This window comes from Pipra filicauda, unplaced genomic scaffold, assembly GCF_003945595.2.
Source record: "Pipra filicauda isolate LSUMZ 115617 unplaced genomic scaffold, ASM394559v2 scaffold16_size7369187_pilon, whole genome shotgun sequence".
NCBI classification, from domain to species: domain Eukaryota; kingdom Metazoa; phylum Chordata; class Aves; order Passeriformes; family Pipridae; genus Pipra; species Pipra filicauda.
Genome location: NW_024104207.1, coordinates 2256473 through 2400651, shown reverse-complemented (window position 1 = coordinate 2400651; position 144179 = coordinate 2256473). Strand labels below are relative to the sequence as shown.

The window sequence follows — 144179 nt, the reverse complement described above, 5'->3', positions numbered from 1 at the left end:
TAATACATATAGAACTCAAAATAACTCTATCACTTATTTTTTTATCCTTAGCTTTAGAATCTGTCACTCAGTATTATTCTGAAAGAGTACAAACCACATGAACTATTGCTAGATTCCTTCTAAAGTAATTGCAGTCTTAGAATAGTTTGTTCACATATAAATTTGCAATTCAGTATAAGAAACAACTGTGGATTTAAGTTATCCGGAGACATTCCTCATACTTATCTACTGTTGCAGCTTGGCTGGACATAAAAGACACATGGATGCCTTTGAATATTCAATGTGTGGATTAGAGGGTTTCCCTGATGTGTAAGTTTTGCCTTTTTTTCTGTTTCTTTTTTTAATGTGAGAAATGTGGCAGGTGGCATACAAAGAAGTGAGTCTGAGCATTGTACAGCATATTATGTTGATTGTCCTGGCATAAGTTTGGTTCAGGCTTAGACTAATTCCGGATGTCAATATTTCTTCTTCATGGGCAACATTTTGGGCTCGGATGAAGCTTCAAGATTGTAGCTATCTGGCACTCTGAAAGAGCTTTGGAGAAAACAATCCATTTTCTTTGACAAATAAATCAGTCTATCATATTGTATTTCTTATTGAAGAGATGTTACTAAAAAAGGAAAGCAAAAATGAGAAATGTTTTGCTTGCACTGATTTAGAAAGTGAGGTGAAATACTGGAATTAATCTCAAAAGACTTTGGAGGATTTGGGAGATTCTGGTTTATAATTAGGCTTAACACATGTTCTGGAATGCTCTGTAGCACAAGACAAAGTTTAAAATGTAAATGTAGCATTTAATATTTATGATCCAAACACTGGCAATGGGCTTAAAAAGTTAAAAAACCTGCACAGGAAAACAAGTGAGATCAGGCACAAAACCATTCTCATGCAGGTCACCTCTGGAGGAGGTGACTCCGTGAGAAAAAATGATAAGAACACTGAAGAACAATTGACATTTTCACCTGCATTATGAAAATAACTTTTTTCTGTTCTAGACACAGTGTCCATCACACAGCTGGAAGAATGCATCATGTGGTAGGGGAACCATTGGCCTATGGGTCGAGCAGAGAGGATAATAGTGAATGGGGTGATATCAGACTGGTGACCTGTCACTAGTGGGGTTCCACAGGGCTCCGTCTTAGGCCTGTGCTCTTCAGCATCTCCATAAATGACTTGGATGCAGGCCTGGAAGGAATACTAAGCAAGTCTGCCAATGGCACAAAACTGGGAGGAGCTGTTGACTCCCTCAAAGTCCAGGAGGCCCCGCAGGGAGACTTCAACAAATTAGAGGACTGGGCAATCACCACTCGTATGAAGTTCAACAAGGGAAAATGACAGATTCTGCACCTGGGATGGGGCAACTCTGGATGTCCGTACAGACTGGGGAATGAGATGCTGGAAAGCAGTGCCATGGAAAGGGACCCAGGGATCCTGGTGGATAGTAAGTTGAATATGAGTCAGCAGTGCCCTGGCAGCCAGGAGGGCCAACGGTGTCCTGGGGGGCATCAGGCAAAGCATCATCAGCCAGTTGAGGGAGGGGATTGTCCCATTCTGCTCTGCACTGGTGCAGCCTGACCTTGAATATTGTGGCAGTTTTGGACACCACAATGTAAGAGAGATATTAAGTTGTTAGGGAGCATCAAAAAGAGGGCAATAGAGATGGTGAAGGGCCTGGACGGGAAGCCGTATGAAGAGCGGCTGAGGTCACTTAATCTATTAAGCCTGGAGAAGAGGAGACTGAGGGGAGACCTCATTGCAGACTACAACTTCCACGTAAGGAGAAGAGGAGGGGCAGGCACTGATCTCTTCTCTGTGGTGACCAGTGACAGGACCCAAGGGAACGGCCTGAAGTTGTGTCAAGGGAGGTTTAGGTTGAATATTAGAGAAAGGTTCTTCACCCAGAGAGTGGTTGGGCACTGGAACAGGCTTCCATGGAAGTGGTCACAGCACCAAGCCTGACAGAGTTCAAGAAGTGTTTGGATGATACTCTCAGGCACATGTTGTGACTCTTGGGGATGATCCTGTGCGGGGCCAGGAGTTGGACTCCATGATCCTTGTGAGTCCCTTCCAACTCAGCATATCCTATGATTCTGTGATTCTGGACAGGATTAGTAGACATCTATCAGAACATTTTGTTCAAATTACTTCTCTTGAGACAGTAATAGTGTTTAACAGCAGAACAGGAGATTAATGGGTTTGGAATGATCAGACTATAAAACTAAAATTATGTAACATTTTATTTTGATGAATATTGTCATAAAATATCTCCTTGCCATCTATTGTTTTAGTATAAAAAGATTTCCAGGACAATATATTTTCCAACTTCCATTAAACATATACCTTCATATTTTCAGAAAATAGGAATAAAATCGTTTACCTGGAATGCTTCTTATAAAAGCTATACCTTTCTTGCTGTCTCCCAAACATCAGATTTTATTGTTATTCAGGTTGTTTCTTGGTTCCTTGTATTCAGATTTATCTAAACCTTGCAGTTTCTTTTTGCTTATCTTTTCTAAGATAGGGGTCTTTTATGAGATTTCTTTCCCTCAAATTAAGAATTGATTTCCCACCTAAATTAATACAATATCTTTTTTTTTTCCTTCTAGACAAATGGAATTTTTTCCTATTAATGCTGCTTCAGGATAACTATTGCAAATTCCCGTTTCCTTACACCACTCTGTTATCTCTCTTTTTGAATCCCTTTACTGGCTTCTGTTTCTGTATTCTAGCAGATGTAGCTTATGTATCTTCCCTTTTCAGGCCCTTCATGGCCAATCTTCATTCCTCTTGTCATTTTTGATTCATTACTGGAAAGTTCTATTCCTGCTTCTAATGAGCCCTGGACTCATTACCTGTTAGGTTTATTTCCAACAGTATGTTAATTCTTCCTGTTTTCTTATGTTAGTGCTTTTCCTTGGAAGGACCTCCTTAAAAGTCAAATCATTGCTTTCCTTTAAGTGCCTCCTTGGGATTCTCCTTTGTGTTAACATCTGCAGAAAACTTGACACCTCCTTAGCCAACAGGGTGATTAATGTCATCTTGTTCTCTTAAGCTCTCCTATATCTAACTTATCTGTCATTGCAATGTTAAATATTATGCATCTTTCTTTGGCATCTTGTTCTTTTTCTGGTTAACTGGCTATGATCAAGATCATAATTCCAAAAATAGACAGAAATAAGCAAGAAAATTTTAAACCAAAATGAATAAAATACAGAAACACACATTCTCTTTTTCATGTAGGAATTTATCAGCATTTCTACTAGTCTTGGAAGTTTGGTTTTGAATGTGGCCTGAAAAATTTCAATGCTGAGAAATATCAGCTTTGCAGACTTGAAAAGGAAGGTTTGTGAGACTATGATTTAAATGATTTGCATTCGCAAGTTTAGATAGTGCCAGATCTTATAGGATGGAAGCGGAAGAAATACAAAGAACAAATAATCAAAACAGAAGAACAGGTCTATACAGGTATGAGTAAACTCTCATTTTAATCTTTTTTTATTTTCCTTATCACTAAAGGAGCCAGATAAATCACCATTATTTTTATTTACTGCTGGCACTTCAGTCATGCCTCATAACTATTCTCCAAAGAGCAGTTGTATGTGTGGGCAGGTCAAATACTAAGCCAATGAACCTGAGTGCCCTAACATTCAACTTCATAAGCATAATATAGTACAAGTTCCACCAGGATGTAATTGACAGCATCATTAGGGAGCCAAAGAAAATAAATGATATATCAGCTGATACTCTTAGGCCAAAATATATTCAGGAAAAAATCTTCAAAGCCAGATCAGTACTGCAAAATGCATTAATTACCTGTAATATGTCAAGTAAGTATTTGCTCTGCGTCACTGCACACATTAAATATAGATCCATGTGCTATCAGCTTCCTCTTGTTTTTCACTGGCAATCATGAGATATTACTTTATGATTACATAAATTGTACTTGTTATTTGTGCTCTTCCTCTTTGGAAATGATTGCCTGGACTAAAGGCAGTGAAAAAAAAAAATCTTAGAAATGCCAGTAACAATTCACCTTTACAACGATCAAGCTAAAGGTAGTCTTTTGTCAGTCCTCTCTACTCTCTCTTTCAAAACACATAATTCCACCCTGGTCTCTTGATCCCAGGTGGGTACTCTGGCCATGCTAGGCTTTGGGGTAGGGTTCTCTTCTGATTGCTCTCCTTGTCACGTAACTCTTGTGGTCACAGGTTTTGACAGAAGCTCTGGGAACAGTAAAATCTCAAACATCAAAAGGGCTGTGTGCCCAGCTAGTCAGAGCTCTTCCCTTAGCAACAAGAGATACTAATCTGTTTCACTCGGGATGAAACATAGTCCTCCTCATACCCTGGGAATTATCATAACCATAAGAATATTCCTTCCAGGAGTGTTTTATAGTCAAAATGTCCATGGCTACACCACTTCCCTCCCAGTCTCCTCTGTGTTTCTCTAGAATTCTTTGGGTCATTGTGTACTGGATGAGGTAGAACACTTTGCCAGTGTGCCATAGTCCCTACAGCGGGAGAGCTGCCTTTGTGCTCAGCCCAGGCAAAAAGGGCATCCCTTCTGCACAGAGAAGGCAGCATCAAGTGAGGTACTTAAGGAAGATCTGTGAAAAAAACGTAGGCATCTGTGGCCTCTAAGAAACTTAGAAAGCTAGAAAAGGTATTTGTTTCTTTATCTTGGAGTTAAGAACATCAATGGTAATTTGTATGCTTACATACTTTTTTTTGAATCTTATCCTTGAACACATTACAAAGGCCCAAGATTTGTTTAATTATCTTTTAGTCTCTAGTTTCATAATATTTCCAAACAATTTTCTGTTACTCTTTTCCGTGAAGCTCATCCCAAAAATATTTATTTTGGCTGACAGCAAAATTGAGCAGTGTTGCTGACATCTGTCACAGATTAGTGGCTTGAAAAATTACAAGAAACAAATTTGGTTACCTATGACTAGTACCATTTAAAATGTTTTTTCACTTCTTAGTGTCACTACCTCACTTGTGCCTCTGGCTTTCCAGCTATTTAGCTACTATCAAGAGCCTTCATATGTCTGTAATGTTTTCCAAAATGACCACAAGTCAAATATGCAAATCAAATCTATCAACAAGTTATTGTGGAACAAAATTTTCTTCTCTTCTAAACAAAAAATATTTGTGAATGATACATTCATTATCTCATCACATGGCGATCCCTGAAGAGGTCAGAGCAACTTGTGCTGAGCGTTAATAACACAAAACAAAAACATCCACTCCACAGTATGTATTTAAGGCCGGAACATGGGTAGTTTTATTGACCTCAAGGAGGGTTCGTATGTTCTTAAAGACATGCAAACTTGCACTGAGTTCTGAATAATGTAGGTACACACAATGTATGTACAACATTGAAGAACCCTGGTTTGCTCCTTTTCCTGCGCTATTCCTAAGAGAAAATATGCATTTCAAATTGCTACTTTACAGCTTTTTATTCCTGTTTGGCTTCTCTTAATTTCTATTTCATCATTTCTAGGGAAAGAAAATCTTAACTTCTTTCACACTACCTTTTATAGAAACTCCATGAATTGCTGCTGGAAAAGTGGTTGACTGCTCTTATAGACCTATAAAACCTTTCAGTAATCTTTCTCAGAGTGGTAAAACATGTATTTTTCCAGTAAAGTAAGCAAATATAATATAGGACACACATAGGGATCAGAGCTGTTGAGTAAGAAGCTACTAAACTGACTTAAATTATGATTTAAGATCCTTGAAGAAAGGAAAAACTGGGGGGAAGTGCAAACATTCGGCTATGATTTGGGAAAGAACAACATAGAATGGAACATATGAAATGAAGGTACTCAGAGTAGAAGAAGTTAAGACAAAAAAATTTCCAAGGGGAAAAAACCTCCAAACATTATTAAAAACTTGAGGTGACATTTGACTGAAATTGTTTTTAAATCAACAAAGACCTCTCCTGACTTGTGTTCTTTGACTTTGTCATGGTAGCAACTGCAAGAAAAGATGTATTATTGGAAATGCTGAAATTACTTTGAGAAGTATTTCACTTTAGTTTTGATAAAGAAAAAAATGTGTATGCTAGATATGTTGAAATATTATATAGATACTGTTTTTACGGATATACAAGCGTGACTCTGATTTGATGCCAAATACAATTGATAGACATTTTGGATGGGATTAGTTGAATATAACTTAACCCATTTGAAAATAAATGTCTGGCCCAAACTACTTGTATAGGATCTCCATACTGCCAGTGCAGCAGATAAATATCTCCAGAATATGATTCTGGAACCTGTTCTGAATTTGATGTCTAAAAAAAGTGAGATTAGTTATCCTTTGGAGGTGTCACTCTTTGTCTCCTGTAGTGTAAGCATTCACCTTTAGACAGTTAAGTCAGTCAGATAAATTTCACTCTCTTAGTCTACATTAACAGACCTTATAACACTCATCTTTCCCTAAGGATTTGTTACAGTCACAGAGAAAATACAATGTATTTCAACTATAATTTTGTGGATAGTTCAGTAACAGCAGAAAAATCTATGCAAGAATCTTCTTCTGAGGAAAACATTACCCTTTCTTTCTTGAACTCTAAAATACAATTCTGTTAGGTGATGCATGGTATATTACACCTGTCATGTTGGCACGCTCTGTGAGAAAGGACACAAGGTTCTCTTGTTTATTTCTCTCTGCTTTCTGCTATTTCACTTTATTTTCGAACATTTATTATTTTTATTATTGTTTGTTTTTCACACTAGAAAGTAACAGTACCAAACATTGCGTATGAAGTTGATATCTAAACTGTGATAAGAGCATGGATGTCAGCCTTATTGTTCCATTTATTGTTTATAATTACTCCAATAATGCTAGTTGTTCACTCTGTGAAATTTAAGTTTGAGCAATAAAAATAGATGAAACAGACTCACTTTTATCTCAGAATTTCATTACTCAATATCATCCCAAGAACAAGTCAGTGTGGTATCCTTTCAGCTCCTACTGTGCCAATTCTACTGCACTGGAAGATGGGTTGATGTTCTGGGCATTTGTTACATTTATAGAAATTTTGATATTCCTTTGCCTGTATCTTTATGGCAGCTCTTACTTAAAAGGCAGATCTCTTACCTCAAAGTTAAGTGACAAAACAACACACTGTCCCATAGTGTGGTAGGTCCACAGCCTCCTTTTATATCCTGAAGTGCCTTGTTCCCTGGTTCTGAGAGACATTTTTTTGTTCATGCCATCCGAGAATTGTCTTCTCATATGTCTAATAAACAGTTTCTGCAATAAGAACCAGACTACAAGTCCTATTTCATTGGTGAGTTCCTCATTTGCTGGGGTGCAGAACTATGTCCCTTTCGTGTGCTTTGGTTTTGGCATGAAGATGCATATTGTTGGGAAAACAGGTTCTGAAGGAAAAAGGGGGAAGTTGATAGGTAGTAGAGGATTCTTTTCCCCTCCACAGCCACCACATTCCACCTCTTGCACACCTACTGTCCTGTGTCAGTGGTTAGGATCCTTGCTGTAAGATTTCTCTCTTTATTTGTACTGGAAGAGAGTAAACCCACACCTTCTACATACTGTGCTTTGGCTTTCTGAGTGTTTTGTTTTGTTTTAATTGTTTGTTTTTCTGTGGCTTATTTGCCTTTTTTAAAATACTCATCGCATTATATAAAAAAGACTTTTTTAAAAAAAAGTAGCAGCCACTTTATTTTAAGGAACATCTAGGTATTTGTGATGTGTGCACTAGAAAACTAATAGAGTTGAGTCTTAAGGTTCTTAAGCTTTTTAGACAAACGAACATCTATAACTTTAATTCTGATCACTGTGAGCCAGGCACTGAGGTACCTTGACACCCTTCCACACTTTCTCAAGAAAATGTGAGATACCTAGGGAGTTTTAGAGTCAACTTCTGTAGTTTGACTGCCCACAAGTTTGGGTAACAGCTGGAGCAAAGATTTTCAGGATTACAGTTTTGGATTTATATTCCATGTTAGGCCTGCAAAGTCCTTGAACAACAGTGGAACTCAGCATACTGATGGTGTTTAATGAGACCTGGGACATCAATGCTGTTTTCTTAAGTCCTTCTTCCCTACTGCTACAGGATTTCAAGATAGTTGACCTGAATCTGTAGCTGCCTTTTTATCTACCAATAAATTATAAACACAAGCATTGCCTGGAATGTTTTGGAAGAATCATGGGAGGACCACAAGTTGCTCAAAAGCCTGCAAATCAAGTAATCTGAGGATGTTGAAAAAAGTTTCCAGATATGTGTGGTTAATATTAATCATTATGCACATTTTTTCCAAGATGACTAAAAAGATTTTAGGTCAGTCTTGCATTCCTGCTCACCTAATTCAAACGGTGACACAGTGCAATTGGTCACAGTGAATGAAGTGTGCTTTGTAAGCAGTAAACACTTTTCATTTTCTGAGGCTAGTCGAGATCTGCTTGTCATTTATCTCCTGAGAAACATAGTACTCCCCTTCCTGATTTCTTCTGTCTGTCTCTGCTTTGCAAATCACATCTTGAAAGAACTCTCTGACAAGCACAATATTATATGTGGTACTGCCAATGCGATCTGTGATGGTTTTTGGTTTTGTGTTTCTTCCCTGAAAGATATCTCTATATAAAGATGAATACATAATGCTGTTCTTTTATTAGGACAATAGGGTAGGTATGTGCTATTTGATCCTGTGTGGCAGAATGATAATGGGTGTCAGTGAAAAATGGTCTGAAATTGCCAGTAAGATACTAGGCAACACCTGCAGCCAAAGCAGAAATGCAGCTGAGTGACAGAGGACAGTCAGGGCCAGGGGCTTTCGGGGGGCAGTGGGGGCTCCTCATGGCAGCCCACTGCAGCAGGACTCAGTAGCCAGAGCCCATCCTAGCCCCCAGGCAAGAGCAGGGCAGCCGGGGGCACTGGGGTTACCCCACCCTTGAGGCATCGGTGCTTCTCTGGGGATGGTGATGGGCTGAGGACCAGCCTGGACATGTGACTGAAGTGGGGGTTGAGATTTGGGTCCAGTGAAGGGAAGCAGGGTCAGACATGGTTGCAGAAAGACCCAGCAAGGATGAGGATGGGACCTCATCTGAGGCAGCCCCAAGGAAAGGGGGTCCAGCCCTAGCCAGGGTGTTTTCCAGCTCTTCCTTTGCAGGAGAACAGCTCCTGCCATGGACAAGTGAGCCCTGTCTGCTGCCAGCTGAACCCCTGGTAAGGATGTGCTCAGGACAAGTCCCAGTACGGTCTCCTTGAACAGCTAATAGAAGTGTCTCTAGAAACAGGAACATGTATAGTATTACTGCTTCTGCAATGGCTTAAGTATGTGAGGCATTTTATTGGCAAAGAATGAGATAAATTTAGGTGCAATGCACAAGGCAGGCAGTTTCCTGTAGCTGAGTGCTCTTGGCAGGGCTCCCTAAAACAGTGGTCTGCGGCCAGCTCCATCTGCAAGGCCCAGCCAAGTAGTGCCATGCCACAGAAGCCACCAAATGGGCATGGATAGGAAAAGGTCACTAGCCACTTAAGGTCAGCTCTCCTGAAGTTCCTGTGCTATTGTCCCATCTGCATCTGATACTGATTTGCTGACTTACTCCATGATCCTACTCTAATGATGTCATCCGGAGCCAGGCTATGTGGGCATTCAGATGGACAGAGGAGGCTGGAGGTAGCATACCTCACGTGTCTTTCAATTTTCTTCCTAAGTGCTGCCTAAAGCTTCTGGCGCCTGTGCAGTGCAGGAGCTGCTTGGTCCTCAGCTTCCTGCTCCAGCCATTGCTAACTGCCTTGCAGCATCAGTGACCCATTTGGACAGGGTTTCGTGCCACGGCCCAAGGGTAAAAGGGATAGGGACGCGGCACCACACAAAAGGGTTTGGACTCGGTTGAAGGTCAGGGGTGCAATGCCACTTTATTAGGGGAAAACAGGGACTTATATAGGGTTTGGGTAAGGGGAGGTTCCATAACTGGGGTGGAGCATGGGATTGACAACCCAGGGTGAAACAGAACTGGGAGACAGGGGAAAGGTGGGTGTAACTTAGGGGTATCCAGGGGAAAGGACCAATGGGAGCTCATTCTGCACTGCGGCATCCATCGGTCAATCAGTGAGAGATGAGTGGGAAAACCAGGGGAGAACAAGGGAGTAAACAACTTTTGGCGGGAAGAATGTGAGGGCAAATCTGAACAAGCCCTGAACAGTACAAACCCTAGGGAATAACATGGGGGTACATTGAACTTGGTATAAAAGTGGTAATAAACTGGGGAATAACAAGTCAGTCCGTGGATTTATAGTCTTTTCAGGCTCCGTATACTTCCCGCCAGGCCTTGTATCTTTCCCAGTCCAATTGGTGATCCTCCTCAGTTTTGAGTATTAAGGAGAAGATGACAACATAGTAGAAACATGAAGTAGAAACAAGAGGGACATCTCACTAATAAAATCATCTGTTTAGAAAGTAAAACCCACTGCCTTACTTGAATATTATGGTTCCACTAGTGGTACTGTTGTGTCCAGTGCATAATATGTAAAGGGAAAAAAGTGAAGGTGTGCTTCCGCGCTCCCTAGGAACTGCACTCAGAATTCGCAGCTCCTGCTCCTGTATAGCATCTGTAAAAATGGAACATCCTGCCACATAAGAAGATAAAATCTGAGCTCCTCCAATGGCACCTACTACTATATTACAGGAGTCTTTGATTTGGTCAGAAGTCAGAAACAGCAATCCAGCTGATAGAGAAAAGACATTTTCCCTATGGGTAGCAGTTTCAGTTATATTCATACCCAAAGGCAGCTCTCATTCAAGAGATCTTGCCTACTGTCAAAACCTACTTTGCAATGGAAAAGAGCAGCAACTGATAGACTGAAAAACATAGTTTTACCTGAAATCAGAGAAACTACTGCAATCCAGGTGTAACTATAATTTTCACATTTATCCAAGTGAAAGCAAAATATCTCTTCCTTCTTCTAATCAACAAAAAACACAATTGGGAAAAATGAGAATGGTCATAATTTTAGCATCCTGTATTCTTGAATTAATTACAGTAGATTGACTCAACTGAATGCCTGGAAATTTAATATATTTTGGTCCACATGGAAATATTTACTGCATAAAATAAAATAATAAATATTTTTTAGTCATGTGGAAATACTGTGCATTAGTAACCAGATAAACATGTATGAAGAGAAATGGCTTCTGAGCAACTATTTTGGAGCTCTGGCTCAGGAAGTTGCACCTTTTTGAGAAGCAGCTGTTTTCAGAACATCCCTTTCCTTCTCTTCTCCTGATAAATATGTATATTTAAGATATTTACGTATCACCATGTAGCTTTTTAGTTTGTTTTATAAGTTCTGCAGAACTTAAACAAAAGTACTTGAGGATCTAGAGTAAACTGCTTCCTTGGTGTAAACACATACCTGTTAACAACAATTCTTTTTGTGATGTTTCACTATGATACTTAAAATTCATGTCACTGTATCCTTGATGCTCTTTGCCCAACATCATAATATACAGTTTAAAAAAGAAATTAAACAGGAACACAAATGGTAGATTAATATTGGGATTTGTGTTGTAATATTCATCCTAAACTACAGTGGAAATGAGTGAGAGCCTCATTTCTTATAAGTTTCCAAAAAGCCTTTCCAAGTTCTACCTCTGAGGTGGTAAGCAACCACTGCTCCAAAGCTCAGATGTTCCACTCCTTGTTCCCTTTAGAATTCACAATCTTTCTGGCCAGTGATAAGCTGCCTCTAGGGTTTCTAATTAATAAGTGCTGAGACCACAGGATGCAAAGTAATAGCCTGGTACGTGTGCATTTTTCTAATTCAAATGAATCAAAAAACTTTCAGACTGTTAACTTGGTCCTTCCAAGTTTAACATTGAATCAATCGTTGCCTGTCTAAACCATTCAAGTTTTATGCCAAAACAAATATCATCTGTCTTCCACAACTGGCACACTGATGGCTTAAAATCATAAAGCTGGCATGCAATCTCCATCCTGTGTCCTGAATACTTGGGCTGAAATTTTGTACCCCAGATTGATTTTTCCTTGAAAATATATGTCTCAGTGATCTGGCAGTACACAGATCTGATGTGAGTGACTTGAAAGGCACAGATACCTCAGATCTCTGCCTAGCTTTAGGTTCTGTCACTTTACATTCAAAAGATAAGCTATAGTTTAATTCATGGAGTTGAATTAACTATATAGGAAGTTTCACATTGACTTCATGGGTTCAGTTTCTCCTACACAAACAAGCCTAGTGATTAGTGATAGCTCTCTGATTTTGCTTGAACTCTTAGAAGCATCTGGCCTTTTACAGTTTCCTGACAGAAGGCAGGCATTTTTGCCTGGTGTGCAGTAATATAAAGTGTTATTGTAATGACTTAATTACCCACAAAGCAAAGTGACGGGCTGACACAATAGCCATAAAACATTTGGAGTCCATTTGGGAAAAAATACGTCTGGGGAACAGATCAAACAGCAGCTTGTTTTCTCTTTCTTTCTTTTCTTGAAAATGCTCGTGGTAAATAAGACTGAGAAGACCTTACGGTATGAGAAATCTTAATCTGCAATTTCAATTACCAGGTATATAAAAAGATTATGGGAGGAGGTTATTATGTCACCAACTGAAACAGAAAAATATAGCAGAACATTTTTTGCAATCTGTATGTAAAAGTACAAGGACATCATTGCTATTAGTTTGCAGAATATGAGAACTAAAGTTCAGGCAGTATAAAATGTAATACACTGTATGGTGAAAATGAACACACTTGACCTGGAGGCTTGATAGAGCATACACATTAATGAAAGCAAATGACAAAAGAGTTCAGTCAGATGCCTTTAATCTTCTTTTGTTTTAGCAATTGCCTTTTTTAACATAACTGATTAAAAGCAGCAAAGAATGCCTGATGTGGCTTATGCCTTTTAACTTGAAACATTAGAATAGCACTATCAACTTTGGAAGTTATTTTGCATTCACATTATAAATATTGCTTGCATTCCTAACTGTACTAAATGCAAGGCAGTTTGGCAGTTCTCTTATTAATTTTAGCTGGGCCACTTTCTTCCCTCTTTATACACATAAGGAAACACCAACACACTGAATAGTGTCACAAAGAAAAAGACACATAGGACAAGGGATTTTCTTGGAACTTTTTCGTTTAAGTAAACAGTAGTGACCTACAGGAGTGTGTACTCCTGTACCTGCTCAGAGGTATCAGTCACCATACATTTTTGCATCTGTTGGAATTGCGGTGCTGTATCTCACTGAGCAGATGTACACCTGACGGGAGAATGTATTCTAATACTACAAAGCAGTGGACGAAGGTGTATGGATCAATGTACTGAGCTGTCAAAGCTCTACCTACTTTATACAGCAGCAATTTGTGAGGTTGGAAGTGAGGAAACACTCACTTAGAAGAATTTTCTCCAAGCAAACTCTGCTTTTTGTTGGTGGGCAGATATGAAATGTGTTTAAAAATTACACAGATATTTGTTCTTTCCCCTAGGAAATGCTAACTGTCAAGTAAAAGAATCACAGTTAAAACTACACACTTCTAAGTAAAATACAGGGTTTTGACAGTAATTATGATTTTGCTGTTAAAGCTGCTTAGCTAAGTGCTTGAGCATATGTTAAATTTCATGCACATGTGTAGTCCTGTTGAAAAGAATAAATCTAGTCAGTTTGTTATTTATTGGCTTATGTGCTTTCCTGAAATAGAACATGAGGTGGGAGAAAAAAAGGGGTAAAAATGGAGATATAGTATAATTAAACTAACAGAAACTCATCACTCAAAGTTACTGTAGTCTATCATGTCACTTAAACACTAATTTTATGGCTAAGAGCATGAAATACTGTTCATATTGGGGCATCTGCCCTCCATGTATTGCTAGCATGCAACTCTGGGGTGGAGCATTGCAGTCATATGAAGAGTGGCTTAGGAAGTGGAGGGAACAAAAAGAAAGGTCCATTACAAAGCCGAGGGAGGGAGGATGGAGACAGCTGTGCTGCTCCAGAGCTCTGCTCTTGCTTTGAGTAATGAAACTGCGTGTACACAAGGGCACACAGCTCAGCTGGTGTTTCTCCTTTCTGTAATTAAATACTAAAAAATAAAAAGTACTGGAGAAATTTATGAGCAGATCTTCATGAACAGGAAGAAAGAAAAGATCAAACTCTATTTCCTGGGCTCTGTGTTTGTTGCCATATCTTCCTCTCTGGAAGACAATTGGATTGGAAATGTGTGAGGTCCTGAGGCTTGTCTGTAGGGTATGGAGGATGAGAAAATTTGTGATGTTCAAGCACAATAGCTATTTTGGAAGAGCTACATCAAAAAAAGCACCTTTAACCTGTATGCAGACAGATTTTATAGACAGCATAGAGCTATAGGAATAACAAGATTCATCAAACTCCCATCTGGTTTTATAGGTAGTACAAATGTGTTACTGAGGATGGTAGCATGTTCCCATTTTGCACTTTGTTTAAAAGCAAACTCACAGTGAGGGGGTGAGGAATTTGCTCAATGCAACTTAGAGTAAAAAAATCGAAACAAACCAAACACAAAAACCAACTGGATTTTAAAGCAATTCCACTACTTAGACCTATGCGATTTAGGGAATTGGTTTGCCCTCTGAAGAGTCTCAGAGATTAGGTTTCGCTTCCAAACCAAGTACTGACTGCAGGGCAGTTTGCACAGAAGACACATTCCTTCTCTAGGAAAATTCAGGAGACATAATATGCAGCCAGAGCTGGACAAAGCAAAAGCAGGTGCTCTGTGCTAGAACAAAGTGGGAGGACATGATGATTTATGTTTAGAAAGGCTAAATGTTTTTCTCCAGACTTAAGAATGGCCTTTGGTATTATTATTATTATTATTATTACTTTTAGTAAAAGGTTTCTGAGAGGAAAAAACCTGTGGTTTCAAGAGGATTTTTCCCCAAGACGTATTACAGTTGTGCAAGAAATCTCCTTTTTTTCTCTCCAAAATGTAGTTCTCAGAACTGGAAATACTTGTTTTTTATTTCTTCACTTTACACACTTTATGACACCATTTGTGTTCCTGCTATTTCATGTTAGACACATGAGGGAAGCCACAGGCACGGTACTGCTGACTTGACCATTTTAACAATGTGTAGTGGCCCTGACCTATATGAGTATTTGGTCTGTATGGCTATTGCTGTGAAAAGCTGCGTTTAATTACTGTTTTCCCTCAAGCATAAGGATTTTTTTTTTACTTTTTTTTTTTTTTTAAAACAATAAGAAATTCCACAAGTAGGCTTCAATTAGTTTGCATTTATTTTACCTTTTATTCTATATACATGCACACATACACAAAAACTTTATCCCACCCACTCTGCCTCACTTTCAGGCTAGGTTAACATTTTTAAGAAAAATATGCTATAAAAGACTAAGCCCTTTATAAAGACATGCACTTACCCCCTGCATAACTGTCACTCAGTATAATCTAGTGTAGTGTGAGGGACTTTATCCCTTTTAAATGTTTTTTATTCCTTTTAAATATTTTTATTTATTCTACTGTGTTGTTTCATTTATTGATCCACATAAAATACAGAAATATTCTCAGAAAGAGCTACTAGCCCCTTCTTCCCATTGAAGTTGCTATTTTCTATCCCCTCACAAGCCACTGAAGAACAGCAGGAAGAAAAGAAACAAATCTCTCTCCCCTCTTCTCCAAAGCCTCAGAAACTGAATCTCTTAATACAACAGAGAAAAAAACCCAAACTAGTAAGTTACTTTGATCTCTGGGGAAATTTAAGTTGGCATATAATTACCATTTCATTTGCTTGAAAACTCTTCTTGTTCTAGAGGCATTTCCCATTATGACAGTGAAGACTGTGTCTGTCATACCTAGAACTGGAGGACCTCTGTAAGTCCACCTTTCTAAATCTAAGTGGAAAGATTGATCTATACTTCTGTCCTTTCCACTGAAATTTATAGAAAGTGGTGCTACCATGTAATTACTAAAATACCAGGCTAAGTTCTTCAACTGGTAGAATGTATCTTTTGTAGCATAGTAATGTCACTAGCACTGTGCTGAAAAACTATGCTGATAACTCCTCAAAATAGGATACAGTTACCTATTTCACTATCTTCCACTGAATCCTTTTCTATATTTTATCACTGTTTAGTATTTGTGGCTTATTTGGATTATACTGTCAGACTGTGGCAAATGGGCCATGAGGAGACTGGCTTCTGTTGAGAGTCAAGTCTGTGAAGTAACATGATTTCAGCTGAATGTTTATCTGGCTGAGAAGGTAAGATACAGGGAGCCTTATTCCATTCAGCAAAAATATGAGTGGAAAGAATGGTTTTTATGATTTCCTTTCCATGTCTACATAAATGAAGTCTTCACTTTCTCACATGGCATTTCTCAAAATATAGGGTTATAGTACATACCAGATTGACTCAAGTAGAACATCACCACCATCCAAAAGTGATATTGCTTTTCCAGTAGCCCAGAGAAATAATTCTTGAGTAAAGGACAGCAAAAGAAATCTCTCTATAACACTTACTTTATTAATGTTTGGGTTTTTTTCTACTTCTAGTGGCTTACTTTTCTCTCCTCTCTGCATTTTTCTATCTCCATCTCCTCAACCTTTCTTTTTCTGCCTAATTTTTTTTTTTTGGTTTCTACTGTAGATCATCACTTCAAGGAAACATCACATGCTCTTCGTGCTGAATTCAATCTGAACAGATGACCTCATGGCTTTTGTGCTGCAAATCTTACAATTATATAAAGAGAGAAGTTTCTGTAACTCACCTTCCCTTTCGGTCACCATCATCACTACTGAGGAATGCCAGTCCTAGGCTTTCCATCTGGCTGGGAAGGAAACTACTAGGTCACAACCAGTTGCATCCCAGGACTGCAGCAACCAGAACAGCTTCTTCAGGAAACCAGCAGGGAAATTTCTGTTCCTAGTAAAGAATGACCTAGACCCTGTACCTTTCTCACATGTACAGTCTTCTCATAACTTGGATCCTTCCTTCTCTCCTGCATATTCCTTTCCCTTTGCAAGCTTCTGAAAACCAATACAATTCTGCACGTTTCTTTGACTCCTGAAACAACAGCCCCAACCCGTAATGTTTTGCTTTGTTATGTTTGGAGAAGATAGGATTTAGGTGTAAATCATGTGCAGGGCAATGTGGTAACTACAGATAGAAGAACTAAGAGCAAATGAAGGAAAGAAAATAGAGAAAAGTATAGCAATGGTCTTTTCACTACTGCATAGTCAGAGAAGGTACTTAAGGAGATGCTACTTTCTTAATGTACTTTCAACAGCTCTGTACAGCCTTTAAAAATATTCTATGTGCAAAACTTGGACAAACAGCTGGAAATACAGAGGTAACAGTATCCAATATTACAGAAAGCACTACAGTTACTCTAGGCCCTGCACCTACAGCATGCTGGTTCCTGTTCATGTCCCAGAGGGGTCTCAATATTCACTATGAAGTGTATGCCAGCATCATAACTCTCGAAATGCACTCAGACAGATGTGTAGAATAAATATTTATATCATCCCAAGTGGAATACAGAGATACAATGGTGTCTTAATTGAAACTGTGTAGTGTTTTTTAAGAAAGAAATCTGTACTTTTTCTGTAATGCACATCAGGTTCATTCCTCAGTTGCAATAAACCAACACAGCCTTGACACAGTCACTAGAGAAAAGTCAAATAAAGTTGTACTGAATATTTTAAATGAGACGATTCATCTCCTAGCTGTTTGCAAATTCAGTAACTAGAACAAAAAATGCCTGCATGCATTCACAGTATTTTTTTTCACCAAAATAGCACTTGAATGTGCATATGTCCCATTTGACATGTAAGTTAGTGTAAACAGCCTTAGCTGAGCTCATCCAGAGAACTAACTGTGCTTTTTCGCAACATCCTTCAGGTCATGTAGTAGATGGCAGTCACATATCTTGTATAGGCTGTATCAAGGAGCGCTTTTCCATTTGATAGATTCAGAGAGCACAGGTGGGGGTTTTTTTCCTAATGAACAATTTTGTTTTCTTCTTGGAAAGGGTATCCAGGGTTTAAACATAATCAACCCTCCTCAACTGATTTCAAATATTGAGATTCAACATAACATGAATTGAACCACTGAACTGTACCTCACCCACTACAGATTTTCTTTGTAGTCCTATATTTTGTCATCCCCTAAGGCTATGGGACACAGAACTGATGCGATCTGCACTCCTGGCATAGTAGTGTGCACTGAAGTGAAATATGTTTTGTGGGTCATGTAAAGCGGAAGTTCCTATTTCCTTTGGAGACAGTGACATCTGGAAATTCTGCCCCTTATGTTACTGTGAGAAGGATCTCATCTGGGAAGAGCTAAAAAGCTGCCAGTGTCATTTCTGGATATAGTCATTTTCCCAGCAGGGAATTCCTCTCAGCATCAAACAATTAACTTTTCAGACTCTGACGTGTTTAATGGGAAGTAAAATAAATGCTGTGTTCCAGCCATTCAGGTCCAAAAGCATTCTTTTACTTCATGGCAGGCAAACCCCTCTCATTTCAAAAATTTAATTACATCCACAATGACAAAGAAGAAAAGAGAATCAGGAAGAGAGAAGAAAAGGAATCAGAAGCAATCAAAAACATAGAACAAGTAAGAGAAAACGGCAAGGAAATAACACGTAGCCTATGAGGACTCTGCGTTGTTCTGGAAACCACTGAACCAACCTCATATGATTTCTTTTGCTAGGTTTGAGAGCTAGAGAGAAGATTTTCTTATGATAAATCAGGTGTAAGGCAACTTGGCAACTGCAAGGAGCAATTCAAGGAGGGAACAAAAGAACAGAGAAAGTCATTACAGTCATCACTCATGCAGAGAGAGAAAGTGAAGGGAGTTTTATTGTCGTCACGTACAGCATCAATCACTGCATGTCAGTAAAGGCTTCTTTGTGCCAAATCCAAAAAGCTAGTCAATGAAAAAATTTGCTTGTACTATGCACTTTCTGCTTTGTTGGCCAAAGAACTCCTTGTATACTGTTATATACTATGGAGAATGCTTCACATCTTTAATTCTTTCCCCGGTCAATTTTTTTCAGATATTCTTTTTTTTTTGTTTCTGTAAAGTTGTCAAGATTTTATCCAAGATACCTCACGCAAGCCAGTGAACATCTGACTAGATGAGCTTACTCTTTGCTCAACTTTTTCTCTACCACTTTCTTGGACTGAGGAAATAGTCCTAATGGAATATGTAAAAAAGTAGTTTCATATTTCTTGTCTAAAATATTCCAGAAGGCTTTTTGCAAACCATGATAGAGAAGGGAAATAGCTGATGGAGATATTTTTCAGAGTTGGCTAACCACAATATATAAACATACAGTTATGATAAATATAAATACCATTTTTTCTCAATTAAAATATGCATTACATAACCAGGGGACTGATGTATTCACACTATTTGCAGACTTTTAACTTTTCATGGTTCATAATTTTTAAATGACATGGACTTGAAAGAGCTATGGGAGTTCTTCAGTGACTGTCTGGCTGGTTAGAACTCAGAAACAAATGATAAGTTTTTTTGAAATGTCTTAGAATATCAAATTTCCTTCAAAACACTTCTAAAAAAGCTTGGAGCAGGTACAGTGTTAAAATTTTATGACTTTAACTATATTTTAATGAAAATTCTCTGAACTTTGTTATTACAGAGCTTAGGGCACTACTACTCAATGTAATAGAAACTTCACGCTCCGAAAACAAGGAAATGCGATTAATGTACCCACTCTCCTTCTCTTCTCTTGCACTGTACATCTAAAAAAAAATCTAAGAATAAAATATCTAAGAAGCATCTGGAAGAGTTACGAAGAGCTTATTCTACAGGATCTGTATGATGGATCCCTTGCCCACACTACCTAGTGACTTGTTGTGCCTTGTTTACTTGTCAGGAAGCATGCCAGTATAATCCTAGCTAGGACATCAGCATTAATTTTCTTGGAAAGCATTCTGAAAATGAATCTGGAATTTGTATATAGATCTTCAAACACTTTGAAAAAGTCTTTGGCATCCAAATCCATTGATTTTATGTGTATTGGGTTATAGCTACACTATGACATCTTTGTATGCTCCAAGCTTTCAGCTCTGCATGCACATACCAACTGTATGAATTTTAACAAGGGAAAATGACAGATTCTGCACCTGGGATGGGGCAACCCTGGATGTATGTAAAGACTGGGGAATGAGATGCTGGAAAGCAGTGCCACAGTGGGGGGTCCTGGTTGATGGCAACTTGAACATGAATCAGCAGTACCCTGGCAGCCAGTAGGGCCAACCATGTCCTGGGGGGCATCAGGCAAAGCATCACCAGGCGGTCGAGGGAGGGGATTGTCCCGCTCTGCTCTGCACTGGTGTGGTCTCATCTTGAATACTGTGTGCAGTTTTGGGCACCACAATGTAAGAAAGATATCAAGCTCTTAGAGAGCATCCAGAGGAGGGCAATAGAGATGGTGAAGGGCCTTGAGGGGAAACCGTATGAGGAGTAGCTGAGGTCACTTGTTCTGTTCAGCCTGGAGAAGAGAAGACAGAGTTGCAGTTTACAACTTCCTCATGAGGGGAAGAGGAGGGGCAGGCACTGATCTCTTCTCTGTGGTGACAGAACACAAGGGAATGACTTGAAGTTATATCAGGAGAGGTTTAGGTTGGATATTAGAGAAAGGTTCTTCACCCAGAGGGTGGTTGGGCACTGGAACAGGTTCCTGAGGGAACTGGTCACAGCACCAAGCCTTACAGAGTTCAAGAAGCATTTGGACAATGCTCTCAGGCACATGGTGTGACTCTTGGGGTTGTCCTGTGCAGGGCCAGGAGGTGGACTTCAATGATCCTTGTGGATCCCTTCCAACTCAAAATATTCTATGATTCTACATAATTCATGGCTCAACACAACATCGGGATAAAATCCACGCAAATTCTAGGCCCTTCCTTGTGACCTCCTGTATTCTCTTTTTCTCATTTTCTTGGAAGAGAAATCCAGCTTGCAGGCAGAACATAAACATAGTACATTTCTGTCGTTGCCCACACTGTACGACCCATGGCTTATGAAATAGAGGTACACGTGTTCTGTACCATCATACATGCCCGTGTGAAACTTGCCAGAAGACACCCATTAGGCAGGTGTCAGGAAACCTGTAGGTCCTCCAGAGGTGCCAAATGTAAAGTTTAGCTTACCATCAGCCTGTCTCTTCGAGCCTCCCAGCCACTGAGATAGTGCATGCGTGGAGCTTATTTGCTCCTCAACAGACACTAAGCCTCAATGTTCCTGTGTTGTTTCTTTCGGCTCATTTTCCCGTCTGGCTTTGGGCTGCTAACTTAAACCGTGAGAAAGTTTTTATACCCCTTTCCACTATGTGTTTGCCTAAAAGGCCATGGCTGTTATGTGCCTGAGACATACCCACAAGGTTTTGGTTCATTTTGAGAAAGGTTGGGCCAAGGTTTGAGCCTTAGTTGTACATAGAAAATGAAGGACTGAGTGGCTTTGTGTACTGCTCTACAGGTACGGGAGAGGAGCACTTTGGAATCAATTGCTTAAATAACCATGAACCTGGGACACTAACTATACCTTGCAGCCTCAAGAGACCAACGATTTTCCAAAAAGTCAGGGTTATATATGAGTTGTAGAGTACTTGGAATAGTCATCTTTGAAACAGCAAACCATTGTTAATCCCAACTATAACGCAGTCTTTATTCTGGCACTATTCCTGTTTCATTCTGTGACATTTTTTGAGTAAAGAATGATTAAAAACTGAGTAGGGACATCAGAATTTGTTCCATATACTATAATTCTGAAGCACTGCACACTGCTATGTCAACTCCAGAAATGCAAGTTTTCCTGGCACGACTTCCCAATTTGATGTATAGTTTAGTGACCTCTTCACACTCCCTGCCAAATGCAGCTGTAATGAGGAGTTACTTATGGCCATCCATTTGAGTTGAGAGGTTGTTTTCATGCCTGTCTCTAGTATGCAATTTAGTAGTTGCCATTTGAGATTTCCAAAGTTTCATGGGTAAAAAAACCAACAAAAAAAAATCTTATATGTTTGTGGTGCAAGAACCGTCAGACCTTTCCCCTGTAGATTTTACTCTTAGCTGAACATTTTTATGCAAACTGAATACACAGAAATGACATGAAAATATGTCAGGCATACAAAATTTTCATGAAAAATATAAAGGATAAGCTACATTTTGTGAGCAGTTTTTTATGACTTTGTGAGAAGCATATGCCACTTTTCTGGGAGATCTAAGTTTTCTTGCAAGACTCCTTTCTACTTCCAGAGGTTAATACAATATGGATCACTTTTTATCTTCATGTTACTTGCTTGAAACACGAACTGTCTATTTACTGAGGATTTTCTTTCATGCCTTTAAGCTTTAGAAAACTGTATTGATGCCAGTTCAGTTTGTGTCTGTCCATAAAGTAAGTTCAAACTAATTTTTTAATAGGATTCAAGGAATTTTATATTTTTTTTCAACCATACTTAACTTCAACCTTTTGGACTAGGCAGAGATTTAGAGATATATTTCATATTAGAATAATCACTCAACAGATCATGATCTGGCTAGAAAAAGTTCCTTGATCCTCCCTTCCTAGGAACATTCCTACATAGTGAGGGTCAACTTCTATTTCCTACTGACATAAATCTCTTCTGTTTGCTTAATATTTGGTAGTGTAGATAATCTGATACTTGTGGATTATCCCAAGGCATCCAGTAACAACTGCTATATATGTGTCAGAAATGTCACAGACAGTGCAGATAACAACATTTCTGTAGTATGGGTATCTGACTCTTTTTTTATTAGCTTATAAGTTTTTCCCATAATAATACTCTCAACTAAAATTTTCTGGGTTTCAGGCTGTCTCAGAGAAAAATTTTTAGGAATTTTCAGAAAAAGATATTTGGTAAGGTTGTTCTAAGGTTTGAATGAACACATCTTACATCTGATATACTCCGCTCATCCAAAAAAAAATAGTCATTTAGAAGCAGCTTTATGACCTCATTTTTGAAATAAAATTTCAAAATTCAATTAAAAGAGAAGTAGCCTGACTTGTAAATGTCAAGAAAGTAGTTTGGGAGTTACTTTGAAAAGCAGACCAAGCAAGTCAGGAGTGGGGGAAAGTAGTGTTGGTCAGGAGACAGCAAAAGGACAATAGATTTGGGAAGTAGACAACAAAGATAAAGGCTGGAAGGGCATCGTGTGATTGGTGTCACATACAGAGAACAGATAATGGCACTCCCTTAAGAGAAACACTACAGTGGAGTATAGTAGCAAGAGAATAAGAAATTGATGTCCAAGAGAAATACTGACTTCACAGAGAATTCTTATAGTTTTATTTCCCTCACTGCAGAATTGAACGTATAAATCCTGAGTTCATAGCTCCCAAGAGGAATGTGTGAAACCTGCAGGAAAGGATAGGACCATCCTTGTCCAAAGCCTGCATTGTTACTCAGGCACTGCATTTCCCACTCTTTAGTATCTACAATTTTTGGCAGAAGTCCATACTGATTATCCAACCTGTGGGCAAATGTGGTTTGACATGAAGGAGTTCCTGGGTATTTTCACTGGGTCTTGTATCACTTTTTGAAACTCTAAATAATGAGTTGACACAAGAGCTGGAATAAGTTGTACTTTTTACCTACCAGCCTGAATGTCTCAAGGGTTTATCTTGCTCTTACAGAGCTTAGAAGATCAGTGGGAAATTAACTCCCTTTCAGAATCTGATCCATCTAAATGTCCAGATCTATACTTGAATTTAGCACATTTACCTTCCTTCTTCTGTGTGATGGGCTCAATGCCCTCATTCACTCACTCTAGGACTTCCAGTACTCATTCTTCTTTGTCTTCAGTGTTAATTTTAAGTATCTGCATTTTTCACATGTGTTTTTTTAGCTACACCTTGAATTGTGAGGGCAGGTAAAAACTTGCCAGTCACAGAACAACTAACTAACAGAGACTAAACAGGAAAGACTCAAGGGATCTTCAAAAGTTTAAATAGATGGCAACACATAAGGGAAAAAAATGTGTTCAGGCTTATCAGAACAATGCGTGAACTCTGACAATTCATTCATTTACTTTCACTGTAACCTTTAAAGTCATGTTTTGTTCATTTTGGTCTTTGGTAAGCTTTTAAACTTTGGATCTTTTTCATTTTAGACTTACTTTTAAGAGGGGAGGGGTCATCCTCTGGAAATGCCTGTGTCTCTCTGTCGGCCACAGAAAGACTAGCTAAGAGTTGTATAACTATATTCTGAGTTAAGAGAAAAAAATATATACTTTTATAGTTAGGGCAGCTCTCAACCCATCACAACTGGAATTTTCCAAAATCTCAATTTTCTACTTGACATTTTTAGTATCTTAGCAAGCATAATCCCATTTGTTTTAAAATTCTCCTTCTGGACCTTCTATTTTTCCTCATGGAAATAAGAGAAAAAAGAAAAACAACTTTATTATTATTATTATTATTATTACTACTACTATTTAGCTAGGTACAGAGGCTCTTTGACATCTTTCTAAGTTGTCATGAAGCTGTAGAATAGATCTCAACAGGGAATATCCATGAGATGACACTGTTCCATGATCCTGCGCCATGACCTGCTTACCGCTTTTACAATGCACAAATGTACACAAAATCTGCTTTCTATCATGAAGACAGATGACTAAATGCAGTTGTGAAATAGGTTGCCTATAAAGCAATCCAGTAAAGATCAAAGAAGATCTCAGTCTGGCCTTGTGTTATGAAAGTTCTAAACCACATTTCCTTTTGGCTGTGTGTTCAACCTAACGCAGACTTCAATGATGCAGAAGTCTGATGACATTGTAATTATATCTGGGACTGAATTTCTAAGAAAATCAGCATTCTAACCAGGCCAACTCTCAGAAAAGAGCTTCCATTGTCTTTTTTCCAACAATAATTTGAGAAAATTTTCTTTTGTGTTCTTCTGCAGATCTGATTTTTGGAGGCCATATGTGTAAGGCAGTTGGAAGCCAGTGATTTTCCTGGCAGAACTAATCACTGCAGATTTATAGGATAAAGTCAGACTGTGTCCTACCAGGAGCAGAAGTCACTACTGTATGTTTAAAAGATGATAGACACCTCCTTAACTGAGATAGGAGCAATGGTCCATGAGCAACTTGTGTACCTGTGGCTACACCACTCACGTGATTAGCCAGATATCTCTCAAGCTTGTTTGAACTACAGCGTGGTAAGTTTAATTGTACAGTTTCTCCGTGACATGTTAAAGCCATCAATCTACTGATCATCTCACAGCAGTCTTTTAAGTGACAACAACAGAGGCACACACATAACTCAAATTTACATCCTATTCATACTGGAGTGATGCACACCTCTGAGGAGAAAGCAGGGTGGAAAGACAAGTTTACACTTCAGCATAAAAAAGCGGCTCTGTAAGAGCCAATCAGGGTATTTAGTGCAAATAACCTCATCCTCTGGTTATGTGTCATCCATTAGCTCCCTTCAGAAGGCGGTTTAAGACACTAGGAGCAGTATTTGGCTGAATATAGCCTACTTCATAGTTCATATATTCCTACAAGGAACCCTAGGCTGGCTAAAGAGATTGCAGCCCTTCCATCTACAGAGTGAAATGCACTATTTTAGAGGTAGTGTCTAGCTTTACTTCTCAACCCAAGAAGCTGAAATAGTAATTCTAAACGAAGGCCAGGGAATTAGGTTTTCATTAATTACTAAAAACTTGATTTCCAACAAAGAACTTCGATCTAATTTTGGCACACAAAATGTAGACATAATTATTTATGCTCCAACTACTGCACTAAGTTACTTACAGTGAAATGAATCTGAGAAAATCATAACAAGAGAGCACTGAATTAATAAAGGACACAAACCAGGAGTTCGCTAACCATCCATGATGGTGTGAAAAATAACCAACTCTTAGATATCTAATAAACTTTCATGGAATTTGAAAACACAAACTTTATTATTTTGAAAACGGCTCCTCATTACATGTAAGAATGTGGTCTCAAGGGGACTCATGCATATAACTTAATGAAAGTTGTAGCTACAGTTCTTAGTCAAAGATGTTGATGCAGGGAATACGCCTTACTGCATACTTTATTTCTTCTCTGAAGAGAAATTAATCACAGTTGTTCAGGAATGTCTTTTGGAGATCTAATCTGAACAGGACTACAGACTATCTATTAACATCCTCTTAACACACAGTAATATTATGCAAGCCATACAGAAAACTGAAATTTCAAACTACATCTAAAAGTCTTTAAGACGTTTAAGTCCTTTCAAACAGCCATGCTATTTTTCACCTAGTATCCTAGTATCAGTGGCAGGAATATCAGTTTCTCTCTCATGTTCTATAAAGAAATTGAAAAACAAGCCCACATAGAAGCCTACTTCTAATGAATTATCGGATTACGTGTCCATAGACTTATACTATAGTAACAAGTCGCTCTGAAGGTGCGCTGAGTTGCTAAAAAAATGGAGGCTCAGTTACTAGCTGCTTTTGAATGTGGGAGCCACTGGTATTTTAGTATGATTTTGGATGACTGAAAGAATAAATAAAGATATATAGCCAGCTTCATGTAAAAAGGACTTCAACACTTCTGGGACACAGAAAGTGGTATTTGGGTACCTTCCTCTGCCATCTGCAAGTATATCAAATTGCCACAGTAATTCTGGGGCCCAAAGAAAGGAGAAAGCACTTGTATAATTTAACAAAATAATTGATCAAAATTACATTATTTACTTGGGAAGAAAAAGATGGTTGACTTTTTCCATCTCAGTACTGAAAGCATTTAATAAGAAATTTAGGAGGAAAGCTAGTGCAAAAATGTTATCTTATCTTCCATATGGGCATTTCTCATTCAAGACCATAGCCTTACCTATACATCAGGTTCCACTTCAGTCAGAGATAAGAATATACATATGTACACAGAGTCATTGATATCTTCTCCTGATAAGTGTAACAGATGTAACAGTACCTAATTAAAATTATTCAGATTTTCAGGACATCTTCCACTTTAAAATACAAAAACACCTCAGACATGACTCATCTATGAAATAAACAGTTCAGTGAGGAAGAACTATTATAGACATGATATAGAGGAGTATATCTTGCCAACTACTAGGAAGATTTTTAGCAAAAAATTTCTTTCAGATTCTAACATAAAATTTCATCAATGTTGTATGTTTTAGAATTTTGTTTTTAACTCAAGGACAGAAATTTAATTTTCCTGGAGAACAGGATCAAGAAAATAATGAAAGGCTTTTCTGAACAAAATTTTATTTCTTTTGCTAACATGTATAGGAGGAGTTTGTAAGTTATTGTCCCCAGAATTAATATATATTAATATATATTTCATAAAGGAGAAGAGAGAACAAATCAGATCTCAGTAAAGCGCAATGAACTTAAATACTGAAACAAAGAGTAAATGAAGATAGGAAGAAAAACTGGATAAAAGCAAGATGTATTTACCAAAGGAAGCCCATGGTACCTTTTGTAGAAGGAAAATGCAAAATGTAGAAGACCTTTTAGAGAAGGAAAATGCAAAATATTTAATTCTGTAATTGTTAGCAAAACATTAAGCCCCAGTGGCAAATGGAGAATTATCCATTAAATTTCAGGAAATGAAGACTGCTACATGAGCTGGACTTTTGAATGAAGAGTCATCCAGGTTGGCAGATAAGCAGCTAAAAAACTGCCTTGGCCAGGACTTTTTCTGAAGGCTGATATTGAGCTGGTTTCTAGATGTTTTTTGGATGGATTTTTATAAATATGCAAGTGGTTAGACCTGTGAGTGGGGGTAGAAAAATGAGGAATAACAATAAGCACAATTCAAATTAAATGACTAATTGGCTTGTTTGCTATTTTATTTTTAAGAAAAATGTATTAAATTCAAATTAAAGGCAAATTACAGGTTTTCTGCTGTATTTGAACAAAGGGTGTCTGATGACAGGATTAACATATAGAATATATTTAACCAAAACAAAGAGAAGTAAAGCTACTTATTTTTACCCAAGCTGAGGCTGAACTTCAGTGGCTTCAATCTAGCATAACACAGGTAGTTTACAGGGATAATGCAACGAAGGACTCACCTTTGAGCAGTCACATACTTATGCTTTCACAAATGCAGTAACAGAACACCATGCAAACCTCACCAACATGTTGGATTCCACCACCAGCGACATGCACACAGGCTCATCCCCACCTCTGCAAAAACATTCATACAATTGCAAAAATGCCACAATCATCAGCTTCTTTTCTCTTCCTTAATGTTATGAACCACGGAAATTGCCATGCAAATTTAAAATGCAGTATGTGATTAGTTGAGAGAAAAATTAGAAGCTTTATGCTAAGCAGAGCTTTTCTTGAACTAAAACCAGCTTTGTTCTTTGTGGTTTCATAGAAGTGAACATTATCACAACATAAAATACTAAAATACTAAATAACTAAATAAATGCAAGACAATAATGAATACTAATGTCTCTCTTCATTTGGCTGAGTATCAGTCCATTCCCTTGCGCCTGTGTCCAACACATCATACAAGCATTCATGGAAAGGAAAGTGATGTAATTTTAAGAAAGTAGTGTTGCAGGAGAAATGCAGTTAATTCCTGTCAGGTAAGTAAACAAGTAAAAATACTAAAATCAGTAAACCATGCATAGGTTGAATTTTATCACTCTTGTTTAGCTTGTCATTTTTTGTTGCCAGAGAAAAAATATAAAAGGAGGAATAAATGTCTTGAAGGGGAGCAAATTGCAGTTTTCTTATAGTCTAGTCACTGATGTGAAGCCAATTACTTCTTGAATAGAGGAAAACATAGAGCTAATTACAAATTAATGAATAAATTAAAGGCAAGAAGTAGGAAGTCACTGTGTGGAGATAAATGGCTTTGTTTCTGGTGCATGCTATAATAAATATTTTTCCAGCATTTCATTATATGACTTTACCAAATTCAGTAGTCTATGGTTATCATCAGGGCAAATTTCTCCCTTTTCACTTTGCAAGAGAACTAGTGGAACAGAGAATATAGCAGCAAAACTGATTTTCCTCACCTTTGAACTATGTCAGAGGAGAGGTTGAAATTACTTAGTTCTATGTGAATGATGTCTTGCAGAGCCATTTCAGAGCAAAATGGATGCTTATAAGCACAAGTACCATAAAAGGCCCCACTTTTAATACATATGGCCAAATATTTGTTTGGAAGTGATGGTGTGCTAACTGTGGAGCTGAAATGGTGCCATCTGAGTCCTCTGAGCATTCATAGATAAGCAAGATGATTTGGATTTTAAATGTTCATCAACAATGCAAGTAATAGTTATATGAGCACACCCAAATAATTAATGTGCTAGGGGAAGCTGTGGTCTGAGTGTGGATGTTCTTATGAGGGGAAAAAGAGACAAAACATATATTAAATTTAAAAAAATAATATAGGAATTATTTGTTCAGCTTTATTCTTCATAATTATTATCAGGCCACAGCTCAGTGACACTCCTTCTCCCAGTGAGAGACACATAGCCAGCTGTAGTAGTTTCATGAATTGCCTTTTTTCATCTCTTCACTTCATCCTGTGGGACTCATGACTCCATCTGTGGGAGTTTTGAACATATGGAGAGATATCAAACCCCCAGACTGTTCTCTGTGGCCTTTCAAGTTTTTGCAATCAATTTCAATTCTTTTGAGTTTGTTTTTTTCTTGGCCTGTTGGAACCTTCATTCATGCAGTTTCTCTGCCCAGTTGTGCCTCCTGATCTCTTCAAACTCCATGAATCCCACATTTCAGAGACACACTACCTGGTGAGTCCATACTTTGCTGTCAGCTGGAGACCCTGCTGTACCTACAGAAAAATGCGGGTCAAGGTGAAGGGTTCAGACGCCCAGGGCCCTTGCTGGGAGGGGGAAGAAAGCATAGCAAAGGCATCACTGTCAGGCATGGGACTGCATGTCAGCCAAGGAAAGGGACTCCTGTCCTGTGTTTGCACCTAAAGTCTCATCAGAATGGGCCCCCTCAGCAGTAAACACATGCAACAGTGGAAATAACCCACGTTTCACATGTCAGTTCTTCAGGTAAGGCAGGGACCCATCATGATACTGGTGAAACAAAAATGAGGGTCTCATTGCAATAAAAAAATTCTTTTTTAGGCTGAAATCATTCAAACATTTGGTATAACTTGTTAAGCTCTCAGTAAGCATTTACTACTTTATTTCACCTGACTAAACAAAACCAAATTAGGCCCAAGCCTTAAAAAGTAGTTTGGCTCTACCCCCTTCTGAAATGAATGGCATCTTGTATCCTGAACAACTTTTAGAATCCAGCTGGATTACTCAAGTTACAATTTTAGTTGTATTCATTTGCACCTCTGCTAAAAACACCATCTATTTCAGTATATTTTCCTTGTAAATAAAGATTGAATCCCATTCATCTAAAAGCTTTGAGATTTGGGTTGCCTTTGAACATATATAAATACAACAGACCAAATCCCATTTGACAGACAAAAAGCACAGTACTGCAAATAAATAAAAATTACAGTATTACAGCCTCAACAATAAGGATAGCCTTTGTTATTTAAAAGTCAGTGCTGTAGTGATGTATTCTTTTACAAGTGAAAATATCAATACTTCTGTAATAGAATGTGAAACGATGTAAAAATGTCATTATAAAAGCAGGTCTTTGGGTAATAAATCTGTTCTGAATCCGGTAAAAGGGTTTTTTTTGGAATCCAGAGCAACAATGTGGGATTTACTTAACATTTTCAGTGCTCATTTGCATTGCACTTGGTAGGGGAATGTTCCTTTTTGGAGGCTGAAACTACTTGGCAGTCCTAATATATTCAGCAGCTCACATGTGGGGAAAAAATACAAAAAATCTATAAAATGGTTAAGGACGAAGTCAACTCTTTGTAGATGGATATTTGCTTTGTCATATGTACTGTAAGAACAAGGAACAAAAGTTTCCAGATTAAAGTTTCCAGCCATGAGTTGGAAGCCTTGAGTTCCAACTAACGGCTCTTTCCATGAGTTACTGTGTGACACCAGTTAAAGCATGTAGGAACCAATTTACCAAAACACTTAAACGTGCCCTTACCTTAAAACTCAATGTTGTGCTGCTGAAACCACTGCACAAGCTTTTGTATACAGCACTTTGTTGAGTAAAGATGAAGTTTGTAAATGGGTGGTAGCAAGACTTCCCTCTTTGACAAGTTTGTTGCAAAAGTACAGCAATTGTGCTTGTGCAGTCTATGGCCATTTGTTCTGATAGAATGTGTTGGCATTTTGGATATATTTTATACCTGGGATCTGGATATATTTTATACACGGAAATTACTTTAGGAAGGTTTAAAAAAACCCAACAAACCAAAGTACTTCTCCCTCTGAATCAAAAAGCAGAAAACTAAGTACCTGATTATGATGCACATTTTTAACTAGCACCAGAACTTAAACGAAAGCATACATAAAGCTTTGTCAAAAATAACTTTCTCCTTTATCATAGATGAATTCACTCTCCCTTGTGTATTCTATACCAGGACTTAAAATCTGCATTTAGCTGGAGTACTTACAACATGATGTCTGAGGAAACACCCAGCTCTCTCCCTGTCTCTACTAGCTCATTCAAAAAACTGAATGACTGGGTCACGTGCTCATCTCAAGTCATCGGTTTCAGTTTTGGATCCTTGCTATAGTGAATTATGAGAATCAAACTTCACCACAGGAAGAAGAAAATGAAAAAGTCTTCAGGACTATGGGACAGCATTTCAGAAAGAATGTTTATCAGCATCAGGTGAACATCCAGGACTGAAGGATAAAACCTGATGGACTCCTCATCATGTTCATGCAATTAGATCCATTTCAATTAGTAGGGATGCTTTTGTGGGAAAAAAGAAAAAAAAATTGATAAGAATTTCACTCAGGTAAAGTCACTGACTTTGTCTTTTGGATCATGCCAAAAGCATGAAGCTTCAATTTTATTGGAAAAGCAGTAAAACAAAATTTTTAGCACGTATAGCATATTCGACTTTATTGGAATTTCTTCTAATGTAGGAGAGTTCAAGCCTTGCCTGAAGTCAAGCTAAGTCACAATGTCAGTGATAACTCCTAGGCAAAACCATGGAATATTTGGTGGAGATCCATCAAATCGCAGTTCTTTCTGAGATAGTGCCATACCAGAGTCATGACATTCCCCATACTGATTTTCAGTAATGCATGTCACCTCGCATGATGCTCACCTGATCCAACATGGAGGGCCCCTAGGGCTGATGCAGAAGGAAAATAGTAGAATGAAAAAGGCAAAGGGAGGTGCATAAAGAAATGAGAACTTAAGGAACTCTGCTCGTGCCTGATGTGCCAGTCTGAAGCAAAATACAATGGAAGGTAAAACACTACAGAAAAACATTACTATGAGATCTACTGTTACCTCAATTGTGTTCCTAGATGTTAGTAAATCTGACTTTATAAAAATCTCTCTAATTATCATTGTTCACTTTCACCTTGTACTGAAAAATCAGGTAGATTGAGAAATGTGAATGTAATTCCAATGTTTGCATGTGCACATTGGCTAGCTGAGGAAAGCAAAGTGCATATTTGTTTCCTTGAGACTTTCCATCAGGAATCTTCGAAAGAAGATTATTACCTCTTCTGAGGTGGCCAGAGGAAAGTGAGCAGTGAGCATTTTCACAATCGTGGAAAGAACGCAACCAAATCTGTCCTCTCAAAGGTCATTGTCCTATAGATAAGCAACTAAGCTTGAAACAATATGCTATCAATCCTTCATTCCTGTAACACCCACAGAGATGGAAACGAGTTTTGCTATGACATAGCTGGTTAAAAGCAGTCACAATAAAATGTCTCTTTATTGTCATTTTACTGACTTAAAAACGTAAAAACGCTTCACATATGCATGTACAAATAATGCACCACATTATCTCAAAGACACTTTCCTGGTCTCTTAAACACTTTGCTGCACTCTCTTCTCCAACTATAATCCCAGAGCAGCTTCCTGATGAGAGTTGTGCCAATGCTGTTCAAAGTCTTGTGGAAAACACACCATACAGCTACATATATAGATATAAAGACTCTTACTGTAGCAGGGAGAATGAGCAAACTTAGTAGAATTTGAGGTTTTGTGAACATCATTAGCTATTTTTTAAAATTCTTGAGGTTTTGCAAAACTGAAAACCAAATGTCATGGGAAGACAAAATGCCCTCTCCCTCCTAGCTTGGCTCATTCCCCTGGACCTTGTGAGAAAGGGGAAGGCTCCTTGGCTCTTGCTCCCCTGCAGGGCCAAGGCCAGCCAAGTTGGAAGGAGATTCCATGGCAAAAGGAAAGGGAGCAGTGCTTGCGTTGGCATTTTCTGCTCTAGTGACAGATTGAAACTTTTGAAGTCTTCTGAGTTTTGAAACTTCAACAACTTTTTCTACTGGAATTTCAAATTGTGATGAGCAAAGTTAGTGACTTCCTATGCTCTTTCTTCTTTCCTTTTTTTTTTTTTTTTTTTTTTGTGTTAACATTAGTGAAATTTGTCCACCTATACATTTGGCAGGGCTCCATTTCTTGGATTCTGAGGGCAAATGAGCCAAATCCATGCCTCTTTAAATTGGCTGAAGGATCCTTCCACGGATATTCTGCAATCCCAGTTCAGGACTCAGCAGATGGGATCCTGGTCTTCTCGTTTGACTTCTGAAATGTTTCCACATGTCAGGGCAGGTTCTGTGGACCCACGACAGGGATCCATTCTCCTGTTCCACGCAAAGCATAGTGCTGGCAGCTGCGCTGGCTACTCCTCAGTATGGTGACCATTTAATTCAAGAGTTGTTACTGAAGTCCTTGCCTTTGGAGATACCTCCCAGTCCTCCCAATGTGAGTGGGATCAGCCTAACAGTGACGTTTCTTGTGTGCCACTTGCATTACCCCAAAGCAAGATTCCCTCCAAGAGGAGCATGCTTCAGTAAGCCCAGAACACCTTCCTTGGAATCAAAGGCTTCTTGTGGAGAATAGCAGGACCAAGGTGCTGGGCTCACTTGAGGAGCTGCTGAGTGACCTCCACTGAGCACTTTACCAATGGAGTGGGGGGGATCACTGGGGCAAGTCTCGCCTTTCATAGAATCATAGAATCAGCCAGGTTGGAAAAGACCTGAGATCTGAGATCATCAAGTCCAACCCTTGATCCACTACCACTGTGGTTGCTAGACCATGGCACTAAGTGCCACATCCAGTCTCATCTTAAAAACCTCCAGGGACAGAGAATCCACCACTTCCCTGGACAGCCCATTCCAATGCCTGATTACCCTTTCTGCAAGGAATTTCTTCTTAATATCTAACCTAGACATCCCTTGGCACAGCTTAAGACCATGCCCTCTTGTCTTACTGATAGCTGCCTGGGAGAAGAGACCAATCCCCACCTGGTGACAGCCTTCTTTCAGGGAGTTGCAGAGAGTGGTGAGGTCTCCCCTGAGCCTCCTCTTCTCCAGGCTGAACAGCCCCAGCTCCCTCAGCCTCTCCTCATAGGACTTGTGTTCAAGTCCCTTCTCCAGCCTTGTTGCTCTTCTCTGGACTTGCTCCAGCACCTCAATATCCTTCCTGAACTGAGGGGCCCAGAACTGGACACAGTACTCGAGCTGTGGCCCCACCAATGCTGAGTACAAGGGGAAGAATCACTTCCCTGGACCTATTAGCCACACTGCTCCTACTACAGGCCAGGATGCCATTGGCCTTCTTGGCCACCTGGGCACGCTGCTGGCTCCTGTTCAGCTTCCTGTCAATCCAAACTCCCAGGTCCTTTTCCGCCTGGCTACTCTCCAGCCACTCTGTGCCCAGCCTGTAGCGCTGCAGGGGGTTGTGTTTATTCCAACAGCCGTGCAATTTACAAATAAAAAGGGAAGGCTGGGTTTTGTTGCGGTGGCGGCAGGAGCACCGAGCTCTCAGCCGTCCGGGTGCCGCTAAGTCCCAGGGGGAGCCAGGACAGGCCAGAGGGGCCGAAGACGCGCTTCCCTCCCGCGGGAACCGGGATCGGACGCTCCGACGGCGGGTCCCGGCCGCGCTCACGCCCCCGCTGCCGGGGCCTGGCGCCGCCTCCCGGGGGCTGCTCCGCGCCGGGGCGGCCGCGCTCGGGCCCCCGCCACACCGACTCGGGCCACTCCCGCCCCTCCGCGCCGCTCCGCTCCGCTCCCCGGGGGGAGGCCACGGCCGCTCTGCCGGCCTCCCGCACCGCCCCTGCACCGCCCGCCGGGGGCGGGCCCGGGCCCGCGATGGCCCCGCAGGTAGCCGAGGTGGGGAGGGGGCGGTGGGGGGTTATGTCACCGCCGCGGAGGGGCGAGCCTGGGGCGCGCCCCGGCGCCGCTGATTGACAGCGGGGCCCAGCCCGCAGCCCATAAAGGCAGCGGCGCGGGGCGCGGGGCCGCGGAGGGACTTGCGAGGGCGGCAGCGGTAGCATCAGCATAGCATCGCGCTCCACTCCCCAGCGGCCTCACCCCGGCAGAGCCCCACCGCACCGTCGGCTCCCCCATGCCAGGTGAGGCGCAAGGCGGGGAGGTGCCGTGCCCCGCCGCGAACGTCCCTGGGGGGCGGCTGCCGCCCGGGGGGGTCAGGGAAGGCGGCGGGGACTGCTCCGCCCGCCGCCCGGTCGGAGCTCGCCGTGGGCAGCCGCCCGCGCTGCCGCCCCCGCGGGTGTTCGGGGAGCGGGATGAAGGGAGCGGCCGCGGGCAAGGGGCCGGGGGGCGGTGTGCGGCACCCTCGCTGCCCGCAGCAGCCCTGCCCGCCTCCGTGCCCCCCGTCCGGGTAGGGACCGACGGGGAACCGCTGAGTGCGAGAGGGGAGGCAGGCGTCCTGGCGCCTGACGGTAGTTGGGTGTAGCGGTGGTACCCTGGGGGTGACAGGTAATAAGGATTCCCCGTAGGACAAAGGGAATGCAGACAGTAAGAGGTGGCGGTATCCCCGAGTCCTTACAAAAATTTGTGGAGTTGGCAGTGCTGAAGTGATTTGGCTGTATCTGGAGGACTGGATGCCTGTGCATTCCGGGGAATGCTTCTGCTCCATTCATTGTGAGTGCAGACACATATGGAAATGCAATTATGTGGCTTATAACTGCATAGTGCCAGACGGCAAAACCAGCATCACATTAAAAGTCACTTTATCCAGCTATGGATGGGTATGGAGAATTGCATGAATGAATAAATTAGATATAGGCATCTATACACACACACACACAAGAAAGAGAAGTTTTTATGCTGGTACTGAAAAGTACCCCTATTACTCAGAACCAACGTCTAGTGAGATCCCATTATCCTACAAGGATTTTTACCTGAATGTTGTGCTCCAAAGTAAAGGTATAGCTAGCAATATGCTGTATCTCCTGTAGTATCATCTGGTCTCTGCCAGCTACTGAAATTTTGTGGAGAAAATAATGTATATTTCTGTACTTCTTTCCTTTTTTTTAATTAAAGGCATTTAGATAAAATGGAGCTTTATCATCTATACTTCCTCTTCACTTGATGTCGTTTTATTTCTAGCATCAAGAATAGTCCCAAAATTAGTATTAAAAGAATCAGACAAGATAAAAATTATGATTTTATATGTATAGTTGCTGTTTATGGCATTTCATGAGGTAAATTAAAATATTTGACGTTGATAAATATTATTTCTCTAATACGTACTACGTTTTGGTTTATTCATAGGAGTAATGCTGCAGAGGAGAGGGCTGTTGTGGCTTGCTGTCTTGATAACCCTGTGGGTTTCCTCAAATGCTCAGGGTAAGTTCTGACACTTCTTAACTAGATATAGAGTAACTTTCAAAGCTAAAAGTTGGTGTAAAATGTTGGCTTACCTGAGCTAGAATGGGCAAAGTAATCATAAAAGATTTTTTTAGAAGTGCCTGGATTAGTTTTGGTAGGCGTATCCTACCAGTGAAGGTTCCGCAATAAATATCCAAAAATTGCTGTCTTTAAAAATTATTGATCAAAATATATATAATCTCAGAAATAATTACTATTATACTTTTCTGTGCAGTGGAAATGTACGGTGAAAGCAACATAAACAGAATCACTGAGTAGGATGGACATTTTAAAAAGACAGAGGTAGAGAAATAGACGTCTACAGACCAAATATAAGTAGAATGCAAATTGGCAGAGTGCCAGACCCTCATTTATGTCTGACTTCTTGGTTGGAATCTTTAAAAAACAAATCCCTTGCTTCCTGTTGTCACATAGCCACATGGATTCCCATAATTTGATTTTTATTAGCTGATAGGCAAAACATAGAAATTGCCTCAGCTTCCTTATCCATTCATATATATTAAAAATATTTAATGAATAAATTACTGCACGCATCCATGCATAGGCATATACATGGTATGCAGCATATATATATATCTATATCTATATATCTACAAGTGTGTACTATATAGTGCTATAAAATATAAAGCCACGTTTGATTATATAATCAAAAGTATTTTTATCTGTACTTATAGAAGGAGAGAATTGTCATGTAGATGAAAATGACAGGTAGAAAATATGATTCACTTGCATGCTAGTAGAAAAAGTTCTGTTTGTGGAAGTAGGAAAGTACTGTGTTTACTCTGCTGGTCCTTTCATCTGTCACATGATTGCAGTTAGTGAGTATAACGTGCAGAGTTGTTTCTTGTAAAACTTTTTGTAGCCACATTGTCACGTGCTGTTAACTTTTTTCAGATGGTGACAAGGAAGAGGAGACTACCTTTGATTTACTTCAAGTCAGTAACATAAACCGAAAGACAATCGGAGCAAAAGTGTTTCGGGGTCCAGACCCCACTGTCCCAGCATATCGTTTCATTCGGTTTGACCATATACCTCCATGTAAACCAGAGAAATTAAAAAAGATTGTCAGACTAATACGACAGAATGAGGGCTTTATCCTTTCAGCCACCCTGAGGCAGGACAGGCAATCCAGAGGCACTATCCTTGCTTTAGAGGGTCCTGGCATCAGTGAGAGGCAATTTGAGATAATTTCCAATGGCCGGGCCAACACCCTGGACCTTATCTATTGGGTGGATGGCTTCCAGAATGTGATTTCCCTGGAAGACGTGGACCTTGCTGACTCACAGTGGAAGAACCTCACCATGCAAATAACAGGGGAGAACTACAACCTCTATGTTGGCTGTGACCTTATTGACAGCTTCATCCTGGAGGAGCCTTTCTATGAACAGCTGAAAGCAGAGAACAGCAGACTGTACGTGGCAAAAGGATCCATTCGGGAGAATCATTTCAGGGTAGGTGACCTGCAGAAGCTTAGGTCTCTAGTGAGGTAAGAAGGTAACTGCAAGTAGTTTGAGAAGATGCAATAGGCGCAGTTTTTTTCTAGCACCTCTTGGATTTGGTGGGGTCGCAGGTGTTCTCAAACAGGCTTTCTTCAGAGTGTGTTTTCATTAGTTCCTGGGTCTGTATTCTGCGAATTTGGGGTTCCTGAAAGAAAAGGACTGGTAAAGCAAAGTCAAAGTCCAGGAAAAGTGTACAAAACCAATTTTTGGGCTTTCCTATGCAGCCTTCCATTTTCTTTTCCAGATGTAAGACTTCTAGACATATTGCATTTTTGTGGTGATTTATAGAATTCTTTGGAAATTTTTTGAAGAATTGTTTTTCCATTGAAATCTATCTATTCCGATCATAAAAACACATCAATATTTTTATGTCTTATTTGAAAGAAGAAGAAAAAAATGAATTTTTGATGGAGCTGAAGTATGTGGTGTTGGTCCATTCCCTAACAGAACATCCTGGTTTGCCATTTTGAACATTTAATTTCAATTTAAATTGAAAAAAAAAGTTAAAAAGAAGACAAAATAAATAGAATAAAATATTTTGATCAGCCCTGTGAATGAGGATTTTTTTCCTTTTGTGGAAAGCATTTAAAATGAAGCAATTATAAACTTTCTGGTTTTCCTGTCAAATGAAAGTTACCTTCTGCCTCATATAGTGATGTGATCTGGTGCAAGTGCTTTAAGGATGACATCTTTTCGCTGACAGCTGAAATCAAACTTGAACTCATGGCTTCAAAATGTCAAAAAGGCTTTCTTTCTCATCATGTTGTGCCCTCTAGTTTTCAGCCAGAGCATGACATGCTGGAGTGGTTCCATGGGGTGACCAGTTCTGGCAAGGACATCAGAAGTTGTTGCCACAGCTTCTGTGACTAAATTTCTCCATCAGTTGTGCTTATAGAGTTGATTCTGAAGCTGTACTGTTAAGTTGGTTGCTGAAACAATCTGGTTTTCAGTTTTGTTTTTTGGGGTTTTTTTATTTTTTTTTAAGTGAAATGGATACAGTCTGGTTTTATAGTGTTGTCTCCAGGTAGTGTCAGCACAATTGAGGAAGCAGTGAACTATGGTGCCTGGGAATAACTGGCTAAGGATGGAAGTGCAGTGCTGAAGGAAAGTTGGCTCTGACCTTATGATTAATGTCTTGTAGAACTACAGTCTAAAATTCACTGTGAAAATGGAGATTTGAGCTCATAGCAGATTACTACTTTTATAAGAACTTATTTCAGAACATACCTAGTTCTGAAATTGTATATAACAGAACCATAAACACTTTTTTCTATGTGTGTGAGGTTTAATGCCTTGTAGACTGTTTTTAATATATTTACTTATAGCTAAATCCAGTCAGTAGCATGGGAGTGAGACAGATCAGTTATCAGTTACTCCCAAATTGATCCTACTGTTTTTAATTGATTTTTAAATTATTATTACAGGGTCTTTTGCAAAATATTCAGTTAATCTTTGATACTTCAATAGAGGATGTTCTGCATAAAAGAGGATGCCAGAGAAGCCAGTCAAGTAAGGCTTTTTTTTATCTTATTATACTGTTCAGTTGACTGAAAATTTGAAATGTCAGTGATGACGTATTATCCTAAAACAGATCCCTTTGAAACGAAAAAGAGAATTAATTGCTTTGTGGCGGTAATAGAAGTATATTTTTAGCTATCTTGAGATACCATTTCTACTCTCTAGACTACTGTTTTAGTTCATGTTGCTTAGGTTTACAACTTTGAGCCTCTTGTTTTTGAGAGAAAAGCTGTCGAGCAAGAAATTAACAGAAATAGAAGGAAAAAAAGCGTATGTGTAAAAATATCTACATTCTTCAATGAGTTTTCAGTGATTCTTTGAGCACGAGACAAGTAATGTTGCTTCTGAATTCTGCTTCTGACTGTCAGTGGGCACATGAACTAGTCTGCCAGTTTTAGAGACACCGAATTCCTTGGCAATAACTTCATTGACTGGAAGAGGCTTTGGGTTTGAATCCCAAAGTATTGTTAATCAAAACAACCTCAGGAAAATAAGAAATAAAAGGAAGAGATATGGAAAGCATGTATATGACAAGCTGACATGTTCTTTTTAGTCCAATTCATGCTGACTTCACCAGGAGGGGAGGAGTGTATTGGAGTGTACACTCCTCTGTGTGTAGGAGTGTTTGGATTCCTCATGAAAGAATTGTGATTAATTGTCAAGTATGCGCTAAGGTTTGTACTGGAGCTCATGGAAGGTTCTGTCTGTTTTACTTCCCATTATCTGTAACTGACAAGAATCAGAGCTAACTCAATCTATCAGAGGAATGTGGTGGGTGCACAAGCCACTCAGGACTTCAGGGTTTTGTTTGAAGCTCTTGCCATCGGAAATACCATGATTTTTGTCACTTTGCTAAAACATGTGACATAGAGCCAATCAGTTAAGCAGACTGAGCTCAATTTTTTTCATTGTTTGTGCAAAACCCAGAAATTAATCTATAGCAGTTCTTGACTCCTTTAAAGGGGGACAGAGTATTGAGATTTTGTAATAAAAACACTCTAGAAGGTATATAAATGTGTGTATATATATATGTATCTACAGGAGTGTGTATGCCTAGAAAAATTAACTGAGCTCTCTAGTCAGTTTTTAAATGTTGATAAAAAATCTTGATTATTTCATATGTTTCAGAGATGTGTCCTGGTGCAGAATCTTAGTCACAAGTGTGATGGTGTGTTAGAAATGAGTCAAGTGGGCTAGAATGGAAGTGGCCTTAAATGGCACAGGCAAGAAGACGTGGCCTGATATTGGTGGCTGTCATCTTTCTCAGCCAAGCTGCTTTCTGTACTCAGAAATTACTTGGAATTACTGATTACTAGTTTTCAACTTTGTTAGTGGAAGTAAATGCTTAAGAAGCAGAACTGCTGTGGGAAAATTTAGGTCCAATTGTAGTCTGGATAAAAGGATGATTTCACGAAGGATACAGTTAGATAAGATATCCTTTGACATTTATCAGAGGAAACAAAAACTCTAGAAGTCAAGGTAGAACTTTGAGGACACATCCAGCAGTCAGAGGCAGAACAGTCTCAGTCAAGTGGATGGGATCCCTAAGTGTAGGTGGATTGCAACAGGAAAGCCAGTGAAAGTCAACGTCTACAAATCTTTTATATTATTATTGGTTGATTACCGCAAAGGGAAATAGTGTGACCAATGTTTTGAAATATCACTAAGCAGAAATGAGATATCACTATACTTCTACTATGAAGAGGAAGCCTATGGGAGCCTAAAAGAATAATTTGAGTTCTGATACATACCTTAGGAGGAATTCTTATACCATTTAGCTGTTGCAGCTATAACCAACAGATAATATTTTCTTAATGTATTTTTTATCACACTTGTCAACTACTGAATTTTCAGGTCCTATAAATTATACAGATTTGGATTTTTTGTTTTATCCTTCCTTGAAAGTATTTAGCAAATAGTTCAATTCACAGTATTTTTATTTTTGCTTTGCAACACGAAGAGAACATTACAAGATGGAAATTTCTTGTGCGGCAACAAAAAGAAAGCACACTGGCTTAAGGCCATCAAAATTACTTGAGAGGACTGCTATGTGCATGTCTGATTTTCTGACATTTCCTATCCAGCTTAATTACGGAATCAAGAATGGGTAAGTTTGGAAGGCACCACAGTGGGTCTTCTGGTCCAATGTCCTTGCTCCATCAGAGTCATTCTAAAGCACATGGAGTATCTTCAGCGAGGGAGACACCACAACCTCTCTGGGCAATCTATTCCAGTTCACAGTCACCCACACAATAAAGAAGTTCTTCCTCATATCCCAGTGGAACTTCCTGTGCATCCGTTTCTGCCTGCTGCCTCTTGTCCTATTGCTTGGCACTACCGAGAAGAGCCTGGCTCCATCCTCTTGACACTCACCTTTTAGATATTGACACTCACCTTTTGGATACTTATAGACATTGATGAGATCCCTCTCAGCCATGTCTTCACAAGATGGACAGGCTCAGATCCCTCAGCCTGTCCTTGTAAGGGAGATGCTTGAGTCCCTTAATTATCTTTGTAGCCCTCTGCTGGAACTGCTCCAGGAGCTCCATGTCTCTCTTGTACTGAGGAGCCCAGAACTGGACACAGCACTCCAGATGTGGCCTCACCATGGCTGGGTAGATAGGCAGAACAGTTCTTGTCTGTCCATCTCTCCAACCTGTTGATGTCGCTCTGAAGGGCTGCACAACTCTCTGGGGTATCAGCCACTTGTCCCAGCTTTGTGTGATCAGCACACTTGGTGAGGAGGCATCTGCCTCTTCATCCAAGTCATTGATGAATGAGTTAAATGATACTGTGCCCAGTTTTGAACCTTGGGGGACACTGCTTGTGACAATTAACATAGGTGAAAAACCATGGGTGCTATGTTACTGACCACAAGGTACATATTTCCCCATTTTGATGGCCCACTCGTTGAGCTGAGGTATGGGCACAAAGATGCCGTATTTATGTGTGAATGTCCTGTAACAGCAAGGCAGATGTTACCAATAAAGTGCTCTCAGCTTTGAGGACACAAAAAAAGGGACAGGACTGTGTTTTTCCAATGTATCTTTCATCCTAGTATGAGAATGTGAGGTGTGGTGAAATGGTAGCTTGGGATTGCTGTTGGGTTGAGGGTAGGAAAGTATGTCTGTAGTGTGGTGGTAGCAAATCCTTTAGGCAGGATTTGTATGTAGCACTGGATAGGAGAGATGACAAAAACATGCCTAAAAACATCAATAAAATCCCTTCTTGAGCTATATCAACAGAATGTCATTTGCATATGTGAAAGGATTCACATTTTGCTCTTCTGGTTTCTCATTTTAAAGATAATCACGTGGTCCTTAGGAAATTAGCAGGAAGCCAGCAGCAGAGAACTGATTTCCCAGTGTTCCTCAGGCATCTTATTTCAGTCACTGCCAAGTACCAGTAGGAAGTGTGGATTTAGTTCTTCTAACATAGTTTTGGTTTATGTTTCCTGCTGAGATTGCAGCTTTATTAATGTCCTCAGAATGTTCCGGTCAAGGCACACTCCACGTTGGCTTGAAAAATATGAAACTAATGACCTGAGAAGTGCTATGGGAGGATCTGAGAAATCTAGTGTTTCCATGTGGTAGGAAAATTACATTCTTTCCAGGGAATCAAAAAGCAGCTGAAGTAAACTCTTATGACACAGAATTCTGGTCTGCTATGTGGTTTTCTCCCATCCTGTAAATGAAGCTGGACAATTATTTCAACTTTGGAAAACTGTGAATAATTTTTTGTAGACCTTGGCTAGTGGTAGATGCTTCATAGCTAGTTTAAAAGCACATCAAGCCAATAATTTTAACTATGGTTGAGAAGTAGTCCTTTAATGTCATATTATGGGTTAGTCCTTTGTTCTTTTATTTCTAGCCTTCTAAATGGATGAAGAGTACTTTGCTCCCATTTTCATTTCCTTGTGTATTTAAATATACACTTTACATTGCATGGTAAAACACCAAATCAAGCCCTTAAAATTTTGAAGCCTTGCCACCTTCTGTGACTTGTCAACACAGAATGGTATTGGGGTGTTTTGAATCATGTGTTTTATGACACACATTCCTATGCTGATTCTTTCTTTTTAAATTGCTATATCCTTTGCTTGCCTTTTCTCGTTGGTAGCCTTGAGCCATTCCAACATCACTAAATCTGGTAAATAAGTCTTTACTGAGAGACAGGGCAGTGTGGATTTCAGTATAGCTGATACCAAATTTGAGTGTACAACAGAGCACAGACTGTTTTATTTGGTTATCTATGTGATTTTTTTATTAATTAAAAATTATGCTTTCTGTTACACTATTTTTCAGAAATTTGTAGTAGACAAGGATGTCTTCTAAAATAGTATTAGAATATGTCCAGTTCTCCCTATATGATGCATGCAAGGTTCTGTTTTAATTACAGTTTGCCTGTTGGAGGACTGTTTGGAGTGACAGATCAAATATTCTGTCTGATTTTAGCTTGACCTCCATTTCACTTCAGAATTAAACTATTATTATAAGAGCACCAAGGCAGTGCAATATAGAGCAGCCCAAAGTCTGGTATAAATTGGATAGTGGCCCAAATGTCATCCGGGTCACTATGGAGTTTATGGACGGAACAAGGACAATACCTTTCTGCAAGAAAACTTTCTCCTGCGTTTTTTGCATCAAGAAAATGTGATAGGTCATGAAAAAGTCCGAAACCTTTCACGTCTCTTGAGTAGATAAAACGGTTTTGCTTTTTTGATACTGTGTACTTTCGTTAGCCTTCTTCTTAAATGAATGTGTTGCAGTGCCAACAGTTTTAAAGTGAAGGCCATGTGAGACACAGCTTGGCTCTTAATTTTGAAAAGAGAAAGCCTGTAATTGGAACCAGCTGACATCTAACCCCTCTCTTTTATTCATGGGTATAATAAGCATGAAGCTGTGCCAAAATAGATGTGTTTAAATCCTACCCATGGGTGCCAATCCGTGATTTCAGCAGGAATCTATAATCTGTGGAAGAACTTTGTATATGCTGCTCTTCCCTTTCCTTCTCTTGCTACCAGCTGAAGTGAACACCATCAATGAGAGCACTGAAATCCTTCACTTGAGCCCTGAGATCACAACGGAGTATGTGGGTGAGAAACCAGGAAAGGCTGAGTTCTGTGACCGCTCTTGTGAGGAGCTGGGATCAATGTTCACGGAGCTCACTGGCCTGCGCATTGTGGTGAACAACTTAGCTGATAATCTCCAAAAAGTGGTAGGTACCTGTAAGTCTGAAAAACTGAAAGAAGCCTGCTGTGAAGTGCTCTTTCCTCTTGCTTTTATGCCAGAGACAGTTAATAGAGATCTCTGTATTATATGTTGGTATACCTACATGATGTAGAGGAGTCCTGTTTTCATTGTGACTAGTTATGCAGTTCTTGAGTATAGCACTTTGATGAAGGCTTGGTTTTCGTGGACTGGATTTAAAAGAGCGCACGCACATGCACTCGTACGCAGGGGAAATCAATCCTCTTAAAGGTTACTGCAGGTTTGGAAATTGAAAGCTAGCAATCCCAGCCTTGCCTTTGTAGTGTTAAGGCATTGTTACCATGCTTATACCATTTATGATTACATCAGTAAGTGGCTACACAGGGTACCTGAACTGTAAGTAAATGCATGGGATTTTCATAGTTGAAGTAGATGGCAACATTTTACAGAAGTCCGCCCCTCTTCTTATTCTGAATCAGTTAATTATTTCTGAAGGAATTTTATTACTATACCATATGTCTCAGGACTAAAATCTTCTCATCTAAAAATGAGATATACTAGAGGAAAGCAAAACTTCTAAGAACAGATTTCCCTTAATATTGTGTGACTGTGTTTGTACCATTACTAGAGGAATTGCTATGCAGTATTACGATACTTGAGGTCATCTTCTTCATGTACAGAAATATGTGAAAATATACATTTTTAATGGAAGAATTAAATCTAGTGTTGTCTCAACTTGTTTAGTTAAAACAATTTACTTATAAAATACTCAATTTGTTTTCACTTACTTCATCTTCTAGTCTGAAGAGAACCAAATTATGTGGGAATTGATTGGGCCTAACAAAACACTGAAGAACCAGTCAGTTTGCTGGCAAGATGGTCGTGTCTTTGCAGATAATGAAAGCTGGATTGTAGATAGCTGCACCAAGTGCACCTGCCAGGTAAGGTTTTGGAAACAGTCATCTTCTCTGTAGAAATGGATAGCAGATTTAATCCAGCTCAGCTGTGCAGGTCAGGTCAGCTGTGCAGGTCAGGTCATATTTACTCAGATCTTGTCCTGGACTTACTGATATTTATAAAAAGATCAAAGAATTTCCACACATGAAACTTTCCCAGATGCCCACTTTCATTTGCCTCTGTATGTAAGCATAAGTCAGTAAGTTGATTTTTTTGCCTGTAGGATTCTAAAATTGTGTGCCATCAAATCACCTGCCCAGCAGTCTCCTGTGCTGATCCATCTTTTGTTGAAGGTGAATGCTGCCCAGTCTGCTCTCACTGTGAGTATTTAGCCAAAGACAAAAATAGTCTTTGACAATATTTAAAATCATTACTAGTGTTTTGGAAAAGTCAAAATGAGTAAGAGGCCAAGGCAGGTAAGATCAAATATAAAACATTTATATAAACAAAGATCAGGTGAAGTAACTTGGCTTCTTGAAGTTACCTTCTGGAAGAGTTGCTCTCTCTTCAGTGATTATATTGGTTGCTTAGAATTAAGCTGATAACCTGCTTAGCTACTTTGGACACAAAACAGTAAAAGCATCCTTCTCCCCATTTCTGTTTTCCAAGGCTGGACATTCTGGTTTTTGTTGGTTTGTAGTAGCACTGTCTCCTGCTGTTTCTTTTCCATACTACCTAACTAAAACAGACTAACATGTTAGGATGTCTTCTTAACTCCTTATGGAGGATGTTTAAGTTTCAGACCACAAGTTTTATGCAGTTTGATGCAATATTTATTGAGTGCAAATTATTTTTTCTCTCTACTGTCATTCTGTTACTCTGTTTTATTTCTTCTCTGTCATATATTCTCTTTTTGGTGTATTGCTTTACGTATAAATCTAGACTGCCTGGACAGTGTGCTCCACATTTGTGACAGCATCACAGGCCATGAATTAGACTTTGGATTGACAGTAGTTTTAAGAACTTCACTAATTAATTGACTTCAGTGTGGGTTTATTATGTTTCACTTTGTGCCAGACAGGTCTGTTACAGAAGAAAATGGTTGCTTAGAAGTTCTAAATAAAAATGCATCGTAATATACTTGGAAGGTTTTTTCCCCATTCAGAGCATAAGGCATATTCTTACAATGAGCTCTTAATCATGTTCACTGTTATCTAGTGTTCAAAGGTGGGACCACATCTGATCATACTGACCTATCTTCTGAAGTCAAAGGCAGCTGCGACTCGAGTTTTTGGCTCAGTCCATTCTAGAGATAAAATATTCTTCCTCTGGAGATCAGTGCCTTGTGCAAACAAACTGCACACAAGTTCATAAAGATTCAGGATTCTTATCTGAACTAACCTCTCATATTAAATCATAGTTCCCTAACTTCAGTGGCAGCTTGGGAAAGCAAAAGTGGAAAAGGAGAGATCTAAATGATCAAGTCCATATTCTACAGAAGAAGAGAAGTGAAAATCTTCTGAATAGGATAATAGAGCAACTTTTGAAACTAAGCACTTTTTCTTACCTTTTGCTCTGCAGCTGATGACAGTGAGGAAGGCTGGTCACCGTGGTCAGATTGGACAAAGTGCTCGGTTACCTGTGGCTCTGGGACTCAGATGCGAGGAAGGTCATGTGATGTCACCAGGAGTGCATGTACAGGTCCGCACATCCAGACAAGGATGTGCAGCTTTAAGAAATGTGACCATCGAAGTAAGTAATAAAATTTCTCCCTTTTTAAAAGCTTTTTTGGACAAGCAAAACCAAGCTTAGACAGGACAGTACGTACTTAAACACTCATATATGCATAAAGTAGCTATGCTTAGATTCTGTGTCATCTTCCCCCTTTCATATAATCATCCTTTTTCCTGACAATTTAATGGGTATGTTCATTTTGGGCTCAACTCTGTTAAACAAAAAGATAGTGAGTGATCCTTTCTTCAGCATTATGAACTGGATCTCTTGTTCAGATTCAGTTTAGAAACAAAAATCATGATATACGGGACCACATTTAGATCTGCCATTCATTCATGGTTATTGGCCCATTCCATTAGCTTAGTTGTGTTTCGGAATGCAATAATCATGGAAGACTTTTACAAAATATCAAACTGCTTTTATATTTAAGGCACTTAGAGGGATCATACTCCAGAAGTGTAGTTAATGCTGTTGCAGGTACCTGCTATATTGAGGCTAATATAGTACCCATGACAGTATCTAACAACTGAAGCTGCTAGATGTCCAAATGTGCATTTTAAACAAGTATTTGTTTCATTGAAATGAGTTATTTTTTAAGTTAAATATCTAACATCAATTTTAGTCGTATGTTGGTCACTGAAATTCCTAAGAAAGCTTTACTTGAATGCCTGAGCTGGCATGCTGGGCTTTGTAAATGACAGTGACGGAAAAGGGGTTGGACATACATCAAATGTAGTGAGAGGCTCATTAGAAGGTTAACTTCACAAGTGAGTTTTTATTATAGCTGCAAGTGGGCTATTTCCTTGAGTTTTGCACTTTTCTCTGACAGTACGTCAAGATGGTGGCTGGAGTCACTGGTCTCCCTGGTCTTCCTGTTCAGTTACCTGTGGAGTAGGAAATATCACCCGCATCCGCCTCTGCAATTCTCCTATTCCCCAGATGGGTGGGAAAAACTGTGTAGGAAATGGGCGTGAAACAGAGAAGTGTGAGAAGGTTCCATGTCCAGGTATGTCTGTGGTCTTGAATCAAAAATGATACAATAATATTCCAGCTGAATTTCTTCTTTATTCAGATCTAAATTACAGTGATTTTCTGTAACAGAAAATTTAATTCTGGCTTATGAGTTAAATAGTACAAAAGGGTGCTTTGAAAATGAAGACAACAGTGCAGTCAGAGATTTTGTAAATGTTCCAAGCTATAATTTGGCTTTAAATAGTAAGAGTTTGAGAAATTTTCATTTTAGCAATTTATCTCTGCATATCCGAAAAACCCCCACTTTCTGTCTAAAAGGAAGCTGTCACTGTGCTTGTTAAGAACAGACACAGAGTCCCCCAATAGTCAGGCTTCTTTGGAAGTATGCATACATATTTTACACATAGTCACCACATTCAGTTGTTATTATAATTCTTTCTTACTCATCTACACTTTTAAACCTTTTTAGAGACCATTCATTCCACTCACTTTCGCTTTCCTTTCATGTCATTTTTCCTCACTTTTTTCTCTTTGTATATCTACCTTCAGTCCTTCCTTTCTTCAACCTTTCCTTTCTACTAACAGGATATGAGCTTGAAACTGATGTCAGGCTTCAAACCCAATAGTACTTGAATAGCTAAAAACACTTCATCTATTTTTTGATCTATCTATGCATGTGAAGTTAGTGAAAGTTTGTTTAGTTAAGGACGCATACCATTGTCTACATGTTTGTTTTTTTTTTTCAGTACCAAGCACAAACAATTTGATTCAAAGATGTTTGTATTTCAAGAAAATTCAGAATTGATGACAACAGGATCAGTAGAATTTTACCAATATAAAACATGCAGAAGCATCACTGAAATTAATTATTTATACTGAATCAAGATATACTGATGAATGTATTACAAAACAAGAATAATAGTTGCAACCTTACTGAACATAAACCCTACTGTTGCCTTAAAAAAAAAAAGCCATAGATCTCATATTTGACTTGGAAGAAGTTTTATCCTGTGGTCACACCTTGCTTTCTGTACAAAGTGAAAACTTAGCAGGGAGCTTTGAAGGCATCATACTGGTTCTGATCAACTTAAATAGAAATACACCATGCCAGTTGGCATGGCATGCTGTCTTTATTTATTGGCCAAAAAATGCCTATAAAGCAGTTGGGTATTTTTCATTTGTTTGTTTGTTTCTGAAATATTGCTATCTCAGTGCAAAGCTCTGCCAACATCTTTCTATGTACATGGTGAGAAACTGTGTCCAGTTTCTCCAGAGATCTGAAGAAAGAGATGTTGTCATTGGCACCAAATGTTGTCCCTGCTGTACTGCCTGTGATGCTCTTCTCTTCTGCATCTCTTAGTGAATGGCCAGTGGGGTCCTTGGTCTCCGTGGTCTGCCTGCACTGTTACCTGTGGAGGAGGAATTCGGGAGAGGTCTCGCCTCTGTAACAGTCCAGAGCCACAGTATGGAGGAAAGCCATGTGTGGGAGATACCAAGCAACATGATATGTGCAATAAGAAGGATTGCCCAATTGGTTGGTATTTAGTCATTCGTTATTCAGTCTGAATAGTTATTGATGCTGTTATTTCTATAACAGGCAATTATGAATTGACACTACAGAAATCCACTAATTATACCTTTGTTTCAGTAAAGGATATTTAACTATTTTGGGTGCTGTTTAGTGGAATTTTATATATATTCTTGATACTGACTTTTCCTGAACAAGTGTTCATTTCTGAAATAGGAATTCAATATGCTCTAATGTATTCAACTGGATGTAGCAATCTGTAGTCTTCTCATATTAAATCAACAGTATATTAAATGCACTTAATAACCCTAATTCTAAGGGTTTTTGTAAGAGTCTGTTGCATCAGGTGTCATTTAAGCTAGTGAACAGAGAATATCTGTTTCTTAAATGAAGTTTTAAATGCCTTCTATGCTCCTTACTTAATTTACACTTTTGTGTGTCTTTGCCAGATGGGTGTTTGTCAAATCCTTGTTTTCCTGGAGCAGAATGCAGCAGTTACCCAGATGGGTCTTGGTCATGTGGGCCATGCCCAGCAGGATACCTTGGCAATGGTACTGTCTGTGAGGATCTTGATGAGGTATGGACTTGTTTCCATTAACATGAGGAAATCACCGTGAAATTTTCATTACCTAGGAATTACGCAGACATCTAATTGTTTTCCTCTTTCTTTCTTTACCTGCAGTGTATAGCTGTGTCAGATGTCTGCTTTAAAGTGAATCAGGTCCATCGCTGTGTTAACACAAATCCAGGTTTCCACTGCTTGCCATGTCCTCCACGCTATAAAGGAAGTCAGCCTTATGGAGTAGGGCTGGAAGTTGCCAAGACGGAGAAGCAAGTAAGTGATGTTGAAGAGAATTTAATGGCTTTGAAACTGAGTAATTCTCAACTGAATATATCTGTTAATGACAGCATATGATAAACTTGAATACCAGACAAAAAGAACCTGAAATAGATAACTGCTGTTCCAGAGTATTTTTGATTTGAGTAACAAAACACTGAATTTGGGGTTGGACTTTTTAAGGATTTTGTTTTCTCTAGACATCTGCACAGTTTCACCAAATGAGTTTAAAATTCCAGGAACAAACATTTCCCTGCTTTGCACTTCTTTCACTGGGGTGTGTATACCTATTCTGGAGATTGGAAACTAAAGAATTAGGATTGTCTTCATAACGGTACCACTGTTAATGTCGATGTCATCAGACATATATGTTTGACATTCTCGCTCCCTCAATTCCATTGGGCCAAAGCCTGTCAGTGGTGAAAGACAGTAAGAAGAGGAAGTGACATTGAAGACTGCAGTTAGATAGACGAAACAAAAACATTAAAATGGATATGATGGGATGCCTTCTCTTTGTTGCTGTTGAATCAGTCTGTGGTTCGCTCAACGTATGAAGTCTACATGTGAAACATCTGTGTAAGATTCACAGATACTGTCAAGAAAATAAGCAAAGTGATAGGAAAGAGGTAACAAAAACTTAGTGGAGGTGAACATGAGAATTCCTTAGGGTCTCTTTGATTTAAGAAAATAAGAGTCCTTGCATACTGTCAGGCAGAACACTGAAGGAATGAGGTGAGAACTGTCTACTTTCTGTCGCAGTTCATTTCTGGGGATTAACGACATCTGGAAGAAAGCAGATAGAGTTCTGAAAGTGTTAATCACTTTAATTGCTTTTTTAATAATGTCCACATTTTCCTGTGGTTTTTTTAAAATTATTTTCATTGTACACATTTGCTGGAGTTGTGAACTGACAGAGCAGTATGATTTACTAATCACAATTAAAACAAAATTGCTGTCTTCAGGCCTCTAAATAACTGGCTCGATTTTGACAAAGGTGAGGCACACACAGCTGGCTGTGAATATCAAACTTCAGTGAATATGCTCTATCTTTTATAGGTCTGTGAACCTGAGAATCCATGCAAGGACAAGACACACAGCTGCCATAAGTCTGCCGAGTGCATCTATCTGGGCCATTTCAGTGATCCAATGTACAAATGTGAATGTAGGACAGGTTATGCTGGCGATGGGCGCATCTGTGGTGAGGATTCGGATTTGGATGGCTGGCCTAATAATAACTTGGTCTGTGCTGCTAATGCAACATACCACTGTGTGAAGGTAAGTGAAAAAGGTTGATAAAATGCCATGTGATAACAATATTTTCTTTTTCCTAAACAATTGTAAGTAATGCTTTTAATTCATGAAGCCGGTGGTTGCTTTCATTGACTTTTGACTGTTACAGCATGCTCATTTTCTAGGAGATGCTGTGAAATGTGTATTCACTTAATCCAGTGAGATCTAGTAAGGGATTCTCAAAATTAAGTCCGGAGTCCTCTGCTTTGGATTTCCTACTCAGAATACACTGAAGACTGGGATACTTGTTAGCACATTGAGCAGGAGCCGCCTAAAGCATGGGCGTGGAGCACACAGCTAGTGAACACCAAACAGGAATCTCTGGGCCCCAGGTTGTTGTGAAATCCCACCTGCAAGGCTTTTACAGACACAGCCACGTAAGGGCTACACTTCGAAATCCTTTCTTGAACTCTTTTAAAAGAGTTAAGCAGACCACACTGTGAAAACTGGATTCAGAGCATGAGATAAGTTTTGACAATAGGACCCTAAGAGAGGAATGAATATGAATAATTGGACAGAAGAGTTCTCCTTATTGCAAAAGCTCAGGGGGAGAGGATGGGAGATTCAGCCTCTTTCACCCTTCAGAGATGTGAAGTCCCAACTCTCACCTTCTCCTAGAGAATGACCTGCCTGCCACCACTGGCTCTACACCTAGATCTTGTTGTGCAGCTGTGCAACTGTAGTGAAAAATGAAATATTACTACACCAAGGAGAAAATAAGCAGCAGGGAGCCTAAAAATGGTGGCGTGTAGGTTTAGCAATGCATGCCCATTGTGGTACGTTCCCTGGTTCCTCTTTCTCTATGTTAAAGTGATCTATCTCTAAACCCTCATGAAGTTCTAGCACAATAACTTTTGCTTTAAAAATGAGGAAAGGAATGCAAAAATGAATGCGTACTAGCCCACTACAGTGGTTAAAACAAATACAGATCAAGAGACTAGGAAATTTTGAAATTGGGCTGTTTGAGAGAATATGTTACTTGTGTAATCCACTTGAAGGTGTGAATCTGGACTTTATCAGCCGACGAGTTTCAGATATGGATGGAAATTTGAGCCCAAAATGTTGATCTTCCGCACTGTAACTGGTGTCTGTTTATTGTGCATTCAGCCAATTTGGCTATTGCAGTTCATATATCCTTTTTTTGGTTCCTGTCATCAGAATCTGCAACATGTTGACCCATGATGTAACACAAAGGATTAGCTTTTATTAAATCCAGCATGCTGAACCCATTCAGAAAAAAACCTGTTTCCAAATATTGATTCATGTTTTCTATATTATGTGTGTTGATCTCATAGACACAAGTACTTCATTTAAGGGGACGCCTCCAACCTCCCCAAAAATACTACATATTTTCAGGTTCTTATATATCCTTAAATATAAGGATATATAAATATCCTAGTTGAGTACTTTGATTTTAAAAAAGCTTTTTTCCTTGAGCTGGTGATGATTGAAAATTAACTTACCATCTTGATTATTTTGTTTCATAATTTCAAATTTTTTTTTTTCACTGGTGAGCAGTGTTGAGCTGGACAGTTAAGACTGTTCACAGATATTTGGTAAAAATTTTTGGGTTTTGGTAATTATCACAGATTTTCCAGTTCTCATTTTCTTAAATTATCTATTCTGTTAGAACCACCAAGACTGAAAACAGGACTAGCAATCTTCCTATAATAATATATTTTTAGAGCATGTGTTACAAAGAAGATATTTCCACAATTTATTGGCAGATTCAATTTTGGGTTGAGGTATATCTGGAATGTGAGTAAAAATGAGAATAATGGTGCGTTTTTCTAAGTGTATTTATTCATAGCAAGTGGTAGAATTGCAATCCATTTTAACTGATTTCATTATTTTAAAAAGAAATGCATTTTAAAAGTTGAGCAAGCTATTTAACTTACTTTTTTCAGTATATCATAAGACTTGCTCATTTAAAATAGTCATTCTTTACAAAGCTGATAAAAATAAAGAGATTTTGGTTTCAAAGCCGTGGGAGTGCAAAGTTACTGTTTTGCAGAACAGTATAAAGACACTTTTTTCAAAACCCTTTCTTATAGTGTTCCCCTTCATTGCTGTGTACTACTCCATTCCAGTAACTTTCCATATGAACAGCTATTTCTGAAGACCTTCTCCTGGCTTTTATCTTTATTTTTCTGGCAACCAAACCTGCACATTTTTTATGTAATCTTCAAGCATATTTCAGGAATTATCTATAAAAAGTTGATGTAAGAGTGTATGTCTGTGCATGCGGTGTGTATGTTCTCTGTTAGTTTCTTCTAAAATTTACTGGAAACATCATTTTAATAGGAGCTGAGAAATAGAATGATTTGCAGATGTATATCAATTACTTTACAATATGAAAACAGCAAATGAACTACTATCTCTGGCAGCAAACAAACAGGCACTTTAAAAAGTGTTTGTGACTGATTGCTTTTGTTTTATAGTCTCTGGTGTACCATATCTACTCTTCTGCCCAGGCAAGTTATTCTGACATAATGTAAACATAATGTATTGATTATTTATTTTGGCTAGGATAACTGCCCCCTTCTGCCTAACTCTGGCCAAGAAGACTTTGATAAAGATGGTAAAGGAGATGCCTGTGATGAGGATGATGACAATGATGGTGTTGAAGATGACAAAGTAAGATGTGTGTCTGTCTGTAATACATTTGGCCTAAACATCTGGTTTTAAGGAAAACCATTACAATAGATGTGAACTTTACTGTTCAGAGCTTCAGATGAGTTATTCTGCACTGAAAGATATGTAGTGCAGAGTAAATCTGTGTTCAGTCAAAGGAGAGGAGCACTGTGCAGAGCAAAGCAGCCTGGGGAACCTGGGGATGAATTATGTTCTCTGTATCAGATTTGAGTTCAGTTATGTACATGAAAACAGTTTAATGGAAAGTGGCATTGAATTTTTTATGTTGTAATGGGAGAATGACAGATCTATTGTATTTGAAAAGCTGGTAAGTGTTATATATGAGATGTGTTAGAAACATGTTATGATGAATAAAAATAAACACAGCCAGCATCAAGGGGAAATGACAGGAGGAAAATACCTAGCCTGGCTCATACTTTCCTTCAGATTTTCTCAGAAGACTAAAATTCAATTACCTGCAGAGCCTAAAAGAGAGCCAGTTAATCTAAAACTGTTGTTCTTGTATATCCAGTAAAAAGAAAGAGGCGCTTCCAGAGTGGGCTTCCCTCTGACTTTTCTGAGTGAAAATGACTCATCCTCTGAGTGAGGATGAGTGAATTGGTTTTAGAATTTTACTGTTCCTCTTTGTTCCCTTCAGAGGGGGCCTAGATGCTCTAGAGTTTCAGATGGTTAAAGCTGGCTTAGAGTTATGCTCATGGGTTCTCTATTTGGAATATTAAAAAAAAAAATCCAAAGAATAATTCGATAAAGTGATATGATTTAGTATGTACTTTTTTTAAATTGTAGCCAGAACTTCTTTTGTGAGCAGTATAAAATTTTGATTTGCCTCTATATCTTGTCATTGATTATATAAAATGTATTCCTGGGGAATTATAAATATTGTGCTAAAAAAAATTATTTTCTACTATTTTTTTTTTTGTGTTAGCAGAGAAAAAGTAATTTAAAGACTTATTTTTTATGACCTCTCTCAAATTCAATGATGCTGATGCTCATTCCCACTGCTTTGATTTGATTTTGTTCTTTGCTTTTCACACTGAGTAGTTTCTTGTGCCTGTGCAAAAGAGCATCTGTAATTTGGGGATTTGTGAAACATAAGCATTCTTCTTCTGGCAGAGTTTGAAATTATAGACTAAACTGACAGGAAATTTTCACAAGTCCATTTAAAAGGAATGGTCTCAGGAAAAAAATATTTTTGGTAAATGAGAGTACTTAATTTTAATTTTTATAAAGCTCTTAAAATTTTATTATCATGTGCAGAAGAACACAACCAACAAAAAAGTCAATCCTTGTTTAAATGGAAAAATCAAAATATGTGATATGAAATTTAAAATACTGACACTACTTTGTTCCAAAAAAAGTCAGAATAACAGTTCTAGTTGTCTTTTTTGTGTTCCAGAAATTATAAAATGCACCTAATTTGGCCTGATTTTGCAACATATTCTGATTTTTATTTTTTTTTTAAAGACATGTACCAGTGATGCACCTTTATTTAAGTATCTGAGTACAGATCCAGTTTAAAATCTCTGTTGCTCTCCTTGTGAGATATGGAGCACAATTCACATGCTTTGTACAAAACCACAAAACCAGACAGTGAGCCAGGCTGTCCACATGCCATTCTGTTACCGCCAAGATCTTCAGTGTAGGTACAGCTTGTCCATTGAAAAAATAATGGGTTAATACTCTGATTGTTGACCTCTGTCGAAGATGAACAGGAGAGTTACCACTTCATCGTATTCTCTCATGAGTTGTGATTTATATTGTGGAATCTTCTTTCTTTTTACTAGGACAATTGCCCTCTTCTGTTCAACCCTCGTCAGTTTGATTACGACAAGGATGAAGTTGGTGACCGTTGTGATAACTGCCCCTACGTGCACAACCCCGCTCAGATTGACACAGATAACAATGGGGAGGGTGACTCATGTGCTGTGGATATTGACGGAGATGGTATGCTTTCAGTTTTGAGAACTGAGTACTGTTCCAAAAGTGCACTTTGCTTTATGTCCAGTAAGATTGGCTACCTGCTTTTATACATGGAATAAAATTGTGTCTAGCAGCTCAAAAACATGGGGGGAAAAAAGAGAAGACTGAGGTTCATCTGTCCTGTGTAGTATATTTGCCCATATAGTCCCTAAATGACTATAAAGGATATTGTTGAAGAATAAATCACAGCAAGTCTTTTATCAGTGTAGTCTTAAAAAAAAAATATCTTTCATTTATCTGTGTTCCAAAGTAATCAGGGTCTAATATAACACTTCTGTTGACTTTTCATTTTCCTTTGAGGGAGGGATAAGAACATCAGAACATTCATGTGGTTAAGACAATATCCATTGGAAAGTAATCAGCTTTTCTATGAATGTATGCAAGGCTCACAGGAATCCAAATACACGTTTTAAAATATTATTAAAAGTATTTATTTCATCTACCAGTACATGCCTATATGACCCTGATTTGATGAGAATTAAAAAGGGGGAAAAACACTTAAATATCTCTCAAAAATCATATCCCTGCAGCATTTAAAGTGTATGAGAATCCAGAAATACTAAAAGTTGAAGAAATCTAGTTTTGAGTTTTCTTCAGTAATGTTTTAAACTTTTGGATGCCTATCTGACTTCAGCTTCTGAACATTTTCTTCTTCTGATCATCACGGTCATAATAGTACTGATGGTAGTTCTGCATTTGAAGAAAAATGTAATCATATTGTTATTGGCTGAAAGGTTACACAAATATCCAGGGACCATATAAAATAGGAAGGGGTCCTTGTATCTTTTCCAGACAGATATACCAATATTTGTTCATTTCTTTTAATCTTACTATAAGTCTGAAGGAGATTGTTGGTTTTTTAATAAAGTTTGCTGAGGAAACGCAGTTTCTTTTGAAACTTTGGCATGCTATGCAATAAATGATGAACATGTTCTGGTAAAATTAAATTATTTAATGCTGAGACAGCTGAACATTAATACAGTTGTTACTATACAAAACTTCAGAAATTCAAACCTGATATAGCTATGCATTCTATGCCATTTCTTAGAGTGTGGGCAAAAAATCCAAAACAAATTATTTAAAATTTTTATCTGTCGTTCTTTAAAAAAGGAGTAAATTCTTAAGACATAATGAGCCCTTACTCTAGCAAAATTCATTAGAAAAATACATATAGAAGACTTTATCATAGCAATGAAAATGGAATTAATACCATAATTTTTCTTTATAATACGTCCTAACTGTTTCGTGTTGTAGTAATGATGTAGCAATCAGAAAGCCTATGAACCCCTTAAGAGCCTTACTTCTTTACTGGTGAGTTCTATAGTTTATGGCTGTCTGTGTTGGATGTTACATAATTCTGATTTCTTCAATTTTTTGTTGTTTTTTTTTCCTCATAGACATTTTTAATGAACGAGATAATTGTCCTTACGTCTATAACACAGACCAGAGTGATACAGATGGTGACGGAGTTGGTGATCAGTGTGATAATTGTCCATTGATGCATAATCCAGACCAGGTAAATGATGAAAACAGTTTCCTTAATGGTAACATTAGAAAAAGGGCAGAGAAAAGAGCACAGGAATTGCTATCAGTCCTTGTTTACTGGACAGCTGAAGAGGTGGATCTATATTGCTCACTTTCACATTTCAGGCTGTGAGATCTCTTAGTATCAGATGAAAGGGAAGTAGAGTGATGATGCCTTCATTCCATCTGCAACACTTTGGTGAACTGTTTTCTTCCCCTATGGCAAGTGAGTACAGTTTCAGGGCTGCATTTGTCATGCCTGAGTGTTTTGGTCCATATGCAGATAAGTAACATCGCATACACAGAAGCAGTCAGAAAATGTGCTGCCCATACTGACACCACCCTGTCATCTCTAGAATGACAACACTGAAAACTGTCAAAGCCCTGCCCTGGAAATATCTTGGGGACCAGATCTTGTCTTGTCTAGAAGAATTAAGTAGCCACGCTAGTTTGAAATTATGTTCGTGCTTTAGGCATGGTTGTCATTGTGGTATCACTTGTCTACGGAAGTCCTTGAAGAGAAGTGCTGAGCAGTTAAGTATCAGGCTGTACTTCTGTGTTTAATAAAAATAATAAAATTACTCTTTACAATTTTTTTGTGGTAGACTGATGCAGACAATGACCTTGTTGGTGACCAGTGTGACAATAATGAGGACATAGATGAAGATGGTCACCAGAACAACCAGGATAACTGCCCTTACATCCCCAATGCTAACCAGGCTGACCATGATCAAGATGGTAAAGGTGATGCCTGTGATCCTGATGATGACAATGATGGTGTCCCAGATGACAGGGACAACTGTCGCCTCAGATACAACCCTGAGCAGGAGGACTCAGATGGTAAGAACAAGATCATATGAATTTCATTTATCCAATTTTGATCTTGGAATATTAATATCTGGTGAAGATAAAAACTTCAGATCAAACTGAGCTGCTTTTGCTATTTTAGACACCACAGACTTCAATGGAACTGAACTGGCCAGCTTGGTCCAGGGTTAGGGCATTAGGAATCGTCTTTGACAGGAGATAAAATATGCACAAATTATAGAAGAACACCTTTAACAAAGTCATGTTAATTTTTAACTATTTTTGTAAAAAAGACTCCTGAGCAGCTTTTCTCAAATTTCCCACATAGGTTGCTTTAAGTTACTTGACGGATGGATGTGTCAGTGTTAAAAAAATGGATACATAATTGTTCTTTTTTCCAGTTCTGTGGTAAAGTGTTGCTGGTTACTCTCAAACAGTCCTTCTCTATGCTTGGCATTATTTAAACGATGAAACAGTGACAGTTTCACTCTCATGAATTTAATTTAGAAAACAGTTATTATCCTTTGAAAACTACAAAATATGTTTACAAGTAATGACCCTTGCAATAAATACAGGTGAGCAATTTCTCTTTGAAGTTATACAACTTGCTGGAGTCATTCCATGGTTACGCTGTTGAAAGTGAAAGCAGAATTTAGTATCTGCAAAATACGGTTTTACATACATTTAGAAAGATAAAATACTGAGCCCTGACTGATTTCCTGGTAAGACAGCTGCTGGCAGTAGGTAGTTTCTTGTTGATAGTCAGTAGTAGTTCTTAAATTATTTAACCTTTCAGTCCCGTAATATGTATCTGGAATATCTTCGTACTTGCCAGACTCTGGAATAGCCCCTTTATTTCATAAATCCAGAATAAGGGTGACCCCAAGCTGAGATAGTTTGTTATAGTCATCTGTCACCTGGATCTTGTAAGGAAGACTACATTTATGTATGGATTAACGATTCACAAAAAGCATATATTTAATTGGTTTAGCCAGCTCGTCACTGTCATTAGTGGCAGGTCCAACAAGTCTTGGAAAAGGGGTAAGTAAAGCCAAAAATTGCTCCCACGCTCTTGAAGATGTGAGTTGTAGCATATGAAGATGAGACTGTGGAGAGAGCTGTTCAATGTGACTGGGTAAACAAACACTTTATAACTTTCCTTGACAGGGAATCAATGTTGTCAGCAGCAGCTCACTACCAAATGAACATCAGCTGGACTTTCAGTGAATAATTAGATTCTTCTGTGAATTAGCTCTGTGATTTGGCAAAGGAAACAAGATAGGAAATTCATTCCCTTTTCTTCAATAAGTGCTAAGACAAACAGGTGGAGGAGCACACAGCTGGTCAGCATTTGGAGTTCTCCACGGCAGATATCCAGGGTGGAAAATGGGACCATTTTATCACGTATCTGAACTGCAGAAAGTCTTTGAGATATTAGATGCTTCAGCTGTCTCTAACTGCTCTTTTCTTTTTGGCTCTTGCCTAAAACTCATTCTGCTTTCTCTCTGAAAGCTCCATACTTGGGTAATGCTGTGTTAGTTAGTCACAGTAATGGAGCTTTCCATTTTTCTGTGAAGCATCTAGTAGTAGGCCAATATGGAATGAGCTCCATCATTGCTATTTCCCATTGTATTAATTCCCATGTTCTTAGAGCAATAATAAATGCTCAGCTACATGAGGATAGAAACAGAATTAGCTGACAGTACCGCTTTTACGTTACTGCCCAGTGGAATATCCAGTGGTTTCTGTTGTAAAAGTTGGAGCCATTTGTGAATTTGTTTCCATCCTTGTCTAGCCAAGTTTTTCTGCCTTATTTTCTAGTCTTTGTACTTTTGTATGCCTTGCAATAACAGTGGTATTGGCAATGAGATATTTTTTTATAGATGCCTCCTTTCACTGCCTGCTGTTTGAGGCAAGTCACATCTCCTGGTTTCCGTCAATAGTATGGGTAAATTAAGAAAGGAAATAATTTGTAGGTTTTTTAAAATATTGAGTGTAGTAAAAGCGTTGAGCAGAAGCACAACTGTAGATTAGCTGTATGGATGTATTTTTGGTTCTCTAAAAAACTTGTTGCAATTCATGTTACAAAACTTAATTTTTTCATTCCTTCAAGGTTAGTCCTATTGGATATAGTGCTGCGTTCTTTTCTCATGCAGTTTTCTGAAGCATTGTATTTTTTATAAGTCAAATTGTTTTACCTATGAGTGAAAGAGCAACCAAGCATCTATGCATATTTTACTGCAACATTCTCCCCACTTTCTTTTGAAATAAAGGTGACACTTTTGCAATCTGAAGCACCTTAGGTGGTTTGTTGCAGAAAGAATCTTGAGACAGTGATAAAAGAGTCTGAAAAAAATTTAATATGATCAACAATATATAAAGATGTAGTAATGTTTGGTAAGATAAAGATTTTAATGCTATTGTTTGAATTAATTTGCACAGCATATATTAAAATGTGGGTTTGTATCCACATCGAGGACAAATAAAACTGAAAATGCAATGCAAACATTAGTGAACTACATTGACATAGCAAATATCCAACTTTTCCCACTCTAATTCCAAAGTGGTGTACAGACTAGGCTGGATAAATTGCTAAAAGTTGCATTTGCTTATTCACATTGCTTACAGGTGATGGCAGAGGTGATATTTGCAAAGATGACTTTGACAATGACAATGTTCCAGATATTTATGATGTATGCCCTGAAAACAATGCCATCAGTGAAACTGATTTCAGAAAGTTCCAGATGGTCCCCCTGGACCCCAAGGGAACAGCTCAGATTGATCCCAACTGGGTTATTCGCCACCAAGGGAAGGAACTGGTGCAGACTGCCAACTCTGATCCTGGAATAGCTGTAGGTGAGTATCAGATGTCAGTCATCATCTTTGGAAAAGTAACGAGTGATCTTGTGATAAGGAAAGGGAAAAAAAGGTAGATAAATGCACTTCTTGCAAACTTTGGACTAAGCACAAAGACAGTGTATATGCCCAAAGTAAAAACAGCTCAATGCTGTTTGTGTTTATTGTCCACTCATCTCATCACTGACTGTAACGTTCATAGTATACACAGCTTAAAAAATTATTTCTCTCCAGAAGTCTCCCTGTGATAGGTGGGCAAGTGTAATTACCTCTTCTTCTATAGGTAAGGAAACTGAGAAAGGCTGTTTACCACTCCTGCCAAAATTCAGGATGTAGCTGGGACTCTTGGGTGTGGACAACTGGATACAGGATTGTAACTCAGTGGTTTGTCTCTTTTGTACTCTCCCAGGCTACGATGAGTTCAGCTCTGTTGACTTCAGTGGGACGTTCTATGTTAACACAGACCGCGATGATGACTATGCCGGCTTTGTGTTTGGTTACCAGTCCAGCAGTCGGTTTTATGTTCTGATGTGGAAGCAAGTCACTCAGACCTACTGGGAGGACAAACCCACCAGGGCTTATGGCTATTCTGGTGTGTCACTCAAAGTAGTGAATTCAACAACTGGTACTGGTGAACACTTACGAAATGCTCTCTGGCACACAGGAAACACCCCTGGACAGGTGAGAGATTTAAAACCTCAGGCCAACAGTGCATGACTAATATTTGAAAAATAAGGGAGATGTCTCAAAAAGAATTTCCTTTCACACCTCAATTTTTTGGAGATGTTTATTAGCTTTTCTTCAATTCCCATATTAGTAGTGTCAATAATAACAAAGAGTACTGCATGTATAAAAGGAAGATGAGGTGATCAAAAGGAAAGGAGTGAGAGGTCTCAGTTATCCACAAATCCTTTCTTACTTCTGTATTGGCACTTGCTTCTTTGGTGTTCCAGCTTGTTTAACTTATACATGGTTTAGAGTACAGTAACCAGTGACAGAAAAAGAGGAAAAAAAAGTTAAAGAGAGAAAAACTGCTGCTGTTCCAAATAGTGTCCAACTGTGGAAGGAACTTTGCCATTTGGAAATGAAATTAGTGGGGATTCACATAGGGATAGGAATTGATCGTGGACCATGACCGAGTGTGAGTCACAGGCAGTAACATCTGTGCAAGCTGCAGTCCCTCTCCCTCATTGAAGACACTTGTACAGACAGATAAAATAGAATCAAGTCTGTCAGCATGGGTGTGTATTTGCAAACCTGAAGGACTTCATAAGGGAAGTCAGGTTCAATGCTGTAGTGGTCTTCAGTGGTCTTAGCTATGGAACTGCAGATGAGTAAATGACCACTAGTTTAAGACAGAACTTTCCATTACTCTGACTCTAAAAAGAAGTCTTCTGATCATACTGTCAAATATTAAACTCTATTTTCAGTTTCATGCTCTGCAGAAAATAAGCTTTGGCTACTGGAGCATGGTGTGTTTCTACTAAGGCATTTTTATTCCTACTGTAGGTGCGTACTTTGTGGCATGATCCCAAGAACATTGGCTGGAAAGATTATACGGCTTACAGGTGGCATTTGATTCACAGGCCTAAAACAGGACTAATAAAGTAAGAAATATTTCTGCATCTATATATTTTCTAGTAGGAAAACTTTTGTCTCTGTTGATATAAAAACTATGTTATCACTTTCTTTGTTAGTTCTGATAATTGTGATACTTGTGACAGTTTGGGGGACATTTTGTTGTCTTCAGAATAAGTTATTTTACTTTTCATATATATTTAATTTAGTCTGGATTGTTCAATATTTACATCAGCTAAATACTCTTAAGTTAAAAAGCTTTCTCAATAGCTTTTCTGTAAAGATACCAAAAATTCCCCAGCAAAACTCAAAGCAAGATTAGAACATGAGATTGCTCTCCAGCCTCTGGAATTTCAGTGAATGAAATTAATTAGAAACATTAGCATCGCCACAGGGAAGAAGGCCAGCAACCTGTCTACTTCAGCATCCTGTCTCCTGTAGTGTCTTATACAAGACACTGCAGAAGTGGCCATGAGCACATCTGTAATGCACACAACAAGGAGCTATGGCATGTGACTTTCCTTAGAACCCAGCTGTTTATCTGATGTTGCAGAGATTAAGCATTAACTGTCCGTGTCAGTTTTATCTTCTACTAACTACTGGAACTGTAAAGAACATTTTTCATGGGACAGAGTCAGACCTTACTTCTAAAGGTTTCTTTGTGCTTATGAGCAGGGGATTTTCATTTGTCTGTGAAAGACAAAGTGTAGACAAATTTGGATAGACTTCTACCTGTTTACTGGAAAGAGCTTTTTTATGCATCAAATTATTGCAGTCCAAAGCATTGACTGATACAGGTCAAAAGGAAACTTGATTCATGTTACTGTTACCTGTAACTTCCTTTGCAGAATCTATGTAGTGTCGGACAAAGCATGATTCCATTGGTATCTCATTAGATTAATCTAGCATGACAAATTCTGTGGTCCAGGGCATTGAATTCCTTCATTTAACTTCAGGGTGTTGTTATAGAAAATAAATTAATTATTTTCCTAATGTGGTCATGAAACAATTTTATTTATACAGAAATATCAATTTCATATGAACATGATTAGAGCTATGTAATTTTTTTGGTGGGATGAATATCAAACTCTTCCCATTAAACTGTTTGGGTTCTTGATATTTTGAGAAGTATATTAAACCCATCATTCCTTTTTGCTGTTCTTTTTACCGTCCTTTAAATACTGATTTCAGGGAGGAGTTTCATACTTGTTTTTGTGCACCTTTCAGGAAATAAAACACTTCAAGACAGAACAAGTGCTGGGAATATATTTTTGCCTAAGCAGAAATCTATCCCTAACCCCCCCTGAGTTATAAGAAGCTGCTCAAGTGTTTTCATCCTTATGCGAAGGCATTTTGCTGTGTATAACTAATGTACTTAAGCAGGATCATAATCCCTCCCTCCAGAGGCTGCTCTAATTAACAAACTACAGAGTAACTTCATTTGGCCCAAGAGGCTGAGAGCCTAAGAACCTTGACAGTTTCAAGGTCTCCTATGAAAAGTGGAGAATCCAAGTTCAAAGAAATGCAGTCTCTCTGATAGAGAAGAAAATGAAGAGATGTCTTTAGAGGTCTTTTGTCTCTAGGGAGGATGCCTGAAATGCTAAAAAGAAAAAGAGAGAGAGGAAAAAAAATCAAATTCTCCTTCTTTTCCAATTTATTATTAGTCTAGCTATTTGTATCCAGAACCGTCCAGCTTTCATTAAGCTCTTAAAATGTCTGAAATTGAGATTCAGCATGTCTTCAATTAATGTTTTGTTTGACTCTAAAGGAATGGTTCTTCCAATTTCTGATGTTGGCCCTTGCACTAAAGATAAATAAATCAGGCATTCACACAGCTGTAAAGACAGCTTTGCTCAGTGATGTGACAAGGCCGTGTGCTAACCTCTGAGTTCACAGGGACAAGGGCTTATCAGTGAATTCTAGTACATGACATAGTTCATTCCAGGAGACACGAATGTTCTAAATAAAGAACTGGGAAATATTTTGCAGATGGTGTGCATAAAATTACTTCTGGAACAGCCCACTCTTTCTGATAAATGTGTTATGGCTGCCAGCCAGGTGGGTGTGTGAGAGAGATAAGAAGTGATTTCTACAATTAAGTTGGGTTTTCTGGTGCTTTGTTAAAATTAATTCTGTTTCAGTTTTTAGGGACTGTTACCAGCTCTTACACTAGACACTGCATTATCCTCCTTGTCTAATTTAAAATATGTTCTTTACAGAGTTTTAGTGTATGAAGGGAAACAAGTCATGGTGGATTCTGGACCGATCTATGACACAACCTTTGCTGGTGGACGATTAGGTCTTTTTGTCTTCTCTCAAGAAATGGTCTATTTCTCTGACCTCAAGTATGAATGCAGAGGTTAGTTACAGAAAATGTCTGGAAAATGGTGAAGCCTTTAATAACTTGATGAGCAAACACAAAATGTGGAAATGAAAAGTATCCTCCAGTTACTGAAAGCAGTCTGTAATATCATAGCATGACATAAACCTTGATTTGTTGAAATGGCATGAATACCCCTTGCCCTTATAGTAAACTCAATTTGAATAGTAAAACCCAGATGTTTAATACTATCCACATGGAAAAAATGAGGTAAAAATCTTTGAGAGAGAACGGTGCTTAGAATTCTCTCTGCATATGCACTGTCCTCTGTATTTTATTTCAGTGTGTTCTGCAGGCAGAGTGCTACTTCTGGATTACCCCTTTTTCAAGAGGCATAAAGGAGAGAGCAGATATCTTTAATGAGCACGTCTATCTCTAGTGCCTTGTCTGAAATGTTTTGGAATTCAGAAAATGCTTTCCCAGGTTTTCTTATATATTATTTTTATATACATTTAGATACATAGCTGCACACACATGTGTGTGTGTCTCTCTCTATATATAGGCATATATGTATTTTTATATAAACGTCCTCCCATCTGTAGGAAAATTCAGAACAGAAAGTATTGTGCTGCATCTCTATAGCGTACCATGGTGGAGCTCTGTTCTTGTGTGAATGACTTCCTAACCAAAAAAAAAAGCCCAACCACAATTAATATTTTTTTTTTTCATTTCTTTCAGATGCTTGAGCAATGGTTGCTGCATTACCAGCAAAGTACTGTAGATGCTATGCAACCTAGACACCTCAGTACATCCTTGTACTCCCAGTTTCTACTTGTGTACCTTCTGCCCTCTGTCCTCATGCTCCACTCACCAGGTACCTCCCTGCTGCCAGGAGTGCTTCAGCCATCCCTCCACCCAAGTGCCTTCTCACAGCCAGGACTAATGAAACCTAAACGTGAACGTCCAACCCGCCACTGAAGCAAAAGCAGATTGATACATTAGAACACTTTTGTAGAGTGAAAACTTAGCAAAACCTGTTTGTTTGTTTATGTGTCTTTTTAAAAGAATGACGTTTACATATAAAAATGTAATTACTTAATGTATTTATATATATGGAGAAAAAGAGGGGGGGGTGATAATTAGCAGTCATTGTGTTTAAGTGAGGAAAAATGTGTTCTAATTTTTTGGGTGTATGGTTGACACTTCCTTGCTCTACTCTGGACTGGACTTTAGTAACACAAAGCCTCTGGGTGTAATTTTAGCGAAGTAATGGCGGGCCACACCAACAGTGAAAATTGCTTTGGATATTACAGTAAAGATCAATTTTAAACATTTCTTGATTTAAGAAGGTGTTTAACTGATGAGGATGCTCTTAATAACATCCGTTAAAATTACAGGTGGTAGAATTGTCAAATTTGTAACTCAGAGCATTCTCTAGTAGAGGCTTAATTCAGGCCAAATGGAATTGAACTAGAAACTCTCATGTGAAAGGGAAGAGTGATTCATTTAAACATCCAAAGCTATCACTATTGTTTGACTTTCAAAAAATTACTTTCAGTTGCTCTGTTTTCATTATATTCTGCATTGCCTTGTAATAAAGAACATACCATGACTATGTGGAGCAAAATGAACCAGAACCACTTTTCCACCTCTGCTGCAAAAAGCACTTTGACATCCTGAATCCTGATGTGGGTTTTTGAAAAGGTGGCAACACCACTATTACTTAATTTGGTAACATGAATTTAAGGTTCCATTTATAAATATTTTGTTAGTATTTATTATGATTATCACATGGAGCTACCTTCTCTGATAATTTATTTTAAAGCATGTCATATAATGCATCAGTAATACATTCACAAATAATGATATTTTAAAGCTATTTTTGAAAGCATATCACAATATGTAGATATTGTCAAAGCATGGCCTACACTTAAGTATAGTTTCATGGTTTATAGTCATGTATACTTTAAAGTTAAATGAATAATAAGGAATTTACAAATGGAACCTTAATATATATCCAGTTACCCTGATTTTAATATTTTTGTATTGTTACCTATGTCTGCTGTATATAGAACTTCTTAAATAATGCTGAAGGGATACCAGTGTTTATTCTAAACAGATACAACATTTACTCAGATATACAATAGTATAGACATGTTTAACATTTTTGTTTTGTTTTAAGTTGTACGAGCTTTGTTCACAAAAAAAAACGCACGCTGGTGTAATTTTATTCATAGATGAGTTAAGTAATGGAAGAATACAGTACCTCTGCCTTCTTCTACGGCACAGTGAGCTAAATGTTGAATCAACTTTTTCTCCCTTGAAATAGATTTTGTTGCTGCATTCATTAGAAAGGAATCAACAGTTGCTGGCTTTATTGCACATTTTGTAGTATTCATATTATCAATTTTTTTTTAATTTTATATTTGGTTTTGGTTGAGTTGGGCTTTTTTCCCCCAAATCTTCTTCATGAGGTTTTTAAATATTTCAGTTTCTTTTGGTGTTTCAAGTGGCATCCCCAAGTTCCAAGGAGAAGGTAGGGTGACTTCATTAAATGTAATGAGTAATAGCTGTGTAGGGTTTTTTGTTTTGTCAGAGAAAGACATCAGTGTGGGGATGAAGATGTTAATATTTGGACTGTATCATAATTTTCCTATTCTATGTAAATTATTTATGATTTTTTTTATTTCTTTTTTTTCCTTGCGAGTGTGTCAGAGAGTGAGAGTGATGAAATTTCCTTTTGTTTTGCCAAAGATTGTAAATAATTATTTATTTGTTTACATGGACGGAACTTTATCAATTAACGTCCTGATTCATTTAGTCAGATCCTCATTTTTTATATATATATATATATATTAAGAAATTAATAATAGGAAATAAACTGTAAAAAGGTTTTATAAACCAAAATCTCTTTACCTTTTTTATAGTTAAAATGTTTCTTTAAAGAAAATATGCCATTCTCCAAAGCCCTCACTTAAGCCTCTTGCCTTGCTGTAAGCCAGTTCATTTCAAGCAAACCAGTAAATCTGTTGCTTTGTTACAAATCACCAGTGTCTTCTAAGTTGTAAGCAGCAGGTTTCTCAGTATCTCTGACAAGACATCATTCCCCATGAAGTCTTCATCTGGCAAACTATCACAAATTTTATTTATAGCATTGTTACTGAGAAATATTGATCCTGCTTCTCTGTATTTGTCTTGGCCGATGTGTTTGAACAAATATATCTCCTTCTGTAATTGCTGCTTCTGAGGGTCCCATCTGAGTCTTGGGATTCATTGGTGTGAGTGGGGATTGCCTTCCTGCTGGAGATTTTCAGGAATGAGTGAGTCATTATAAACCAAACAGAATAAAATATAAGAAAAAAATCTTAGCACGAGAGATCTTTCCTACATGTATAAACTGCTTGCAGGGAGGGGAATTTGAATGCAATTAGGAAAATTAAGGATGCCCAGCATGTCAAAATGCAAATTTTGAGGTATGGACACAAGTTCTAACTTTTCTTGGCCTTACAAATATCCCAGCTATTTGGTTTCCTTGGCTTTTTGTTCCTGTATGAGTACTTGAAACATTATACAAGAAAGCCATGTAGTCTTCAGTACAATTTTTTATGAATCCTTTAAACCAAAACAAATGTTCATTCGTGTAAAGAGGTGCAAGATCATCAATGATTGACATTATTCACAGAGTGATCAAGAACTTGTTATCCACTTTCTCAACAGCTTTTTTAAAACTCTGGTATGAATCTGCAGGAGAGTTATGAGCGTGGACACTTAATTATGATTCTAAGGGAAAATATCTCTTGATGGCAACCAAACAAAACCCCACAAAACTAAACACAGGGACATAAAATGACTGGAAATGTGTGGAAATATAACAGCAGCACTTCAGTACTAGTACAGGGTCTCAGAAAAACAAGGAGGGACGGACCAAAAAAAATATGCTGTGAATGAGCAGGTTCACTATAGCAGTGGCATCCTCTGACCTGTGTTGGTTCTTCTAACTACTTTTTTTAAGTCTTTTGAAGATACTTAGGAGTATTTGCATAATCTGGGAAAAATACGTATTTAAACATTTTGCGACGTCTGCACTTCTGGTTACCAGAGAGATACGGATATGGAAGAAGAAGGTCTGAAATCTCTGAGGACAGGCTGTTTTTTCTCACAAGGGGAAACTGAGTAGAGCAGGTGTGGATTCTGCCACTCAGTCATGAGTGACACTAGGCAAAACTTTTTTCATTTTTTTCATTTCCCTGGGCATCAGGCTCCCATCTACTAAAGGTCAGTGGTAGATTTCTTCCCCTTTAAAATGCTTTTGATATGTTTTACGTACTTACTGTTTCTGGGCCAGCCATAAAACCAGGAAATACTGAAATACTGAAATCCCCCGGAAGTTAAGTTCTGATGAGACTTCTTGACAATTTTTAAAATATGGGTGTTTTGGATAAACTTTGAATAAATCACTGACTTCTGAAAAGTTAAGCTGAACTCACAGCATTTAAGGATTTGTCCGTTATAAGAGTAATGCATCTGCCATAATTTCTTCCAGAAAGGAAGGAAAAAATTCTACCCAAGTATTGTATCTGATATCTGTGTCTGCTGCTTGCTAGCTACACAATGGGGGCAGGAGCAGAACAGACTGTCACAGTCAGTGGGCCAAACCTTCATCTTGGTCAGCTCACTGGGAGTTTTACTATGGAGTTGAGTGATAGCTGGATGAGATTCAGGGTTCGGCTTGTCCTGCGGACTTCCATAGAGGAAGAACTATAATGTTTGTATGAGAACATCTGCTCTCTAAAGCCATTTGAAGAAAATATATAACTATGTAATAACTTGGCACCACACTCTTTCCATTGTGGAGAAGACCACCCCTGTAGATCAGGAAGGGAGACTTCGAAGAAAAAGAAACCTGGAGCTGATGAAAACAAAGGTTCTTCTAATCCATTATCCTTCTTCTTGAAATCTACCAGTACCAAATTCACAAGAGGAAGGTGTCAAATATTTATCATTAAAAATGATACATTAGCACTCCTAGAAGGGAAACATCATTCTTAGCCCCAGCAGTTAATGGGTGGGTTCTGCCTTTGTGCCTGCGTGACCTTTTTTACACTCATATAACTGCAAATATTTTTTATTCATATAAATATCTCAGATATTTAATCCCACTTCTCCAGCTATTGAGAACTCTGGAGATTGATTATATACTACACACGGCACAAATTTCCTTTTACTGATTTCAGATCTGTTACTGTTTAATTTCATTGACAGGCTTTATTTCTCACGGACTTTGGAAAGGAATGAATAGTATATATTTCATTATAAAACTGTATGTTAGAAAAATAATATTCTACTTTGCTTTTACTGCTCGTGTGCATATGTCTATAACGGGTTCATGCAGCACATTAAAGGTAGAAGAATTTACTCTGCTTGATAAAAAGATCAGCTGCTATGTTATTGAAATTCTGTTCTGATACAGGCCATGTTTATGGCCTTCTCCAAGTCTCAGTCTAGCTCTTCTGCAGATGAGTTGGACAGATCTTTCACAACCTTTTCTCCTGTCAATTGTTGTTGATCATTATCTGTTCTTGATATTTTTAGAGCTAAATGTGAATATGTTTGGTGTTGCTCCTTTAGAAGCAAGTGAACCATCACAGTCTACAACTTCCTTGTGAGGGGAAGAGGAGAGGCAGGCACTGATCTCTTCTCTGTGGTGACCAGTGAAAGAACGCAAGGGTCACAACCCACAGTTGTGTCAGGGGATATTTAGGTTGTATATTAGAAAGAGGTTCTTCACTCAGAGGGTGGTTGAGGGCTGAAACAGGCTCCCCAGGGAAGTGGTCACAGCACTGTGACTCTGTCAAGCTTAACAGAGTTCAAGAAGTGTTTGGATGATTCTGTCAGTCACATGATGTGACTCTTAGGGATGGTCCTGTGCAGGGCTAAGGGTTGGACTCAATCCTTGTGGGTCCCTTCCAACTCAGCATATTCTTTGATTCTGTGAATTTCTTTTCAGACACCTGCTTACATTCCTGGACTCTTTTCAGCACTGCTAAATGCACCAGTCTATGGAAGCTGGAGGGCTGCATTGCAAATCACACTTCAAATCTTAGGAACAGCTGTAATAAGGTATCTTGTAATTTACAGATTGTTTTTAGTCATTGAGATTACCTAGTCTTTTGGTAACTTCTAGCAGATATAGTTTTGACACCCCTTTTGTAAGCTGATTTTCTCTCTTTAATTAATGTTGAAGAAAAAAGAAGGGAGAGGATGGCAAGCTGTAGGGCACTGTCAGCAGCTGCAATGGATATTTTTTGACCAATGCTTTTTTATACATGTGAAGGAAATGAAACTTAATGTTTTCAATTTCGTGCAAGGCAGATTTCTCTCAGATACTCTTCTGATTGATCATTCAATCTAGTTTTCTTCCTGGAGTTGCTCTGCTGCCTTCTTGTAAGTAGCAACAACCTCCAGTAGAAAGACGTTGTTAAGACATTCCTTGGTGGTGAAACTGGAGTACTTAAGAGTTGGAACATGAAGCCCAAGCAAATTAGTCTGTCCTGATTTATGAAGATTCGGCTGCAGTGTCTAGAATTTTGCAGTCAGAAGTGAAGGACCACCCAACTGGCTGTGGATGTAATCCATTGGGGTTTTCTACATGCAGTAGCTCAGCCTGAAGAAATGGCAACAGTGTCTCAAGCTGAAACCAGTGACACTTGGAAGATCACTTGCTTTCTCAAGTGAGATTAAGTTCCAAAGATATTGGCAATTACTGTTCTAGAGAACAGCAGTTCTCCATTTAAAGAGAAAAGTTCCAATGTTTGTAAAGGGACAGGAAGAAAACCAGAACATTGTTAAGATTTGCACTATTTTCAGTTAAATGGAGCATACGCAAGCAGTAAAATGGCAAGAAACCACATTCTTTTTTTGTTCTTTTTCTTCTTTGAAAGTCTTCTTTTTAAGTCATTAAAAGAAAGACAGAAATAAAGAGTCACTTCTCTTCCAGATTTTTCATTAATATGTCAATATAAAGCTCCCACTTATTTGAGAAGGAAGCACACTCAGTTGTACATGGAGGGGACTGAAATGGTTGGTATTTATATAGTTCCAAATCAATCTACAGGATCTAATTTCTTGCTTTTGGTTGAAAATTTTATAGTTTCCTTGGTTTAATCAACAATATTAAAATGGTCAACAGTGATAAATTACTTTATTGTATCAACTTACTTGATACCTCCACCGAAGACTGGTATCTGAGCTTGGAATAGACCTAAAATCAGTATTATTCATTAAATGGAAAGAAATTAATCCATTCATGATTATAGATAGGAAGATTGCCCAACCTTGCATAGAAAATGTATTGTCATCACTGGACAATCAAGAAACCTATTGTTCTTCATGTCTAGCATCAGCCATCCCTGTGGTGTGAGAAGATAATATGCTCCCACTCTTAAACATGAGGGAAAGGGAAGCTGTGGCTGAAGAGAAATGAAGCAGAGGGCTTCTGAACACTTGGTCAATGTCTTTATCACAAGACCATCCATTTTGAAACAGGCACAAGTCATTATGGCAGCAATATGAAAAAAAAATCAGCTCTTGTTATTTCCTGTTTGGAATTTCCTCTAAAAATGATTTAATCTCCCTTTAAGAATAATTAAGACAGGCAGTCTTATTTGAATGCTTCCGTATTCCCTTGTTTACCTCTGAAAGTTCTAATTATTCATCCAACCATGGGGTATAGTGCTGGAGAGGTAGATCAAAAGAATGCTGTTCTGCTAACTTGAATGAGATCTATACACTGGAAGGCACAGAATTTCAAACATATCTTCTTTTGAGTACAGAAAAATGTTTCAGAACTAATGCCTACTTTAACAAATGATCCTGATATTTAATATATTATCTGAGTTTAATAAGACAATATTTATGGAATATTTTCAAAGGGGGAAATATTTAATATTTTACATTTGAATACATGTGGATAATATCAACTTTTTTGTAGTGATTGAAGGGTCTTTCATGTAAAATATTTTCAGTTATTAGGGTTTTTTTCTGTTTCCATCTATGGTAACTTTTTGTGAATAAAAATGAGAAGATGATTTTTGTTATTAGCAATCATTCTAATTACATGGAAGACCTGAAGTCTGGTTAAGTTTTTATGGAAATGACATGTTCTGGGAAGGAAGGTTCTATTCAAAACCATTTCACTTTTCTGCAGAGAGGAAGAACTGTTTTCTTCCAGTTCTCTTCCAGAAGGCGTCGAGTGCCTTCTGGTGAGAGAGATAGTACAACTGAGTTATTGAAACAGAACCTCACACCTGTGACATGAATCCACTCAGTGTATTGTGACAGCCAAAGAAATAGCCATAGTAAGAAATCCGACCTGCAGCTACCTTGTGTGCAGTCACCTACAGAGAAGAGGGGGAATATATGCTAAGCTCCTGAGCACTGGGGTTTGGAGATTGGCTCCATGGCTGCTGTGTTGCCTATACTAAAAATATTTTCCCCTATCCTTATGCCAATGCATCTGTGTACAATGTAGTTCCAGATTTAACACCTGAATACTGCACTTAAGATTCATTTTTTTTCTTAATGATGCATATATACTAAAATTAAACAGTTTTACTTACTTATTTCTGGAATATTCTGGAAAAAACCAGTATGGCTTTTTTCTTCTATGAACTGGGGTTTAATAATGCTCCTGTATGTCCTAGAGCATGAAATAATGATTAGAAAGCGTTCTTAAAAAAACTCCAGTGCAAAACATTGTAGTGTTGTAACACTGGAAGGATAGTTGTGCATTTTCATTCCTGTGCAGAACGAGTTCATAATGTGATGGCTACTATTTCTCAAAAAGTGTGCATTGTTTAGCTCCGTAATTACATACATACTTTCCTCCCTGTGTTGTTTCTCCCAAGAAAGCATGAAATATTGCAATTTAACACTGCTTTTGGTAAATCACAACCTATTTCATATCAGCTGTTACTTTGCATCAACTTCTTAGGTCATGCTCACATCCCAAAACAGAGGAGAACCACTATAGATTTTGCAGTACTTTCAGAAATAAAAGATTACTTGAAAAACTACTGCAGTAATTTCTATATTTTCAAAATAAATGAATACTGTGTTTTCACATTGTTGAAAAGTGGCTTAGAAAACCTTTGGGCTGTGATGTCAAAACAATTCAAGATCCTGAACTTGTATTTCTCAAGAAGAGGGATTAATTTTTGCAAGGAACTGTAAATATTTTACTGTGAATAATAAGTAAGAAATGGAAGTATCTGAGACATCTTTACCTTTTCTACTGCTCATTAAACACTGCATAGATATGTCCATGTGGGATAAGCTAATGTTGTCAATTTGCCTTATTAGGACTACTAGTTTTTCATACACTGCTTCATAATTTAGAAGTACATAAATAATCTTTTAGCAAAAAGCCTGACACTTCTTATGTTGAAAGTGTTTTGCATTTGAAATGTCAAATAAAACTGAAGTTGTGGAAAGAGTTATTAATTCAAAAGGAAACGCTCTCAGAGCATTTTAATTTCCTGATAAAACCAGGGATAACCTACAGGAAAAGTAGAATATCCTCCCCATTTTACCTGCCACAGCACTCAGAAGAGCATAGCAATGCCAAGGTTTTGGGAGTCAGTCTCCCACCATCACAGTCCAACAGGTACTGAGAATGAAACCAGAGAAAAACGAAGACAAAAAGGCTGTGATGGGAGGAATCTGTACAGCTATTTGCCGGGTCCGACAACATCAAATAGCAGTTCCTGATGGGGGCTCTTAGGGATTTCTAAATTTTCTTCAGGTTAAATATTAATTTCCTGAAGTGTATTAAGCCAAAGGGATTGTTTTTAAAAACATGTCTTGTACATAACTTTGAATGCCAAATGTATCTGTCACCTGATTCATCTAAAGTTTGTTTTCATTCTCTTCCATCGATGATACTTCAGGGGTCACATTGCAAAAATTAATCCCCCTTCTTTTCATACTAAATGAAACACATTTTGTATACTATAAAGAGAACCATTCAACTGTCAAAGAGAGCTCTTTTCTTATTCAGAAAGTGTTACGGAGGCTCATGTGTGCCAGAGATACTGCCAGGGGAGGAAGGGAAAAATCTGACCCTTGTGATGAGACAGAGATATTGTGTGGTGAGGAGGAGAGGGGAGTGCATCTGAATTTGTGTGGTTCAACTGTGAGACACAAAACTTTTGGACACTCTATTAATAAAGTTTATTAATAGAGGCTTTCTGCTAGTTAATGGGTCAAGGATATTAATTTTGCTCACCCTGGGTCAGTCAAAATGCACCTGTGCCTGTATCAATTTGTAAGTACACTTTCATATAGACAAACCTGTATATAGACAAAGTAAATGCTCCTGTGCACAGGGCTTTGAATGCAAATCACAATGAAAAATGAAGTTCTGTCACAATTCCTGTTAACAAAAGCATAGCTGCTAACTCAAAATAGTCTTGGACAAAAATATCAGTACTATACTTAAAGGCTCAGTGGCAGATGGAGACATATTGTGATGATTTGTGCTGCAAAGGGGCCTCCACTTTTTTACAGTATCTATGCCAATATCACTTTACTGAAGCTATTGAAAAGTCAGCAGAACATCTGTCAGAGGGAGACATGTAACATTCCAGATGTGGCTTAGAGAAATGAGTGCAGGGAAAGCAGCAACAATAAAATCACACAAAATTTTATAGGGACTGACAAACCATATGAAAAAGGTAGGCAGGGGAAGAAAAATACTCTGCTCAAGTCATAGTCAGTACTTGCAGAAATGTAGGGTTTAGTCTGCACAGACCATCAGCCACTATCTGAACCACCTAAGATGCCTGGCAGGTTACCCTGGGGAACTGCAGTATGGTGTGCATCAGAAGCCAGCTGCTAGGCTTTCTTCATAGCTGTGTATTTTTTATTAAATAATTGTAAAACCAGAGAGCCAAATTCTTGCTTCACTTGTGCAAAGGGAGGCTGAAGAGTTTGATGTATGCATAAAATACAGATCTTCCTCAGACTGAGTTTACAGAGGTGGCATTTTTCACTTACATTCCTTTTGCTAGGGAAATTTTTCTCTTTTTCTGTTTTCTTAATATTTTCGGGAGATTGAAGGCCACTGACTCATGTTCATAACTAAGAAATACCAAAGGTTTTTCAAGATCAAAACAGAAATTGTTTGAGATTGTTAATGATGAGCCAAGGGTAACTGTTAAATTATATTTCCCAAAGGAATACTGGCCATAAAGGATTGGCCATTCCATTTGGTCTATGTATCAAAATGCCCCATTTGCAGATATAACTGTAATAAAAGGTCCATTTCCACATGTGTGAGACAGAGGATATTATGGTAAACAAAACAAAACAAAACAAAACAAACAAAAAACAAAACAAAGCAAAACAAAAAAAAGGCAAGAATACTATCCACCAAACCCAACCAGAAATGGTATTTAACCATCTGTGTAGATATCTACACCAAACCTACGTCCTGAGGACCTCTCTGCCACCGTCCAAGCTTGCTTGGCCCCGGCAGTTGAACCTCAGGATTAAAGGGTGGGCTCAGTTCAGCGCACACTGTGTCTCACCTAAAAAATCCACTGCGCAGGCTCGAAGGGTTAATGACCTTTCCCAAATCTTCGTTCGCGAAGACTGGCCATATATACATACAGATATCTACACCTAGCTTAACAGGTGTCAACAGGCTTAACAGGATATCTACACCTATGCTTCGTTCTCAGTTAGTAAGGAAAAACAGGCATTCTTAGAACAAAATTTTTATTTTAATTTAGATGTATAAAATAAGACAAGTAAAGCTAAAAAGTTCAAGTCCAAGACAAAAGCGGTATGCATTTATAAAACCTATTCTTCAGGATGCAGAAGGAAATCATCATTCCTGTTTCACTCATAAGTGAATATAACACTACAGATATTCTATATTTTTCTGGTATGGCCTTTAAGTGAGAACATTTCTCTTACACACTCTTAGTGGAATATAACAAAAATCATTCCATAAAGGTTTTTCAAGGCGCACTTAATTTTATCCAGGCAAATGGGAGCAAGTGTTTGATTGAACATGCTGATTCAGAAGCATTCATTACCTGTGTTCACTGGACTGACTTCATCCAAGGTGACCTTTGCTTTATTCACATCACTGCACTGGCGCATTTAAATAGAATTACTTAAGAATGACCTATTTCTGAGCTTAAGCAAAAAGACTCTGACCAGACAGAAGGACCCAAATGACTGTAATTTTGGACCATAGCAGCTGCACTCACTTGAGATTGCTACTTTTAGAGATGTTAATAATATTGGAATAGATACAAGTCCTCTCCTAAACATTAAGTAATGGTGCTGTGATATATAGGTCATTGCTTGGATATGAGAAACCTCATCACTAAACCAAAAATCAGTTTTGAGCAACTGTTCCAGCTGGCTCTGCTTGGAGAAGGGGGTTTGGGCTAGATGTTTTCCAGCAGTCCATTCCCACCTCAGCCACTACATGATTTTATAGCAAATGATGGAAAAATAAATGAACTCTTATATAGACTGCTAGAAGCACAGGATTCAGGTGCTTCCTTGTTAGTGGCAAAGCTTCAACAGCAAATTAGACTGAATAAGAATATCTGTAAGTAGGTTGGGATTTCAGTTTTGGACTTAGATCTGACTTTGAAACAGGGATATGTGTGAGGCTGTACAGTTATCTTATATTTAACCCGTATTTGGTATCACATGCAGACTATCAAATTACATAGATCCTGAAGGAAGATAAGGTACTGACAGTGAAAAATTAACTAGTACTCAAAGTAGGGTTTTTACTAATCTTGGTTTCTCAAAGAAATGAAGCTGGTACAACCATCTGTCTATCATCTGCTAGTAAATGACTAACAGAAGTTTTACGTTCATTGGCCAGTTTTAATTGACTTGACAGAGCTGAATTTGACAGACATTTCAAAAGTTTATTAAGTACATAAGATTTGTGCCAATACGATTGATTAAGATTTCCATGTGGATTCTCTTTTTACTAGTAAGTCACAAAAACACTGAAATCTTTTCTTATAATTAGCAGATCTCTAATCTCTTTCATGTATTAGAAGTATAAATCTCATAGAGCAAAATTCAGTTACAAAACTTAAATGGACTAAAAGTGAGTCACTAGTTCCAGTGCCCATGGACTTGCTTGTGTCCCTGGAGACCCCTCATGAGTGGCCCATTTACATGAATTTGAAACAAACAAAACCAAGTTGTCGTTATTTGTTCTGCATCAGTAGTGAAAGCTCTAATCAAGCTTCATGGATAACTTGCTAGGTACTGCACAAGCACAGTTTAAGATGCATTTTGTTGTCCTGGAAAACCTGTTAAGTGGCCTGTGTGGTACACAGGTGCAAGCCTGTATGGAAGCCATAAGTGGAGGGAAGGACAGATGGAGAATGATGTAATAGACTGGTAAGGGGGTTTCTCCAGATTTCCACAGAAGGTCATTGAGGAACTGAGAACAAAACACAGTTTTCAAAAATGCCAGTTTTTGTTTTTTCTCATTAGCATCTAATGTGAAGTCTCAGTCAGGATTTGAAAAGGCAAGAGAAATGAGTTTAGTTTGTCCTCTAGCAGGTAAGATCTTTTAGACTAATTGTCTTCCTCCATGTTGTTGGACACAGACATTGTTGTCTATGGTAAAATGGATAAAAGTAACAGGTATGCATCTAGGAAAGACTTAGGGAAAAAAAATCATACCATTCAATGCCCCGCTACTTATATTTCAACAAAAAATAGTTTGAAATAGTAAAACAGTATGGTAGTTCCCTGGTAGACTTTATAACGTCTTTCATGCCACTTTTGCTCTTCATAGCCTCTTAGAAGATCATGGTATTTTTATCTTCCTTCTTGACATACAGAAGAAAACATGTACACCACACTCCAACCAATGAATCAACCAACTGTAAATATATGGAATTGTGTAATTGTTGACTGATTTTTGCATCCCCAGAACCTTCAAATATTTTGATCAATTCAACTTTGATTCATGCCTTGACAAAGCATTTTAATCCAGAACTAAGGAAACTAATCCTGTTCGACTCTGTGTCTATTCCAGTATTTACATGCATTTAAACTTACATAATTTAGTTGGATAAGAAACTTTTTTATCCCAGATTAGTACTTATTTTGCCTGAATGTCCTAGTTGAATTTTCCACTTCTCACTGGTACATAAATTGTTGAAGCACACAGTGACTCTTCATTCATTTCATTCTACAAAAGGAAATAAGCACAAAGGAGCTGAACGTATTTCCTAATTTCTCATTTTATATACCTCTGTTAATATTCCCCTGACTGATCTTTTACTGTAATTATAGTTGGCAGTGAAATAACATCCTGGATTTTTGGCTTCTAATACATTGTCTTTGATTTTTCCTACTATAAGTAAAAGGTAAGTCAGAAATATGGTTTATGAAAGCTAACCCATTTTTTTTCTAAATCCCTTCCTCCCAAGCAAACCAGTATCAATCTCTTCTCATAAGTTACACATTATAGGGCTCAAAATACTTTTCTTGTTTTTCACTGCACTGTTTTCAGGTGTTCTGTATTTCTAACATGCATGGGACTCAAATCTGATTACAAGAAGAGCAGAAAGATTGCATCATGTGTCTTGCAAAACCACGCTCCAGTTTATAAATATCCAGTATGAAGTTTTTATTTTTTTCAAAAGTTTAGTTTGTGATCATCTGTCATGTAAGGTGCTTTTCTCTACAATTCTGCCCCAATTTTGTGCAACCTACTTTCTGTTTAGACAGTTGGTTGCTTTTCCACTTGTCTGTATCAGGCTGTCTGTCCGCTGTTACATGTGTACTAGAGGAATGGTCAACCCATTTGAGAGCAGGAGTAGCTTGTTCTTTCGAAATCTGGATGTCCTTTGCCACTGTGAACTTAGAGCTGTGCATTTTTCATTCTGGACCAGCACGGACATAGGTTAAAGAAACAAAAGCATATAGTGTTAATGAACTTAACAAAGCCACTGATCTCTGTAAGCAATGCTAGCAGTTATTCTAGTCTCCACATGGATAATTAGGTAAGGACATGGCTACAGATGCTGACTAGGTCTCTTGCATTTCCTGAAGTCCCGATTTCTGTGTGCAGAGGCCCTTTGGGACAAGATTGAATAAAACAATTAGATTTCTTTAGCAAAAGTTGATTGAAGAGACCTCTTTCATCTAGATTGCATATTCAGTTACCATTGTCCTAAAAACACACCGTTCAAGAGTGATAATTCCTTCAGGATAAAAATGATAAGGGTGAGCAGAGCCTCCTGGACCAGGGGGAGTGAGTATGAATCCTGGGAACACAGAACTGTGGAGGAACTGTTACTCTGAACTCTGAGATTTCAGATGGGATTAGTTGGACTGAATAGGGAAGGGTGTGGGAAAATTAAAAAAGAAAGAAAAAAAGAAAGGAAAAAAGCATCTTTAAATACTTGTTGCAGTTTCTGAGGCCCTTCTTGGTAAAATACTGCATTCTTCAAGCAAGAAGTGATTCTGTCTTAAAAGATGGGCATTGTTTCAATCCAGCAATCCCAACGTAGAACAGTTTATCCCAAAGGAGGAATATCATTTGATTTCTGACTACAAACTAAATCTGATTAAAGAACTTTCAGGGAACAGCTACCTAATTAGCACTGTTAAGCTAAGATTATTGCACCTACTGACTATAATACCAGTGATTATCCGGGGAGAACATGAATGCTGAGAAGAAACTGCTATTATACCTGAACTGCCCTTGACACTTTTGGCATCACAGGAGGTGGACATATGAGAAATAGGAATGTCCCCAGCAGATCCTGCTTGCCAAAGATTTCAAATTGCAACCCCACACTGTGTCCTCATACCCCATAGTGGAGAACACATATGGACAAATACTGGAAGTGGAAATAAATGTTTCAATAGTCACACTTCATAACAGTAGTGAGAATCAGAACCTCATGTTTGCAACTCTTCATCACTTCTGTGTGGAATATCTGAAAGCCTTAATTGTCCATGGACCTAATCACGAGGTGATGATCACTGCCAACAAAGTGCTGAGAGCTCTCAGCTTCCACTGCAGTCAGAGTAGGGAGATGAGGATACCCCGTACTTTGCAGCAGCAACAGCATTGTCCTGCCTCTCCAAACACATGCTGTTTTCTGAAGTTTCTAACTGAGAAAAATTGTTGTTACTAAGCAGACAACAGCAACTCAGCTGGAGTCCCAGCTGCACGCAGGCCAATGGCCTCAAATCCCTTGCCCCACTTCGAAGAGAACTGTTTCTGACTCTGGAGAAGAAACAAGCCATTTGATCAGTGACTCGCAGAAGACCATCCCCTCCCCCATCCTCCCGTGCCTTTCAAATCTCCTTGAATTGTATCTCCTACCCCCAGTGTGCAAGGGAAGCCAATTCCAGTGATGTCAATAGGCCTCCTCCAAGCAGACTACGTGTCATCAAAGAGCTGCTCCTCAGAGAAAACCTGTAGCAGTGCCAAGAGAGAGCACAGGCTGCCAGCCTCAGAGAAACATTTCTGTTCTTGAGTGGGGTCAAAGGTCACTGGCAGCTCAGTGATTCATCAAATCAATCAGGCACACTGAAGACCGATTCCAGAAGAAGAGTCCAAAGTAAACACTATGATTCAGAGAAGGATAAATGACACAAGAATCCAAAGGAGTCCTTGAAGAAATGGAGTGGTAATATTTCATTAGACCTCCTATTGCCACATTTAAACAGCTCCATTATGTACAAGCGTAAAGTGATGAGGCCTTGAAAAATAGGGAAGTCCTGCGGGAAAGATGGGGTGCGTTCTCACTTTAAAAGTGGACTGAAAAAGAGCTTCAGAAATCCTAGTCCTGAAGCTTGTAAAGTAAATAATGAGGCAGTTTTGCCCATAAGAATGCTTTAAGGTTGTCGTTATTTCTGAATGCATATTGATATTAGTTGTTCTGGGTTCTTTCTGGTGTACAACAAATGTTTACTGAGGCCAGGGCTATAATAATGGGATTACTTTTAGTATTTTAAATCCCGTAGCCAACGACAGTGTGTACAGGATATTATTTTCATTTTTACTGTTAGCTCAGGTATTGTGCAACTTGATGAAAGGGACATGTTTTTTTAATGCTACTCTCTTCAAAATTTGTTAGGCTAGATTTCTTCGTAAAAGTGAGACTCTTCAAAAGCTAAATCCCATCTTAAAAAATTCATGGTTATCTTGCAGTCCTAATGCTTGTGGTCCAAATTTTTGTCAGGAGCTGAAGGCTGGGTCCTGTGCTCAGGGCCAGGGCTCAGAGATTTGGGAATGAGTGCAGGGCTAGGAATTGCCCTCGATGATCCTTGTGGGTCCCTTCCAACTCGGCGTATTCTGTGATTCTGCAGTCCCTGAGGGATGTGGGCCTGACCACGGGGGTCCATTGGGGCATGACTAAGGAGCCAGGGTCCATCTTATCCCCCAGCAAGGAGCAGGGCAGCTGGGAACACCAGGCATCAAGTCACCTCCCTAGAGATGGTGATGGGCTGAGAATGGGCCAGGACATGGGCCGGCAGGTGGGGGTCAGGATATGGGCCTGCTGGGGGGAGCCAGGGTCAGACATGACTGCAGGAAAACGTGGTGAGACTGAGAGTAGGAGCCTCATCTGAGGCAGCCTCCAAATAAAGGTTATACAGCCCTGGCCAGGGCATTTTCCAGTTCTTCCCTCGCAGCAGCTTTTGCTGTGGGCAACAGCCCTGCCTGCGGTCAGCTAAACCTCTAGGAGAGAGGGAGGGAGACAGAGGAAGGGAAGGAAGGAGGCAGGCCACACAGGGTCCTGAGAAATTGATATTCAGATGCACACAAATGTTATTCTGAATTTCTCTAGTCTGAAAGTCTTGGCAGGGCTTCATCTTTTGTAAAATTTGAGATAATTTGTGGTTCATACCAGGTTTGGTGGTCTTTTAGTGAAGCAAAAAAGCAGTCCTGCCTGCCAGACCAGGTGGTTCGGAGCTGTAGACCGTGTGAAAGGTTTCTTTAAACCATACAGATCAGTTACAATTGCATTCATGCTGTCTTTGTCAGAAACCATAACATAAAATGCTTAATCCCCCATAGGAATTAAAGCCAGAATGTGTTCCCTAGAGCTATTTCCCCGCCTCCTCCCTCCACTCCCTCTGCTTTTTTAATACCAAGTTTTACCTTCCAACAGGACAGCAGTCATCCCACTGCATGAATTTCTGCTGCTTCTTCACTAGGGAATTAACTGGGATGCTGTATTGAAATGGAGCTTCATCTTTGCTGGCATCCCACTGGAAATCCCTTCAGCTTTTTCAGATAAGTTTTGACATTGATTCATGCTGTGCTGGTAGAGGAGGCTTTATCTTTCTCTTTCAAGAAGTTCTGTAATGGAGAAACACTAGTGTTTTGTTTAAAAAATCATAAAATTGTTTCCTCATTTTCATGGCACTCATCTCTGCTCTTACTGGTACATACTTCGAAATGAAACTTCAGCCCAGAAGCACTGTTTAAATGGACAGAGGAACCACTCTGTATCCCACAGTTTCTGAAAGGGTTGAGCATGAACCAAGGACTCCACAGCAACCAGCTGCAGCTGCACATCAGTGGTCTGTGTCTTTAAGAGTGCAAAAAGTCTTCATAATAGCCTCTTCCCACTGTAAAATATGACTAATTTTGTAGCTGTATATATTTACATTGTTAGTAAGTACTGAATATATGATTCTATGAACTTGTGGCCTAGGACAGTTCTGTCATGCTTAATTGCTGAGAGATAGTTCCTACCTATCAGTGACACTCATGGTTTCACAAGGTGTCTCAACATTTGATATGGCAAGAGAAGTGCTTAATATGAGCACTGGCAGATAAATCACCTGGCCTCAGGTTATGGACCTGTAACCAAAGAACTCTGCAGGTGGGATTGGGGATGTAGGGAATTGGGTAACAGAAAAATCTGTTAGAAAAAAGTGTCATGGAATACCTAGTGTTTGATATTATTTAGACATAAGTGGATAATAGTAATCAGGAAACATTTAACATATTTTATTAGATGCCCAAAGACAAAGATGCAGACAATATGTTAATTTTTTTTTTGCAAATATAATTAATTTAAATGATTATGTGGAGTACGTACTTCTACTCATTAACCTCCCAAGTTGCTTCATAAGCACACAAACACATCATATTTTGAAGGGATTGCAGAACACTAGCTATTAATTCATGTTAACTCTGTAGTCTCAATCTTCACAATCTTTGGAAATCTGCCCAAGGGGTATAACCCTTGTAAGACCTCAGAACTCTTTTCTCATGACTAGAGAAGGTTATATAAACCATAGAGGGGTTCTGTTATGTATCTATCTTTTATTTGTTTTATTTATTAATTTTTTTATTCACTCCCCTTAAACCTTTTAGAATGAAATAGTATTGCTTAAGCAGAGGAAAATGAAATGCAAGCCAAGGTTAAAGAAAGAAACAGGAATATTTATAGTTCAGACAATTCTGTAATTGTTTTGTCTGGGTCAAAATGATCTACCAAAGTTTTCTTGGCAATGAAAACTTGAATGAAAAATTTTGGTCATATCTGATTAAATTTATGCAATAGAGATAGAACTAAATAATTCTGTCTGATAGACACATTCTTCTCTTTTGTGCATTATTGTTTTACTTATTTTTTAAAATGTGGTAGTCCTTGGAGGTTCCAGTGACCGTAAGGGCTGATTCTGTAAATAGAGGGTAAGAGATAGTCTTCTCTTAAAAGGTCCTGCAGTGGAAAAAAACAGGCTCAGGAAAGGATAGAAGTGCATAAGGCACACGATGACTTGCAAATCTGTTGTTTCAAAATTATTTTTTTTTAGTTGTTCCAGCTTTTATCCACTGATGTATTGGCTAGAATTTTATTTACTGTATCTCAGGCAGTATATCAAATGTAAGCTAGAGCAATGGTGGGTATGAAAGGAAAAAGAGAAGACATGAGGGATGATGGTGAACTGAATGAACTTTCTCTTCAGTCAGACAGGTGAACTTGCTCAGGAACAGAAGGAAAAAGTTAACTAGGTAGAGAGCATATTTTCGCAACCATGTCAATTCCTGAAGATCCCTGAGAAAATATTTAGTACTAGAACCAATCCTCAGTACAGTTGTAACACAGATTTTTCTTTCTATTGTGCAACTCCTTGAGACAGGAAGAGTAGAATAATGCCTAATTCTATCGTTAGCCTTCCCTGTACAGCTTCAGTGAGTGAAGGAGAGAGAGACTATTGTTTTAGATCATTTTATTCCCTCCTGACCATATCTGTGGAATTTTCCAAGGTCTAATTGAAAACCCTAGGAAATGAACTCAGATGGATTTTAGTGTTGTAGACATGTGTGCTTTTGATGGGAATCTCCTGATCACTCTCACTATTCACGTTGTGGTTCTTGCTGCAGAGTCATCCTGGAGTGCATGAACCTGATGTTTTTTGAATGAAATGAAACCAGCAGATGCACTCCAGAAGCAAGCCCCATGACTTGCTGCTGCCAATGAGATGTCAGACCACAGGACAGCCAAAAACTAGAGTATCCTGTCTGCCATCCTTGAAAACAACAGAGTAATGTGTCCCTCCCTGAAGTGGCAAATCTGCCTGCCCTTCTTCCACTTTTTTTGCTGCCTTTAACATTTCAAACAGAGGTGTTTCTCTGAAGGTCCACTGGGACTGAACTCAAATCTTGCCTTGGTTTCATGCTGTGAGCTAACTCCTGGTCACCTGGGGGTTTGCGTCGGGTAGTCTGAAGCGCCCAGATGACAGCCCATTGTTACTCCTGATTGCTACTGGCTAAAATGTTTGTGTGTCTCACACCAAGCCAATATAACTGTTTGATACTTAGAGGAAATGAAAGTGAAAATACAGAAAAGTGCAGAGCTGATAAAATAGTGCCCACATCATCTTTCTGGTTTAGCTGTAACATGATGCTGAAAAGTGTCATGGCAGTTTCCAAGTCCATCCATCAGAAAAACCGCAAAAGCTTAAATAAACTTCAATGAATGAATAAGTTATCATTGGAATACAGTTCAAAATTCTAGCTGACATAGCTGTATGGAGACAAGATTTTGCATATTTTTTTCTCCTCTCCTGTCTTGGTTATTGCAATGCCATTATCTTTCTCTTTTACAGTAAAACTTATGAATGACCTGGAAAAAATGTAAGCTTACTCAGTTATACAAGGCAACATCCAAACAATCCAGGTAAGTTTTGAAAAACGTGTGAAAAACAAACAAACAGAAATTGTATTAGTCATATCTCTGCTTCTCTGTGAGTCTATATGTCAAACTATTTCACTACAAATATGCAATTTAGTAAAGGAGTCACGTGATTCTTTTATGTGCATAAGGAGATTTTAAAAAAGGACCTCAAACAACTACAAGCAAAACTGTAGCAACTGCAAAATGGGTTTTAGCCCTAGCCTATTGTTCCAGAAGCATTTGGACTTGACTCTTGGAGCAGGGCTCAACTGGTAAGTATTCAACAAATGCAGTTTTTTTCCAGACTCTTTTCTTTCTCTAGTACATATATTTATGCTCTGGTTTTCCATTGAATCTTACCCCTATGATATATTTTTGTGCACTCCTTAAAGTTTGTCAGAAAAATTTCTGTTTATGCTTAGGTCAAGCTGCCGAAAACATTTGGTCATTTTAACTTTTTAAAAAGTTATCAAAATAAGCTAATTGATATCTTTACTGGATTACACTGTACTTGATTTGCAAAATGGGTAACACAGTAGAAATTCGCTAGGGATACATCGTATTTTGGTTATACAGTCTGCACTGCTAAGTTATGTGATCAAATCAGATAAGCTGTGAGGAAGGAGGAAGAAGGAGAAGGAGTTTTGCTGAAGCCTGAAATAACGTGATGTACTTGGGTCAGACATAAGGAGGAGCCACAAATTTCAGGAGAGGAAAAAACCCCTCAGTACATATTCTGTGAATTTTTGCCTGTATTAGGACAGAGATCACTATCTATGATCTCTAACCACTGCTTACTTCTGGTGGGCTGCACAAGGCATGTGCAAAAACTGAGTCACTTATGTTCCTAAACACAAGTGGGACTTAAGCAGGACTAAGTAGCATGTAAACCGAATATATATCCCATTCCAACAGGATGGATTTCACCTTAGGAAGATTAAGAAGTGAATGACCTGCTCAAGAAAAAGATCAAGTCACCTGGCTTTTGTTTGTTGTTGTTCTAAAGAAAGGATGAAGCATCAGGAGCTGTGTGAGTGGCTTTACAGTGGACAGTGTATTGTTTTCTTCAGTTGCCATAGATCTATCAACAGAGTATTATCTCCTCGGTAAGAACTGGTTTTGCACTTCTGCACTTAAGATCAAGAATTATCAATTTTGTAGCAAGGAAGCCATGTAAATGAGGCCTCCTAAGGAATAAAAAAAAAAATCAGATCCCACTGACAATATACAGGCATTTTTAAAATAGCTTGGACTTGAACATTAGAACTGGTTAGAAGACAAGCCTGGGGAGGTCTTAATAGAGATTTACTAGCAATTTTGGAAATATTTAGGTATACTGCATTAGCTCTACTAAACTATAATCTGAATGACCAGGTTTGTACAGACACTACCAATATTCCAAAGAGGAACATTTTGCCATCTTCCATCCGTCTCTCTGCACTGGTGCTAAGATCACAGAGATAATTGTATGAATAGTACCAGCTACTCTGTAGCCTCCCATCATTACAAGTACCATTTTGACTAAGAGAAGTATAAGCGCATTGCATGATTCAACCCATTTTATATTCATTTCACAAAACCTCCTGTAACTTAAGTTCTGACAAAAGTTCTACCTGGATATTAAAGATGAAAGACCAGTAGTGTCCTTTTGGAAAGTTTAATAATTTTAGGTCAGTAGAACTTTAGAATGGTTTGAATATTCTGTCTGATCATGTCTTTAGTGTGTATGTATATATTGTCTTTCAGGAGTTCCATACAAAATCTACTCAGATTATGACTAAAAGATTGTGTCTTAACTGACTAAGAACCTTGAAAAATTCATCACAAAATTGAAAAGTCTATCTGAGCTCTTTCTAGCTCCAGGGTTAGCAATAAAGGTTCTGGAATCACAATTTATGTAAAATCATACTGAAGAGATTGTACAGTGTGGTCTGGAATAGAGAAGAGAAAATGCTTTTTTAATCACTGAATTTAGAAGTTTGGAAGCTGTTAGAGGGAAAGAACAGGTATCTTGAGTAGAATGGTGTCAATTTTGCATAGCTGAACTTCAGAGTAAAAGATGAATTGAGAGAAAAAATAAAAATATTTTCTCAACCAAGTAGACGTAGAAAGAAAGTGTGTTACAGTGCCCAGAAACTCATTTATGTGCTGTGTTAAATCATCCAGGGCAAAATTGTTTCTGTGTGTTCCCTGGTCTGTTATGTCCTATTTTGTCTTGTAGGGGAAAAAAATCCTGACTTTAAGGAATAGATTATTCTTAATCTTGTAAAGTGTAAATGTATCTGTTGTTTCATAATATCTGCATCAGCCCTTAAAACAATTAAAAACACTCCAATCCCAACTCTGTTAAAAAATCTTCTGTCCTGATGTGTGAAATGATCAGAAATAAAAACTTCATTTCAGCCAACAGAGAAAGATTTCGTGATTGGTCACAAAAATAATTTCATGATTTTCAGCCATGTGAAAGAACTAAGGAGGTCTGTTTGAAACTACCCCCCTTCTGATTCAAAATAGCATTTTCCATATTCAGAGTTGTACCACATTTTGCTATGTAGTTCCTTTTGCTGTTTCCAATTTCTATAAAAGAGTCGTTCAAGGACACATCATGTGGTTTTTTAAATTGTTTGGTTTTGTAGGTTAAAAAAATGCTATTTGTGATACAAGTTCTGTTCTTTCAGCACTGCAAAAATTCTGTCATGTCCACTATAACTTTTTCTCTGTGCTTCCTATTTGTCTTGGATTGCAATATGTTTTCAAGTCACTGACAATGGCTAAAGCCACTGGTGATTTTAAATGTTACTTGTATCGTGTAGGTTTATCTTGCAAGTAGCTGGCAAAAACCCACATGTGAATATATATCTTCTCTAGTGAAATATTCAATTTAAAAAAAAAAGTTCTTTGGAAAATGGTGTTTATACCAAGTGTTTGTATAGTAAGTTTAATATTTATCCATGTATTGCCCTGAAATATATTCTACTTTAGGTAACTATGCATTACACAATTTTGAAGTCAGATCCTTTGGACAAATTTTATCTGTGGATTCTGTTCTGTGTGAAGGATGCTATGAAGGAGATGATGGCCATAGATCCTTCATTCAGATGTGATTTCATCACAAGTTTCAGGTCACTGCCTATCTGTGTGCTCACCTGTGTTTATCAACACCTCTCAAAGAACTAGAATAAAGTGAAGTACCTTAGACTGCTTTGTTCATGCATGCATGTCACTTTGGGGGATTTAGGAACAGTTAGTTCATCCAAGGCAAACAAAGCCTGAAATCTAAGTAAGATGAGACTGCTGCACACCTCTGCCAATTGAATGATCTATCTTGATGCTTCTCTGTAAAGCTATGCATTTGATTCCCGACTGTTTGCATTATCAATGTCTAACAGGGAGATTTTTAAACAATGGTGCAGAAATGGTCCGTGGCAAGGGAGTGTAAGACTGTCTAAACTAAATGTGTGATCCACAGCTGAGGAAAGCACACTTTGGAAGAATATGGACTGAGTCATGGCCAGGAACACCAAAATCTGGGAAGGTGGTCTTGCCTAGTCACAAAATAAAAATGTGTATAATTGATGTTTCTTTGTCGTGATAATTTCTTTGAGAAAGATTTGAATCTGGTACAGTTGTCCAGAATATGGGAATCTGTAAGGAAAGGCTAACATGTTTGGCTGTCTGTTACACAGAAACAAAACAAAGCAAAGCAAAATGAAAAAAAGAAGGAAAAAACCAAAGTTTTTTTGGCAGGGGGGTTAATGAGTCATTGGGTAAAAATCCTGCAGCTGGATAACACTGTAGCTGAGACAGTTAATTACATACAAGGAGATGTCAGGATATAGCTCAGACAGCAAGAGGGAAGGGAGCAGAGGTTTGGTCATGGCAGTCAGCATTCTCTTGGCCAGGAAGTGCTGAGCTTGCATACACAGCCTGGGCACATCCTGGCCAGAGGAATCCAGCCTGTGGCATGCGGATATGGAGGCTGAAGCCCATGTATGGACAAATGCTCAAAGAAATTGTGGCTATTTAGAGATCTGGATTTTCCCAAATTAAAGAGGTCAAACATGGCAATTGGAATTAGGCTAGCTCTGCTTCTAGACATTCTAAGGTAAAAACAAATTCTTAGATACTTAATACCTTAGTGATAAAAAGCACAGAGAACTGAAAAATTGAGATCTTGCCTCTGTTTTCTAAGTAGGAAAGAGAATCCTTGTCTCCATTGCAATAAAGCAGGGTTAAGATCAAAAAAGGTCTGAATAAACCATTCCAGACTATGCTCAGTGAGGGTGGGATTCAGCTCCAGCTTTATTCAGGCTTCTGTACTTGAACTAAAATCTGAACACTCACTGGCAGTCCAGTCAATAAAATCAATCGAACCTATATGGAATAATTAACCTGACCCTATGGCAGATACTTGGCAACAGTTAGCTAAATACGTTTCTAGATTTCATCAACATCCATACAACTGCTTGCATATGGGCATTTAATGCCCCAAGGCACCCATCTAACCCCCAGCAAGTCACTGATCTCCCGCAGGTCCTATACATATTTGCCAGCCCCGTGTGGATCCCTTGGACACCCAGCACATTTCCAATGAAATGTAGGGGCAGCAGAATAAAGCTTTCTCGATTATATAGACTAAACACTGTTGACCATAACACCTAAGAATCAGTAAAGGAGCAGTAGGTGCCTTTAAGTAGGCATAGCAGATGCTAGGCAGCTGTTGACCAAAGCTTTCTGGTACTGTGTCTTTGGATGCTGAATGGCTAGGTTAGCCTCTACCTCACTTCAGAAAGCACTACACTGAATAGCATGTATTAGGAAAGCGCTTAGGTAAGGGTTAAATGTTAAATACTATGATTCACTCAGGCTCCTGAGGCCCAGCAGACTCTTTCCTTAGTAGCTGGCTTCTGTAATAAAAGACATTTTTAAAAAATTGACTGCGTTTTCTCCTTCCTTGAGGAAATGAGAAATTTGTCCCTCATGAGGCACATTAGATTAGTCTCCTCCCCTCCCTTAAATCCACTTCTGAACTTCAAGGTAGATAAAAATATTATTTAGCATAAAACAAAACCACAGCAATAAACAGACGACAAGCATACACCTAAGCATTTTAACCTTAGCTAAACACCGTGAATTTGTTATGAGGCAAGGAATAAATGTTTGTGTTTGCTTCTGCTGCTTGTTCTCATGGCATTTGGTAGATGGCATGGGACATGGTACAGCAGTAGCAAGAATGAGCTGTAGTGCAGTATGGCTGGAGCAGGTCTCATTAAAGAAAGGAAAAGGTCCAGCTGCCTGTCCTATCAAACCAGCCACTCCTCATTTCCTTTACCAGAGCCCTGGTGCCAGACCCATTTGAGGTCCATAGTCAAAAGTCCATGATGGAACTGCCAAAGGATAAATTACTACTCCAGTCCAATACCTAAAGGTTTTATTTCCTTTTACACACGTATTTTTGCACCTCTTAATCATAAATACTCTTCTCCTCATACATTTTCAAGCTTGGATACCACTACCCTTGGCTTTGTCTTTGTCCAGTTTTGTACTTGCATTTTAAATTACTTTTAAATGCATTTAAAATACATGTCTTAGGGAAACCTAGAATGAGTAAAGCGACAGGACATGAAGAGACTCCTGAACTAATAGCAACCTCAGCTAAGATTTCCAGATAAAAAATAATAGCCTGGTGTCAATTTACCAGTTCATGGTTGGCTGCTAATGGAAGTTTTACTAAGGAAATCAGAGTTATTTTGTTTTGAATTATGTTTATAATGTTTTTACAGCATTTACCTAAAAAACCTTTAAATTTGACAATAAGGACACAGAGTTAAATCCTGCCATCACTGAACCTAATATCAACCTCTTCTTGACTTTTTCTAGAGCTCAAATTTCACTCATAATGAGTATGCTTTTTTCCAATCTTGCAAACAGAAATGTTAACCCCCTATGACTCCATTGGCATATTTTCCCATCACCACGTCAGACCATGTCCCCCTGAGGTTGTTCTGGGAGGAGCCATTCTGGGAACAGTTCTCCCTTCTGTCTGGAATGGGGACTCAGGATGCTCATGTGGTACCATCAATCTGATAAGCCCTTATGTGTGGTCCAGATCCAGACCGTGGAGTGAATAAAGGGAAGACACATGCCAGACAGAGGAGTAAGTGGGCCAAGTGCCACATCTGATGCTGTTTTCTCTTCATGGAAATCAGTGTGAGAAAGCTACATACATAACTACCCTGAATAACCAGATCACACTTTTATTTCTCTTTCTGTTCTAGTGTTAAACACTCATTGCTACCTTGTTTTTAAAGTGAAAAACCTCCACATCAAACTTTGATGATATTATGGACCTTTCTTCTGCCATACACTGTGCAGGACTTGGCAAGCAAGTCCAAATCTCCTGTCTGCTGGCTTATATCCCACAGCTGGAGGAAGTTTCAAATTTTTTACACAGAAAGAATTTCTGACTCCAAAATTATTTCCAGGAGCTCTCCAGTATGGGAACTGTCTAAAAGACAGAAAACAAAGTGGGAAGAGTTAAAAGAGGAAAAGAGCTGCACTGCGTATGGTCACAATCTATGTTCTAAGAAAAAAAATTCTTTACTGTACCAGATATGGTAATTCTGAGGGCAAAAATTTTACCCTTAATACATATATTTTACCAGCAAGATCTCCAATAAAAAAAAATCTGAAAGACCCAACTATGTCATGTATATGAACAAAGCAGAGAGTGGTTCATGGTGTCACTTTCCTGGGGATTTGAAACAGAAAAGTGGTCTAAAAGAGCATGACATGTTCAGAGAATATTAGCTACTCATACTTACAACCCGATTTTTTTTTTGCAGGGAAGATTATTCTTTTGCATGTGCACCACGATGATTGATTTTAGGATCTGAGTTCAAAGTTTAGCAACTGATACGCAGCTATCACTACTAATCACTACTAACATAGTACTCACTCACTGATCCATTTGCACCCCTCATAGGGATAGTTTTGAGATTATCACTCTGAAATGTTACTGATGAGCATCAAAGGCACAGCAGGAACCTTCAGGGCAAATAATTTTTTAATCTTTTTTTCCTACTCATCAGTCATTTTTGTGTGAGGGTTTTTTTTCCTTTTTTTTTTTTTAAGTTCAGCATATCCCCTATGTTCTTCTTATTCATGCACTTTCAATCCAAACAGTCAGTAGTGATATCTAAGAGACATTCTTGTGCAGTCTGAGGAGATTGTATTATCTTCCATGCTCAGCACTGAGTTTTTAACACAGGTGTGTCACAAAACCTGAAGAACAAAGAAAGAGACGTAAGAGGGAAAAAAGAGCTCTCAGAGTATGGAAATAATTTTTTCCTCCTAATTTTCCGTTCATACTGTTTCATGTCTAAAAGCCAAAAAATGTAGTAAGAAGAAAAAACACAAAACAAAATCCAAATGCTATCTGTCCCAAACAAACAAGCCACTGACCAACTACAAATGAATTCCAAAATATTCCATACTATGCACTCTCCAATATCCAAAAATAATATTTTGCCTCACGCTTCCATTGCTTTTCTTTGCAACTCAGAAGAGTGCTTGGCAACACACCTCTTTCTATTGTTCCAGTCATAACATTAATAAAATTACTGTCTGCATGCTGCAGTCAATACTGTGTTTGAGCCTTGTGTAGACAAACCTCTCTAAGATTTCAGCAGGCTGACGGGTAATGCTAACAAGAGAGCTGTGATACCACAGAAGCCAATGTGGGAATGCCTACCAGGTGTCTGGGATTTCCTGGGCATATTTATTTCTCACCTTGAATCTCTTTTTGAAGCGGAAAAATAGGACATGCCTAGGCTGACTGGTGGCCTTCGCAGGGCAGATGGTTTTATTAGACTTTTCATCTGCAGACCCTAGGCATTCTCTCAGTCATATGTCCCAGGATTCCAGACTGCTGCGTGCCTTGGTTGGAAGTGCTGTTCCTGCATGCTGCAGTGGATTACCACATGCAGTCAGCCCAGCCATGTGCAACTGCACAAAGTTCTGGGAAGCACTGGCTGAACTTCTTGAACCTGCCCTTCTCATGTGGGCTGCACATGCATCAGAAGTTAAATGCCTCATGCACACGTCAAATTTATTACTCATGTTCAGAAAAAATGCCCAGCAGGTCTGATTCTCATAGATGGGCTGTTTCATTTGTTTGCTCACATCTTACTGCGTACAGCATATTATACTTTCCAAAAACGACACGGCCTTGGACTAACATAGAAGACTATGTTTACAACAGAGTTTCAGGAATAACTAACCAGGCAAATGAGGCAATTGCCCCTTTTCTGACAACAAGCACAGACCTGAGGGAGTATATCTGAAATCCAAGCTGCCAGGGCCTTCCACAGCAGGCAGTAACCCTGCAGCACTGCCAGAGTCCACAGGGTTACTTGGGGAAGCTGCATGCCAGCCTGCATCAGGGAGCCCACCTATAACTCCAGAAGAGCTTCTGCAAAAGGTGTGGCTATGGAGGAAGTTATGGAAAGTGTTTGGACTGAAGAGCGAAGCTGGAGTGAAGGATCAATGTTGAGAAAATATGCTGGGTTAGAGGAGGATTTTGTTTTCAAACATTTGATTTTGATCTGATTTAATCTGGTGGTTTTGGTACATCAACCTTACAAGAAAGGTAGGACAGTTCTCCCTGGAGTTGTGGCCTCAGCCTTTCCTCCAAGAAACACAGAATGTATTAAGGCATAAATGTATTACTGTGTGCATATTTCTGTGTGGGCAATCTAAAGCTAGGGATCCAAAACCTGCCTGTGTAGTGAAGCAGATACCTAATAGTTTGCCCATGCCAACTCTGGGCTTGTCCTCTGGCTTCACTACTGTCAGTGCCTGAGGTACTTTCTAAGTTCCTTCTTCAGTCAGTGGGAGGAAAGGGACTGACAAAGACAGCAAGTCAGCCCTTGGAATTGCTGTCTGAGCTAAGGAAGTTCAGTCCTTACCTGTACCTCTCAATGGATTATAGAGGGAGCTGAGAAGAAATGCTTCAGTTAGCTTTGCTATCTGAACCATAACTGTTGGTAGCTGAAGTCAGATGGGGTGAAAATTTTAAGGGTCTGCTATAGATTAACTCTAGTAGGCAGCTAAGCACCATTCAACCACCTACTCCCTCTCTCCTTCTCCAGTGGGACAGGAGAAATTATAGGAAGAACAAAACTAAGAAAACTAATAGGTTGAGATAGAGGTAGAAAGTTAAGTAATCAAAGGAAATAGGAAGAAGAAAGAAAACATAACAAGTAATGCAAATGCAAATCATTCATCACCTCCCTCAAGTAAATTGATGCCCAGACAATATCTAAGCATGGTCTATAATCCCAGAATCTCCCCATTTTGTTTTATTATTGAGCAATTGCTGAGCATGATGTTATATGGCATGGAATATGCCTTTTGTCAGTTGGGGTCATCTGTCCTGCTTGCATTACCTGTCAACTTCTTGTGCATCCCAAACCTACTCATTGAGGTGCTGAGTTAGAAAAAGGCAAAACCATGATGTTGTGCAAGAACTGCTCAGCAATAGTCAAAATGCTGCTGTGTCATCAATGCTGTTTTAGTCACAAATTTAGAACACACTACCATGCTGTTAAGAAAATTAACTCCATCCCAGACAGATACAATACAGGATTAAATTGAGAGAAATGCTGTCTGTGGTGAATTGTACTATACAGTCAAAACGAAATGTAAAGGTGTGTTTCAGATTTAAATAGGTGATCTTACAGTGTTTGAAATTCCTACTTTGAAAATGCAACACAGAGAGAAGTAAATGGGGAATTAATTTTCAAAAATTATACTAAATGTTTGTAACTGTAAATGAATACATTCCACTGCTCCAGAAGAACATCTTTACTCTTCCTAATGATTGGAGAACTTACTGTAGTACCCTTATTAGTCCTCTATCCTGCCAATGCTGAGCCACTTCTAGGCAAGAACACTCAGTTCCTTCATAAATTACTCCTTTCCTAGTGCTTTGGGATGGTATCAGTGTCAAAGCAGTGACAGTTGATAAATAGATAGGAGAAAATTCTTTTAGTATTGACTACATTGTGGATTTACAGGGCTTACATTAAAGTGAACAAAGGACAGAAGGGTAGACCTGTTTGAACAGATACATCTTTGTACAGAAGCTTAGCTAGGCCCCTCTTCTCCATTTACTATCTAGTAATAACATAATTTAGGAAGTGGAAGAATGGCCAGAGTGATTATACAAGAGCAGATGATATGATTAAAGGGAATTTCTGTTTCAACAAGTCTGTACATACTGTCATGGTCCCCAGCAGTGCCAGGGACAATACACTTTAGGCTACCATGTGCTCAGTTGAAATCTGTTGCATGTAAGAATGAACCAGTTAACTCCTGGAGAAAAAGTTCAATCACAACTGAGGGGAGGAAGCAAAAAAATGGGAGGAGAGTTTTATTAATGTTATTTTTAGAAGCAAATATAATTCTATAGAATCAAATTGCTTTCATTATTCCTTTTTTGATTATTGTGCAGGTAGGATACCATTACCATTTAAATAATATGTGATAAGAAAAACAAAACAAGCCTAAATAAGGACATGTTCACTTATTAATTTGGTAAATTACTTAGATAAATGTCAGCTTTTCTGGACTGGTGTCATTTGTGCACAATTTCATCATCTGTTAAATTTTTGAAATTTCATAGATGGCTCTGTGGTTCAAAAAACATAACATTCACCATAAAGTTTGTCCTCTGTGGAGTTCTGAAGCATTTTAGCCTGATCTTATTCCTTTGTCTCATTGCTGAGACAGTTGCATTCATGTGTTTCATGTCTCTCTTTACACTCATATTGCAATACCTTCTTAGATGCTTTTCTGATGCTCTGATATTACTATTACCTGCATCTTAACACAGGTTAGTCAATTATTTAGTGAAATGAATTTTCACCTCATCCCAGTATTCCAGGTTAATGAGAAGTTAAGGCTTCTGATCCCTTAGGAAATGTAATACAAAAGTTCCTGATGGTAAGTAATAATGTTGAAAAACAGAAAAACTCAAATTGATACCCAGATTTGGAAACCTAATAATTATGGCATTTCAGACACAGAGTAAATCTGAACTTCATTGGCTCTTTACAATGAGATAAACCAGGACTGGACTACTGTACTTTTCTATTTTATGATATGAGATTCTAATGTAAGGTTTTGATAATCAGTAATTCTAGCAAATTATCTTAAAATTTATGTCAATTAGTAGACATGATTCACATTTTCACTCAGTTCTAAAACTATAAAATAATGCTTTCCTAGGAAAGCAACAACCATACATTTAAGTCTCATATATTGTGTGATGAGCAAATGTGGAAAACCATTTCCCATTTAATAGAAAATTTTAAGTATGACAGACAGATTACATCTATGCCAATGCCTTAGTTTTTTGTTGTCAGGACACATTTAAGAGTCAAACTTTCACTTGTCCTTGTAAGCTGTAGTCATGCCAATTACAGAGAATGAGTAAAATGTCTCATTCTATATGTTTTTATTTTAGAAGGACATATTTTGCGCAATAAAGTGAAATAAAACTGTAGAAAATGGACTAGAAACAAAAAGAAAGGAAAGTGATCCATTGCAATAGAGCTTTACTTTTCAGTGTGGCTGCTTACAAAACCTCTTCTTACTGTTGAGAGAATGCTGGACCATATCAGACGCAGGGATTACAAAAAAAATATTCAATAGCATCACTGCTAGCTGTTGACATGATCTGTAGTAGTCACTAATTGCTACAGTCATGGTTTACACAGGCAGATTTGATTCAGCTGTTCTTGGCTGGGAAGTCCTCTGCTGAAACCAGGGTGTCATTTTTGTCCTTCTCCATTCAGTTATGTTTGTCCAGAACACATACAGAACAGCTACATTTTTTCATTAGATGAAGATGCAACCTACTTTCTGTTTCATAAATTGTATCTTTCTAGGAAGTCCTCTTGAGCTAAATCTAAAAGGGTTTTTAACTTATTTTTTTCCCAAATATTCTGATATTTTTGCTCTGTGATGTCCCATAAAGCTCTTGTTTTATTAATCTCACTGTATTTTACTGTATTTTTTTGTCCGAGTTAACCTTGCACGATTAAGATTTGAAATTTGTTCATTCTCTAGTTAGTAATTTGGAATTCGAAACTGTTTGGAAGTACTTGAAACCTTGACATTTCATGTAGGGAAAAACACTCTAAGAAAACCTGGGCAAATCCTGCAAAGACTCTGTAGTGATCAGAAAGGAACATTTTACATGCTTGGGATAAATACATGTGGGAATTATTTCTAGATATTTAGCCAATTTCTTAAAGGTGAACTAAATGAAAACAGTTTTCTTGCACTGTTTTTGCTCCTTGTTGCTCTTTTCTTGGCAACTGCTCTGCACTTCTTTTCATCAGATATAATGATGTATTGTAAATCAAATCATATGTTCTCTGGCATAAATCTTTTTAATGCTAAAGTTTTCTCAAGGCCTAAGTGATAACTCTGGATGTTGACCCTTGTGATGAATGGTATCTCATGATCATGACTGCAGCCTCAAAAACTCCCAGATAAAGTTATGTCCCATCCTGCTAGGTTCTGCTCTGTTCTGCATGGGAGAAAACTGAAAAGACTCTGCTTAGGCAAGACAAAGAGTGGGCTCCAGTGTAGCGTGTTGGTCAAGGCTCAGTCTCCTGATAATAGACACTAGGACAACTGTTCCCCCGCCAGGCCCTGACACTGCTGTCAGCCTTTGCTGTCAGAGCAGTTGTGCCTAAGTGCTGCTTCTTGCCTGAGTGAGGCAGATAGCATCCACTTCTGTCAGGCTACAACCCACACACCAACTCAGTGGCTGCCTCAGGCCACAGGCTTGTTGCTTTCCATGAACTTCCAGGAAAAGACACGGTACTTCCCTAACTTTGTGCTTATTAGGAAGCTAATTAAATACAGTGTAACAGCAACAGAACTTATAACTCATCTCTTAGATCAGATTTCCTAAAATACTGAAAGGAACTAGGTCTCCAATTCTCATTGAAATCCAGTGGGAAATGACAAGCACCTAACTTACTTCAAGTGATAGGACAAGGGGGAATGGTTTTAAACTGAAAAAGAGCAGGTTTAGATTAGATATTAGGAAGAAATTCTTTATTGTGAGATTGGTGAGGCACTGGAACAAGTTGCCCAGAGAAGTTGTGGCTGCCACAGTCCTGGAATTGTTCCAGGCCATGACGGATGGGGCTTTGAGCATCTTAGTGTAGTGGAAGATGTCCCTGCCCATGGCAGAGGGGTTGGAACTAGACGATCTTTAAGGTCCCCTCCAACCCATTCTATGATTCCATGATTCTATGAAAATGGTTCTATGGTTCTTGGAAATGCTGTCTATGTAACTTTTTATAGCCTTCTGTGTATTTCATATTCGGAAACACTGCATAGGTACAAGTAAAGACCATAAAAACTACCCAGTACTGTATTTCTGAGCTGTTTGTTGTTTCCTTTGTCACAAATATTAATGAGAAATACAAGATACAACAGACACAATGTAATAGTAAGGGTACTAGAAAAAAAAGTCACAACAGTATCTACTGCCAAATGCTTTCATTGAAAACGATCTGCTGCAAACTTAAAGAAATTTAATGAATTTAAAATGAATTGAAAGACTTTATAATTTTTCTCCCAGATCATTTTATGTAGAAATGTTGTGAATACTAATCCCTGGAAGAATACAACTGGAAAGATGCCCCTGATAAATATTTTTAAAGTAGTAACCCTGTAATTGATGTAAATAGCATGCCCAGAAAACATGCAATTACAAGCTCTTGTCCTCATTACTAGAGGATTTAATTACATTTATGTTACATAAGAACATTTCTCTGTCTGTCTTCTTAGGCTTTTTTTGCATCCATCTGTCCAACTGCATCCTAAGGGACCCAGAGAGTGTGAGAGAATGAGAGACTGCTTTGTGTCTGTGTAAGCAGTTGTTCCAATTCTACTCTTCTCTGCACAACACTGTAACTAAAAACCTATTCATTTAAGTCTTGAAATATATATTTCAAACTGCATTCATTAGAAATGAATCTCCTTTCCCTTTCTCAACCACATTCTTACAGAGCTATTGAAGCTTGAGCACTGAGTTCAGTCTTGGCAGATCCCCATCTCCCTGCGAGATCCAGGTTCAAGCCGTATTGGGTTCTTTTGTGCTGATGCCTTCAATTTCAGCAGGGAAGTTCAGGACAGTCTCTATTTCGGAGCTGGAAGGTGACAAAAAGTGCAAAAGTGAAGTTGATCCAGCAAGGTTTTGAACAGCAAGCCATAAATTATCTTTTCCTTTTTTTTTCCATTCTTTCCCCCTTCTTAGGAGAAGGCATTTCCAGTAAAAGCTAAATTTGTCTCAGAATTTGGCTCTGTTCTTTTCAACACTGTAGAATGCTTAACTGCCAAGAGGGACCCCTAGTGTTTTTGTTAGGTTTCATCTCTTTCAGGTTTATGTATTTTTGTGTAAAATATACATATAAATGCAAAAGTAATTACAAGCACCTTATATGCACATGTATATAGACAGTTCAGGGTCAATTTTTTTTCTGCAATGGACTCAAAACATGCACCTAATCCATGTCTAGGTTTGGAGGTCTGGCTGTTTTCAAAGATGTACTACATCCCGGGGAAAGCCAATTTTATAATGTTATAGTTTTGTGGTGACTGTAAACACACTGCTCCGATATACTTGGTTACATGACATCACAAACAGCAAAGGGCATTTTTGTTGCTAATCTGTGACATCTTTTTTAAGAGGATAAGAAGATAGATAAGACAAATCAACAAAAGATTTCGTGAAATATGCCAATTTGGTGAAAAGAAAGTCCAGTGGTCCAGTCATGAGCTGGCTGGCAATTCACCCAAGTCCACATAGGGTTGGGAGTCAGGGGGCGAAGTCCCCCCACCCCTAGGAAGGGGGCTGCAACCTGATGGGGGCTGCAACCTGATGTCAGGCTTGGTAACCTCAGACCCTTGAAACATGTGCCTTTCGTAGGCTTACCTGGCATGGATACAACTCAACCATACCAGTATAAAGGCAATACAGACTCTCCGGGGAAGAGAAACAAATCAGATCTGCAGGTAGCAGGTAGCCAATCCATGGGATGCCTGGGGAGCCTCTGTCACCTTCCCCAGAGAGTATACTCTGAGAAAATGACTGAAGGACTGATGGCTCTACCACCCATACACATGCTTTTGCTATGTGGTCAAGACGTGGCTGCATCAGATTTGGATGTAGTTTTTCTCTGTTACTACAGGACTGTCACCAGCTGGGCAAAAATTGCTCATAGTCGGAGTCCTTAGAGTTGCCTTACATATTTTGATGAAATATTTTTTGACTGGAGAAAATACCAATTAGTCAGAAGATAAATATGCAGAAAGGTTAATTTTGACACTAAGTATATATTTCAAGTTGCCAGAATATTTTGACCTTTTGTAAGCAAAATGTTCTAATTTTCCAGCCTTTTTTTTTTTTGCTAAAATGTTTTAGCAAAACAATGTGCACCAAAAACATTTAGAAAGGGTGAAATTCAGATAGAAATGTCTGAAAAATAGCCAAATATAATAGAATAGTTGATGTAATTAATTCAGACATTTGTTTCATATAAATTTTCCATATTTAGTCTTCTGCCTGTGTACTCCTCCCAGCACCTCCCCACGTCCTCCTGCTTTGCTGTCTGAGGGGCTGTGGTTAATGGCTTTCATCCATATGAAATTTTGATATGTGGCTCCTCCTATCTTAAATAGGAACTTCTCCAGTGTCTCAATGATATTTTTTTTCAGATATGTCAGTAGTTTTCTTAAGGTGAAGCCTGTTTTCTAATCATGAGCAGTGCCTGCTTCTAAAATTTAACCTTTACTAAATGAGAACAAAATTTTAAAATAAATTAATGTAACCATGTAAAATTTTACCCTATGCCTGACAAAAGTAATACCTTTTCAAATAACTTGAGTACAAAACTTATCTCCTTTTTCATATAATCAATGAACAAGGATATGCACATAAGAAGCTGAAATTTCTGTGTAAAACTTTATACAGGAAAAAAACCTGTATTATCTACATATTAGAAATCACCTGCTAATGTATATTTCCTGCAGCCAGTAAGACTTTTGACGTAATTTCTAAAGACATAATAGAAAATATCTCCTTAACCTCAGACTAAGGTTTTTTCCAGTGAAAAAATGCCATTGTTAATTGTCTGTTGACACAAATGAAATAAATTAGCATACAAATTAATAATTTACTGATATCCAGTATAAAAGCACTTAGTTGCCTAGCAGAAAGCTTCCCTTGCTTGTTATCCTGATAGACAACAAACCACTGCATATTAAAGGAGATATTAAAGGCGTTTTTATACTGCCTAAACTCATTTATGTTCTGTAAACAGAACACTACTGGAAAAATAAACTTGCAATAAAAAACCCAAACAAACAACATGAAGACAAGATAGTGATAGTACATCAATTTTTGCTGTATATGTTGTAGCTCTTTCTTCAGGAAAGATGTCTCATCAGTGTTACAAATAATAACTAATTCTGCTTCTCTTCTGCAAGTCCTTCACTCCTCTCCTAATCTCTCTCAGCCCTGGGATCATATAAATATCCCTTTTATCCAAAAGCTTTTTCTTTCTTGACCATGGGAGTTGCACATTGGTATTTATGGCAGGACATGAGAAACAAATATAAAACTAAAACTCTTTTGACTGGTAAGAAAATTAGCAAGAATAAACCATACATGTTTAAGTTTAGCGTATTTATTAAATATTTCTAAGTCATGTCAATAGAAGATTGTTAGATCACCTGTAACTCTCTGATAATTAACTCACTAATCATTTATTGAGAATGGACTAAGTAAACAGAGTGCCTGAGATGTTGGTGTTTGTCACCAAATTTACCAGTGTTTGTCACCCAGCATATTAAAAGAAACTAGAGTTAAATAATCTATGCACCTCTGTTCTACTCCTTATAAAAAAAGGACCTGACTTAGTGTGATGGCTGTGTACATGTTTAATCTGAAAAAATGAGATTTGAGAATATGCTTAAAGCTAAGCGTGACTCCTGGACTGATTGAACAAGCCATGACTTACCATTGATTCTTCTGGCAGTTTAGTATGATGAGCATTTTGAAATGCTCAGACAAATACATCACTAGCCCTTGCACTTATATGAAAACTTTTCTTGGTGGATACATTCTTGCTAGTAAATAGAACAGTGTCTGGAAATGTTCGTTCTCTGGCTTTGAGGATGAGTGACCCGGTCTGGGAATATCCTTAAATTAATCTCTCCAGATCCAAAACTGTCTAGTTGCATCCAAACTGCGTAATAGGTCCCTGTTTATGCTAATCGCCACACCAGGCCTATAGATTTGGGAGAAAAACAGGTCAAAACCATGCTATGACCTGTTCCAGTGTTAATGGTTGAGAGGATTGTGTTTCACTTTCTGGTAATACTCACTAACTCTGTTTGATTTGTTAATATAGACACAACCTTCATGTCCTGAATTTTCTGTAAGATTTCTCATAAAGTTCATTGTTGGCTACCCAAAGGGAAAAGGTTACTTCCTGAGCAAAATCAAACATCAGATGTCAGTTGCCAGACGAAGAAGGATTAATTTCTTTTCCTTATAGTTGAATAGTTAACAGTGGGGTAGGAATTTCTAACAGGACTGGGTATTTGGGAAGCAGTGATATTAGAGCAGTGCATATCTAATGAGAAAGAACTATTAATTCTTTGCTGCAATAACTGCACAATAATTTTGCCCAGATATTAAGATTTCAGCACTTTGGTAGCAAAGATGCTCTAAAGTCCTAAAATCTGTAAAAAAGAGAGTACGCTATGTCAGCCTGATGGAAAGAGATGCATAATAAGAATTTTTTACTTCCTCTAAACAGCATAATTAGCTAATGTCAGAAACCTGGTTCCAGGTCTCATATGCTCTTATGCTCACATGCTTTTATAATGGGAGCATAATCTGAATAAATGTTATGCCCTTAGGTAAAATTCTTGAGGATTTTATCTATACTTTTGTATTGTACCATTATGTTGTACTGTTTCAACTTTTGTGTTGCATTTAATTTCTCTTTTTTTTCTTCCATCAGAAGTAGATTGATCAAGCAATCTATTTTCACAGAAACATGGCTATGCATTTTCCTGTTAAGGAGGTTACCTAGAATTGAAATCAAGCGAGGTAGTCCTGCAGCTTTGTTAGCAACACCTCCAGTATGCTGCTGTCTTTTAAGACACATTTAGAGAGTGGAGAGGGTGACATCATTACAGTAAAGCTTTCAGCTGGCAAAACCTGGAGAAAAGAAACCATTTCATCAATCTAACCCATATCATGAAAAGTATCTGCTTCAGAGAGAAAAGCCTGAAACCTAAGACCTGAAAAAATAATATAAGTCCTCAGAAAAAGAGGCTATAAAAAGCCAACAGCTTTAATTTTCTAAAGCATCCATGGGTTTGGATGGACTAAAATATCTCAGCTCTTTGCTGGAAATCAAGAACATAGAAAAGACGAGGGAAAGCAAGAGAAGAACAGAAGCTATTACAAGTCAAACGAACACTATTTAACTGAGTCACTGTATAATTTACAAAATCAAAATCATCTGGGTTTTGTCCTTTGCCTACTGTTTGCAAATTTTTTTATTTTGATCACAGAGTTCCCATTATTTAAGAAACTTAAGTGTTTTCTCTATGTTTTTCACTTTAAACCAAGAGAAAACATTTTACTTTCCACTGACAAGCTCTGCTTTCTGCTTATTCTTTTACAGCCTGACTTTTCAGTAAGCAAGTTGACTCTGACTTTCTGGAGCCTTTTAAAATTTTCTTTTCTTAGGAACTTAAACGTTCCAGATGTCAGAGATTTTAAAACATCCAGTGTATAGTAATCTGATCAATGTTTCAGTTCCTGTTTAAAAATGCTGACATAATATGTAGAGAGAATACATGACGACAGGTGGAGATATAAAGATTTTATTTGCATTAGGTTGTACTGGCTGCCTTGCTCATATGTGGTGAAGTCATGAGTATTTCCTTATCACTATTTATTATTTATAAAGTGCCAAGAATGTGCTCGACAGCACCTTGTTATGAATACAATAAAACATTTTTACGACATGGCTTATCATGTTTATATGTCAGACTCTGATTTAGAAACATTTCAGAATACACTATAGGTTTTTAAAATTTGTGTGGTTTTATTTTACAGCATCCTTCTCCCTCTAAATTCTGATAGTCTTTACTCTTATTTTCTTTTTTAGTACATTCAAGATTTACTTTCGTGATATCAATCACCACTAGTTTGCTATTTGTCTGGGATAACCATTGTTACATCTTACTGCAAAGCTGACAATCTAAATATCCACTAGGATAGATCTAGTAATTCTGGCTCTAAATTACTTCATGCTCCAGAATAGGAAGTTTTTTGTAGTAGATATTGGGGGTGAGGGTGGAGCTGGAGAAGAGGAGGGGGAAGTGGGAGGGAGAAGTATAATTTTCCTGCTATAATACAAGAAAAAGGGGTAATCAATGTGCCATGCACACTTAAATCAAATGGTGCTCCTTGCTTCAAAACCCATGTTTTCTGTATGACCAAAATATTCCTAGCAGTGGTGCTGTAGTAGATGCATGCTGTGGATCCTGCGCATAAGGCTCTCATAGAGTGGAATATAAGGTTGTGGTTTAAGAGGGATGCAATTAAATTAGTCAGGAAAAGAAAAGGTACTGAGAAACTGTGGTGACTGCTCCTCACACTTGACTGTCAGGGGTGCAGGACTACCAGTAAGCATGCAGTGGTTGTCAAACATCCAAGAAAAGAATCTGATTGCAGTATCATTGTTTTGCAAGACAATTCAGACAAAGTAAAACTGCAAAGGCAAAAAGACTGGTGATGAGGGTAATATGGGTCTGTTGTACCTGCACCACAGGCTGAAGAGGTTGCTGCCCAGGGAGCTGAGCAGGATTTGGGGAATTTCTGTCATGGTATTTTTCACAAAATTATTTAAAAAAAATCTTATAAGACTAGTCATAATGCACAATAGATCTATTTCATAAAATCATAGATCCCAAATCTACAAGGGAGTATTTGACTCATCTTGCCTGATCTTTATAAAACACACCATAATTCTTCCCTAAATGAAATTGTGCTTAGACTAAAGCATATCTCCCTCTCTCTCATACTCTCTCTTACTTACTCAAAAGTCAATCTCTATTTTGAAACCAGCGCAGAGAGTGATAGTCCACTGCAATCTGAGGTAATTTGTTCCAGTGAAAAAACTCACTACACTTTAAACATGAGTAACTGTGACCACTCCTGAAACACTCTCTAAGTGCTGAGCCATGGTTTTCACATTGCAGGCAGCCAGCAGGCATCTTTCTCATAATAATAAACCAATTAGAACAACTAACTGTGCCTTATCTCTATAGGACTTAGCATGTCACACACTGTCTGAAAGGACTCAAACAGTTTTTTGGGTTCTAGTTCGTTGGTCTAAGTTCCAAAATGGAAATCGGTCCTTGTGCGGAAATGGTGCTTGAAACTCCATTGCTTCACATCTTTACAATTATAAAATATTTGTCTGAGTGGCTGTTTGGTCTCTGTTAAGGTCTGCTTCATCCTCAGAATTGATCTAAATTTCTTTCAGTGGTTATGCTTTTGTTAGAAATTAATATACTGTGTTTAATAATATATGGCATTCGTTTTAGTCTGTGTGCTCTTTTTTTTCTTAAGTATAACTGTGATGTGCTGAAGGCTGCTTTGTTTTGTAGTATCTTACAATGTAGGGTTTTCCTCCAAGAGGCCTACACTTCAGATGGATAGTAGCCCAGGATGCTTGGCCTTGCTGGTTCTCACCAAGTCTGAGTGAACGGAAGAGGGAAAAGCACCACCATTACATTTCTCTGGTTTCCTCTGAGATAGAAGGTACTTAAGAAACTCATTAATCATGGTGTGGAACTAGTCAGACATTTGTAGTTCAGTAATACATAGACCACAATGACTGAGAGTGTGAAAATTATATTTTAGTTTGTTGAGAGAGTTTATAGTTTCAGAATGAATGGTTGCAGAGAGGCCTGCAATGGAATGCTAGGCTTGAATGTCTCTCTTAAAATCTGCAGTAGTTTGGACTGGACTCTATATTAGCAAAGAAACCAATGTGTCAGCTTGAGAGTCTTCCGTCAGAGTCTGAAACAGGTCAATCTAGAATTGCCAGGGCCGGCGCATACACACACACAGACACAGACACACACAGACACACACACACAGACACACACACACACACAAACATTCCCACTGAACTCTACAGCTTGGATCTGCCTTGGGAAAACTGAGGTGCCTTGGTTTCCTGGGAAATGTGGTTATGAGAAAATCTATGCAACAGTGTTTGACCTTCAGCCCAAAATGAGCACCTAAGACATATATTAATACACAATTTTTACCATAAAATTCTGAGCAAATTATTTTTTAATTTGCAGCTCAAGCAGTAGAATCTGAGGTGCACTTTTGGAGTCATGGACTATAAAAATAAAGTCTAATACCAAAACAGATTCTCAGTTTGGATTAATTTATCTATGAAAGTGAATCACTATCCCTGTGTTAAGTAATATCATTAATTCTAAAGAAGAAGAGTTTTTACTGAAGTACTGACTTTCTTATGAAAGCTAATGTGCTGGTAGGATTTAAGACCTGTGCCCAAGCAGCATTTTTTGAAACACTGGAAATTATAGTCAGAATAGTTGCAATACAAGACTCTATAAACTGCTCTGCCAGTGCACTCAGTTCTTACCAAAATGTGCTGGGAAATCATTTACTGTTCACGTTGTGTTTGGAACATCCCCAGGAGCTTAGCTAGCTTTTCACCACAAATGATGTCCAATTTTGTGTGCTGTGTACTGGCTAAAGCGTGGTCTGCTGTCACACAGAATGGTCAGTACACAGTTTGCCTTTCTTTTGCAGGAGGTGGGGAGGCCTTCTCCTTAAATGATGATTCAGTTTTGAGTTGGTTTCAAAGTGTGGCCATATCAGCGAAGAGGAACACTTTATCTCAGCAGGCTGGCAGATGACAACAAACAAGTTCCGTCACATTCAGTGTAGCCATACTACCTATACTAGTTAGAACATACAGTATCACCTCACACCACGAGGTTTACTTACTCACTGCTCAGTCCGTCATTAGACAAACTAGACTGTTAGATAAAGACAATGGAAACAATTCAAGAACCTAGTCCTTCTTCTTTGGCAATATAGACCTTTACTGCACAGAAAAAAGTACAGTTTATATTGTACAGAATTCTTATTGTGCTTTGTACAGAAGAGAGTAATTTTCATCTTCTCTAAGTGTTAAGAATGAAATCCTTTTCCAGGCAATTTTCTGCTGTTTAGCAACCCTGCTCTTGTAGATCATGAGCATTGTAACAGATTTAGCTTGTGCTGAGACAGTTCTTTTCCTGGAATAATTTAATCATTGGTATGTCTGTTTGTCTGTTCAGATGTTGTTTATGAACATGCTGCTTAATATTCTGGTGAGTTACAATTTTTTATAGTGCATTGTTCTGAAATAACTGGTATTCAGGCTCTAATTTTTTATCCTGTTCAGGTGATTTGTGACAATAGAGCTCCTTAAGACAGAAAGTGTTGTGGTAAATGTGGTATGTTTTTCTTCCACTAATTTAATTTTTAAACACATAAACTTTTAGCATTTAAGTGTACTGTGGAAAAAAAAATCATACATCTAAACTATTCATTATGTAAAGAAAAACCTCTTTTGGTTTTATTTTGTCTAATTCTCCAGATAATCCCTTTTGATGACTTCCAGTTCTTGGATTGGCGCATGCATTAAAAACACTGGTAAGCCATCTTCTGTCTGAGTGTGTCCAGCTGTCCTTGAATTGGTTGATGTGAGGGTGAGACATACGGGAGCACATGTATCCTATCCTTAGACAAATAATACTTAGGGCCTCTTACAGGCTTCCTGAGCCATAGTGAGCTACCTTTTCTGAAGAGTGATAAGTAACAAAGAATCAATCTCCCGAAAGACCAGCAAGTATACCTTTGTTGTGCCATCTTTATTAGATTTTCAAAATTTGGTGAACACAAGGGTCAGAAATTCTGCTCCATCTCAACAAAGCTCAGCATAACAAACCAGACATGGCTTGATCAGTCTTTTGGATGTCTATCCTTCAAAGAACAGCTCCTCTTATAGGCTGTTTTCCTGCAGAGTTGTGTTGGAAGCAAGCTCTAGCAAAATACTGCAGTTTTCCTGGTGATGAGCAACTTGGTCAAATCCCTTAATCGTGGCAAACTCCTTTAGCTCCTTCCCTGCTTTGCTGGTGTTTTTTGTGCATTTGAATTTTAAATTTGATTAGAAAGATGAATCACATTTGAAAAACACTTAATGTGGGCTTGCCAATAAAACAATTGTAACAGAGAACCATTGCCTAAGGCAGGAAGCTGTAAAAGTGAAGGAAATGTGAATTTAGCAAATGTAATAGCATAGAGAAGTAAGAACCTGTAGAGACAAATACGCAGACCTAGCTGTTGGTTTGCTTTGCTTATGATGAAAATTAAGAAGACTGAAATGGCAACCATGCCAACGACACCTGGAATATCAGACTAGTTGCAGGAAATGAAGATGATAGGATGTTGGGATCACAGAGGACTGGCAATGCAGCTGAAAGAAACAAAGATATCTGTATAGGGCTTTGGGGTGATGATGGAGTAAACAACTCTGAGGTTAACCATAAAATTGCAAATCTGGAAATTACATCTGTAAAAAAAGGTCTGTGTGACAGTTAGCTACAGAGTGAGCAACAACAGTAAAGGTAATGAGTAGTGATGAATTTTGGTCAGGTTAGAGGTTAAAGCAAGCAGCATCAGATGATGCTTAATTACCCAAAGAGGAAGACCACCAATTCAAAGAGTTATATTTGAATTAAAAGAGGAATGGTGTTCATATCCTTTAGATACATCGGAATAATGTCCAGGGAGAAGACAAGCTAGAAAAAAGAAGACCAGAAAGTAAATCCTCACCAATAAGAATTAAATCTACCTGACTGAGGATGTAGGTACAAAAAGAATATGAAACAGCTGTGTAGAAAGCTCTGGAAAACAGATGCTCAACTTGAGACTCAGTGGGTTTATATTGTGAATATCACAGAAACATTGAATGTCCTAGGTTGGAAGAGACTCACAAGGATCACTGAGTCCAACTCTTGGCCTTTCATGGGACAGCCCAAATACTCATACCATGTGCCTGACAGCATTGTCAAAGTGTTTCTCGATCTCTGACAGGTGACCAGTTCAATGGAAAAGAAAATCCACGTGACTAATTCTAGTGACCAAAAATGCTTAAAAAATGAGGACTTGAGTGCTCTAAGGGAGGAAAAATCAATGAAGGTTTAAAGAGTTTTGAGGAAATGTTCGTAGTAGATTTTGAAAGAGAGGGATATAGATTGTCTTGCTTGTTGTATGGAATAGGTCTGATTCTTGAGACCTGTGAATTTTATTTAGACTACCTTACTACAAGGGCCTATGGCAATGAGGATATCCTCGACTCTTCTGTATCCTGTTGTAGCATTTGGTCTTTAGTTGCAGTCTCTGACTTTATTGTAGACTCCTGAGATGTGCATTGAGGTTTAGGGTGTAGAGAAAAGTGCAGAGGAGCTTTAGGGTGGCTTTCTAGAACTACCTGATTGCTTCTTATTACAGAAGATTGCCTCACAAAACAAGGTTTCTCAGACAGTTTATTCCTATTTTCCTTCCCTTTTGTTTGTTTTTAGTATTACTTAATCTTTGCATCCAGAAATATTCTTTAAAAGTAAGGAAGTAATGCCAGCATTCCAGTGTTTGCAGGTCAGTTAATTGTATGATATATATTTGCTTCCAAATATATGATTTAAAATTCACATGGACATAAAAATATAGAGGATAGAAGAATAATATTTTAAGGGAAGTGGTGGAAGACCTATCACTTAAATTATGTAAAATATCACCCCATCTGAAGGATTCAGGCATATATTGAGGGAAGAGTCATACATTGGCCAGATAGGACACGATGACATAAGAGCTCTTTCATCTATAATTGCATGTTTATGTTCCCAGTGGTTTCCCATAGTTCAGTAACAAGACAAACATGCTACCGCATTTGATGTCCAAATTACCTTAAAGACATTAAACATGATATCTATGTGAATAGCAGAAATATGATGTATATTATATGAGGAGTAATAGTTCTTTTACCAGAAATACCATAGAGAGAGAATGAGATGCCTTATAAGTATCACCTAAATTGCCAAGTTCATATAAGTACCTATTTGGTAATACTTTATTTAAGCCAAGATATGGTGTACCTTCTGGATATATCTATATATGATTCTGTGCACATATACACGCACACACTCTCACCATGATGTTCACCGAAGTCCTTTTCAATGTGATCTCTGATCTATATTTTTTTTTAGCAAACCCTACACTGATAAGTGTAAAAGAAGTAAGAAAACTGTACGTTTGTAGCAAAATAAGAAAGCTGCTCTCACTGGGGGTGTGTTCCTGTGGCAATGAATGAGTGCTCATCCTGGTTTCCCACCTGCAGCTGCACTATAACATGAATAGAAGACTCCTCTCATTCTGCAACCAGTCAGTACTGCATGGTCCTTATTCTCTGTGGTCACTTTCAACTTATGATTATCCAGTTTACCAGATAAATTCTTATTTGTTGTTTTTTCATTAACTTTACTACTGCTCATAGAATCACAGAATCATTAATGTTGGAAAAGACCTCCAAGATCATCAAGTCCAACCTTCTACTGAACACCACCATGTCAACTAAACCATAGCACTAAATGCCATATCCAGTTATTTCTTGAACACTTCCAGGGATGGTGATTCCATCAATTCCCTGGGCAACCTATTCCAATCTTTAACTACCCTTTCAGTGAAGAAATTTTTCCTAAAGTCCAACCTGAATTTCCCTTGGTGCAGCTTGAGGCTACGTCCTCTTGTCCTATCACTAGCTGCCTGTCAGAAAAGGCCTTCCTCCACCTGACTTTCAGGTAGTTGTAGAGAGTGATAATGTCTCCCCTGAGCCTTCTTTCCTCCAGGCTAAACAACCCCAGCTCCCTCATCTGCTCCTCATCAGGCTTGTGCTCCAAACCCTTACCCAGCTCTGCTGTCCTCTGGACGCACTTCAACACCTCAATGTCATTTTTGTAGTGAGTAGCCTAAAACTGGACAGAGGACTCAACGTGTAGCCTCACCAGTGCTGAATACAGGGGAACAATCACTTTCCTAAGTCTGCTGGCTACAGTATTTTTGATACAGGCCAGGATACCATTGGCCTTCTTGGCCACCTGGGCACACTGCTGGCTCACGTTCAGTTAATATATTTTTCATCCCCTTTCCATCATTCTTCTACTCAGGTCCTTCCTTGCCTCCTCCAGACTGGCGATGCTTCCTGACTATGCAAATCATAAACTTGTTGCTACTGTCATTGAGGTAACCTCACTAATGAAAAATTTCAAGATTAATTTTCAATGCAGTCATGGGGGACCTTTCCTGGTAAACTCCTCCAGCTGGATTCAACACTGCTCTTTTCATGTTCCCCTCATCAGTCCATTTTTCATCAGAGAACCTACTAATCTCCAGTTTAATTAATGACTTCCCATAGTAATTAATATCAGATGCCAGTAGTCCAGAAAAATGAGGTCTGTGTTTAGACAATCAATTATTTTATCAAAAGAAAGACATCAATCTAGTGTTATGTATTTTACCTCTGATAAACCCATATAATAATTTTCCCTATTTCTGTTTCCTTATATTTAATTATTTCCAGAATATTTGTCTCCAAACCTGATATGCTATGAAGACTTTAGCAAACAGGCCTTTTCAATAAATGCACAAAGCTTGCTGCTTACAAACCATATGATACTACTCCATCTTGAAGCAATAAAAAAAATGACAAAATATGTCTCAATAGCTTCAAAGTAGTGTAAACAAACAGTTCCAATATTCTCAGGCTCATACATTTTCTCCAAAGATTTGCATTCTTTCTCATGTAAGATAAAACTGATGGTAGAGAAAATATGTTGGCAAGAAAATTCTAATTACTTGATTTTAGTATTAGAATTGGATAATCCTTTAGTCCTGAACTAAGAACATTCCTTTTGTAGAATCTGGCAGAATAGACTCTCCATATCATGTATTTCCTTTCAAGCTAAAGCCTCAGGCTGATGCCTGGTTACATCAGCCTATCCCACATCTGGGCTCTGGAATGAAACTTGTACATGGGGACAGGGTCTTAAGGATACCCTTATGGGTACAATGTGAATTCTGGAAATGCTCATTATTGATAAAAAAATTGCCGAGATACGCTTTTTTTAACTAGTTCCAGTCTTTGTGAAAGATAAGCCTTTTACGATGAGGTGCTCCAAAGTTCTTTGTGTTTCAGGTTTTTCAGGTAAGATTTAGCTGGTTTTGAACTTTGTGTTCAGAGACACCAGTGCTGTCTCTTCATTTGGAGTCTCTGGTACACTTATTTGTCTCATCTTGTAACACTTGATTTTGGAAACATTACCTTGTGGTTCTCAGGATTCATCTGAAACCATCTCTTGACTCAATTTATGTGAGAACAACTTGCCAAACCCCAGCTTTTTTGTGTATTTGGTTTAACATGGCCCTCTTCAGTTTTCTTTTTTTTCAGCTCATTCCATGGTGTCCCTTTTACTTTATCTACTAAGACTAATATCAAGTTTCTCTGGTTCACAATTAAAAGAATTTTCAGTCCTTTAAGCCCAAGATTTAAGGAAGAAAAATGTTTGTTTTTTTTTTTTTGGCTCATTTTCTACGCTCATTGAACAAGGAAAATCTGTCATTGCTTCCAACTAGACTCAACGTCCTTTTGGGTCTTGTTTACTATCATAATACTTTGTCTCTGACTGAGGAACATAGATTTTTTCGAACAATAAGGAAAAGTTTTATGTATTTTCTGCAGGTAGAAATAAATATCTAATTGTTCTAAGTGAGAAGTCATTTTAACTTTTCTTCTCTGATTTTTAAGGTAAGTGCAAAAAGAGGAAAGATTTCCTTTGTTCACCTGAAATGAAACACATCAGTATTATATCTGAAGTGAATGTCTGTTTTAGTGTGAAACTGAAAAGTTTGTTTGTTCTTAGCTTTGAGATAGTTAACTTTGGGGGAAAAAAAACAACCATGACAAATGGCCAATAAAATTGAGAAATCCAAAACAAATTTTTTCCCCTATAATAATAAAATTTCCATTTTGGATTTCTTGCTCTCAGTGAAACATGTTCTTCATTTTGAAAAGCAGACAGCATTATAGAAAATGTTTCTTCTTTGAACTGACAAGCAATTACAGATACTCGATGTATGCTAATTACATGGTACATTGAAACAATTATATACATATTGTCTCTTTTTCCACACTAAGAATCTTCCAGTAATTTACTTATTCAATTATTCTTAATGTTTTTCCGTTTTATATTTCCCACCACATGGAGTGAACTTCAGAGCTAGGCACTGAAACAAATGTCTCAAATACAGAGTATGGAAGACATATTGCATCAAAGCTCAGAGAGTTTTACAAGTCACTTTAGGGAGTCATCTAGATCCTTCTATCACAGCTAAGAGATGCTGCATCTTGTGGAAAACTATTCCCAGGAAGCCCCTCAGCCCTTGTTCCATGCATAGGCCATTTGCTTCTCTTATATGTGTGGCTAAATTTTGATAATTTTAAGCCAGAATTACCACAGTGTTTAGGAAAACAAAAATCAGACAGAATTTACTTAAAATTTGGTACATAGAAAAATGGAAGATGATACTACATACTGTCTCAGATCGCTGGATGATAATTTTTCTAACATTAACTCTTTCTAGACATGTTTTTGCTATCAGAGAATGACAGCTGTCTCACCATTTACACAAGTGTTTCTCTCCCAGGTAGGATAAGGAATATTTGAGGATATTTAATTCAATTTTAAATTAATAAAAAATCAAGCTGCACAATATTTATCAATGCATTTCTAATAGAACCATTTACAAGGATGTTACTGAGAAGGGAACTTAATGGAAAGTAGCTTACTGATCTCTCTAGTAACTGTAGTAATCGATATCAGAAATGACTGGGAAGGTATCTGTTTGAATATTTTCACTAGGTGAGGTTAATAGGTTGTACAGGAAGAGCAGACAACATGAGTTAACTGCCAGTCAACCAAAATGCTGAAAGGTTGATAGGAATACAGTAGGTAGATGAGATGGAAAATTCAGAGCTGAAACAATTGGTTTTGAAGTACCTTTGAGACTGATTTGATAACTTAAGTTTTGGAAGATCACAGAATCACAGAATCAACTAGGTTCTAAAAGACCTCTAAGATCATCAAGTCCAACTTATGACCCAACACCATCTTTTCAAATAGACCATGGCACTAAGTGCCATATCCAGTCTCTTCCTAAATACCTCCAGGGATGGCAAATTCACCACCTCCCTGGGCAGCCCATTCCAATGTCTGATCACTCTCTCTGTAAAGAACTTCTTCCTAATGTCTAATTTAAAACTCCCCTGGCACAGCTTAAGACTACGCCCTCTTGTCCTACTGCTGGTTGCCTGGGAGAAGAGACCAACCCCCACCTGGCTACAACCTCCTTTCAGGGAGTTGTAGAGAGTGGTGAGGTCTCCCCTGAGCCTCCTCTTCTCCAGGCTGAACAACCCCAGCTCCCTCAACCTCTCCTCATAGGCATTGTGCTCTAGTTCCTTCACCAGCCTTGTTGTTCTTCTTTGGACCTGCTCCAGCGGCCCAGAACTGGACACAGTACCCAAGGTGCATCCTAACTAGTGCTGAGTACAGGGGTAGAATAACTTCCCTCGTCCTGCTGGTCACACTGCTCCTGATACAGACCAGGATGCCTAACAAATCTGATTTGTTAGAGCTACTTTAGTAGATGAGATTACACAGTATTAGCTGCATGTTTGTAACTTCAGTCCAAAGGAAGTTAAGGTAACATTAAAAGATAATGGTTTTTACATGTGTTCAGATAACAAAATGTCTCCTGCTTCTGCTTTCTTTTTGTCTTTCAAAGCTTATCAGTAGAAATTAAACCCATTCTTTCCCTATAATGGGTATTTGGGTTATCAGTGGAATCTGACTTTCAAAACAGGTACCTTTCATTCATTCTCAGTGTTTTAAGTATTTTGAGAGAGAAGTATTACAAATTCCACACATATACATATTGCAATTATTATCAAAAATGATACCTCTGTTTATATTATTTGATTCATCTGAACAGTGATTTTAGAGATGTCCAGCAAGAAAAATCTTACATTTTTTTTTACCTAAGAAAATTTGTGATTTCACAGTATTTAATAACCCCCATGGTTATTTAGATTTTTCTGTTTTCTTATTTGTGTCTATATCTCAAATTTATAATATACAAGCAAAACCAAGTGGACTTGCACAACAACATACGCATAGTAAAAAAATTCTGAGCCTTGTGTACCAGTCTGATTTAGTGTATATGTACAATTCTGACGTCTATGAATGCTTTAAATGTCAGAAATTTATATTGATGGCTGCCTGAGAGCCTGAAGGTTGGAAAATTTACAGTAGACAGTTAATCAGTTTTATTTTCCTGGTAGTGTTAAATGAATTTAAAATAAATCTGTTTGCAGATTTTATTTTTACATGTCTGGATTTGAATTGGGCAATTTGTACTCTGAATCCTTAGCAAAATGTAATTTGAGCAGCATACATGTTATTATTATTTCTAGGGCTAGATTCAGTTCCATATGGAGTTCAGATATGTAATAAATTTTTGTCTGCTGTGGTAAAGATAATACTGTTTGATCCACTTATTTTTATTATCATTGGATTTTATGCAGGCATAAATCCATTGCTTAGCTTCTGTCTACCAATCTCTTTATAACAAAGAAATAACAACTTGAAATTAATTTCCAGTCAAACCTGAGCCTGGTTGTTTTGCTTTGCCATTATTTTGGTATGCAGCTTCATAAATCATACATCGCTACAAAAGTCTAACCTTGGGCATATCAAAAGGGGCATTTCTATGTACAGAGAACCTTTTTTTAATATTAATTTCTTTTAAAATAAACCTTAAACTTGTATATTCTTTATATCTGTACTTAATTTTTCTTATTGTTACAACAGTAACCTTATTTAGTTGTTCACTCGCTCTTACTGAGCATTTGTGCATGCTCCCCTCAGGCAAGGACAACCTTGGTAAAATTTCCTTCTGTCTTGCAAGGAAACTGGGAAGTTAAAGGCAGAACTATCCCCAGGAAATGTAGCTTTTATGATTAAATTCTGAATTTTCTATTGCCTTCTGCCCCACTAAGAATGTATAGATTTTTTATGTTAAGGTAATGAAAAAATATTTCATTTTACATTTCAGTGAAATACATTCTTTTATCTGGAAGATATAATTGCATACAAGAAAAGGTGAAGCTCTCTTGGGTGTTGTAAACACTGGTTCCAAACAGCAGTTATAGACTAATATTTGTGAAAACCAAAGTCTATGAAAAAAATTTAAAATACCAACAATACCAACCAAAAAAAACCAAAAAAAATCTGGGAGAATTTAAAACCAAGGGGAATAAGAACAGGCTAGTATACACAAGCACATGAGAAAAAAAGCTGGGGAAAGATGGAGATTCCTGGATGCTATGGCACTGCAGCTGAAGAAAACCCTGGCTGTGACCATCCAGCAGGATTGTGAGAAGGTCCTGTAAGATTGACGTTAGTCCCCATGAAAAGCTTCAGAGGAAGGAGCAAAAAAGCCAGCAGTGGGCAGACAGGAGGAAATAATTAATACCTGATCTCCTTTTGGAAGACGTGTGTGCGCATTCAGTAGGAATAAGACCTGAGACCTGGCTAAAAAGAAGAGATATTAGATGTTGAAAGCAGTTTTTTTGTTTTATTATATGTATGTATGTGTGTGTATCTAGGTAGTTAACTTTTTTTGCTTTAAATACAATTTTTCTTGATTTTTTTTTTCCTACATAAACACTAAGACAAAATTAAGCTTCGGTGTACTTCCATTTATGCCAATGAAATGTAGGACTTAGTCTGGCTTCAAGTACACGGTTCTGAAAGAGGTAAATTCACGGTTGGTCCCTGCTATTCTCAAGTTTCAGAGAATATGCAAAATGTATATTTTACCATCAAAACTGCAGCGAAGAATCACCTGTACTACTGGACTGAGGAAGCCTAATTTCAATGCTTGCTTTCCTAATGATTTTCGAAACCTATTTCCCGTTAGTTGCTGGTGGATAGGAGAATTAAGAACATAAGAAAGGTCCCATTGGCCCAGACAAATGGTCCATCTGCCCTTATTCAGTCTCTGGCAATGGTAAATGGAGATCACAATGAGGAGATAGGAATGACCTGGCCACTTTTTGTCATCCATTCTTATCATGTTGAAAAGTGAGTAAAGGAGACAGGATGGGAAGGACAATGACAAAGAATAGATATGGATGACTATTTTTGTAGAGGACTGGCACCTAGAACGATGGGGCATGACACAGACATTTTATGTATAATGATGATAATGACAATTACTGCTATCAGAATACCCAAGAGACTGCAATGTATGAGATCATTGAACACAAAAGTCCAAATACCTGAAACCTAAACAAGAGGTGAGATACAGTAGCTAAATTCAAGAGAACATCAGAAGATGCTCAAAGTAGAAAATGCAAGGATGTCACTGCACAGGCAGTTGTCAGGGTCGATGTTTTGTTTTATTTTTTTTTTTCCATAAACCCATAATAAAGATTTGTATAAAGAAATCTGAGTGTCTTTAAGGAGATCAGGTATTACTGGGGAGGTAGTTTCTAATGGGATGGGTCACCCAGAATAAGCACAAAAGTACTTGCTGCTGCAATCACTACTGGTCATAGAAAGAATATTGGTGTTACAAGTAACAAAGCATAAGCAATAGGTTTTCTTCCTCTGAACAGTTTTCAAAGTACAGCCAAATAGTGGGTATTTGATACTTTGATCAGGGTATTTGATGGAGAGGAGCAAACCCTCAAAGAAGAAATCAACACCTGCAACTGCCTTGCCTTAGCAAGGGTTATTTTAGACAATGCCTGAGAGATGAGAAGAACTTCTGCAAGATTTTTACTTCTCTGGATTAATAGGAAAGTCCCCATTTAGATATCACACATTGGGCATAGAGGATTTGCAATATTTAGATATAGCTAAAATGTGATCACCTATAACAAGGACTAGATTCTGAGCAACGGGTGATGTCTTGGGGGTGGGGAAAGAGGTTTTGCTGAGATGTAAGAAAGGGTGAAGGATGAAAGTGTAGACAATTTTCTTTGAATTTGCCAGCAGCCCTTCTAGAGCTCCTAGTATGCAGCTGTGCAAACAATTGATTTTTCCATTAGATACCCAAACACACTCAACATGTAATTTCCGCTGATCCAGAATGAAAAAATTTCCAATTCCTTTATAAAATAGAGACCCTCAACACTTTTGTTCCAGCTTAATAAAACGTTCTCTTTGGCTGAAACAAAATTGCTCATTTGTTTTTTTTTTTTCTTCTGAAAATATTTAAAAATCAAACATACCTTCATGTGGTCTTAATACACTTGGAAACAAACAATAAATGTTTCTTACCCTCATTCAGATCTTATTACCAAATTAGATATGAATTTGTGAAAAGTCTCAGTGGTCACAAAATTGCTGATTTCAGTGAACGAGCTATTTGGGGAAAGCAAGCATTCACCTGGTTCCTTTTATAATGTTGACTGCCAGGGTATGAGCCTGTTCTGGTGGCTTGGTGCGGGCTGGCCACCTGTCAAACCTGCAGTAGCTGTTCCCACACGGGTGGGTCAAAATCTACTGTAGATGAATGATCATGTTTCACGTTTGCTCTCGGTGTTTAGATGGACCATTCACTGTAGTAATACAGAGGCAAGCCCTCAACAGTCTCAGTTTTCTGTACACTTCAAGGCTACAGAGCCTTGTCTCTTGTCTGGTGGTCCCAATATATCTGTTCTGCAAAGACTTGGGAATTGTTTCTGAGTATCATAAAAAGTGCTGTTTAGATTTTGTCCAGAAATAAATTTATTAGACAAAACTGTATAGCAGAATAGTTTACCCTTTAAACAGCAATCATCAACCTCAACCAGTGTGATGCAGTTACTGGTTCAGATGCTACTAATCCTGATTTATATCTTACTGCTTCAAAATGAATGAGCTTGCTTGAAGAGTGGATAGTATTTAGTGTACATAGAGTGCCAGACTCTGATTCTTGAAATAAGAAATGTTTATATTGTTGGGAAGTGATGCAATGGCAGCTTGAAATATGTTTATTAGCATGTGAAAAGCTTTAGCAGTACATCTGTCTGTTTTCTATTAGAGGTTTGTATCCAATAACAAAAAAACTACCCATGGATAACAAACTGGAAAATGGATGCATATTTGGCTGGGTGTAAGTGTTGGGGGGAGGGCAGAGTGGTTGAAGGGGAGCTGTGTTGTTTTTTTAAATATTTTTCAGTGATAAAACAAGTTTAATGATGGTGCTGTAGAGACACAATATAATTTCATTTTTTAATAGGAAGGAAAGTAAAAATAAAAGCTAATTTGAAAGTAACCTTCACTTTTCTGCCTGTATTGGGAAATATGGGGTTTTATCTGAATTTAAAATTTGATACAGTACCATTTTTTATTTTTATTTATATTACTGAAGGACATCTCTACTAAGACCTCTTACAGACCTCTTTTGCTAGATAACTAACTGGTGCATAAGTAGGGTGTTTCTTATTCATCGAGTTATCATCTTGTATCTGTTTCCCTAAAAGTGAAGTCAAGGTGTTTGATGCTTTCCTGAATCTAGACCTTAACTCATTAGAAGACAAATATACCACAGATGAAATGAACTGTGTGGTTAGAAGCTATTTACATATGCATGTATGTTTCATAATGTTCTTTTACTAATTAAAAAGATAAACCCCCAAACATTATGAGTGCAGCTTTTTTCCCCCTGCATTTGCCAAAACTTATAGTGGAGTTTAAGTGCTTTTCCTGTCTTTTTTTTTGTTGTTGTTTTAGGATAAGCAATATTGTAATTTATAAATTATTATCTTCCGTAAACACTGTATGGCATGAAAGCACATATTACGACTTTATATCTGAACAGTTTTCTGGTTCTCACACCATAAGGATCTTGGAAAAATCAAATATTTTAATGTAAAAAATGCGTCAAACAAAATCAGACATCGAAATGAGATGTTCCACTGAAACAAACAGAATGCAGTTGAAACTAGAGTCCTACCTTACAGGTGATAAAGCATGACAGATTATAAGGTTTAGCAATTCAAGTTAAATCTGAGGGTAGGAGTAAAATAGTGTGTTAATGTTCATCCAATATGAAATAAATTGAAGCTTCAGAACATTTTGGAGTGAATCTTTGGGTTTAGTACAGCTTGTAACAGGCAAAGGTCCATATAGCGTGAGAGGTGATGGTAAGATCTGGCAGACAATATAGGAGATACATACATATAAATAAAATTGGTTCCTAATTCTTTTATAGATGCCCTAGAGAAAAACTTTTGGCAAGAAATTTTCTTGTTCTAGATCAACCAGGAAAAGAGTTTACGAAATAGTTGTTTTCTGAGATTGTTGGGGTTTTTTTCCATTTACAGCAGTAGATGATTCATAAATAGGGTGAGTTGAAAAATAATAGATGTGCATCAAAGTCAATGTTTGAGAAAGCTGAATGGAACCATTTAACCAGATATTAGATCTGTGATGATTATGTGGAACCTAATTAGAGTTGAGGATTATAATTCACCTGTAAATGCAGTCAACAGAGATTACTGCTTATATAAGTCATAGTAAGACTATAGAAAACGAGAGGAAAGAAGGTTCACAAAAGACTAGATGAAGGGACCAGAATACCTTGGAGGGGGAAAAAGCCTCTGAGGAACCATCTATTGGCTGAAGGTGTCCACACAGCACTGCTGTAACAGCTGCCAGCCCAACAACCTGGCCATTCACCTCCTGAGCTCCAGTGGGGCTTTTTTCCTCATTGCTCAAAACATCTGTGGAAATATCTTCAGTCAGGATGAAATGAATCAGTGCAGCATTAACTGCAGGATCATAATGGAATCATGTCTGATCATTTTGCGATTGCAACCTTCCCACTGGTTTTATATTTGGACTTCATTCACAGTAAGCTTAATTTCTTTGCGTACTTGAAAATTAAGGGAAAATCCAGGAATGGTGACTCAAGTGGTTTCCTGGGCAGCCTGCTCCAAATCTTGACAAACCTTTTCATGAGGAAATTTTCCTAATATCCAGTCTAAACCTCCACTGGTGCAACTTGAAGCCATTTCCTCTTGTCCCAATACTTGTTACTTGGAAGAGACTGTTATGTATATTCTTGATGCCATTCTGAAAGTAACTACACCTGTAACTTTCAGGAGTGATTCTTTGCAACTGGGGACTCATTTTCCCATGGAAAGCCACAACCTGTTCTGGTCTTTCTTTCAGAAATAAATAGATTTGTTCTGTAACTAACTATAAAATTTCTATCTTTTAATAGGGAAAAATATCTGTGCAAGGGATGAGATTGTATCAATGGTAAAAGAGATGCATTACACTGCATTCAGTAAAGCTACAACTTTGTTAATGTCTGTTTAAGTCTTAAGGTATAAACCATAGGTAGCTTGTAACAGTGCACCTGATGTCACCATGAAATATTTCTAGGATCATTTGGAGCAGTGAAAATTTCTGCAATTTCTGCAATTGTCTATATACCTGACATGATAAGGGTCATCATGCTTACATGCTTACATGACATGTTGTCTTTACTAATAGACTGTATGTGAGAAGGAAATAACAGTGTACACTGTATATGCAGAGCTTCTTAAAAGTTAGATATTCAAATTTATTTTTCCTGATTTTGCTGACTCTAGTTCATGATTCCCTCCAAAGGATGAATTGCTGTCCCTGAAGACCAGTGTCTCAGATAGCAAGGATCACTTTTGAAAGTTCCTATCGTTTTCCACTGTCTGCCAAAGCAATCTTTGAAGCAATTGACTTTGATGAGAAAACTTAACAGAGTTTGTCTTGCAGTGATGTTATTTTTACTTGGACTAGAGGTTTATCCCTCAGAACTGAAGGGACTTGATCTGACAGGAAAAGATGTAAATGCTGCAGTAACTCTCAGAATTAGCAACTCTTAGAAAGGATGCACTTATGTGAGTGTTGATGTAATGTCTGTATGAGACTTTGGATAAATTTATATGTAAAGAAGGTCTTACAAGTACAGTGCAGAGAGGCATCTTCCAAAACCTGCTGATTCCATGTATTGAAACTTATCCTGAAGATCAGAGTTGTTGTTGTTCACTGCAGAAACAGGTCTGAAATTGTCTTAGAGAAGTCAACAGAACTAACAGAACCATTAACAGAATCTAACAGAACTAACAGGACATCCTGACCCAGTCACTGATGTTCCTCAGAAATGACAGCCGATGAAGTTCTCACCTCAGCATAAGAGACCTGAGTAAAAAGCGTGATTTCTGAACTCACCAGAACCTCAGAGGTTCCACTCTGTATCAGAATTAAAACTACTTGGTAATATTATGTTTCTATGTGAGGAGTTCCTGGAAAAAAATGAAAAAAATCCAACTAGTAGAAATTCAAAAACAGTTGCATACCTTCATGAAACTTTACAATAGGAAAATTAACTGTTAGAGATTAGGAAGGACATAAGGTAACAGTGTGAAAAAAAGTTAAATTTTCTTTTTGATAGATTTTTATTCCATTTTTATACCCTCAACAAGTGGTAAATTGCTGTTCTCAATGGAGGAAATCATTTTCCATTTGTTGAACCCCTTATTTGACCTCTTTGTCAAAAGAAAGTAATAAGATCACCTCCATTCAGAGCCGTGCTCAGTCCAGCAGAGCTACATATTCCAGTGACATCTTCCATGTGCAGAATGATGAAACCTTTACTCTGACCTGGGAGTCTGTCTGGCCAGAATCTGACATCCCAACTTCACTGAATCTATGAAAAATTTTGTAGTGGCACCTGTGTATCAAAAGTTTCACCCTAAGTTGCTATCTTCAAGCATTAAATACCAAGATGGAATGACCTAAAAACCCCAATTCAAATACATTCAAAATTAACTGAAGTAAATGTTAAATCATTGTCTCTAAGGTCTCTGCCATATAAAAGACAGAAAAAAGAAAGTCGCAACCTCTTCCTTGAGAAAAGTGCAACTACTACTGAAGCTGGGATTGTTGTTTAAGTAATAGTGCAGGCTATTAATGAGATGAAGTGTGAAATGCCCAGGAGCGTTATGAACTACACAGAATACAGAATTGACCTGTGCTATAACTTCTTTTTCTTTCAATTTATTACTAAATGGGTACTCACAAACTAGAATATAATTTACTGAATGAATGGAGTCCTGAGTTCTTCTTTTTTAGCTATACAGAAAAGTTGGCTTTTTAATAAAACTTCTGAAAAGCCTAGAATTTGTTTTACTTGGGTTCTTAATGATCCTACAAATCTGGCACGAAAAGCAAACTGATGTTGTTACAAAGAGGGAAGATGGAAAATTGGAGAAATCCTACTTTTCCATAATGGAAGATCTGAAAAGTTAATACTGAAATACAAATGAGTAGTTTCGTTGTACTGCAAACATCTGTGTCCTGAAACCAATTTTACATGCAGCCAGTGGAAATGAACACTTCCCATGTGTGCTGGCCTAACACTAGAGAAATGTTTAGAGCTGTTGGAGAACCCCGGGATGAAACACTTTCCTTTGGAAAATGGCAAGCTGATGAAATAGAGGTTTTTTTAAGAATGAGTTCCTTTCAAAAACCTTTTGATTCTTGAAAAAAAAAAAGTACTGACCCTGCCAAAAAATTTTTGGCTTAACATTTTTAAATACAAATATTCCATTTTTATTTCAAACCAACTTCTCATTCCCCTAAATTAATTAATGTAGGACAGTAGTTAACTAACTTCAGACACAAGTATGTCAGCATTATCTGAACAACCTGCTCCATGTGCTATTGCTAGAGGTTTATTCCATGGCAGAACAGATGTCATTTGCTTGTTTTTACTGAATATTCGAGACCATGAGCTATCTAATTGCAGTGTAAAACCCCCACTGTATCTGCAAAAATTATGCATAAATGTTAATAGTATTTTATAATGTAAATCCTTCATACAGTAATTATATATAGCATAACATGAACACAACTGAACACAAATAAAGTAAAATACAAGTAAATAATGTAATAAGTACTCCATTAGAATGTTTTCTGAGAACCAGTATCTTTCACCTTTCATATTTCCTACTTTCCCCAGAGCAAGAGTGCATAGTTTCCAAGCATCAGCATATGCTTAACTTGGTTATTTTAGGATCAAGTCCTCTGCCAATCTATCTATTATTTGGCTGTTCAATGAAGGTATCATTTTCTGAAACAAAGGTCTAAAAACCTATGCAAAGAAATTATGTTTCAACAGGCATATACATTACTATTTTGAAGTATGCTGTAGAGAGAGAAAAGAAAAAAAAGAGTAAAGTGAAGTGTTTATTTACATTTGGCAAATACACAAGATTGGTAAGTAGATTAGACTGAGCAAAAAAAAATTAGACTTTCCTGATCGTCAGTCTTTTTATTCCAGTTCAAAAATGGATAGCTCTCCAGAAAGCAAAATCTCAGACTATTTAAGTTGTTTGGAAACCATTTTGATGTGTCCCAGTTTAATGAGCTCTGAGATGTTAATTTGCAACTAGTATATACAAATTGTTATATGGCGGGATTTTTTCCTAAATCTGAAATGAACTAGGGACCTTTCTCATACTGTAAAATTGTAACCAGGAGAGATGAAAAAATCTCAAATTAATAAACATGCCATGTCAACCAGTATTTTCTCTATATACATGTAACCAAAACTGAAATTAAGCAATACTATGGCCTTGCAGAAGAGCAAGCTTTTGCAGGATAAGGGTTCCTGGAAAAGCAGGTGCAAAGCACTGTGAGCATGAAGGACTCGCCAAGGTGGGAGAGTGCATCTCATGCTGGACTTGAGGAAATGTGTCATATGGTCATACTTAAAAAGCAGAATAAATAACTGTTAACTGAAATTCTCAGCAGTTAGTAAAAAGAACCAAAAAAAAAACCAAATCAACTTGCATAATTTTTGAATTTTGGGTTTTTATCATATGATAAAGAAACAGTTCCACAGACTTAAGTCAAAGAGTTTGGACAGCCCTTAGGATCCATGGAGAAAGGTGTTAATTTAGCATCAGAAAAGAAATATAACAATAGGAAATCTGACATATTGGGGAACATTTTCAAAAGTATGTGTTTAAATTGCCACCTCCAGATTCCACTAAAGTGAGAAGCAGGTAGGCACAAAGGTATGTCCGTGCTCAAGATTATTCTACAATAAAATCTCTAAGTATTTTCATGCCCATAAACTCAGTTCTTCCAGGTCCTGTGTCAATTGCTTCATCTGCTGCAACTTACACAAATCATAGAATCATAGAATCAACTGGTTTGGAAAAGACCTCCAAGATCATCAAGTCCAACCCTTGATCCAACACCTCCATGGTTACTAGACCATGGCACTAAGTGCTATATCCAGTCTCATCTTAAAAACCTCCAGGAACAGTGAGTCCACCACTTCCCTGGGCAGCCCATTCCAGTGTCTGATTACCCTCTCTGTAAAGAATTTCTTCCTGATATCCAACCTAAACCTCCCCTGGCAGAACTTAAACCCATGCCCTCTTGTCCTACTATTGGTTGCCTGGGAGAAGAGACCAACCCCTACCGGGCTACAACCTCCTTTCAGGGAGTTGTAGAGAGTGATGAGGTCTCCCCTGAGCCTCCTCTTCTCCAAGCTGAGCAGCCCCAGTTCCCTCAGCCTCTCCTCATAGGACTTGTGTTCAAGTCCCTTCTCCAGCCTTCTTGCCCTCCTCTGGACCTGCTCCAGCACCTCAATATCCTTCCTGAACTGAGGGGACCAGAACTGGACACAGTACTCCAGGTGTGGCCCCAACAGTGCTGAGTACAGGGGATGAATCACTTCCCTGAACCTGTTGGACACTGTTCCTACTACAGGCCAGGATGCCATTGGCCTTCTTGGCCACCTGGGCACACTGCTGGCTCATGTTCAGCTTTCTGTCAATCCAAACTCCCAGGTCCCTTTCTGCCTGGCTGCTCTCCAGCCACTCTGTCCCCAGCCTGTAGTGCTGCATGGAGTTGTTATGGCCAAAGTGCAGAACTCAGCACTTGGTCTTGTTGAACCTCATCCCATTGGAATCAGACCAGCTGTCCAGCCTGTCCAGGTCCCTCTGCAGAGCTCTCCTGCCTTCCAGCAGATCAATACTCCCCCTGAGTTTGGTGTCGTCTGCAAATTTGCTAATGGTACACTTGATCCCCTCATCCAGATCATCAATAAAGATATTAAACAGAAGTGATCCCAACACTGATCCCTGGGGGATACCACTAGTGGATGCAGCAATTGGATGCAGCACTGTTCACCACCACTCTCTGGGCCCAGTCCTCCAGCCAGTTCCTAACCCAGCACAGAGTGCCCCTGTCCAAGCCGTGGGCTGCCAGATTTTCAGGAAAATGTTATAAGAGATGGTGTCAAAGGCTTTGCTGAAGTCCAGGTAGACCACATCCACAGCCTTCCCCTCATCCACCAGGAGGTCCCCTGATCATAAAAGGAGATGAGGTTGGTCAGACAGGACCTGCCCCTCCTAAACCCGTGCTGGCTGGGTCTGATCCCTTGTCCATCCTGCAGGTGCTGTGTGATTGCACTTAGGATGATCTGCTCCATAACCTTGCCAGGCACTGAGATCAGGCTGACAGGCCTGTAGTTTCCCGGGTCCTCCTTCTGGCCCTTTTTGTGGATGGGCGTGACATTCGCCAACTTCCAGTCATCTGGGACCTCCCCAATGGGCCAGGACTGTTGGTAAATGATGAAGAGCAGCTTCGTGAGCTCTTCTGCCAGCTCCCTCATCACCATGGGATGGATCTCAAATGGTCCCATAGACTTGTGAGGATCCAAATGGCTCAGCGGGTGGCTAACTCTTTCCTCCTGGATTACAGGCGGGTTATTAGGCTTCCTGTCTCTGTCTACCAGCTTCGGAGGCCAGCTGTCCTGAGGACAACCTGTCTTACTATTGAAAACTGAGGTAATGAAGGTGTTAAGTACCTCAGCCTTTTCCTCATCTTTGATGGCTATGTTCTCCCCCATGTCCAACAAAGGATGGAGGTTTCCTTGCCCCTCCTTTTGCTATTGATGTGTGGGGGGAGGCGGTGGGTCCGCTGAGCCCCTGAAAGTTGATGAGCTTAAAATATTGGATGATATAAGGCCATTCCCATGAGAGCAGTGAAGTTATTTAACTGTTCCCATGGACAGAGCAGCCTTGAGAAGACGGAGGTTGACTGGAAAGATGATAAGCAGTGCAAGGACAGAGATGTTGGCTGTGTTTCACGATTGCAGGTGTTAGTGCTGTGGTGTTTTGTAGAAATTATGTTTACAGAAAGTGTTTGGGAAAGTGTGGATTAGCTGCCTCAATAAAGCAGGCTGCTGTGCTTAGGCAGTAGACTACTCTGGTCTCAACTCTCTCTGTGTGTGTGTCTGCTTTTTCTACTGACCAAACCTGCGACATTGATGTCTTTGTAGAAGCACTTCTTTTTATCCCTAACAGAAGTGGTTAGATTGAGTTCAAATTTTGCTTTTGTCTCTCTAATTTTCTTTCTACATGACCTAATTATATTCCTAAACTCTTCCTGTGTAGCCAGCCCTTTCTTCCATAGTCGGTAGGCTCTCTTTTTCCCCCTAATTTCCTTCAAAATCTTCCTGTTCAGCTAGGCTGACCATCTTCCCTGCTGGCTTGCCTTTTGGCACACTGGGACAGCCTACTCTTGTGTATTCAAGACTTTCTTCTTGAAGCATGTCCATCCTTCCTGGACCCCTTTGTTTTCAAGGGCTGTTTCCCAGGGTACCCTCTGAACCAGTCTTTTGAGTAGGTCAAAATACGCCCTGTGAAAGTCCAGGATCGAAATTTTATTGATGGCCCTCTTTGTGTCCCTATGTATTGAAAACTCTATTATTTCATGGTCACTGTGTCCCAGATAGCCTCCGACCACCGTATCTCCCACCAGCCCCTCTCTGTTTGAGAACAGCAGGTCTAGTGGGGCCCCATCCCTGATAGGTTCATTTACCAGCTGGAGCAGGAAATTATACACTGTAGGAATATCCTAGACCGCCTCTTCTCTGTTGTGTTGAGTTTCCAACAGACATCTGGCAGGTTAAAGTTGTCCACAAGAACAAGGGCTGGCGATTTTGAGACATCTGCCAGCTGCTTGTAGAATAATTCATCACCCTCATCATCCTGATTGGGTGGTCTGTAACAGACTCTCACCAGGATGTCAGTCTTGTTGACCTTCCCCCAGTTCTGATCCACAGGCACTCAACCTTATTGTTACTGACTTCAAGTTCTACAGATTCAAGAGATTCTCTAACATATAAAACTGCCCCTCCACCTCTCCTACCTTGAATATCTCTTCTTAAGAGCTTGTAGTCACTCATGGCAACACTCCAGTCATGTGAGTCATTCCACTGCGTTTCTGTGATGGCAACTACATCACAGCTTTCCTACTGCACGATGGCTTCCAGCTCATCTTGCTTGTTACCCATACTGTGTGCATTGGTGTATATGCATTTCAGCTGGGCTGCTGATATCACTTCTAACTCGGGCTTTCCACCCTTAGGCTCATCTCTGGAGAGCCCGGTTTCAAACTCTTTCCCCTTCAAATCTTAAAACCCTCTTGATCAGGCCTGACAACGGACTCTACGGGCTAGAGTCCTTTTGCCCTTGTGAGAAAGTTGAAGCCCATCTGACTCTAGCAGGCTAGGTACCATAGAATTTGCCTTCCTTCCTTCCTTCCTTCCTTCCTTCTTTCCTTCCTTCCTTTCTTCCTTCCTTCCTTCCTTCCTCCCTTCCTCCCTCTGTCTGTTCCTCCCTCCCTCCCATTAGCAAATGACTCTCAAATGTCTTGTGGCCTGTAGTGCCAGTCTATGTATAACTAGAGGATAACTAACATTAGTTCAGATTCCATCTCTTTGTTCTCACTCTTCCTTTCTTCTTGTTAGCTTCTATAGCTAGGTTTTTCTTTATTTTCTCACATAGTGAGGTTTTCTCTTTTACATGTTTTTTTTTTCTGTAATAGATTTCATTATCACTAAGTTCAATTCTATTTAGATTTTATTCTCTGATTATTTCATAAGTGGTGAAACAAAATAACAAGGGAAAAATTTTTTAATCATTTTTCTTCCCCTGTTCTCCCTGTCAATTACCCTGGGGTGCAGAGGGGTGCAAGACTTAGTTATATTCTTTTGTGTTTTTTTTTTTTTTGTCTTTCAGGACCACTACAAAGAGAGGAAGACGACTGCTCAAGTTAGTATTTTCAGTTGTAATCAGTCAAATGGAAAAGCTAGTTGATGTTATATCTATCTGCAAGGATTGCACATATCAATCTTGCAGAGGTTTTTCTATGGATTCTGATTAACTGCATGAGAACTCATTAACCACTTCTGTGTGGTCCACTAAAAGTTAATACAAGTTAATAAAAAATTATTTCTTGCCTTTGGAAAGGGCTAATAGCAAGAACCCCATATTTTGAAGTGCCTGAAACAGTTAAGCATTGCATTCCGGTTTAGAGGTGTGACCCTAAAATGATGTGTTTGTTATGTTAGCCAAATTTTAGGTGCTTATAAGGATTATAAAAATTATTTCATGAATCAATGAAACAAACTTGTATTGTTGATTTCTTCAGCTTTTCTGCTTGAGAAAATATGATATTATTGTATATAGCATCTGCTATGAATTAAATGTAACTTTTAGCTCCTTTTTCGCAATTCCTAATATACATTTTCCTTTATAACAAACAAACACAGTTCTAAAACTCTGAAAGCCCACAGCTGTTTGTTCTAGATGGAGAAAGTATGCCTATTCTTGCTCCTATAGGAAAAAATTGAGTTAAGTTCAATGTGCTGATAAACGTAAAAATGGTAGTATTCCAAGGTATTGTGGTTATGACAGACACATCTTGTTAAACATATCAAAGCATAACACAGATGACAGCTGAATGAAGTTGGATGGTAAGGAACTGATTCTAGTTGAAAACACACTTTCTTTGCTTAAAATTTGGCTACAATGGTACCTGCCCTACCTCAATATTTGTTTTCTAAATCTTCGAGTAGTGATGTATAGGGAAAAAAGCTATATGTTCAGAAATTGTGCAGAACAATTAAACAAGATGCCATTTAGATTCAGCTGCTGTGACAAGGAAGAGAACAAAATGTGAACTGCGTGCAAAATATTATTCCCCTTTTGTGAACAGCATCAGAATATTTTTTTGGCTTGCAGGCTGAACAAGTGACAGAGTTAGCTGAGTGACACCTCTTTTTCAGTTAATTCTTGGCATCTGACTCAAACTAGTCTTTGTACAGCTGCATTGACTGACATAAGCTCTACTATGGGATAAGGTGCCGTTAGATCAGTGCTTTGGAGAACCCTATAAAAACCTTGCCTTCCAAGGTATATGAGAGATTAAGGGTGGTTAGGGTTTTTTTGTTGTTGTGTTTTGTTTTTTTTAAGCCTTGAGGATTCATTTCTCATCTCATTAAAATCAACGGGAATTTTAACATTAAATTCAACAACATCAGTATTTAGTTCTCAAATGAAAGTTTATACAGTTGTGGGGCTCTTCATGGGCTGTACTGGGAAGCTGCATTTGAGAAACCAAACGCTCCCTAGGTTTTAACCAGTCTCTGAACACTTTAAACATAATGAGGTAAAGGAAAGTTTTGAGATTCATGCGGATGACTGAAGCAGTGGTTAAGATGTGAGAAGAGGCAGTACCTCAGTGATGGTTCCATCTGGGATAATGTTAATTTTCTTAGTAGCTGGCATGGAGCTCTGCTTTGGATTTGTGCTGGAAGCAGTGACGATAGCATGTTTTCATAATTGCTGAGCAGTGCTTACAGAGCACCAAGGCCTTTTCTGCCTCTCGCCCCAACCCAGCAGCACGCAGTCCGGGGGTACACAAGAAGCTAGGAGAGGACATAGATGGGACAGTTGACCACAACTGACCCATGTTCCGTATCATATGGCCTCATGTTCAGTATATAAAGCTGGGGGAGAAGGAGAAAGGAGGAAATGTTGAGAGTGGTGGCATTCATCTGCTCAGGTCACTATTATGGGTGGTAGAGCCTGGATTTCCTGGAAGTGGCTGAACACCCACCCAATGATGGGAAAGGGTGAATGAATTCCTTGTTTTGATTTGCTTGTGTACACAATTTTTTGCTTTACCTATTAACTGTCTTAATCTCAAGCCATGAATTTTTTCGTTTTTATTCTTCCAATTTTCTCCCCATCCCACCAAGGGATAGTGAATGAGCAGCTGCCTGGAACTGAGCTGCTGGCTGGGGTTAAATCATGACAACAACCCATTCTGATTTGGCAGTTTCAGGCAGAGGCAATAGTGTGCCCCAGCCAGTGACTACCCAGCAATGCTGTATAGATCACAGAAATCTCGCTGCAGTGGCCTCTGTAACTCTGTCTGGGTATTAAAGTTTGCCTGAAATCATCAGATTGACGTTGATTTATAAACTATTTTGGAGATGTATGTTGGAACTCAGTAAAAAGCAATCTCACTTAAGTTCTATGGTTCCATAAAAAATAGTAAAGGTTTTTGTAGCGATCTCATCTTTAAAAGCCACTCTCTTGTAAAAAGTTTGAGGACTGTTTGGTAAGTTACCTGATGTGTAACTCTGTGCTGCCTATCAATTATGACTATTATTGTTACTCAGATGTAAACGAAGAAAGTGAATTTATTTATATAGTGCTTAAGTGGGCAAGAAAGAGAGAGATTTCCAGAGGCATGGACGAAGTTAATGCTCAGAACATTTCAGCAGAATATCGAGTAACTGAAATAATGATTTACATCATGGTATCACAATATCATTAACAGAAATGTTCACAGCTGACATGATGCCAACGTGAATGGCAGAGTTTCTATCTGTATCTATAAGCTCTTCTTCCCTCTGTTGTTTCAGAAGATATTGCATTTTCCTAGTAAGATGACCACCAAAAACCTATAACTCCTGAAATGAAATGAAAACCTGACAGGTAAAATTGACATCTGCTACCAATGTAATAACAATCAGTAATAATGTCTCCTATCGTACCTGCATTCATGTCTTTTTAAGTTTGTCAATGCACACAAAGTGAAAGCAGAAGATTTCCGTAAAACCATAAAACATAACGCTAAACAAGGTATAACTGAGGTAATAAAAAAGTTGTCAGTTTCTTTCACATGCATTTAAAATAAAAGAAAAAAGAAAACTCTGAAGAAGTGTCAGGGAAAATATGGCAGGCATATACACAATATGTCTAGTTATATCAACTGATTGATCCTTTAGTTTCAGAATTTAGACAGACTTTGGACAAACAAGAGAAGTCAACATTTCAAAAGAAAACTTCCACTGAATTGTATATTACTTCAATTTTTATTATCTTTTTTGTTAGGAAATAGCTGCTTATCACCCAACTAGGCTTAAGCTATACATATGTAGCAATGAAATCATACTTTGAGCTTTATAAAAATAACCTCATATCCATATAATCAAATGGTGATGTCATGGTTTCTCCTGTGATACAATCAATGGAAATATTGGCCCCTGACAAAGAAGTCTTCTCTGTCTCTCATGGAAAAACTCCCAAATGCACAGCTGCTTTCTGAGAATCAAATGTAAACCATACAAATTATATTTGTATATTGTATTTGATTCTGTTTTTTTTTCTCCCAGCTGCTGACAGCTTAAGAACACTTGAAAATAGCCAAAAGCTTCATAATTCCTGGAGAAGAATGGTATGTATTGCCTTTTCTGAAAGAGCTTCAGGAAACTTTTGCCTAAAAAGGTGGGCTCCATTATTTGTTAGCTTTCTTTGTGCTTTCTAAAAGAAGATTTTTCCTGCAAAGCTTAATCTTCTTCCCTGCCAGGCTCCTTGTGCATTCCAATTAAACCAGATCATCAGTAAAGTATGAGGGGAAGAAGATAAGACCATGGCCATTGCATGTAGTGAAGAAAGCACTTTCTGGAAGATGGGGCCGTGCCTTGTGACCTGTTTCACTGACTGTTAATGCTTCCCTGCATACTCCCACTTCTGGCATGAGAGATCAGAATGACAATGTCTTCCTACATGATGATTTAAAAAAATCACAATCTCTTTTTAATTTTTTAATTCTTTGTCAAGCTCCGTTAACTTAGGGATCTATTTTGGAACTGCTGCACAAGAGACAATTAAACTGCCTTACCCTTCCAAAGATGTTATCCATCTCTCAGTCTAATACTTCCTGTGTGGTTCCTCCAGCCTGTGACTTTAGGCAGCTGTGTGAGCAGTGAGGATATTGCAGTCCTCACTGCTGGTTTTGTGCGAGTGATGAAAACTGATCCTGTAAATGGCTGCGTTTGAGCTCCTGCCTGCACTGAACATCCCATACAGATACCAGCCACTTGTAGTGGGACAGCAGAACTGCAGTGACAGAGGTAGAACCTGTGTTTTACTCAGCTGAGCAGGATTTGCCTCCGTGTGGGCTGAGGTTACACAGACCACACCATGCTTGTAATGGTCTTTTCCTGAGCGTGGCGAAGAATATCTCTCCAGACTTTATATATTGTGTAGATTTGTGTCTGAAAGCGCAGTCCAGGCTTATTTGAGACATCAGCAACAGGCAGCAAGTGTCTAGAGCCATGGCCAAAACAGATGAGTGTGGCAGAATTTATGAAATAGTAAAGCCTTTGTTAGAGCAAAGTGAAGCAACACAACTTGCTTTGAAAACAATGCATTGTTCTAACAAACATTGAATCTCCTGTCACAGGCAAAATAGAACTAAAAAGTATTTCTATTTCCCATGTCTAAATCTTCTCTTCTTCCTGTTAATTAATAACTGAAATACACTACTTATATCTGGAATACACTAAGATAAAACCACAATGAACTTAAAGTGTACTCTTTTTGTTTCTATCAACCATCCCGATGCCTATTAGTGCTTTTAACCACATTCTGAGAAATGACTGTTAACTATAGGTTGACTCTAGCATCCAAAAATCTTAAGTGAATGTTCATAATATAAACTTAAAAATTAAGATACCCCCAAACCCCATAAATAATAATAATGATAATACTAATATTGTGGCAGAGGTGAAACGGTATTTCTTTATTTTCTCTTCTTTTCTATTATTAAAAAAGCAAACATAATTCCCAGTCAAAAAAACTCATAAGAAACTGCATATATCCAAAATGTATGTGCCACACCATATATTCACAAAATTACATCATTACAGACCCACAGAATCACAGAATCGGTCAGGTTGGAAGGGACCACAGTGGGTCATCCGGTCCAACCTCTCTGCTCAAGCAGGGTCATCCTAGATCACATGGCACATATTTGTATCTAGATGGTGCTTGGATATCTCCAGTGCGGAGTACTCCAGAACTGCTCTGGCCAATCTGTTCTAGTGCACAGTCACCCACACAGTAAAGAAGTTCTTCCTCATATTCAGGTGGAACTTCCTGTACATTGGTTTCTTTTCATTGCCTCATGTCCTATTGATCATCACTACCAAGAAAGCCTGGCTTCATCCTCATGGCATCCCCCTTTTAGATACTTATAGACAATGGTGATGTGCCCTCTCAGTCATCTCTTCTCAAGGTTGAAAAGGTCCAACTCCCTCAGCCTGTCCTTGTAAGAGAGATGCTCCAGTCCCCCAATCATCTCTGTAAACCTCTGCTTGACCTGCTCCAGGAGCTCCACATCTCTCTTGAACTGAGGAGCCCAGAACTGGTTGCAGTACTCCAGGTGCAGCCTCATCAGGGCTGTGTAGAGGGGTAGAATTACCTCCCTCAACCTGCAGGCAATGCTTTTCCTAATGCACTCCAGAAAACCATTGGCCTTCTTGGCCACAAGGGCTCTCTGCTGGCTCATGAACAGCTCGTTGTCCCCCAGGACCCACGGATTCTTCTCCACAGAGCTGCTTTCCAGCACATCAGCCTTCATCCTATACTGGTGTATGGGGTTATTATTCCTCAGGTGTAGAATCATGCATTTGCCAGATTGGTCAAGCATGATATACCTTTAGTGAATCCATACTGACTACTCCTGATCACCTTCTTGTCATCCTTGTGTCTAGAGATGGCCTCCAGAATGTGACACTCTTAACTCCTTTCCAGGTATTGAGGTGAGGCTGACTGGTCAATAGTTCATTTGACATCTCTGGGATGCTTTTCCCAGGAGAGTTCTGCATAATACTTTTCATCTTTCTGATGTTGGTCAAAACTGTATGACAAAATAATTCCAAATCCACTAACTGCATAGGCTCTAGAGAAACTATATTTTTCTTTTAAATCCTCCTCACCCAAAGCCTGATTACTAGAAGACTGGGAGCACAGTAAGACTGAAATTTACCTTGATAGATGTCTAGGGAGACTTTGTCGTATTGGACTATACCTTTTCTTAAACAACTGTTTTAAATCAATTTATATATAACTCGATGTGTCATTTTACTACATTGTAAAAATACATCATCCTGCAAAAGTTCTGATTCAGCTTTTTTTGAACTCTATGGTATTAGCCCTATTGCCTCAAAGAAGAGTTAAACATTTCTGGGATGTCCTGTATTAAGTTTCTGGCACTGTCCTAGTCCCTTTTTAAAAGTTAAACATCTGCCTTTGAAAAAACTTTCATTGGTGTGATAAAAATCAGAGATAGCCCAAGTTCCATGCTGCTTCAGTAGTTCTGAATATGCCTCTTCAGCTCATTAATTTTACCTGGGCAATCTTTTTTTTCCAAACATCACTGGTGACACAGTTTAAATCATAATACAAGGATGAAGCTTTCTTTTTTTCACCACCCATAGAAATAAAAATTTGAAAGTAATCCTATTAAAAACATTCTAGGGTAGTTTCCAGACTTTTCCACAGTTTTATCCCACTGTGATCATATTTAACTGTTCTTATGGTCTTAAAGACTTATTGCATTTTCCTTGAAACAAACATGCCTTTTAGATGTGTCATTTTTCTTGCTATTGTTTTTTAAGCTAAGGAGTTGAATATGATCAGGCTCAGCTGTGGTTTGTAGCTCATTCCTCAATATTTTTTTCATAGTATGTTATTTGACATGCTCTCTGGGTACTCCTGGTTAAAAAAACTCCTATCTCTAAAATAATCTGACAATTATTATATGGATAGGTCTGAAATATTTTTATTTGTTTATTAGAAATAGTTGTATTTGTATTAGTTGCTGAGTTTTCAAAAGACTTTATAAAAAAATAACATACTTGCTCATGAGCAATGTCACTGAAATTCAAGTTTGGATCTTACACAAAGTATTGTGAAAGGGTATGTGAAGTAGTATCCAAGACTCTGGAAAGCAAGCAAAAAATGCTTTTCATATAAAGAACGTTTTCTACTTTGTAATAAAAGATTAATTTGGCACTGTCATGCCTAATATCTTGGCATCTGAAAAAAAGCTGAATTAAATGTGCAATAAAGTTCTGTTACTACAATGATATTTGTTAAAATAATTAAATGACCTAAGAAAGCCCTGTGTGCTTAAAAATTTGCATGATTTTGCATCTACAATTACTTTCTAGTAAACAATATTATCTCTACCCATAAGACTTGACTTGATGGAGTCCTTAGTCTATTCCAAGGTCAATGCTATAACTGAATCTTCATTAGATCAGAAGGAGATTTTTACAAAAGTCAAAACAGTGCTCAAGAAATATGCTAGCTTTACAGATGAAATTCAGTATCTTATCGCAGAAAAGACTGAGGAAGTCCAACAGCTATGTGAGCCAGATCACATTTCTCTCCCAATACATCTTTAATTCTATAGGAGGTAAACAGTGAAATGAATCGGAGCTTATTTTTCTGTATTTTTCCATTTATCAAGATAAAATCTGACATTTTTGTGTTTGTCCTATAATATCAAAGGTAGGGGGATTTCTTTGTGACATTGACCCCTTTCATACAGCAACCAAGACTGCAAAAAATCCACATCCCACTGGCCACTGATTGAAAATTATTTAGACTCTGAAAGAAAAACTAAAAATAAAAATGCTTCTATGTTGAGAGAAAAAAGCAGTTTGCAGCATCTCAGAATGAGACAGTTAATCTTTCTTTTCTTTACATTTTCTCTTTCCCCTATCTCCAGTCCTATTTTTTTTTGCTATGCAGTAGGTTAATACCTTGCGGTATGTGCAAACTTTGGCTCAGGCCTAGTCCTTCTTTCTCTACAGTAAATGAGGTCTCAAAACAGTATCACAACAGTAATGAATGAATTTAGTGTAGTAACCATATATATATAAACATACATACATGCACAATAATGCCTATAAATTGTTTAAATTAAAATGCAGAAATAACACCTTGCAGTGTATAAGAAGATCTTAATAAATGCAAATTCCTGAAAATTGTGAGATGGCTCTGTTCCTCCCCTATAAATATCACATTGGCTTAAAAACTCCAAAGCATTAAAAAAAAATTGATAAAAATATATTTTGCATTGCCTCTGCTTTCCAGCTGTTTAGCATTTGGAGTGCACATGAGACAAGTTTGCCAGCACCTATCCTAAACCATGAAACGAGGAAATTCACTGGTGTTACTTGAATAAAGAGAATATTGCTTTCTCAGAATTTACATGACAGTTGCATATTGGAGAAAGTGTTTCTTCCCATCTTCTCCCAGTGAAGTTCTTCTGTCTGAATGCCAATTAGAGTGAATCTTCATTGACATTTTTTACCGAGGTCACTTCTGTAGGAAAATAATTGGATTTTCTGACTCTATCAGTAAAATACATTACAGACTAGTTACTGGGAAAAAAAAATTTAAAAAAAGTATGATTATCAGACTTTTCTGAGAACTATTTTTCCTTTATGTCAGTAGGAAAAGAAGACTTTCCATATGCCATTGCCAGTCTAAGTTACATCAGGATTACATCATACAGTCTATGACCTGATTCTTACCTTTATTTTATGAAACATTTCCAAACAACATCTTTCTCAAAGGCTCTGGGTAAGGAGATCAACTGCAGGTTTGCGAGCTGCCTTAAATGCTCACCCTCTGGGACCTGAGCAAAACAGGACTTTTGCCAAATATCCCATATACTTTGGACAAAGAAGACAATACAATGTCTCATATAAGACATAAAACCTCATTCCTGGACACCTGAGTGAGTCTGCTCCCCTGTCACAGCCCTCACGAGGTCATCCCCTCAATAATAATAGAAACAACAGCTAGTTTAATGGAAATCAGACTTCTAGACTTCCAAATTTTTTTTCAGGAAATATTTCCACTTGGTTCTGCACATTGTTACCTAGAATACTGAAAGTCAACCTTTAATGCTGGTCAGTGTGGTATTAAGATGTGTTTAGCAAGAGATCCTTTGTCCTTTTGATGACTTTTTTTAAGCAGAAATGTAGTCTTGTGAAATTAATACTCAGTCAGTTACACTTTGAGGTACTTCTGAATTACTACCACATAGGCACAGGAAACTAGGCTAAAATACCCATAAAAAGGTACACAGATTTAAAGAATGTGTTTTTCTTCCTTCCTGGGTGGATTAGGTAATCAGATGCATTTTGATTAGCAGAAAAAAAAAAAGTGCAAATAGCAATGTCATCAAGAAAATTGATTCTGATAAGGGCCTGTTTGAAATATTTACCTTGGACTCTGTAAAAGTCAAGAATGTTCTAATCCAATAAAAACACTGAGTTAATACTAATACTTCTGTCCAATTCAAATGCTGAGCTGACAGAAAGATTAGGAAAAAAATAGGTGAATTAGTAGCTCAGTGTCCCTTTATGTGCTTAGTTTTCCATTCCTTTGATCTTGGAGCTTTTTGAAATTACACCAGTTACACTGGTTGATTTTTTTCCCCTCGGTGTCAGTGGGTTTATTTTTAGTTCATTTGGATTTTGTTTAGTTTTTACTGAAACATTACAAAGAATGTAACATTGCAACTATATATTTTGATAACTGTAGCAGCAATCCATTTTGGCAATATAAATAATCCTCTTTACATCAAGAAATTCAACATTATCTCCCTTCTGTATTATGTTGCTTATCATTGTAATTATTAATTCTTAGCCTAATACCCATTTTCAGTAATTCAGCTCTTAAACAAATATAATATGTAGATGCTCTCTTACACTTGAAGACAGCCATAGAGAGGTCCTAAGCCCATTATGATTGAAAGATTAGGGTCAGAAATTATTTTTGAAATATAATAGCTGCATGTTAGTATCATGTCCTTAAAATATTTTTACTTAAAATTTAGATACTCTGATCTTATAATAGAAAGAATTTTAGAAAATGGTATTGATCAAACTATGTAAAATGAGTTTTCAATATATGCTATTCAGCTGCTGTGTGCCTTCTCTACATCAAGAGAACAAGTTGTGTGTGCAGACTGACCATCCGACTTTCTCTGAAGCAGGTTCTTCTTGGGAACGTGCTACCTTGGTGCGCTCTTGCTTTTAAAATGTCATGAGTCAAGTCTTCCTCTGCTTTTATGCAGCACTTCAGTTTGGAAACCATCTAACACTGTCAGAGAAATTCTCAGTGTGGTATCATACACATCAAGCTCAGGCTGAGAACAGACCAGACTCCTACACCATGTAGCCGTGTCAGCAGGGTACTAGACTGATGCTAAAACATCCCCCCTGGGTCCAGCAACTATATCTGCAAGGTTCAGTGGTGAGACACAGAAGGCTGTATGACTCAGACTGGCATTTCCCAGCAGGTTTTGTACCACTGTCCGCTGGATAACATGGCCATGGTATGCTTTACATGACTCTGTAAAAAAATTCAGGACTTATTTTGTTCAGAAGATGTGCAACTACATGTTCACTGTGCCAAAAAAACAGGTAGAAAGAAGGAGCACAGATGAAATATAAGAGCATAGAGAAGCAGCAGGCACTCATCAGGGAGGTAACACTTTCAGTAGTAACAAAGACACATTCTTCCTCTTAATCTTATTCTTCCAAAAGAAAAATTTCTAATTTTATTGACATTGAGTCTTGTCACCCCTTTTGACCTGCAGTCTCCTCTGGCCCCATTTCCTCCAGTGAGTAAGAATATAGGCAGAAAAGACATAGAGGTGCACCCCATCAACAACTCAGATAACAACCTCAAAATTAAAAAATGCAGTGAAAACATAAAAGACTTAATCTTACAGGCCTGAAGAAAATTTACCCTTGTATTTTTCCTCAGTGAACTTTGAGCACAGCTCTGCAACTTCTTATGCAAAGAAACTAATTTTTCAGATTACAGTTTTTTAAGAAATTTGACAACAGGTGCATATTCTGGACAAAATTTTCAGCTATTTTGGTAAAGATATTAAATTTCTGAAGAGTTTAAGTAATTAATTTCACATGTATTTAGACTTTCCAAGTTCACTGAATTTGCTTTCACTGTGGGATTGCTTTAACTATATCTAGTAAATAACATGCATTATATTTTTAATGTATTTTATATATGTGTATATATTAAGATATAGGCGACAATGACTGAATCAGATTGCTGTATTTCTTTATTCATCCTCCTACACAATTACAAAACTTCTGAAATCACATTGACATTGAGAAATTGGGGTTACTTTGTGGGACAATAAAGATAGGATAATTTCAAGAGTTGGACTTGATGATCTTATAGGTCTTTTTGATTCTATCGTTCTATGATATCCAAAGAAATCAGTGTCTGAGGTTTATTTCATTTGTAGAACCCACACTTAGAAGTAGCAAAGAGTACTGCATGAATGACAGCAATGAGAATTCACAGTTTTTCTGGGACAAAGATATCTGTGGAAATAAGAAGTACTATCCACTATTTAACTGGAATTTTCATTTATGTTGTGTAAGGTTTGGTGTGACTCCTCAAGTGGCATAAATATTTTTTTAACTTGCCATTCAGAAGACTGAATTTGGTTCTGCAGTATAGTTTTATAACAGATGAGGATAGGATCCTAGTGGTAATAATCTTGACACTGTTTCACCAGTTATTCCCAGTCTAACATGAGCAGCCAAGGGAAAAAAAATCATTATACCTGTAGCCTTCTTTTTTTTTTTTTTGCTTTTGTTCTCAAACTTTCTTAGATATTCGTATGTGAGGCTTGTCTTTTACCCCTGACATGGACCTCATTTTGACAGGATGTGAGTGGTTTTTGTTATGTTAGAGGCAGTCAATCCTCTCTGGCATAGATATGTTTCTTGTTGTTGTTGGGACGGACTACAACATATAATATCCAGCAAGAAAGTTTATTGGAAAGAAAAATGAAGCAGCAGCAGCAGCGAGCTGCAATTTACAGCCTCTTAAATACAGCTCTTTTGGTACACGTATACCACACAGATAGGTCAACTTAAACACACAAACTACAATTCTCACAGCTAATAGGTAGATTTTAGTTGGGCCTTCTCAGTTCTACTTTCTCACAACATTTCTGTGCACCTGTCCCTGTTTTCCTTTGATGTTTATGTTTTTCTCAGTCCCTCTGTTCAAAACAAGTCCTCGTTCTCATGAGGCAGTGTTCCCTGTTCCCACGGGACAGCTCTCTCCTGCTGCTCCTCTGCTCTCTCAGAATGCATCAGTACGTTGTCAGGACCAGGGCCTCCATTCTCAGCCACCCTCTCACTCCATTTCAGGGGCTCGGTCCAGCCGAAATTCCCCACAGTTTCTGAATACAAGGCCAGGCTGGATGGGGCTTTGAGTAACCTGGTCTAGTGGAAAGTGTCCCTTTCCACTGCAGTGGAGTTGAAACTAGATGATCTTTAGGGTGCCTTCCAATGCAAACTATTCAACAATTCTATGATTCTGTGATTCTTG

At 38.3% G+C, this 144179-nt stretch overlaps 1 protein-coding gene and 1 long non-coding RNA gene across 4 annotated transcripts; both read left to right on the top strand.

Annotated features, from left to right (window-relative positions):
* The first annotated feature begins 34985 nt into the window (after positions 1-34985).
* THBS2 (thrombospondin 2) lies at positions 34986-69431 on the top strand. 2 transcript variants are annotated; one of them, XM_027741120.2, is made up of 22 exons: positions 34986-35235; positions 36649-36723; positions 37660-38216; positions 39689-39773; positions 44806-44999; positions 45793-45933; positions 46173-46269; positions 47471-47641; positions 48453-48629; positions 49956-50129; positions 50573-50700; positions 50806-50958; positions 52018-52236; positions 54781-54888; positions 56691-56850; positions 58284-58402; positions 59016-59250; positions 61846-62073; positions 62483-62754; positions 63583-63680; positions 65871-66010; positions 66710-69431. In XM_027741120.2, the coding sequence occupies exons 2-22, from the start codon at positions 36654-36656 to the stop codon at positions 66715-66717; spliced, it is 3534 nt and encodes a 1177-aa protein (XP_027596921.1). In that variant the 5' UTR covers positions 34986-35235; positions 36649-36653; the 3' UTR covers positions 66718-69431. The 2 variants fall into 2 exon arrangements, with proteins under 2 accessions (XP_027596921.1, XP_027596920.1); XM_027741119.2 differs by lacking the exon at positions 34986-35235 and adding an exon at positions 35287-35486.
* A 16135-nt stretch (positions 69432-85566) lies between these two features.
* On the top strand, positions 85567-90762 carry LOC113998410. 2 transcript variants are annotated; one of them, XR_005562921.1, is made up of 3 exons: positions 85567-87189; positions 87336-87458; positions 88102-90762. It is a non-coding gene; the product is annotated as an uncharacterized LOC113998410 (long non-coding RNA). The 2 variants fall into 2 exon arrangements; XR_005562922.1 differs by lacking the exon at positions 87336-87458.
* Positions 90763-144179: the final 53417 nt, after the last annotated feature.

Excerpts from the sequence above, each read along its gene's own strand:
- THBS2 (XM_027741119.2), top strand. Across the intron at positions 50,701-50,805 it reads TCTGTGAGGATCTTGATGAG|TGTATAGCTGTGTCAGATGT; the intron begins GTATGGACTTGT and ends CTTTACCTGCAG. Across the intron at positions 62,074-62,482 it reads TGATCCTGGAATAGCTGTAG|GCTACGATGAGTTCAGCTCT; the intron begins GTGAGTATCAGA and ends GTACTCTCCCAG.